Here is a 126277-nt window from a genome sequence, read left to right on the forward strand (position 1 = left end):
GAGGTATACTAAGGAGGTATCTTTTACTGTACAGCAGAGCGATACCTACCTACATAGTATATTCCCCCTTTATAATCTTGAACATTTTAACCGTCTGTTTATTGTTCATACTAAAAATACTTATTTATTAATAAATTATTACACCTTTATGACCATTAAAATGTAGTTTACTATTACAACGAATTATTTATTCATTGCAGTATTGTGAATGAATGAATGATTCAACAAGATAAGAACTTTGTAAGATCATATGTCGACATGTCAAGATTGAAAATTAAAAACGTTGCATATATTTTCCAAAATAACGTTATTGTATAATACTATATATTACAAATGAATAATTTATAGTAATTACATTGTCATGTAAATCCGTATGGCATTGATACTATGGCTACTACTATACACGTTTACGATCTACACAGGCCAAGGCCGCGATCAGTAAACGCCAGACATCACTTCATCAAAATTCAGATATAGACAGTCGTCAGCAAGGCTAAGACCAATAATTAGACCACCGAGAAAAGTATAATCATTAGAAGACGTGGCACCTGGCGCTATAAGTACTAATAACACTATGCTACTACGCGACACTATAATATAGCGCATTGTCAATTATTATTTAATATTTACTAAATAGCCTATTAGTTACTATTTTTTTATAGTAGTAACTTTAAACTTACTACTGTAGACAGTGTAGACGTAAAGGTGGAGGCGTAAATGCGTATTACATTCTGTAGTCTATACTCGGTGTACACTGTACTCTGTACTCTGTAGTGTTGAGTTTATTGTTTAACGTTTAATAATATGAATTGTGAATTGCGATTTATATGAGGCATAAGCAGCTGCTGACGTATCAACACTATCAACGACCGTTCTTCTTTTTGGAGTTTGGACGTTTTGTTATCTAGCTTTGTAGTTATCACGACATTTACAACTCCCGAGCCAATTTGATCGTTTTATCCATGGAATAACGCGCTCGTCCAACCGTCCGTTCCATGGTTAACCTCATGTTTTTCTGGTCGGCACTCGCACGATTATTATTATTATTGCGTTGGGACCGTGTGCTATTGCTGAAACTTGTAAGCGGGCGATACCACTCGCTACTACGAAAGTACGAATTCTCGTTCGTTACTCAATACTCAATAGTTTCTACTACTGGTGGTGGATTTCAACGTTAACTCATACATTCTGCAGGCCGCTTGTCTGCTGTTTTTTTTTTGTTGTCTACGAGACGTACGGTCATCAAATCGCCGGCGCCCAGTTGTGTCAGTGTGTGACATCGCGTTTGTTTGATATTTTTCTACCGCTCCAAACCGTACCGCGTGATCATGGCCGGCAGGAGTGCATTCAGTGACTTCGACAGCAGCAGGTATATGACTATCTTATTACCAAAAGTACGAACACGGCGTTCAACGCCCGCCCTTTAATCATTTACTGTCATCGTTCGTTGTACAGTTTTCCCCTCTGAACGTTGCGTATCGTTTCGAGTGGCCGCAGAATAGGTTTCGACGTCTTACTCGGTGGTTGGCAACCGTCGTCTAGTTTTTCAGTTTTTGTCCGGTTAGCTTCCAAAAAATAGTTATACATAAACTGTACTGCTGACCGTTGCGTAGGGTCCCAGTGATTCACCTAAACGTTTAAATACTCTAAAACTTTGACATACAATTTCCAACCATTTGATATGTTTATCAATAACATTCATTTGGTTATGTTAAACCACTTTGATTTTATAGGAATAAATTATTTTTTACTATGTAAAATTTTATTACAACACATGCTTTTCATAAAAAGCCACATTCAGCTTACTGTAGAACTGGATAATAAATATATTAAATTGTAAATGATATTGAGCTTATTGTTATAACTAAACAATTTAAAAATGCTGATAAAACTTTAAAATGCTTACATAGTAGTCGTTTATGAGTGTAATTTAAATCTTAAGATAACATAATAATATTTTATTATCATCTGTATTTAAAAAAAAAAATTCTTAATATAGCTTGAAATTAATAAAAAAGTCAGAGTTAAGCTGTAGGTAATACATTTATACCAATTCTATGATATTGTCTACTTATTATCAACTAAGTACCTATGTAGCTTTGTTTCCTTTGGTATTATCTAATTTAGGAATATTTGGGAAAGAATTGTAGGTATTTCTATACTACCACACCAATATCTTGCTATGCTATTAACTGTATTTAAACATTTTACTGTTGAATAGGTATTTACAATAAACTGTATTTACATTATTTAATTTCAAGCATTAATTTTATGTACATACCTATTAATAATTTATTTTTGTTTTTACTTTAGTTTCAACAAACCATTACCCAGTAGTCCACCATATGTGGCTTATCTGGGAAATCTACCGCAAAGAATAACACAAGGAGATCTTGAAGATCTATTTATTCAAAATAATGTATTGCTTTTCTTTAACAAGTATTAAAAGTTTTAACTAGTGGACAAGATGAGTATTTTGTGTCTACCACTATCCTAAAAAATACTCAACTAGTTAACTATGTTAAATTATGTTACTAAGTACTTATCTATTATTAAATAATAAATTATTGTTATTTTAGTTGCAAATTAGAAGTGTGCGATTGGTTCATGATAAAGAGACTGATATATTCAAAGGTTTTGGCTATGTTGAATTTGTCACTTTAGAACAGCTGAAAGATGCTCTTCAAATGGACGTCTTTATTGAAGGACAAAAAATCAAAATAGATGTTGCATCTGGAAAACGAAATGAAAGAGCAGGTTTTGATAGAGGCGGAAGAGGTGGTAGAGGTAATTATTTCTGCTTATATATTAAATATTTCAAAAAATCTTTTAAACATTTGTGTTGAATGTTTTCTAATATAGTTATTTATTTGGTATATGAAAAGACAGAAGTATGTTTTTAATAACTTTTTATATATATATATATATATATATAAACTATATAATATTTATACAAACTAATGCATTTTTTTGTCAAGAAAAAAATGATTAAATATATCTTATCTAATAATCTATATTTTCTTAATATACTTAAATATATATAAAAATTAAGAATTCACCTCTTTAATTTTTTTTTTTTAATGTATAACCTTAATGTAGGTATTTGAGCAAATTTTCATATTAAAAATAAAATAATTTGTCTTATACATACCTATATATATTTGTGTTTATGTGGTAAAATTGCTGTAAGTGCTACATTTGTTATGAAATAAAGATACAACTTAAATAATACTGGATTATATTAATCGGATTACTTTTTATGATTAATAAGTATATCTTGATGACAATCATAATATAATCATATATGTAGTATAGGGAACAATAAATTTCTATTTATATACAATTGCATGTATCAGAAAACTGATGACATTACTATGTTATCTTTAACATAAATTTTAGAAACGTATATCTAATAGACATGTTCGCGTCTCTATTATTAATTTAAATATTATTATAGGTGGTCCTCAAGGAAGTTTTAACCCTGGAATGCGCAGTAGGTCTGATGATTTTACTCAAAATGCAGGTACTTATTATATATATATTAGTTTTATTAATTATAATATACTTTTTTATTTGATGTATTGTGTTCATAGCTTGTATAAATAGAAATATATTTTAAATTATCTAAGTGTCCCATGAAATATTTTAATCATGTTACAACCGTTTAAATGTCATAATTATTACTTATTCCTATTCACAAACTAAATTAATTTGCTGAAGAAAATAAATGAGAAAATTGAATTATTAATACAATATTTATAATAATAATGTAAGACTTAATAATTCTATGATTAATACTCACTGCTGTTCACAAACTGAATACATTTGCTGAGGAAATTATATGAGAATATTATATAATAATTATTTACAAAATAATCTATTAGGTTTTTCTATGATTAATACTCTATGCTGTTCACAAGCTGAATTATTTTGCTGAGGAAGTTGAATGAGAAAATTTCTTGTTTTAAAATACAATTCTTTAGGTTTTTCTATGATTAATACTCTATGCTGTTCACAAGCTGAATTACTTTGCTGAGGAAGTTAAATGAGAAAATTTCATATTTAAAAATACAATTTTTTATATATTTCTATGATTAATACTCAATGCTGTTCACAAGCTGAATATATTTGCTGAGAAAACTTAATGAGAAATATATTTATAATAATCTAAACCTTAGTAATTCTATGATTAATACTTAATGCTGTTCACAATCTGAATTTATATGCTGAAATAAATTATGAGAATTAAATTGATAACAATATTATATTTTCAAAGATTGTTTTATTAGTAAAACTAATTGTTGCACATTTGTTATAAACAAAATGTTAAATATAATATATAACTGATGACTATTCATAGGTTTTTCTGGTGGTAATTTCCGTCATCAAAATGGTGGTGGAATGGGTGGACGAGGTAATTTCATGGAACAGTCTGGAGGAGGCATGCACAGGTATCCAGACAGTGGTTCACGAGACTTTAATCGACAAGGAAGTGGTTCACAATTTCCAGGAGGAAGTCGTAGTGAGCGTAGACCAGATTTTGAAAGTTTACCACCACCACCAAGTAAGTATTAATTTATTAAATGTTTCAAAACAAGTAATTTTACAGTAATATTTCACCAAATCTCTAATTATCATTGTATGTTAAAAATGTTGATTAATCATAACTTTTTCTATGTATTTGATATAAATAAAGGTCTTATATTACTTAGTTAAGTATTCAAAGTAATAAAAAAATAAAGTTTTATAATATTTAGTTTCTTTTTGTTTGGTAGGTGCTAAGTACTATTTGCTTTCATAAAATTTTTAAATTTATCAGTATGATAATATACTTCAGAATATGAAACTAAAAATACTACTTACCATTTTATTAATAACAATATGGTCATTAGGTGTATAATATAACGCTATACTTGAATTTTATTTACAAAAATTTTGCATTCAATAATGTATAGTACAAAATAATTGGTGTTATATTATTACCATAAACACAAATATATAAAAATCAAAAATGTTATTTTAGATGATCCTGGTAGGCCTAAATTACAATTGCAACCAAGGACCATAAAAGAACCATTGAATCAATTGGCAAATTCTACTCAACATTCTAGTATATTTGGAGGAGCAAAACCTCGTGAAGAGAAATCACTTCCTGACGTTGTGAAGAAAACCTCACCATCACATTAATACAAATATAATTATTTTGTGCCAGATAACATTCTAATGGACATTGCTTTACTGTTTACAAGAACTTGTGGTTTTTTTTTTTACATTTTATCATTTTTATACATACCTATAGCAAACAAAAAGGTTTTATGTGTATGTTGGCAATAAGTTTATTACCTTCACATAAATTGTTGTAATGTTCATAAGCAAAACTTTTGTGCTCTTTGAGCATAACGTTCACTAAAGTATGTATTTATAAATATATGTACACTATAATAATGAGTACAATTATGCCCTTAACTATACTAGTATAGTTAATAGTTTTATTTTATTTATATTGTATGTGATTAGATATTACGTACTAATTAATTGTAGTTATTAAGTAGTTTTCATTTATATTAATACATTAAGAAATTTGTATAAAAATATTGATAATAATTGCTTAATAATGATTTATCTTATGTCATCTAAAATATTTTTTAAAATAAATACTCAGTTTAATAATTTCCAATCATTAAAGAATTGTGTTCATAAATAATAGTTTTATAATTCAGTCAGTGTAATTTAAAAAAAAAATTTCTTCCTTAAAATTATATTTTATGTTATTACAATTTTTAGAAATTTGTGGTATACTCATGAGTTATATTTTAAGAACTAAGTCAATGATTTAATTATTTTATGTTAACACATTATTGTAATGTAACAGGACTATCATTAGCACAAAACCATTATGATCACACTATACACTGACACCTACCTACTATGTTTCCATTGACAAAATTACTGTTTTTTTGTTAATATTTGTTGGAGGTTAAGCCAGGACATCATTGATGTTAAACAATTTATCAACGTTCTATCAAATAAATAATTAATATTTTTTAACTAAAAAATGTACAAATTATTATTTAATATATAAATGTAGAATATTTTATTATAATATGCTGAGTTATCAACTACCTCAAATATACTGAAGTCTGTGTGCTCAAGAAAAATCAACAAAGAAAACATTGAAATAATCTAAATTTTTATCAAATAAAAAAAAAAAAAAACTATATGTTTATGTTGATAAATACTAGTAGGAAAAAAATATTCATTGACTTAGCAAGTATAACATCAATAACATATAATTTGATAGCAGGTACACAAGGGGTAAAATTACTCGGTCAACGTATTAAATCCAAAATGTCCCATATTTTGTTTTTTGTTGGGCATTGGACTTTAGAGGTTCATATCAGAACGGTAGTAAATAGCGTCAGTTTATGTGCGGTTGTACGTGTTTGAACGAACAATATCGACTCTCGAGTAAAAAACCGAAACTGGGTGAATAATTGCCTTACTGCCTTAGTATAACCGTAATAGACAAGGAACAACGTTTGAAAACTACCAAATGACGCCAATGTCTAATGTTCTAGTGAGTTTTAAAAAGAAAATCTGGCAACATTACTGTATCACAAATTTAAAACACAATAATGGGCGGGCCCTTCCATTTCTTTATTCTCCTTGAATATGATAATGTTTAATTTACGCTACCATTTGAATTCCTTAACGGCTTAACAGTTATAACGTGATAATATTAAAATTCAAAATTATTTTTCGTGTACGATGTACATCATATTAATATTTTCTTTAATAAAAAAATAAATAATTGACTTCCTGAATTTATATCGCCATCGTGTATAGGTGCCAAGAGGATTGCACACTTGAACAATTCATCAACCTGCTGGAAAGGCATCTTTAAACTTTGTTGTTTAACTTTCTTTTCTAACGTCAACGTTGGACAGGTAAATAGCTACCATGACAAATCATTTTATTAGTATTTAGTTATGAAAACGCCCACTTGCAAACACAAATTACCATGATTTGAGTCCATTGATGTACACTCAAATAACAAAAAGCTAGTTATGATCCAGATGATAAATTTTCATCGGGTTATTATCTAAACATCTCAAAATCAATGATTATCGAGTTTTTTTTTTTATTAATCCTTCCAATCAGTGTCATAAATTGTTACCAATTAATAATCAGACACTGTACCAGACTACAGTTTAGTTCAAAACAATTTACTCACGTCATGTACCGTCACAATGAATACATTTTTTCAACTTTCTCATATATTCAAATATGTTTATTAAATAACGTGGTTTCTTATATTTTTTTTAAATACCTAGTAAAAATAATCAGTGAAACTTATGTATTACAGTCACTATTATTGGAATGAACTATGGTAAACAGTACTCTGGATTTCATGCATTTGTAAATTTGATTCTTTATAAATTTGTTTTGTGGTACTGGATCTTAAATTTAAGAGTTGTGAGTGCATAATTTTGATTTTTTTCTATAAATGCTTATTGTCACTGCTTATTTAAAAATATGTTTAGTATTTTGCTTAAAAATCAAACTAAGATTTTATGGAATAAATAAATATTATTAACATTATACAAAAATATAATTAAAATCCAATACATAGATATTGTAAAGTTTTTAATATCATTGAGTAACCAATATCGTCTGCCGGGGGTTGAATAATGGGAGTATCTAAATCATGCTCATAATTCAATTAATAGCAATATAAAAATCACTTTGTTCAGAATATAAAAATATTACTTTATGCTGTAATGTTTATTACCTCAACTTTAAACATTTATTTTTAAAAGAACATATAGTTTGCTCTACTTTTAAATTAATGTGAATTTGCTCCATATTATTATCTCAATTTTTATTTTTCAAAGTATTTCAAACTAATGGGTATGTTAGTACCAATCAGTTACTATTGTTAAATTGTGTTTTGTAAAATTATTTGTGATTTCCTACGTGTAAAATATTTTTATACTTAAATATAGAATCTTTGTAGGTCTATTTAAATTTGAATATTTTAAAATAAATGCATATTTAAGTATAGATCTCTGCTAAAGCATTAGCTATTTGAATCATTTAGATTCATTTGTTGGAATATGGGAGAATCGATAAACATGTATGTATAGTAAAAGTTAAAAATATAATATTATATTGTTATTTTATTCTTCTTATAAACAATTATTATGTTTGTAAAAATTATCGTTATTATTTGATTTAACACTATAAAGCTGCTTAGTTATAATATTCCTATAATATTTAGTTTTTGGTTTCTAACATTTTATTTTTATTGTTTCAAGTTTGTTCATCTTCAATTATATTCTTATAATGGCCATGGTTGGAGAGAACCCTATACCGGAGTATCAAAATAAAGTCGTTCAACACATAGAAAAAACAATGAAAGAAATTTATTCCAAACGACCTTCAAATCATCAGTGGAAACTAAGTGATTTTGAAATTGGAACACCACTTGGTCGAGGGAAATTTGGTCGTGTATATCTTGCTCGGGAGAAAAATACAGAATATATGGTTGCTTTAAAAATGATGTTTAAATCAGAATTAGTAAAAGATCATATGGAACATCAGGTACGGCGAGAAATTGAAATTCAAACACATCTTAATCACCCCAACATTTTAAAAATGTTGACTTATTTTTGGGACGAGAAGAAAATATATTTAATATTAGAATTTGCCCAAGAAGGTGAATTATTTAAAGTACTGAATTCACAACCGAATAAACGTTTTGATGAACCAACAGCTGCATATTATTTACGACAAGTAGCTGAAGCTTTAAGATATTGTCATTCACAAAGTGTAATTCACAGAGATATAAAACCAGAAAATCTCTTATTATTTAGTCATCATGTTATCAAGTTGGCAGATTTTGGATGGTCTGTTCACGCACCATCCAAATGTCGAAACACTATGTGTGGTACTATTGATTATTTACCACCAGAGATGGTTGACTCTCAAACATACAACGAATATGTTGATAACTGGTGTTTAGGAGTGCTATGTTATGAATTTTTGTGTGGATCACCACCTTTTGAGAGCTCAGAACAGGCAGAAACTTTTAGAAAAATTCGTGCTGTGATGTATGGTTTCAAACCTCATATGAGTGAGAGCTCTAGACATTTAATTTCAAAGCTTTTAGTTAAAGTACCAAAGTCTAGATTACCACTAACTAACGTCATTGAACATCCCTGGATTAAGAAAAATTGTGAAATATTTAATAAAATTAAGCTAGAATTAAAATAATTTTATTAATTATCTAATAATAAATTTTACACATATTACTGTATTTTAGTTTTTCTATTAATTTGCCATTCTCACAATCATTATTGGAAAGTGATAGTGCTTAAAAACTAACTAATATTTGTACATATATAATTAACAATCATAATTTAAATGATAACATCTGTTTCTATTGTAGAATGTTTGAAATGGATATTAATTAATTGCAGTTATTTTTATTATGTGTGTTATTAAGAAGGAATTTTTAGAATTTAAAATATAGCTTTTAACATATTGTATTATTATAAGAGTTAAGTGTTTTAATGTATTTATATTTTACAAAAATTGATTAATACTCTGTAATTACAATTTACAACGATGCAATATTTCATTTTGACCAATTTTGTTTTCAAAATATCTGTAAATTGTGTATTCTTTTATGATTTAAAAAATGTCTAAGCATTCAAATCAAGAACTAATAAAGAAAATGTCAGCATGTGTATGTAATGATATTACTATTCTATACTACATTCTTGATTTTAAATATAATTTAGTAAATTTTGATTTTATATTTCTTAAATAATTGATATAATTATGATATAATTACATATTATAGATAGAATGTATTTTAATCTAATATACTCAAAAATAATTTTTTAATTTAAGATAGGTTGTTTAATATTTTAGTGCCTCATCTTGTATATTGCTTGGCGATGTTACCAATGTATACTTAAATAGCATAAAACAAAATTATGTCATATGATTGAATAATCTTATGGTATATTGTATATTTGTAATATAACATCCAAGATGTCTTTAATAACACATGAAAAATATAATTTATTAATAATATTAATTAATAATTATGCTATAAGTTCACATTAATACAAATATAATAATATTATGTACTAATCTATTATACATCAATAACTATAATTGATAATGATGTAGACAATTACTCACGCAATGATAATTACGTACTCACCTATATCTAAAGTTGGGCAGGTTTGAAATATTTAAATCACTTTTTGACCATTTCCCCACATATATTAAACGGAATACCACATAAACAATATTATATTTTAATACTTATGTATATTACGAGTTAAAATTTGAAGAATAAAAAGCAAAAAGCTTTTGGCCTTTTTTTAAACAGTTCCAAAACAAAATTTAAAAAATCAGTTTGGATAGATAAAATGATTATACTAGGTAATAGGTATAATACGTATTATTTTGATTTGTACGACCACAAGTTTAATAAGTTATTTTTAGGTACATTTTTAGTTTATTTTAGGTACCTATTTGGCTATATCATTAGGATTTAGGTGTACCATTTAAAGTCTTATCCGTCGAGGCCGTAATTTATTCATAGTATCGATAGCAAGTAAATAGTAATAATATAATGTGTAATGTGTAATAAAATTTAAATGGCTTATAAACTACAATAATAATAAGATGGTATCAATAATAAATTAATAACGAATAACGATACAACATAATTTAGGATTGCATTCGTATTTCGTTCTATATAAAAGCAATTGTGCGTGTGTAATAATTATAAATTCTAACATTATATAAAAATTCCAAATTCGCCAAAATAATAACCCATACCTATATACATCTAGCTTTATTGCAATGTGTACCGATTGTATTTACGGTATTTTATTATGGTAATTGCGGTTACAACTTAACTTATTTAACCTATATCATGGAATATACAACTAAAATAGTATTGTATATTGCTATACGCACGTCATAACTTATTATAAATTATAATATAATAATATATTTATTTGGTGAAAGGGGGTGATTGGGCAACGTAGCGTTTGTAATAACTATTTTTGCGAATAATCCGCTATTCAATCATTATTGGTACCGAATGGTACCGCACTACCGCGCGATGATAAGTACCTAATTATTATTTATTATTGTTCATACTTCATAGCTTTATGATAGGTATCTGTCATCGTCGTACATATTATATCACCATGGTGTAATAATAAACGCCGAGTCCTTGTTATTATTTCGCGTACTTGTCTCGAGAATTATAAATTTAATGTCTATGGGTTTTGACGCAGAGAGGTGTTGTATAGTATAATCACAAACGTCGTGACGTTTATAGCCCGTAAATGCATACATTTTATAGTATTTTATGCAAGTAAAAGATAATACGAAACAACGCAAAATAAAAACAGCAGTTTATTATAATTAAAAATAATATCGATATGAATTGTATATAATATCAAATATCAATACACGTAATATTGTATAGGTACCTCTACTTGGCTACGTTCGATGTCCACGCAGGTTTGTAGAATAATTTTAGTAGGGGTCTAATTGGGTATCACCCCTTTGTATCGACTTAATACGCGCACAACCGTATTGGATACTATAATGATCGTTTGGGATACCTACTTATCGGTTAACGAAACCACCAACGATTTCACGGCAACACGATTGTGCCTGTGTTACCTTTTTTTATTTTTGCACGAAAAAAACGCTACACAAAATATAGGCGTTGGTTTTTTAACAATTTTCCTTCTCAATTTTACAGGCTTAAAACTGACGACAAAAGTAAATGGTTGGATTTGTTTTATATTATTACATTATAGTACACGTGATACACTATTTAAAAATTTAATATATAAAAAACTACATACGTAATGGTTATTTTGGTACAATGGTACCTACTATTATGATGGTATTTATTTTATACATATCAGGAAAATACAAATGTCTATTATGCAATTTATGCTATGCAGGTAATATTTTTTAAGAGTTAACCATTAAAAAATTGTTAAAAGAACAATACCAATAATATTTCATAGAGCACAATCGTGTTACAGCCCAACGATGTTTACGAATTATTTGCATATTTTTACCGCAAAATAATCTAGGGTTTCGAATAAATACTCGTAGCTGAAAGTTATTTTAATATTTTGACTTTTCTATTCATAGGTACTATTATTAATTATTATTGACCATTTTATTTTATCATGGAAAGGGGTAATAGGTAGTGGGTCGCGAATTAAAATTATACCTAGGTAATACTGGTAATAGATATTTTGGATATTATGTAATTTGGTATATTTTGTAAAATCCGTAAAAATAGTAAATATTATAATATATAAATTGGTAAGTGTATTGGGTACCTATTGGTTTGTTGGCAGCCCTCTGATCTATCAAGTAAACCGCTTTTGTTTAATACGCGCGGGTGATTAGTATATTATACGACGTGTAATTTTTTGTTATTAATGTTATTATTTCTAACAATAAATTCCCGTTGGATCCAAGGTTAGGTTAAGTTAATTTATAAAGTTAATTATATTAGATATAACATAGTATTGTTTAAATTAATATTTTAATTATAGTTTCGTGTTGTTACTTCTTAAATAGAATTATTGCTAGCTATGATTAAAATGTGCGGGACTGAAAAAATGCGTTGCCTAATTGCAGCCTCCAATACGAAAGAAACGATTTCCAGGCAAACCGATAAAAAACGAATCCTGATAAATGAGGACAAGAAAAAATTCAAATCAATTGCCTGTACAAAAAAACGTATGCAAATAAAAAATGTTTACAAAAGTCTAAATTATTTACGATTTGTGGGTAGAGGGGGACTGAGAAAATACGTTTCTCCACTCCCACGGTACAGTAAATCGATATTCTGAGTGAAACGAAATCATCTATCAAATTCGATCAAGGGAAGCAAATTCAAATTAATTGTAAGTATAGGTAGGTTCTATAATTATGTAAAAATTTAAATGAACAGAGGAATGTATATTGCGAATTTTAAATGTTTTGGAATTTTTACATAAGGTACAATGGTACACATATAGCGTTACTAACTAAGGAGTTAAAATAACTATTATGGTCAACAAAAAACTGTTTCGTTATTAGGAATTTCGAAAGTTAATTTGCTTCTGAAAAACTATTCACTCTAAACTGTGTCTTTCCAAAAAGTTATTTTTATTAGTCCATGATATTGATTTTGGTAGGTATTTTTTATTGTTGAAAGTCAGATAGGTTATAATAATGCTTTATATTGGAAATGGCAATAGAGTTAACTGGTCGTTTTAACTTCAAAACATAATAAAACGGTCTCATATGTTTTAAAAACACGAATCCATATAATTGTAATTTATATTACATTAGATGCGAATTCGAATATTTATATCATATTTTTTTATAGTTAACTTGGCAAACGTCGCATAGTCCTTAACAAATTTATTTTTATCATTTTTTGGAGTCGCTACTTAACAAAAATAAAAAAACTAATATCGAATAACGAATTGAATTTGATATCATATCAGCGAACATATCTAAAAATATATCCAACAATAGTTTTCGCGGTTACCAAGATTATCGAGCACTTACAAACGCACAATCATTTTTACACAATATGTTGATCGCAATAATAGACTTACTGGCTAGTGGTGCCTAAAATTAAATAAACTCACTTCCCTCTCCCTTAATTTTGCATCGTCGTCGTCTACAGGTAAACGGTCTGGAGCAGGGGTTGTTTGCGTAGTTCGAGCGGCTTGAACGCTTGCCTGTACACGGACGTGAGCCTCCAGTGTTCCGGGTAATCCCGGGCTGTGGTGCCCGGCCACATGGAGAACGGCGGCAGTAGAGTACCGATGACGTACTTCTTCTTGTCCGAGTTGGTGGTCTTCGGTTTGGGCACCTTCAGGTGCTTGGCCGGTTTTCCGGCCGCGGCGGTCCGCAGCTTGACCGGCGTGCTGACCGGCACGCCCGCCTTGAACGCCATCTTGTAGTGCTCGCACTCATCGTCTCTCTTGCAGTTGGCAGCTGAATTCGGATTGTCGCAGGCCAGACAAGGCCGGTAGGCGTGTCTGCCGTGTCGTTTGGGTTTCGGTTCCCTTTCTGCGACGGCGGAGCTGTGGTGTTGCGTCGTCCGATGACGGCGCCGGTCATCGGACGGTGAATCGGCGACCGGACACCGCGCCGAACCGAACTCGTCCGACTTGTCCTCGACATGTGCCTCTTGGTCGTCGGACTTGCAGACGTCGTCGTTCCGATCGTTACCGTCCGAACCGTTTTTGCCGCGACAGTCCGGTAACGACGGCGACGGCGAAGACGAAGACGGTTTGTCCGAGAGAAAAGTTCGGTCTGCGGAGGCTCCGGTGACGTCCCCGTCCGCCACCGTAGCTGCAGCGGCGGCGGGTCTACTGTCGCCGTCGCGGTCTCTGTTCCGTATCAGTTCCATGACGGCCGACAGATTGCGATTTTTCATCAGACACTCGCGTGTTTGCGTCCGCCGCGCTTCCGGCACGACTTCACCGTCACCGTCACCGTCGACGTTACTGCAGTTTCTGTCCTCCCCGGCCGTCTGCACGAACCCCATGACGGCCGACGAGTTTTTCGGTTTTCCCGTCGCGGGTCCGCCGCACGGACGCTGCGATTGCTGTTGCTGCAGTTGCTGCCGAACCTTGTGGAACACGGCCGGCTCGTCGGGCAGCCGTGGCGGTCGGTTCCTGTCGAACGGCGCGTCCAGGTCCCAGCACAGCGCCAACTTGATGTCGGTCAACTGTTGGGCCGTCATGACCGGGCCGCACGTCTTGGGCCGCGACGGGTTTTTGTTATTACGCCTCCGGGTCGGATCTTTTTTCTCGTCACCGTTGCCACCGCCGCCGGCCGACGACGGAGGCGGTGGCGATGACGACGACGACGTTTTCGGCCTGTACACCCGGAGCTTGCTGCACTGCGTCGGGCCCGGGTCGTTGAACGACTTGTACGCCACTGCAGAACACTTGGGCCAGCAGCCGTTCAGTCCCAGTCCCGGGTGTTTGTGCCGTTTCGTCTGTAACGACCGGTACACCGCGTCCTCGATGGCGTCCGGCAGCCCGTGGTGTCTCTGCGCGTCCCCGTATCGGCGTCCCGTCGGTTCTTGGTGATCGGCCACCGGCGGCCGTGCGCCGTCGTCGTCCACGCCCGCGGTCTGCAGGTGGCCGCAGCTCGCACTTATGCGGCTCAGCGCGGGGCTGGACGGAGTTTTCGCACCGCTGCCGCCGCCGCCGCCGCCGATTGATTCGCGCTGTCTAGTGCCGCGAGCGCCGTTGCTGTTGCATTCGTCGTTACCGTTGACGTCTGTAGTTGAATTCAAAGGTCCGCGGCCGTCCGCCGACGCACAATTCCTGATCGCGTCGATCCTGGAAACGTTCGGCGCTCGCATATCCGATACCTGAAATCGGATCGATACATAATATTATTATTATTTTTTCGTTTACGATAAAGATTTCGAATTTATTAAGATATTTATGCACGATCGTAGTGTACGAGGTCTCCGTCATCAGGTTTTTTTTTTATTGAATCGTATACATTTTAGTGTATTTCTATATAATATACCTGTTATTTATTTTAAATAAAAAAAAAACATTAAAATATAAAAACAATATAATACAGCGTTTCTCGACCTCTTTACTGTGGCGACCCCCCTTTTTGAATTTCAATTTTTTAGCAAAAATTTAAATTAAGGATAAATTATTGCAGTATTATTTTTTGATGTTTTACGTTTACAAATTTAATAAAAAGTCTATTCTTCCAAGGCATCTATAAGTTTGTCTTTAAAATTTGTAGTCTTGGTTGAAAATATCAATATTGTTAAATTATATATATTGAATTCACATCCGCTATATGTTTTATTATTAGGTACTGATACATAAAAATAACATAACATATTTTGTTTTATGATATATACCTACGCATCATGATTATAAATTGTAATCGATGGAAAAAGTTTGGATGTTTTAACTAAATGCTGATTAATGACTCTGCGTAGTGCCATAGTCTGTACTTAATATTAACTATCTATTATTTAAATTATTAAGTACTTAAATCTAAGTTAGATCGAAATTCATTACCTATATAATGTTTTGGAAATATGATGCTGTTAGGTAATTATTTTTGTAGACTTTTTATTTAAGAAATTTGTTTTTTTTTTTTTAAATATTTATTGTATTGAAAAAATGTAAAAAGTAATTTAAGTATTCCATAGAGCATTGAAAATCTATAAAATACAATTTGATTGTCAAAGGTTATAGTAACTGTTACTTTATAGACTGTAGCTATAAAGTATAAAGAAGAAGTTAAGAAAATAATTCTTTTATAATCACGAGCTTGGGATCTTATTAGGTATGTGGTAAAAATAATTTTCATTTTTGGCTATGATTAGTAATTATTTTGCATGTTTCAATGGGGTTGAAATCCTTTAAAAAAAAATAGTTGTTTTAAATTTACGAAAAATTTGATCAGGGTCATTATTGTTGATTTGTTAATTAAGAGATAACCTTCAAAGTTATCATCTTTTAACATTTTTGTAGAACTGACAAGTTTTAAATCAAAAGTTGGTAGATTTTTTTGCTGTTATTTAGTTATTATAGTTTTTTACTTATAGTAGAATGAGTAAAAAAGATAACCTAACCTAATACTAAATTGAAAAAAAATTCAATATCTAAATTCTTAATAACGGCTTAGTAAAATATGCGCAAGCAATTTCCCATTGCTTAAGTTATAATATCTAATTCACATTACGTGTACCTAATACCAATACATGAAGTTTTCGTGGTATAAATGGTACAATATACCTAAATTTGTATAGAATAAACTTCGACATGTTGTAACCCTAAAGATAATGTATATTATTGGTAATAACTAATAAGTATTACTAATAAGTAATTAGTATATAATAAATGGTGACTTACCTGTTGTTTCAGTAAATAACAAATTTTTATTTTATTTAGAGTTCGCAAATTAAGCACGGTTATTAAGAAAACAACGTTAACATTTTATTTATCAAAGTTTCTTATTATTTTATTTAGGTATTGTTAAATTATTATCATAAATTATTGTCTGTATTGATCAATGGTTTTTCATTTATCGCAGAAGAATCCACACAACGCGACGACATATGCGTCTGATCGCAATGACTCACCGCAGATTTTATGGATTTTATCGAATCCCTGTCGGTATCTTCGTTCGCTATAGGTTGTTGTCGTTGTTCTTTATTGGCATTAATTTGTTCTAGTTTATTATTGTTCTCGCCGTTTCCGGTCTTGTTTCGCTGGCTGCGGTCGATGAACGGATGGTGATACGAACGTTTCATCCACGTCTGACATTTCGGACCGGACAGTTCTGTAGCTATGTACAAAAAGTAAGCATAATATAATATAAACAATATCGTAATTTTGGTCATTGGTAAACAATTTTACAAACATAAAAGCAGAAAACTAAAACTATTGTACTATAATATAATATTTTATAAATGCAATACTTAGTTAGTTATACTGCAATAAAAATTTCCATTTTTATTTTTTATTTATTCAAGTATTAAACAATAAAATATAAATATGTGTATAAATATTTTTAAATAAAGGTAGATAAAATATAAGTAAAAATGTTAAGTTACCACAAATAATATTTTTATATTAAAATAAAATAATTAACATCCCTATTTATTGTTTAAAAAAGTAATTTTATTTAACTCTAAACATAAAATGTCGATAAAAAATGACTGTACATATTTTTAGATTCTATGGTTCCAGTGTTGAATTATTTAAGAAAAATCTTATATTAATTATTTTAAATTTTCAAAACTTAGATATAAAATGAAAAGTTATCATGAATTTTTAACTACAAAATAATTTGCAACTGTTTGTGATTTTGACAAATTTTGACGAGTATAAAAAGAAATTGTACCTATGCGTTTAAAAAAACAATATTAGTTTTTAATTGTGATTATGTATAAAAAAAAATAAATAAGTTTACTGAGTAGAAATTACAAATGAACGAACGAGAACAATTAGTAAATACTCACTGATGAGTACTAAATTTTATAACCGTTATAGTGATATAAGTATAGTAAAAAATTGTTATGTTCAATTTATCTTATCTTATATTTATTACGAAGTTCTCTATTACGATTTTTGACAATCATTTCACAAGTGATAATGATTATATTTTTAAATGTCAATACATCCATGAATTATATAAATACATAAAACTATAAAAGTACGAAATATTTAACAAAACGTCAAACGAGTAGGTACTGATTTATAAATTAATAATGATGCATTTACTTAAAAATACGTTAAAACAAATATGTACGTTTATTGTATTATTCAGTGTTCTGTAATTTTTAATAGGAATTATTAAATCGGCATTCAACAAAAGTATATATTTGTTTATTTACGCGAAAATCCGTCGCCTAATGAATAATGTATTTTATTCTTACCAATTTCTTTTGAAATGCGTTTTGGCAATTGATACGTCCCCAAGTAGAGACCAGCCCAGTGCTTCTGATCGGTTTTTTGCACCCCAGGAAGCAAATGTCCCCTGTCGTTAGCAATGACTTTCGTAACGGTTGAACGGCCTTTCGGACGATTCAGATGCCATTTAGGAACTTCCCAATTTCCCAATCTCGTTGGTTGATATGCTTTATCAAACTGAAAATAATATATAGGTGCGATGCGTATTATACTATTATTATTCGCTAAACACCGTGGATATAAAACGGTATAATATACTGTATTTATAAAATATCATATTATGGTGCCATTATATTTTTTTAGTATCGATGATCGCGTTCTTGCACGGTTTATATACCTAATATCCAAAACTCCACTACGTATTATAGACGAACCGTCTCCCAATTGATTATTTTTTTGTATTGTCTTAATAATAATAACATAAAAAATATTTTATTTCATTCATGACTAGGTTTTTACGTCTCGTAATAATTGATACACGTACACACGTTTTTACGGAAATCTATTAATATAAAGGAAATCTATTAATATAAAAAAGGTAAAAATGACATCGTTCTACATAAACTTATACTCAAATAAGTGCCTATCACATCATATTATAATCAAGCAGATTATACGTTCTTGTCCATTTATTGAGAACCCAATTCTAATAATATAAAAATAATTTAACTATATCCGATGAGTGTATAATATGAACAACGGAATCCCGGATTTTGTATGGCCGACATTAGGATTTCTATAAAAATCCGATGGGTTATTGACTATTGTAGTCTTCTATTGTAATGGACAACACGTGTTACGATTTATTAGGCTATGCCTCATTTGTGGTAATCGTAAATGATATTTTGGTTTGGTTTTTTTTCAGTAATTCTCGTATGTAAATGAAATAACCACGTTAGCACTTAACATCACATATTTTTGATCTATGGAACACGAGTTTTACGGCCCGTGGTTGCACGTTATTTTAAGGTTGGACTTTTGAAGTTATTCCTTAACGTTGATTAGGTGCAGTAGCATAGCAAGCATATTCAAACTTCATACAAAGTATTTAACGATCCACCCACTATACCCCCTACAATATAATATACAATTTAAAACTTATGCTAATTTAGAATTTTTGTCATTGGATCTAATAGATCATCAAAAATTAAGTATAAAAAAACACTATAATAATTAATTATAAATTCGTCAACTCAAATTTTAATTTTTAAATTTAAAATCAACTTCTTGGGTTAAGCAGTTGAATTAGGTAAATGTCATGTATCAAGCCACTGATTAGATTAGGTGATATTTATTTTTTACCAATTACTATTCCATTACAGCCATCAGTGCTTGTGGATCTTAAGCGGTGCTCTCTCCGCAGTGCTAAGCTGGTCCGGTATCGAATTGGAATTCCCTTAATGCTAGGCACTAACTTAAGTTAAATGTTGGCTATATTTTGAATGGATAAACTTGAAACTATCTAACGAGAGCCTAAAAAATTATTTTTGGTATAGAAAAGTCCGCTGGTGGAAGCCTATATGTAAGAGAATTTTTGTTACATTGTTTTATAAGTTTTCTCAGTATACTAGGGTGTGCTTATCACGCTACATAGTTTTTACAGATACTAATAGTACCTATAATACCTATAAGTCTATCAGGTGGTGGGGTATTAATATTTAAATTTTTTTATTGAGACGTATAAAAAAATAATTTAAAACATTTTACAAAACTTATACATTTTAAATTCTTTTAAATTATATGAAATAAATATAAATTCAATCATGTATAAAAGTAAGAACACATTACATAAAATTAAAAAAAAAACTTGGTTTAATATTTAAAAATTAAATATATAAGTACATTTTGTTACATAATATATGTGTACATATATTTATTATTGTATTATTAGGTACACAAAAATTATGATAAAAGATTATAATTTAATTTCCTATTTTCAATAGTTTTTTATTTGTCAATATCAACACCAGATATTAATTCTGGTTCAGTAAACATTAATAATAGATCATTTAGTCAATTTTAGACCTTGGTGCGTTGTATTTCTCAATTTATTATTTACCATAGTTAATTTCGAAAATACTCGTTCGCAGGTGTAATTTGTAACTAGTATTAATTTTAGTATACCGTATAAAATCCACTATTATTAAGTATATTACATAGTTATGGAACATCTATTTTTTGTTAATTGAGTGAGCACCTACAAATATTTTTAATTTTACCATATTATTGTGACAAATACAATTTTTATGATCTCTACGAATATAATATTATTACCTATTCAATATGCATTATAAATTGTACAATGTACTTATAAAAATGTTCGGTTGAGCTTAGGTAATTAGTCCTATATAATTAGTTGCGCGTTATATTCATCCTACCCAAATCGTGGTTATAATTATAATATAATAATAATAATTAATAATAGGTATATAAACATATATACAGAGTGTTAAACGCATTTCCGCATACGTCGTACATGAACAATACATGTATAATGTGACATATAATACGTATATGTAGGTATTTAAAGCATATATAATCCTTCAGTATACCAGATATCATTTCTACATTTATTATAATTTATAGTATAATAATATTTATATTTTCATAGATTATAATATATATATATATATATATACACAAACACATACTCACACAGTCACACACGGAGTGATTAGTAGTTCACTACCTAATTATTTCAGAATATATATTTTCTTTTACATATCTTATGTTATCAAAAAACAGAATTTTTGAAAATATTTATTGTGTTGGCTAATTTTTAAGTTTTTACTCTCATGAATGATAATATAGGAACACTCTTAATTTCATATTTCTGAACATAATTTTATTTAGAGTATTTTGATCTATAAAAATCAAATTTCAGCCAAGTAATTTATGGGCATTGTGTTGGACTAGTAAAATAATCAAAAATGTATTTTATTATAAATAAAAAAATAAAATAAAAATGATAACAATAAAATATATTAAAAAATATTGTTTTAAATTACTTAAGATTATGTAAAAAAAATATTTCAAAAACTATTAATAGTTTTTAAAATAACGGGTCTCTTACTCTTACGTTGATTAGATTATCCAGTATACACTACACGCCGCGTCCCTTAAATTTTGTATTATTATTTATTATGCACGCGTACTGCATTGCTGGTTGGTCCTTATTATTATTATAATCATAATAATAATAGTAATAATAATATTTTACTATACTACTACGGGTCTCCGGCCCATGTGCATTGGGATTATTATAATTATTATTGCGAGTATGTTGTATAGCAATAGTAACCACGCGCGCGTGGTGTGTGCCGCGTCGTTTGTGACAATGACGGACGGCCGTTCTAATTGTTTGTAAACAAGAGATTAGTGTATTGTAAATTGTAATATATTCATATCGTCCTCTATAACAAACACAATACGTAACAATACATCACCATATTATAATAATATGTGTATATGTTTTTTCCGTTGTATTTTAAAATTAAAATACAAATATTTGCTTTATATACAAAATATAATAATATTATTAATTATATCCATAATTCGTATATTATTCTAATACATATATATTACAGAGTAATTATTTTTCTTTCAAATATAAACGCTGATTTACACAAAAAGTTTCAATGCATGCCTTTGTATCAAATACTATGTATTATATATAATCACGTATAAAATGTATTTTATTAAATAAATTTATTATTTTTAAGAATTATTTAACATTATGTTAGAAATTGCCATGACGAAGATATGACTATATACCTATAGTGACTTCAGACTTGATCTATCAAATCACTATAGCTCTATATCCACCATCTCCAAACTTTTCATTTATTTATTGCAGATTAAAATGTGTCCGGGTCTGTTGTTTTCTATTAGTATAATTTTATTATGAATCCTGACGGTCAACTATCGATATTATTGGATCGAGTTTATTTTTTTCTATTCATTTCATTAACATGTATTGTAATAAAGTAAATATTTCAATAGTAAAAAAATAAACGTTTTAAATTTGTATTTTTAGTATCTTTATTCTTTTAACAAAAAAAATGTACAAGTGCAACATACTTCTCTCATTATTTCAAACCAAGTATAGATTTAAATATTTATACTAAATACTATAACCAGTTAAGAAGTAGTGGGTTGGATAATTCCCACATTTCTACTAAACGAACCAATTGGACTGATTTAAAGGTTGTCGGAGCAGAATATTTGGAATATTGGAAATTTAGTAGTATAGATGTATCGTTTATGGAATGTCTACCTATGTAGAGATATGTACGAAAGAGCTAAAAAATATTTTAAATTCTCTTTAAAATTTTCCCCTAAACCTATTTATTTACTGATGAACGTTGTTAAGAAAGAAACAAAATTTCAAGAAGTACTACCAAGGTCCAATTTACATTCAGTCAAATGATTTGTATTCATTATCTTTTTTTACTATGTTATGTAGGAAAAATATTTAACGTTAAATACTTGGACGTATCATAAATTATTGTAAACATTTTATTTTTTTTATTTTAAAGCTTGTTAAATTAAAAATTAAAGTTTTTTTTTTGCTAAGACAATAATTAGACATTGAGAAGTACATAAACTATAACTATTTGTTCCATCCTCTTAATTGTTTAAAAGTTAAAATCATTAAAAGTATAGAGTGCTCCAACAGCCTTCATAATACTCAAGGATACCGCAACCGTTCTTAGATATGTAATATGTAACTGTGTAACATTAAAGGTTCTCACTGTATGTCGCGTATACCAAAATATTAACTCGTGCAAAACAAATGTGGTGGACAGAAGTAGAAAACCGTAACGATTTTGGACGTGGTATAATAGTTAATAAACGTCGATTAAAATTTAATTATCACACGCGTCTGTTCCTATATATATATATATATATATATATATTGTATATTTTAATATACGAGTAGCTACGTATCCGAATAACAAAAGAAAAAAATGTGACACGAACGACGAGAAAAAAAGAATGTGTATAAGAGAGAACGGAGAAATTGATTGATGGTTTTGGAGTTGCCCATTGATATAATCCCGCAATCCCGTGTTTGTTGACGTTATATATGAGCAGTACGCCAGTGCACGTGTGCCGTAGCATACAAAAAAAAACCTCCCTCCTCATTGGGCGTTTCGTGCGCATCAGTCACATCGTACGCACCTACACTGCGAGTGGCGACACGATGTACGCTATAAACTAAAAATGTTTTCTGGTTTAGTTTGTGTGCTCAGACTGTATAAATGTATACGGTATACCTAATAAATGTTTGAACATTTTAATAAATTTATCTATATCATAAGGGTACCTCTATCGATAAAATGTATAAAATTTGTATTTCAGTTATAATTCATTGTATTTGTATTAATAGGTATAGATATAAGATACTTGGTAAATGTGTAACGAATCTCAGTCGAAAAGAGTTGAAAATAAAATCGTAAGACGTTGTCGATAAATTATTTTTAGTCGGTTTACATATCGCATAATTTAAGTTTAATTAATATAATATAGGTAATTTTTTTAAGAAACTATAATATTATAAAATATTATATTATTACAATTGGTTTTAGACTATTTGTGTATACATTATCATCATTGCATAATATAATAGTAAATTATAATAATTCACATTAAAAAGCAGTACGTATACATAGTATGATTTATTTTTATTTTGCTTTCGTTTTATTTTTTTATTTTATGTCCATCAACTAGCTGGTCCCTAAAATTATGAAATACACCTGCAACAGCGCAAAACTGTATTGACGATGGGTCATTTCGGCTTATACTTGTTTATTATAATTATTTATATATATATATAGTTTGTCATTATAGATGGGTTGTTTGAGGGGGTTGATTAATGATCATAAAGGATTATGTTGTCCCTTTGAATCAGTAGTGTGTGTGTGTGTATATATATATATAACACATGAATTGCTGCAGCAGTTAGCCATAAAGATAGTTATTATATAGCTAGTGCACTTTACATTGTATAACTGACTACAGGAGGTCGAATTGAATATAAATTGTTTTTTTATATTTTTTAGTTGTTTTGAAAACAAATCCAACACAGATTATAACGCTTTTCAATGGCAATATTTATTTTTTTTTTTTTTTGATAGGGCGTCGGGTAAGTGTTTAAACACAATATATGGCATAATAGCATCTGCAGATTAAACCACCAGGCACCAATATTATATTATGTATAACTTATGCTAATAGAATATATTATTATATGTGATAAACTGAATAAGGATAAAAGTAATGGTAGGCGGTAGAGAAGGTATAGTAAACAATTGAATTAACTTATGGTTATCTAATATTTTTCTCATTCTACGCGTACAGATTATAGGCAGTTACGCTGCAGGTAATGCCTGTGATGTAAGTTTAGGCACTGATAAGAAAGTGAAGCGTAGATATTTTAGTTTACTTCAATACATAATAAATGGGAATAATTAAATTAGTTTTAAAATTAAATAAGACTAAATACATGGTATATAATATACTATAACTATAAAATATAATTTGTAAACATTACATTGTATGTATTTACAGTTATGGACTGGTAAAAAAAGGCACGGGATGTTAAATAAATTTAAAGGTAAATAACATTTTTCTTGGCAAATTTAAAATATGCGTAGTTGCGTAGATTATTTATAAGATATTAAAATATTTTATTTTGTTATCAAAATATTGAAAACACGTTAAAAACGTAAATAGGTATCAAGTTACAACAAACATTCAATCAAAATTGTACAATATTAAAAAAAAATAAAAAAAAAATTTCCTAAAGCTTTATAGTTATATAGTAAATACATTTAAGCATAGGCGTCCCCAGAAATTTCTAGGGGAGGGAGGCAAAATTAATCTAAAAAATAAATAGATTTTTTTTATACATTTTATTTATAGTACATAACCATGTTTTGTCATTATTACAATTAGGTACTATTTTTATACATTTTATTTATAGAGCATTATTATGTTTCGTTAGTATAACATTGAATTATTACAATTAGGAAATAAATTTAAAATTCTAGGGGGGCAAGTGCCCTTCTTGCCCACCCCTAGGGACGCTCATGCATTTAGGTACATATTTTAAAGCAGATGCTGTAGCATCTCAGAATCCCAATCAGTCCGCGCCTGTGTATTTAATTATTTTTATAGTAAATATTGTTACAATACCCACATAATTTTGTTGAGAACTACGATAAAATATAATGCATACAAAAACCTAAAAAAATAATATTTAATGATTCAATATTATTAATTTGTTCAAAATCGTACTTTTAATTTTAATTTTTAGGTATTCCAATCATGAAAATATGATTTAAGAGTCGCATTTAATTTTGTGTGTGGAGCAGTTACAATATGAACTGCTAGGCATTCTATATTATTAATAAAATTAAGAGCAGTTTGGAATATCCAATAGATGCCATTTAATACTCATTAAATTAACTACAATTATATTATTTTATTTATTTATTATTGTAAATAAAATGTTAAACAAAAAAAATGGGTAGTTTTGAATAATTTTTATTATTTTTTTCCCTTTAATCACTATTAATGGTTATTGTTACTCAATACATGTCATAATGTAATTCATATAGCCTATAAGTGCTATTAAAATGCCTAATAATTAACGTTTTTAATTTTTGTATCTGTTTTAGTATATTTTAATTTTAAAAATTTATAATTTATATAATTTTGAAAAAAATAATATGATTATGATGAAAAATCATATTTTCAAATAATATTTATGATTTGTAAATTATTTTCTATTTAAAGTGTCATTACAAAAATACCAAAACTATACTAATAATTATAATAAAACAATATGGATAATAGTATACTACTGCAGGTACCTAAGTTTAATATTATTTTTTGTTCCATAAATCACTTACTTGATTACATGTGTAGTTCATGGACATACTTTTACGTGTAATATAATAAATTTACTATTATTCGATCGAACAACAAGATAAAAAAATTTGTCGTCACTTTTAAAATATTCAAAACACAAATAAAGTCTTTATAGACTGTGCTATCCAGGTAGCTTTTTTTCTGTCGTGACAAGCACTCGTAATAACTGTTTTCGTCCCTATGGATACAGATGTGACGTATACAAAGGTTTTATCAATTAAAAAAACAAATATGAGTTTTGCAAACTAACTAAATATTAGCACTAATTTCCATATCATTTTTTATTTAATTATACAGAATATTATCAAAGAATTCGTATTTAAAAAAATAATGTTATGACGTATCCTATAAATTAATATATTATATATATATATATATATTCCTATACGATTATAATATATAAGTACATATTATATAAACTTTAGATTTATTAATATTAAATCTTAAAAATTAGTTACTTTATCCATAAACGTAATAAATAAATAAATATTATTATTTTAGATATGCTCGTGGGTTGTAATGTTGAATATATATAATATTATAGATAAAGTAACGATCTATTAACGTTTAACATTCAACATCTTAATTTTTCTTTGTTTAAATGATGAGTAATTATTTTACTTTTTCTGTGTATTTTAAATATATAAGGCTACAATATAGAGTAACAATTTTATATTCTTAAGTATTGACGTCAACGAAATCTTATGATAATTATTGTATTCAACGTAAATAGACATACATTCATTGTTAAATTATGACCAAAATTATTTATTGCAGTAAGCAAAAAAAAAAAAAAATAATAATAAATAATAATAGTTTATATACATGGTAATTTGATGATATATGAATTAAATGTGTAAAAATTATGTGCATCTTAACTTTTCTATTATTATTTTGGTCTTAAGTATTTTATTTTAAAATTTGATAACAATTTTGAAAATGCTCAGTTGACAGAAAACAATTGATATCATATTATATTTAGTTTTGAAAATATAATTTATTTATATTATGCTTGTTTTAAAATGATTCAATTGTTTTTTATCAACATGACTAAAACTTAACTAAATTCAACTTCAACTACTATAAATTATATTATATTCAGATTATCCATTAAGTATTTATGTTTATGTTATTAAAAAATTAATAAGTTGACTAAGAAAACGACAGCACATTACATAATTTTCTTTTCTTTTACTGTATTACATGCTACAGAGTAAATTCATGTTAAATAGAGTTAATTATGTAATGTTAGCATTAACAGCATTTATATATTAGCGCGAGTTGATCTAGTATCAAAGTTATAACATTAAGAATATTATCTATGTTTGTAATTTGACACTTATAAGATATTTTTACCCGCGTTATATGAATATGTAAAGTATTATAATTTTAAAATGGTCATTAATCATCATATTATAAAAAATTAAAATATTGTAAAAACTTTAATGTACGAACACTGTAAAATATATTTTTTACTTTATCATGTACTCATGTGTGATTGTACAAATCAGAGAGTATAATATGCGTGCTAATACCTTCTTCATGTGTAATATTGTCTTTGTAGTATCATTCATTAGTTGTTATTTTCTTTTTGATTAAAGTTTTTTTCCAACCGTTTCTTATTTAAGATATTGTAATTTATATAGATGGGTATGCGGGTGTATATAAAGCATAAGTCATATTGAATGCTAGAGTGAGGCGTAATCCTGCAGAGCAGGCCTAAGCAATAATTCGATAAAATGTGGCGTAAAATGCACGCATTAGATGTGCACAATTTGTTCAAAGTTAGCTTTCATCCCTCTTCCCCCCGGGTCTGTTGTGGCATACATTTGTAAAACCACTCCCTCCTTACTAAAAAATTGAAATCGCGTGTAAGCAGCGTTTTTTAAATTTAAATTGAATTTGTAAACATTATTGAAATTTTATGTTAGGTATGCGTTTTATTGTTCATCTCTAAATACGGAATAATTGTTTATATTCATCTAATTGTTTGTTTTTATTTTTACTTAAAATATCCATGCACATGTTATTGTAAATTAAAATAAAATCAATTTTTGAATGTTTAATAGTAATGATTAGAATATGTTAAACTTATTATATGAGAAAAACCTGTCCACGAAAACATTTGCGCAAGAAAAGGGATAATCCTAACTCCGCCCATACGAAGGGGACTATAATGATTTTCAAAGGGCGTATCTTTTTTGATTGGCCAGTCGCAGATCCGCATCTCTGGATGCTGGGCAAAGTGAAATTTTCATGTGCATTCTCATATTCGCCTTTGCTAGTTCGGGTTAACACAGCTGTTGGTGGTTCCGAATTTATACTAGTCTCACTGGATATTAAACGTAAGTTTGAAATATAATTATCTACTATATAAGTTATTTCAAATTTCATAGTATAATAAAATATACTATATTACAACTCATTGAGCATATGTAGACAAATAAATTATATCCCATCATGAATTGTATACTACTATACAGCACACACTAATAGTATTAGTTTTATTGGTTATCTATTTGTACGAGTATATAGGTGTAAATAATTGATAATTATAAAATATAATTAATAATGTATAGATATTTAATATTTATTTAGAGTATAATTTATGAATGATTTTCGTATGGTTCTTAAAATATTCTGTTCAATATTTATCTATTAAATGAGTACCTATTAGTCTGGTCTATTCGTAGTAATAGTATTTTAATTTACAGCTTAAATCATTAGCTATATAATTAGTAACTACTAATATTAATAATATTGAAATATGGGATAAAATAAATTTGATTTATTATCAATTTAAATTTTTTTTGTAACTTTTTATAACATCTACATAAACACAATGTATTTTGTCAATACACTATTCTGATATATTTTATCTTGTTCTTTATGATACTTTATTAAAGTTTTAACATTTAAGAGTCAAATAGTCAAAGTATAATGATTTCATTATAAAAAAAACAACGTATAAATAACAAGAAAATATTTTTTAAATTATATATTAACTATTATAATGTAACTTAAATATTATGACAAACAAATTTAAGACTTATCAAATAGTAACTTTCTTGGTAATAATTAATTTGTATTAATTAAAATAATGTATAGGTATTGGGTAATATACTAATATTGTCTTTTATAACCCTTTAATAATATTAATAATAATTAAATTGATTATTGCTTTACATATAAAAATATATAAAACTAAATAAACTTTAAGATTCTGAGTGGAACTATAAATGTATTTATTTTAAAACGATGTGTGTTTTTATTTTTATTTTTGTGTCTGAAGCAGGGCTTATAATTTTCTATTTTTCGTACTACACACATATTTTAATTACCTAAACGTTTATTATAACTTACAAGTGATGTAAAATGAATAATAATAATATAGAAAAAAACATTATTATTTGTTACACATTTTTGAATTTGGTAGTATACATAATTTTGGGGCCTGGTCTGAAGATACTTTTTTAGTAGATAAAATAATGCATTGATGTAGAAGTTTTTGATAGAAATTTGGATGTTATTAATAATTTAAAAAGATCAATGAATAAACTCAGTATTTTTTATAATTATTTGGAAAAAATATACGAATATTTGTTGAAATTATAATACTGTTATTAAAATCATTATTAAAGAAAGTTACACTGCCCTCGCTAACACCACCTTTTTATTTTTTATTTTTAACTGTGGATTTATGTTTAGTTTTTTTTTCTATTCTAGAAATAACAACAAATAATAAATCTTGAATTAAATTATATCCTTTTCGACTGAGCAAAAAATTGTTTATCAACCAAAACAGAAAAGCAATTTTAAATTTTAGATGTTTATAAATAGCTAAAAAAGAGTAAATATTTTTAAAATAATACAATGTATAGAAGTTGTTAATGTTTATTTTATTAAAAATTGTTAAAATTCAAGTATTTATGGTTATTCATTTCTGAACTACAACAAAATAAAAAATGTATATTGTCAAAAACAAATTTTGATGAAAAATTTCCATTTCCCAGATTTTTTTGTTTCCCTGGATCAAGAAAAGTACTGGGGAAATCAATAACATTATAAATAATAAATATTTACTATTAAAGTAATTAATTATTTACAAAATATTAAATGCAACGTTTTAGCAAAAATTAAATTGATCTACTCCTACAGTCAATTGTCATGCTAATAGTAAAATAAATTACTTTAATAGAAATTATATCAAAAACCACAATATGACATATATTTATTAAATTGTATTGTAGGCTAACAGATCGTCTTTTTCTAGAATGATTTTGTGTATGCAATGATATCCTATTGAATTCAAATTTAACATAAATTGACTTAGACTCTATGGCAAGGTATACCTACTCAATATCTAAGTTATAAGTACTGTACATCAGATAGTTAATGGTTTCCCCATTTTTATTTTTATTTATTTGATTTCAATGGAAATAAATATAATACAATTTATGTCTGAACAATAATTAATGAAAGTTATTATTAATTATAAGTTTATGTTGAAATGTATTTTTAATTTATTTTTTTAACATTTTCACGAGATGATCAGAATTCTTATGCTTTAAAATAGAGATTAAAAAAAAAAAATCATTAGGTATCTATTATATTTCTAATTCAATTTATATAGATAGTTTTAAAATTATTACTTATAATAATAATATTATTGATGCTACTTCCTATTGCCTTCCAAAACTAGGTAGTACTGTAGTAGATAGGTAAATTTCTTATTTGAATTTTCTTATTTGGTGATTATATAATGCAATTCAAATATTGTATTGAACTATACAATGATCAATTATTATTGGTTGATCGGTTTTCGTTATTGGTAGGAAAAAGTTTTTAATTGTTTTAAAAATTGTATTTTATGATTTATATTTTTAAGTATTTTTAATAGGTTCCTATCAATATGAAATTTAAAATAAGATTACATTTTTTTTTTGTACAATTTTTCGATTTTTTCTTATCTAAATAATATTGGATGATAAAATATTAGTGTATCTATAGTTATTTATAATACACCTTACTTATAACACTCTAAAGGAGACTAAGAGAAAGCCCTGTTTAGCATCCTTAGATCCGCATTTGATGTTTGATCAATATTGCAAACATATTTAACCTCTGCAAATAAAAAAAATTAATATTAGCGTTTATTTTTATCTTAATTCATTGTAACTATATGGTGTAATAATATAAATAATAAAAATTTTTACGATTTTAAAGCTAATTTTACTGAAAATTGTCAACAACAATAATACAAATTTATAGAATCGCACTTAAAGTTATTTTTTCTTTCGTCTCCAAGTATCCCGTTATTGAATAATAATATTCTCGTTATTAGGAATCTTGAATATTATAATATATTAATGGCGTTTTTTATTACAACATAATATGTAAATTATTGTTTCACACATGATATTATATTATATTATATTTATTTAATGTGACTATCGCGGTTATTTGTATTGGTTTCGGTTAACGACATTAAATCGGAATCAAGTTATCCCAAAAACACGTTATGGTGTAGTTATACATATTTTATCATCCAATAAAAACAGTAGTCGTTGTTGTTTGGCACGTGTCCGGCCGGTGGTTGTCTTCCCGAGGGAGTTGACGAAACGCCGGAAACGTGTCGATGTGTCGTCGCCAATATTCGAAGTAAAAAATATATATACATACAGCGAAATCTACTTATACTTACACACGCACACACGTCATCAATATAACATTAGTATTTGCAGTGTTATAATCGGAATCATCATCACGTTCTAGAGAAGTGTTAAATTATTCACAGAAGTTAATATGAAAAAAACTCGGAAATCGATGGCATGCATAATACACATACGAGTATATATGATATGCAATATTTGTATCTCTTATACATATTCAATTACAATTTACAATAAATATTATTTCGCGTTATGCATTTAAATCACCCAGCTTTATAATACATTTTAGATTCTGGTGGGAGCAAAGGGATGATAATTCAGATTACACAATACGCAATATTATGTGTTTGTTTTTTGAAAATAAGATAAAAATTTATGAAAAAAATGAATGAAGTTTTTTGAAATTGTCAATAATATTTATAAATTTAAAATATATTTTATAATAAGTATACCTAGAATTAAACTAAATAACAAAGTTAATCATCAACTTTAATTAATTTTACAAACGAGTTTTATCTATAAAGTAAAATTGTTTTTATTTTTTAACATCCACAATAAACCAATGATCATATTAATTTTTTAATATTTTCATATTCAATTAAAGTACAATTTTGTTAAATCAATCAATTTTAATGTAATTTTTACAAAACTTTAATCATCGGTTAATGTTTAAGTTATATTTTCAAAATATGTGTTTTATCAAATTAATTTTGAGGTGAATTGTTTTATACTAAAATTTTTTATTTCTAACGATGATTATTCTCATAGTAATTATTTATTACTTTCAAATATCTATATGAAAACATCCATGCACCAGTGAATCATTTAACTCTTTTATCATTAAATAATAATTGTATACTATATAATATGTATAATTTATGTAAATTATAATCATAGATAAGTCTTTGACCTTAAAAAGTATCATATGCAGAATACAGTGCAGTATATAGTTTATACATTAAATCAGTACTTTTGATAAAAAATCACATTTTAAGATTTTTTAAACAAAACTTACATATATAAGAGATAGATATGTGTATTTTAAATATCTTAATATTATTTATGCATTGTACGATACTACATGAATTATAATTGCACATAGGTATATAAAAGACATCAGTTATCTATTATTTTATAATACCTTTGAAAAACTATTCAATAATTACATTTATTAACAAATATATAACAATTATTATATTATATTTAGATAATTCTTGTAGTTACAATAATTATAATCGAACTACACGCGATTAAGTATTAACCTATACTGACGTATAATATATATATATATTTTCAGATTAACCGTTTATTGTTCTTCTAGCTATAATTTAAATCATGTAGTAAATATCAGTGCAAATATAACATGCTTATTTGTGAAACGCGTATTTATTTATGCATGGAATGTTTTCATCTATTTGAATAATAGTAGAGACAACATTTGTCTGCAATATTCTATACAACTTATTTTTTTTATTTTTTTATCACACAAACTGTCAACTTAAATTATATAGCAATTCAATTTCGGATTCTAATTAATGTTTTATTGTTATTTTTGTGTTTAGATGGATTTTTTATCTTGTGGTATGTACTCAATGGCGGATTCGACGCTTCCAGATTCTGTGGACGGACACAGTACACTTGCGAAGAAAAGGTAAGTACTTGGCTAATAACCAAAACAAAACGAATTTGTGTTGAGAAAAAAAAAATATGAAAAATCCGTCTTGAAAAAAAAAAAAAAAAATGAAAAAACCGTTGATTTTTTAGTCGCGAAAAAAGTACGGTGACGGGAATGGCCACGTTGACTAGGGAAGAACGGCGGAGAAGACGGCGGGCCACCCAAAAGTACAGAATGGCTCATGCAACGCGCGAGCGAGTTAGAGTCGAGGCGTTCAACGTGGCGTTCGGAGAATTGCGAAAACTCTTGCCCACCATACCGCCCGACAAGAAATTGTCAAAAATCGAAATATTAAGGCTCGCGATATGTTACATTATGTATTTAAATCAATTTTTGGAAACGTAAATTGTTGATGTACGTGCCGTTCACGACCTCGAACGCCCGTTAATTATTTTGGATTATATAGGCTTACACGATATTATGATTATTTAATAAGCACTAAGTGGTTTCAATCTCCCGAGAATTGAAAACAAAGTATTTTTAATTTTTAGTCAACAATAGTTCGATGGTTATCAGTTTATCATTTTACAACAGTTACAACTTACAACACGAGTAGGTTTTATACATAGGTGTATATATATGTATATATATATATATATATATATCATTATATTATTTGCTGTTTGATTTGACAAAACTTTATTCTTAAGAAATTTTAATTTTACTTATTTAATAGAGGTTTTTTATATTATTATTGTACTTAACATATACTAATGTGATTGTGCTTACCTAAACACAATTTTTCATGGTAATATTATATGATTTGTTTATTTTTTATGTATATATCGTAATACATTTGTTTCATTTTTCAAATCTATTATAATCAATTTTTATTTTAATATAAATATTATATATATATTTCTTTATAAACGAGTAATTTATAATAATTAATTCTTATGTAAAAGAAAGTTAGGTATCCAGTACGCTACCTGCAATATTCTAAACATTATCACTACAGTTTGTAAATAAATTGCAATCATAGACGAGTATCGATTTTCTTGGCAATGGTCGGACCTATGAATTTAATTTGCAGATTAAAAACAAATTTTTAGAATATTTATGTATTTTTAAAATTTAACGGGGTAACTAATTTCATAACTACAAAAACTTTAAAAAAAAAAAATCATTCTTGGACAGATTTGCGAAATTGTTGGACACGTCTATGGTTGTAATAGATTGAAGATGATATGCTTACGCTACCCACCTAAGTGTAGTACCTATATATTATGTATACAACGTACTTACGTTTGATACTATCTATGTGTAGGATAGTAGGACATTACTTTAAATTATTATTAAATCTAAACTTAGCTCAAATAACATAATATTATGTTTTTATCATACGTAGGTATAGGCTGAATAAGTGCAATACAAATATGTATTAATGTTAATAATAAATAATTATTAATAGATACGGACTTAGAAGGTCATGACTTATTAGTTATTGATAAACATGATTGTATACAAATATTTATCTACATTATACAATGTTATATAGAGAATAAGAATTTTTACTATAATTTTCATTTCGTGTAAATACAAATAAAACTTATAAATCATTATTATACGCATATTATGCATAATATGTGTAATTAAATAATATATTATATATTTAAAAGCTTCATGTATCATATAAATATTTTATTAATTATCAATATTATTTAAAAACAATACTAGGTATTGAGATATATTGCAATAATTAACATATGATATCGAAATACCGTAATAAATATCAACAAATGAAATTATAATATTAAACACCTAAAAAATATTTTTGTTAATTACCTGAAAAAAATGATAAAAACTATATGAGTAATAATAAAATCATTTTACATTTTTTACGTGTATTCGGTAAATTTGAAGTGTGCTCCGGTGTTTTGTGTAGTCGGCATTCGGTATATGTATGTATTTGATGGTGACTTTGACTCCATGAGCTGTGCATATTGAAGGTTCTTCCTTAGCCTTCAAGGAACTGCGAGAGGTTTAGTGTACCTATCCAACTCTGAGTCTTATAATAATTTCAAATTTCTTGATATTTCGGTAGAAAAATTCATTATTAACATTTGTATGTCCTTGAAAAGAGATTTACAAAATTATCTTATTATTTGATATTAATGTCTTTGTATTTTACGTAAACATTTTATACCTTTATTCGACTGTAAATGGAATTGTCAAGTTGTATTACGTTTTTGCCATAGGATAAACAATGTAATAATGATGAAAATAAAAAAAAGAGTACAGATATACAATCCAACGAGCCCCAACCCGTACAAGACCATCTTATTTGTTTCGATAAAACGTACGGCGGTATAGTCGCATAATATAATTATATATACTCGTATATTGGATAAATAAAGTTAAATCGCGAGGGGCAGTCAGCTGTGATCGTCGGACCGTCAAATGCAATCGGTCTCGGTTGATCAGTTACCTATACATACGAGTAAAACGATCGTATAAACGACGATGTAAAAACGTATACATAATGTATAAAACACGATTCGATACTCTTCTTTATTTATTACATTATATATATATAAATGTATAGCGAGTGATCCATTTAATGGAACACGTTCGCTATTTCAAATGCTGTTGACGTTTTTCAAAATATTCATACATAATTTTAAGCCGTAAAAAAACATCATTTTTCTAATTTATATATATACTCGTATATATATATTTAGTTATTTTTATTGTTATTGTTAACTAAATTTTTGTTTAATGTCAACGTGTATTTTTGATTTTATATTCTAAAGCAGAATATTTCTTGGAGTAGTTTGATGTATAAAATCGTTTAAAAATTTCTAAAAAATATGTTTTATTAAGCGAATTGTAAGAAAAATATTTTCAAAAACTTTAAACATTTTTTTTTTTTTTAAATAATGAGTGTTTTTACATTATAAGCGAATCACTCCGTACTGCAGATCGTCGATGGGTCACATTTCTCGCGTCATATAATATATAACATGTATAGTTATATATATTAAATACCTATAAGTATTACAATTAGCGAACACTCTTATGAGTTATACATATATTACGTACTTTTGGACTTTGTCGAATCAAAATTTGTTTTCGTTACCGGTGTAATCGCAATGTACTCGTACGCCCGCAATATTTACCCGCATTATTATTATTGATATTATAAATGGTAGAACCGGCGCCAGTGGTCCCGTCTGTGGGTACGAGCTCAGGCTCCAAGCGTAATGGAATTCGGTCGTCGCGCACCTGCGACCGACTGTGCCGGGTCCACAGCTGCACCCGCACCCCGCCGATCCTGTATTTTAAAGTTCTCATCGGATCGATGGTTTACGAATGTATGTAGACGCATCCGCGAAAAGTTTATCTATTATTTAATATGATGTCAGTGCGCCGTCTCCCCCCCTCTCATTCTCTCTCTATCTTCAGCTTCCTGCAGTTCTTTGCAAATCCACACGAAACACGGAAATATTTGTTCAACATAACTTGTAATCTATTGCGTCGTAATAACTTTAATAATATTAAATTGAATGACCCGATAATCAAACTTAAAGAAAAGAACATTTGTGTTTGTACTTTGGATTTTTTACAACATTTTAATAATTTCTGTACAAGTTATGAATAGAGGTACCTACCTATATAATTTAAAAACGCTCATATATACGCTACGTGCTGCAAATTAGTTTTTGGTTGCTTATAAATTACTTAATTTTTATTTTTCCATACGACCTTATGTATGCATGACTATAGACATTTCCTGAATATTTTAGGTTTAACTGAAGTATTATTTATTGATTTGTAATATCAGTGGCATAGCCTGGATTTTACATTTTTAAATTTTTTTGGTGGGAGGAGTCAATTGTCAACGATCAATTTATTAGGTGAGGAACAGCCATTCCGCCCAAAGTTTTTTACGTTGATGCCATGAATACTTAAAATGTTAAGCTATTTTTGTTGAACCATATATGAATTATAATCCTTATACGTTTGGCAAAATTAATAATAAAAATAGGTAAATATATAATAATAATAATAAATAACTAAACAACTCCCAATCAAATTTCACCAATGGTTGACTATTCTTGTTTAAATAATACATGCATTATGTAAAGTTAATTCTATCGCATTAAACTTATTGTACTAAGAGTATAGATTGTACTTTATACCTCAATGCAAAATAAAAATTACATATCAGGTATGGTTACGTCTTACGTAATACGTTTCCAGAACACTGTCTGCATTTTAATTTCCTGGTTAAATATTCGTGGAGATCTACATTTTCCTCAGCACCTCCTTGGCTATGTCACTGTAAGTTTATTTGATTTTACATACAATTTAATGAATATTATATGTATACCTTTTAGGCGTTACCTGCTGCATATTATTATTATTAAATAAAATAATAACTGCAGTAAATTGCGGCCGAAAGGCCAAGCACTATTAGAATACGAACCGGCAACGATGCAGTAAAATAAAATGTTCCCGTTTCCGAGCGTTCTTCGAAAACTAAATTAACAATATAAAATATATTAGCTGCAGTGTATGTGATGGGGTGAGTGCACAGAAAACGAATAGCCCCGCGTGCGAAACACAAGTGTGAACAACCGCGAGGGGGCCGGTGCGAAAACGATCGAATCCCCGAGGAGGACACTGCACGTACAAAGTATATAGCGTCTACAATACGCGTATATAGGTAGGTGTACGTATTATTACATTATACAATATTATATCTACGTATATATACGGCCGCCCGGCAGCTCTACAAGCGTGTAGTTATTACACGGATCGGTGGGCCTTTTACCGAATTGGATTAGAAAAACGGATCCGGCTTGTATTTCAGTTATTCGATTACAGTACAAGTCTACTTCTGTAGATAGTATTTTACTGAGTGGCGTGTACATGCAAGAGTCGCTCACGGTCACGGAAATCGCCTCGCAAGTGCGCAGTCGTTCGTATGACGGGTAATGTTATACATTGGACATTAGTATGCATTAATACATTATACTATTTATACTATTATAGTATAGGTATTAGGTATATTATTGAACGTGAACAGGGTAGATACTGCAATCCCAGTCAACCGACCGGATCTTATTATATTATAATTTATAACAATATATAGGGCGCTGATTGCTGGGTGTATCTTATCTTAGGAGTAATAGGTGTTTTAATGATAATAATATTAAATACTTGCACACATCTAAAGTATAAATGTAATTTCAAATTTCAAAATAATTTTTTTTTAAACACGTGTTTTTTATTTTTTAGACGTAATTTTTTTTTTTTATAATAATTTACAATTTTTACTCAACACACAGTTATACTGATAGAAAATTTAACTTTTTTAAAATTTAATGTGTTGGTTTTAGTAATTTTGTCATGTTTTTCCTGAAAACGTTACGAAACATCGATTTTTATTTAATATTTTATTAATCACGATTAAATTATTATAGTTAAATAAATAAATAAATAATTAATATAAAAAAAATAATAAGATTATATCTATTAACTATTTTAATTGAACTAAATAGGTAATTGTTTTAACTCATGTTTGTTATCGTAACAACTCGAACAAAATTATTGAGTACAGGTATTCGTGACAAGAGTTTTATACGCTACATAGTGACACTATAACCGACTGCATTATTTCAGCATTCAATCTTGTATATCCGGTCGTATATCAATTGTATGTCATTGAGGATCAAAACTAGTTATACGGAGAGAAGAATTATTAATAAATTTCACAAAAGTGAATAAAGAAGGACATATAATTATCATCAGTTAACTATAAGCCATGTATAAGAATCAACTTACTATATATATGTGCCTACTAGCTGGTAACCGATGCACTTTTAAAAGCGCCTTTTTTACGGCTTCAATAAAATCAACTATTCATAGTAGAATATTTCAAATAAAAAAAAAAAAAATTCACATTTAAACTATTCAATTTAAAATGATCATAAACAAAAATGTTTTATCTAATACCTATTAATTAGATTCATACCTACGTATAATATTTTAAAACTAATTTTTATTTCAAATTAAACTTAACTAAGTAGTTTAAAGAATAGGATATATTTTAAAATAAGCTATATATAGTTTAAGTCAATTCAATTTTATTTAAAACTATTATTCAAATTCTTCGACTTAAGTTAAGTTTTTTTTTTAAGAAAAGTTAATTGAATTACCTAAATATATTAAAAATTAATTAAAAAATTAATCGAAAAATGTATTTGTTTGAAATCACAATGATCAACGTCTACGTTTAAATGTTACTGGGTTCTTACCGTTCCTAGTTTCCTGTTTTTCAGGTCCAAAAAATCCATCATCATATCGACTTTGATCATACTATTTAGGCTAATCAAAATTATCAATGCAAATGGCTCCTTAATCTTGATTTCAGACGTCATTACAGCAATATTTAACTTGAAATAATAAAGTTTTGTTAATGTACCTACTAATGAAACAATATAGTTTGTTAGTTTTAGCATCCTGAAATCCGACCAGGTAAGACTATTTGGCTCAGTTGTAACCATCGAGACGAATGACACCTTGATTTCAACTCCAGATGTAATATATATTAGGCATCGAGACAATGCATATTATATTACATTATACGTACTAAAAAATGCTATGTATATTGATATACAAGGCGTTTCGCCAAATATGCTTACTCACATTATTGTATTTAATAATGAATATATTCATTTAATAACCTAATCTTTAGGTAAGAAATTTTAAATCGTACCATTTTATAAATAGTATATGTAGTGTGTATAAGTAATATGTGCACATATTAATTAGTTATTATATAGTTAATAATACGCGAATTACATTATTTTTTGTTCTTTTGTTAACTCAGATTTAAAACTAATTATTATTAGGTTATCATTTGGCCTATTAAAAATTTTCATCATTTAAATAAATAATTTTAATATTTTTTATAATAAATTTTACGAGTAAATGTTTTATAACTAACTGAAAAGTTAATTTGTTTTTTTTATGCATACAAATAACTTAACACTTAAAATTACACTTTTATAGTAAAGTAGTTTTAAATTTTTCTACACAACTATAAGAAGAAAACAGATTCATAAGCGTTAAAGGATTATATACTATTATCGAATTATATTTTTTAAAAAGTAGGCAAGTGAGTATCGTTTTGCTGTACAGTAGGTGTCGAGTGAATTACTGTAAATTTTAGTTATTGATGTGTTCAATTTGAATTCTGTTATATATGATTGTACCTATATGAAAAACTATTTTGTGTAAAGAAAGTACATTACTATCAAAATTAATTAAAATTTTTAATCATAAAAACTGTACAATTTATAAATTTTTAATTGTAAATAGGTAATTGGAGTTTATTGTAACTTTGAAGAATGTTATCAACATTTGAACTTCAAACATTCATAAATAAATTGTGTCTATGTATTTTAAATATGTTTACAGATCTGTAAGAATAATTTATGTGAAATATTTAAATCTATAATTTTTACTCAGCGAATAGTATATTTTTATCGACATTTAAAAAAAAAAAAAAATTATTAAAAAATGGAAAATTTTAAATAGGTAGCTACAAATAACTCAGTAGGTAATAATCGAAATATTTTAAACATGTTACCATATTATGTAGAAAATGAATAAGGACATTTGGTAAAATTATCGAAATAATTTCCATTAATATTATATTATAATTATTAGTAATGATAAATTTATAAAAAATATTGCACAAACAATTATTTGTTTGCGTTCGCGGCTTACTTTGTCCAGACAGTGTCACATTATTCGGTCGTATTCCACATTACTCGTAGCATATAGACACACAAAAAAAATATAATGTAAAATCAATAAATTTTTCGCTTTGCTCAGTTTGTAAATTTCCTGGTTTTAATTGAATCTTAATCCTGGACATAATATTGAAATGATAAGTTTGGTAATGATTAAATTTGATTAGCTATGAATTTTTAGTTAGAATCAACTATCAAGAGTCAAAGGACTATTTTAAATGCAATTTTTACACACCGGGAGTTAAAACGTGTACAATGCATATTTTTAAGATGCCTGAATTATTTATATTAAATATTTCTCATTCTCTCCGGAATTGTGCTTCTATAGCTGAGAGGATTATATGTTTGATTTATTTGTAAAATTTAATGTTTTAAGTTTTAATTTTCCAAATAACTTGTGTAGTAAATCGATTTACCTATTCTACATAGACATAGTACTAAATTTCTAGAGTTTCCAGTATAATGGCTGTTATTAAGTCTTCTCTTATACACCTATACTTTTATTATACGGTTATATGCACCAATGCACCTCAAATAATTTGAAACATTTTGCAGTTAGTAAATATAAGTGATAACTATTGGACTATTGCAATAGTATACGGTCTATTCGTTTGCTATTAATTTATTAAATATGATGTCATGAAATATTGTACATCGTTTATTGTTTGTTAATTTGAAGTAATTCACGTATTTATATTTTCAAAGAACTGAGCTTGCTTATATTATTAAAATAAAATATAAAATAAGTAAAACATGTAGCCGCATATTATATAGATATATAAGATTAATAGGTACTAACCTATATGGGATAAACTTAAAAACTACTTTTTAATTTGAACACCTTTAGTTTTACTTAGAGACATTAAGCAATATAAAACAAATAATTTTACTTGGGTTACCTACTATTGTATATTGTCATGATTATTACCTATTATGATATGGGTACACCATCGACCGGATCGCCACACCATTACAGGTCTACAGCACTGGGTACGTGGTGGCACGACCACTCATAAAATAATTTATAGCCTTTATAGTATTATTTACGCGTACCTACGTCATACAATTATTATTAATGATTATTAACGTACGATCAACCGTAGAACGAAACTATGATAGAATTAATCTTTTGTTTGGTGGAAAAATGACTGTGCGGAACGGATGAAGAGCTAGTAATAACGAATTTTCCGCGAATGCAGTGTGGCGTCTCTCCCACTGGCTCGGAAAATTTCTCGAGTAGTCCGTCGGCCAGAGTAATTACATTTTAGTGCAACGTCGGGTGCGTCGATTGTACATAACTAAGTTATAATATTACATGATATGCGCACGTTCGACAATTTATACATACGTTTTAATGTTTTTCCGCTGCATCAAACGCGCTTGTTTCGACGGGATTTTTTATGAAAAATCTTCACGATTATTGCAGTCAGTTTGCCACCGGGTTCGAAGTATAAGCGCCGAAATAGTTAAATCCTGTAATTTTTTGATCAACTAATTATCATTAAACTCTCCATCTTACACGTACTACAAGTTCGGCCAAGTTAAACGAGGCTGACGACTGCAATATAGAATGATGTGCACACACGATTCGTGAAAGCTGACAATGTAATTATTATTCAGTTGTGTCTTGATGTTTTCAAGTCATTTACATGGTATTGTAATAGAACTATCTTTTAGTTTTCAACAATTTACGACAACACAGTTACCAACATGGGTGTATGGCGTACGCAATGGACTGTTTATGTTTAAGTAAGAATAGTAAGATCAAGATGTTTAAACCAACCGTGTTCTAGAGTTCTTCGATCTTCGGTGCAAAGAAAACGAAGATTTCAGCAGTGTGACCATTTGTTCGGCACTCAAACTCGTTTCGGTCCGTCGGTAACGTTGACCGTGGCCTGCAGGCTGCAGCGTACGTCCGTCAACGATAATATTATTATTGTATACAGTTTTCGTGGTGTGCGCGCGCGCGCTCGAGTGAATATAATATTATGTTTACCATACATCGTCATTATCAACGCGTATCGTCCGATTATCATTTCATTACCAATAATAATAACAATATAAAAAGTAGTATTAAGTAATGATGGTGTTTTTGATTTTGCGTACGCCGACGTTGGCTTAATGTAATTTTGCAAATCTCTCCGTTCGGGTTTTCGATCGAAAAATTAGCACGCGCGGAACTGGTTTCGCGACAACACCGCTGACTACTACGACGAAAACATAATCGTATCGCGCACTCGCGAAAACAAATTCCGCGGTATACGCGAGTTGTGAAATTTTCGTTCGTCACTGTTATGACGGATCGTCGTCTGACGAGATCCCGATCCTCCTAAGTCCGTTCCGGTCATCCACATTAACCCATGAATAGCAGTGGTAAGCATCTGTGAAATGTATGCGTGTTTCGACTTCCTAGTATCCGTGTCATCATCCTTCACTGCCTTACAACCGCCGACTCCGGTCTCCCGAGCTCGATCTCTTAAAGATTAGTTGTTCGATCATTTCATATAATACATATCTTCGAGTACTTACATTACTTCATAAGCAGATCATATTTGTAATTATTATTTTCTTAGCACACCCACCAGATGATTTTATGATAGGTCATATTGTAACAGTGTGGGTGTGTGTGTGTGTTATTCAAATGTGGGTGTGTGATGATTCATACTTGCTGTAATATGAACCAATCCTAATGTTGCAATAACAAAATATAACAGTTTTTACTTATTGTTGCATTTATTAATTACTGTTCCATAATTATGTGTGTACAGATCAAACAGTCATTAATTGCAATAAATCAATGTCTTGTCAAGGATAGATTGGATCAAATGGTCGTTAGCCAATTGTTAAACAAATACTGGAGAAATGGATCACGGGTATCAAAATACTGGCAGAACTCATGTATGTCATTATGACTTGAATCTTTTAGTCATTACTCTCATCATTGAAACATATAATGTCATATAACTAATTTTATTGACAAATTGGCATTGGTAATTTTTAGTTTGGAACAACTCCTCAACAATTGGTTACACACTCGTTTTGCGACAGAGCTTCACCAGTGTCACCCGTCACAAACATTGGGAGTTACACTTCATTTGTGCAACACATAAAAGATGACACTAAAATGAATTCTTTACAACGAAAAGCACAAGTGAAACTAAATGCCATGCCGTGAGTACAAACTATTATAAAAGTATTTAATTTAGTTCTACTCTCTTTAATTAATATTATAGTCTGTTGTACAAATAAAGTATAAAAATAAAAAAAAAAATTCTAATATATTTTTAACAAATTAAATCATACAAAATATAAAATTTTAGAATAAAGTACCTACATTTACTTTTGATAAGTTTGTATACTTGAAATAATTTGTTCTTATACTTTATTTCTGTCATTTATGAAATGTTAGATGGTTTCATGGAAAAATATCAAGAGAGATGGCTGAAGATTTGCTTACACCAAAAGAAAATGGTCTATTTCTGGTTAGAGAGTCAACTAATTATCCAGGAGATTATACACTTTGTGTTTGTTATGTTGGCAAAGTAGAACATTACAGAGTAAAATATAAAGATAATCAACTTACAATTGATGATGAAGAATTTTTTGAAAATCTATCACAATTAGTTGAAGTAAGTAGTTTTTAGCCTATTTTTTGAATTATATTTAGTATTTAAAAATATTTTTTAACCCATCTTCACTCACATTGGGTAAATAATTCATCCTTGACAAACTTGAAATGCACATATTAAACTAACCTTAGTACTATTATGTATAACTTTCAATACCTTCTAATCACATATGAGTATGTAGTTGCAGTTATTTTTTTTTATTTATATATTTTGAAATAATAAAAATGGAGTAAATTTTTACTCCACATGAGTAAGTGTGGTATCGTTGATTATATAATTTATAACAGGTTAAGTTTAATTAAACTTTTAAATTTTCAAAACATAATTGTAAATGATAATTTATATTTTAGCATTATCAAAAAGATGCTGATGGTCTATGTACACAATTGACCAAGAGTTTACCTAAAAAAGGCAAACAAGAATTTTGTATTGATACCAAATCATTTATTGATGCTGGATGGGTTATACAAGAACAGGAATTACAGGTTTGATATAGTAAAATTTATTTATTTGATAACTTATTAAATTTAACTTGTTTTTATTCTTTAGTTAAATGAAACAATTGGTAAAGGAGAATTTGGTGATGTATTATTGGGAGTGTATAGAGGAGAAAAAGTAGCTGTCAAAATGTTGAAAGATTCTAGTGTAGAAGCTCAAAAATTCCTAACAGAAGCTTTACTTATGACGTAAATAAAGTTTTTCTTATTTATTACATATATTCTTTTTATTTATTATTTACATAAAAAAATACATTGAAATTGATCTATTTGTTAATCAGGTCTTTGAGGCATGAAAATTTGGTTGAACTTCTTGGACTTGTATTAAATGAAAAACATTTATTACTAGTTACTGAATACATGGGTAAAGGAAGTCTTGTTGAATATTTACGCTCAAGAGGAAGACTCCATGTCACTAAAAAAGATCAAATTAATTTTGCAGTGTAAGTTATTTTATATTTTTAAATTATGTACTGATTTTTCATTTAGATAATAATTATAACATAAAAATAAACATTTTAGTGACACATGCAGCGGTATGGAGTACTTAGAGTTTAGAAAAGTAGTGCATAGAGATTTAGCAGCTCGAAATGTTTTGATATCAGAAGCTGGAGTAGCTAAAGTAGCAGATTTTGGATTGGCGCGTGAAGAAAATTATATTGTGGATGCTGGGAAATTGCCCATCAAGTGGACTGCCCCTGAAGCACTTAGACAAGGGGTAATTTGAAATAGGAATTATTTATATTAATTTAAAATTTTGGATAATTTTATAAATTACTTCAGGTGTTCTCAAATAAATCAGATATGTGGAGTTTTGGTGTTCTGTTATGGGAAATTTATTCTTTTGGTCGAGTTCCTTACTCTAGAATTGTAAGTTTTACAATATTTTATCTTACTAGTTTATCAAATAATAATAATTAAAATTTTTATGTATTCCAGCCATTAGTTGATGTAGTAAAGCATGTAGAAAAAGGTTATCGCATGGAAGCTCCTGAGTGTTGTCCTCCAGAAATTTATGAAATCATGAGACAAGTAAACATAGTTTTTTGATGTTATTTATAATAATTAATAAGATGTTATTTATTGTTTATTCTTTTATAGGCATGGGATTTATTACCTGAACGAAGACCAACATTCAAAGATGTTAAGACCAAACTAGCGCAGTTAAAAGTTGTAACTATTAACTAATAGGAGTTACATTGACTAATGTAAAATAATTTATCTGTGCACTAATTTTGTTAATATCTGTATAGTATCAAATTTAATTTATACTTTACGAGCTAGTCTTTATTTTATCAACTTTCAGTATTTTTATTTATTTTTTTTTTTGTTATTATTACTATTATTATTGAATACTATTTAATATTTATAAACAATAAATGCATTTAGTATTGGTTGAGGTAGATTTTAAAACTTTTAACAGAGTTACATAACTACTTCTAATATGTTATTAAATAATGTTGGGTATTCCATATTAAACATGTATGTTTTATAACATTATGATTTTATTATATATGTAATCAAAATCATTAAATTTATACAATCTAGAATTTTTCTATTATAAAATATGTAAATTAAATTAATTTAATATGGTATATTTATACCATAAAAATACTTTTGTAGGTATCAACATTTTAAAATGCATGTGCATACACACATATATATATATATATGTATGTATATGTATGTGCGTACTGATATTCTATCAAATACATTAATTATTGTTTCAATCGTGATTTTTATAACACTATATTTATATATATCTGGTATATACATGTGATATTTAGTTATACCAAGAATTAATTAATACTGAATGTATACATTATTTTTAATAATTTTGTTCATTAAGTTAATGTATTGTATTCTAACTAATATTAAATATATTAAAACTATTAATCAACACTTGACCAATACTAAGCATTTTAGTATTTAATTAATTTTGATTGTATTTCAAATTTGCTAATGTTTTTCTATATTTGTTTTTTTTTTTTCAATTTTTTTGTTGTACAATATTTTATAAAAAAAAAAAATATCAAATTCTTATTACAATAAAATGATTTACTTTAATAGTCAACGAAAAAACATAACTTAATAATAGATTTCTTATATATAATATTTCTATAAATTATTTTTGTTCTTAGTAGACAATTATTAAATTATTATTTATTTGTCATTAAGCAATCTGACTGTTATAAAATGTATTTATAGCAACTATAATTTATATACTAGAAATTGGTTTCAATTCTTATCAATTAATGCTTTTTATAATATTTAATAGATAAATTTGCTTGGTTTTTAGTAAACTTCTCATTTTTGAATCTCTGACTGAAAGTATAATAAAACATATTATTGGTACTCTTCTCAAAATACCAAATTTAAAAATTATCATTCCAATTGCTTACTAATTTTTAATAATACTGACTGATTAAAATATTATGTTACTATAAAACACTAATATTGTTGGAAGCCTACACCAAGTTCTTAAATTTACACTCATTATTGTTGTAAAAATATATTTCTAATTAATGTTAAACGACTATTTTATTTTATCAAGTCCGTTTTTAATATTCAATTACAAACACGAAATTATGATATCACTAATTAATTTATTGTATTAGAATAAGAAATAATAATCAATTATTATGCGTGTTAGCTAATTTTTCTTTTTATATAATTTATGCCAAATCTCTCACATAATATATCTATTAAGATAAATTGCCTTATTTTTCAATATATTTGGAAATGGACGTATGGAAACTTTTAATAATTGATTTGTTTTAAGTGAATGTTTTATATTCAAAACTATGTAAATATGACTGTATTTTAATGGTGTATTTGTTTGTTTGTTTGTTTTTTTTCTTGGGTTACCAAAAACATTTGGTTTATATACTCATATGTTAATAAGTTTTTAATGATAATTTTTATTTGAACACAATTTTTTTTGCTATACTATAATATATATTTTTTAATCTATAATAAATTGATATTCTCTCAATCAATAAATGTTGAAAATTTTTAATTTGAAAAATGTGTTTGTGTACAGTTGAGTATTAACTTACTTAGTTTGCTTGTATTATACTTACCTACTTAACAATTTTAGAAGTTAACTCACTTTTTTTATGTTAAGCATGAGAATCATTCACATTTTACGGTTTTATTGTAACTGTTAAAAAATGTCATTTGATTATAAAGTTTTCAGCTGACTTTTGAATTTGAATTGGACGAAACCTAAAACAGTCGTTATTTGTGTTTGTTGCAGCCTTATGGTACGAAATTGTTTGTATTAAGAAATGAAATTGACAGTCCACTTATCCATCCCCCCACCCAAAATCATGATAATGACCATTTTGGTTTTTATACAATAATTTTAAACACGGTACTTACTCTATCGTTTATCTCATTATCTACATATTCCATTCTCCATATCAAGTTATTTTCTTAATTTAACCATTACCCATCTCGTACACGAATTTAGGTATGTCATTTTGTATGCAGGTATATAATATTATGTATATTTTCCTACGCCAATTTCATCCTCGGATTTTCTCTAAGTTCCTTACTTTATTATTTAAGTTATAAAGGGGTTATGTCTTGTTAAAACTAGGTAGGTGTCCTATCAGTTTTCGAGACATCAATGCGCTACTCTCACTATACTTATAGAGTTACACCTATTTGACACTTACGATACAAATCTAATTTTCTAAAGACAAATTTGCCATTTTGTAAAGCGTTCGTGTAAGACAAACAACAGATGCTCGGTTAATGTCATCTTAACCATCAATATGTAATACACCTACATGATTCATAAGTCATAACTCATAACAATATATAATATGATTTTGACTGTGTGTTTACCTACTTCACGCAGAATTTGTTATCGTATCATTTATTAATAATTATTATATAATTTATTGTACAAGTTATTAAAGATAATACATAGAAACGATGCGTCATATTTAACTACGGTAACCAGTTGGCACATAAACAATCTTTGGTTTAGTTTGGATTTTCCGTTTCTTCTGATGCGCATCGCATTTTTTTTTTCATTCGTGTTTACCTGTATAATTTCTCGTCTTGTTTTCTCGGGTTCTCCGAACGCGTCTCCTGAAATTCAAAAATAGGTCAACGATGAGTACGAAAATTTCAGTACCTATAATTTATAATATATATGGGTTGTAGCATACAGGACGTTTATTTGATGGCAGAATAATTAATATTCCTTAAGACATTTTGTAATATTATCATCAGTTTGAAATGTGTAAATATCTTTTTAAGGGGCTTGCTCGTATACATTATTAAATAAAATAAAATAACCTTATCATATTGCCAGCTATAGTCATTAATGGCACGAATTGAATGAAATTGGTAAGTAGGTACCTGCCATATTTTTTTCATTAAATTAGTTTTTTTGAAAACCGATAATAAATTATAAAAATAATTACCAACAAAGGTAAATATCACAAATTTAAACATCAAAAACTCGACCAGCTCTAACTTGGTCAATTTTTCCCTGGCTATTAATTTTTTTTTCTTTTAAATAGTATCAGATTAAAAAAACTACTATTTCAAAAAATTAATTTCACAAATTTTTTTTTTTTTTAATTTACATCATTAAATCAGAATTTTTTGATAAATTATACTACGGAGGAACCTTAACTCGCATTTAAAATTCAAACACGTGAGTATATCGATTAGGTGCAGTAATGTAATATACCTATTATGGTATACAATTATTTTGTTTTCATCCGTATTAAAACGTATTCTAATTTTTAGTTAGGTAAAATATTGTCGTTAATAAGTATGAATAAATAATATAAATAGCATGAAAGACCAAACTGTAATCGTTTAATTCATATAGTACCTAAATGTAGAAAGTTGGAAAAACGCGAATCAGATTTTAATTATTATTATCTATATTGTTTGTTGACCGTATTACGTTTTTTTCTGTTTCATTTATGCTCTAAATTCATAAATCATGGTCATCGGAAATTCAAATTTTAAAATGATTTTCTTACGGTTTTATTGATAACATTTTATTGTACCTTTATGTCGTAATTCATAATGTATAAATGTTAATAATATTAGTATTACCTTATTTACCCGTTGGAGGTTCCGGTCTAATCGAATGGACACGCTTTACTGTTCCGCATTTGAATGCAGTACGTCCCTCGAGCACTAAAACACAACGAAAAACAATGATTAAAATATATAATATAGTAAAAATAAAAAAAGTGACGATTTATTCTCAAAAATATTTTATTCATTTTTCTGAGCGAAAAAAAAATAAAAATAAAATGTATATTTATACTAATACAATGAAATACAATGAAATTGATTTTTACACAATTAAATACCTATACAATATATAGTCATTGTAATAAACGTGTCGAGTTTATCAACGTATAATATGGATTCTAAAATCGTTGTTTATAAAAATTGTTTTTTTTTTAATATTATTTTATTATGATATAAAATTATGAAAAAAAAATATAAATTTCTAAAAACTTAATACTTTTGATTTTTTGAAAAAAATTAGTATTTAATTTAAATGGAATTATTTTAAAAATTTAAAATAATATAATGTTTTACTGTGTTTACAATTATAATATTTTATTCAAAATTCTTAATAATTATTTTCAATTATAGGTACACAATAATATTATTATAGTTCATACTTCATAGTATTGTTTTGGTTTATTTAATAAAAGAATTTGTTTCCGTGTTATGACTTATGGTTAATATATGCAATATAAACATTGGAAGTATTTATTACTAAAATATTAAATCGAACGCATTATTTTGTTTAAAAAAATCAAATTGTATAATGAATTATAATAATATAGCTCTTCGTAATTATTTAGATATAACATATCAATATTTACGAACCCGAATGCATATCATGTTATTATATTATTTTGTCCAAATATGTAAGTGATATACGGATTTCATCCATGAGCTGTCGATGGCGTATTTTTATTTTTTATTTTGAAATTTATTGATAAATTACTCGAAGAGACTCTACTTCCTCACCCCACAAAGTGCTTGAAAATTATTAAAACTTCATAATCCGTTTAATATACTCTTATCCGTGCCAGATCGTTCAGAAAGTCAGGTTACAGGTAAATGTAGCTATTATAAACGTAAATTCATAATAATAGGTATTTTTAATAATTTTATTTAATATATTATAGTAAACGTTTAGAATATCTCATGAGATTATTTCTTAGAATCAACATTGACCTGTTGAACATTTGTGGCCGTCACACTCGCCGTCGAATGTTGACTATCACACGGTCGCGTGTATTTTCTGCACTACAAAAGAAAACATCGGTCTATGGATAAAAATTAATTTCTAGAAATACGAAAAAATCTTTTAAAAATAAACGGAAAAGGGAGATTCACCGCATCTTCGCCTTTAGTAAATACACCACTGTTACTAGTCACAAATGGATCATTCTGAAGCTCTACACTCTACAGTAAGTTTAGTAAGTTTATTTAAGCTTCGTCATAAAAGAGTCATACGCATAATTTATAAGATATTTATCATATGCGAGTTTTCATACTTGTCCGGAGTGTGGAATCCCATGGACACGGGTACGTCCTTGACGAACTTCCTGGATAGTGGTTCGCAGGTGGACGTACAGGGTATGCCTTGGTGGCGCTTGCCCCGTTCCGAGACCGAAGCCGCGAAGAAACAAGCGCTCAGGAAGTGACTGCACCGGGCTCGGCCTGTACAATACACGGACAACCGACGTACATTAAAGGTGCTGGTCAATAACGACATATTATAATATAGTATGACGTAATATAGCTTTATACATTATAATATGTATTTATTTAGTTATATCGTCACACTCGTCACACGTCATAATAAATTTATAGTAATTTATAGAGTGAAGTGTACTGTTGCAGCACTACAGCTGTATTGTATACATAGGTGGATATATACTATATACTATAATAGTTATTTGTATAATATTGTTGTTCAAGCGTATGATTCAACGACATTTATGTATGCTTCAAGAGGACGCTACGACCACATACGAGTATATGGTTATGTGTTATCACTGTCTTACGTATTATTGCAGTACGATGGAAATTTTGCGTTCAGTAGTACCGATTTTGTATAGTGATATTAATTGTTTGAACGAATTGTCCTATTATCGTGCCTAAAGTGAAGAATATTATCTATATTTGCTCGTAGATTTTTTACGATTTTTAAGCGATTTATGAGTGCATGTACCAATTAATATAATAAGTTACACTTTAAAAATTCTCATAAGTTATTTAAAAATTAAATAATCTTGTGAAAAATCTACGCGAAAACGCAGATAATATCCTTACTTTTAGTTGGCTCTCTAATAATATTGTTAAGCCAACTACACAAAATTGTAACTGAAGCTGATTATAAATTTAATTTCAAATTTGCACTATTATAATATACGTACTATTACTACTGTAAGACGACGGAGAAAACACATGTGGGTGTAGCGTCCGCTTAATACAGATTGATACTTTTATCGCTGTACAGTCATTTTATCGGTAATTAATGTATGGAATGAAAATCAGAAAATGTTTGTTTTTTTTTTTTTTTATCATTCATAAAATAAAATAGAATAATTACTCTAAAACGTTCAGATTTAATGATTTTAGATTACCCCCAAAAAATATGAGTATCTTCACCGAGAAAATGACTGTATTTAGAGAAAAGAATCAGACTGTATACATCAAGCTCAACTAAAATACAGTAAAAGCCACCATTTAACCATATACTCATAATTTAATTTACATTTTACAAAATATAATATGATTAATAATACACTAGTGATAATTCTACGTGATTTGTATACAGTCGTACTGATGTAGTAAATGATCATTTTAGCATATCAATTAAATATAACAATTAATATAAATGATTAACTTACTCACCGCAATTCAGCCACCGCAAACTTTTACAAACAATATTAAAATACGATTTATTTATTTTAGTATTCAAAATATTATTGCCTACCTATCAGAAAAAAAATGTTTAAGTGTGTGAATATTATGTTATGAGTACAGTGTGTACATGAGTCTGAAGAGTTTTACAATTAGTTATTATTATTATTATTTATTTTTTTGTAATAAAGCGGTGCATTATAATTCAGCACACTCTACCCAAATTGTTTTTGTATAATGTTGATGATTATTAATAGTTATAAATAATTATTTTGAGTATGAATCAAAATTTAAACTAGCAGTTTCTAAGTTACACTTTAAGTCCTAAAATAGTAGACTATTAAAATATAGACTTCGAAAATATAGTAATTAATATTTTATGATTTGTAAAAATCATCATAATACAATAAATAATAGACTAAATATTACCTACATATATTTCATAATTTATTGTTTGATGTAAGACTATTATTAAAGACTTTTAATTACTATCCATTTTAGTAAATATATTTTAATAATCCATTAACTATTGGTTCAAATTTCGATTTAAAATTTTTTTCTTAACTTACTTTAAAAAAAAAGATAGTTATTTTTAGAAAATAGAATTTAATATCCTAGGGTACTTTTTAAATGGTATGAAAAATATCTACGTAACTATAAGTTATTACGATATAAATTTATTTTTTGGAAAAATATTTGAGTAAAAATGAAAGCGATTTTCGATCAACTCAAAATCATGTAACGATTGACCTAGCAGCCACTCTTGATACGTAGAATAATCGTGTATATAATAATAACACATAACTAACAATATGTTATATTCGTACAGTACCTTGATTTGAGGTGACCGAATATAGCTCTTATATTTACTGCAAATTATAATGCTTGTCTTTTGACAGCATTTTTTAATTTTTAAATAACACACTGCAAATATTTCTTATATTGTGTGCCTTATAAAATAATACCTAAGTAATAACAATAAAAGAGAATGTTTCGCTATATAGTATTATAAAATGTACAATGCACGCGCCAATAACTACAAAAAGCGTTTACGCGACCAAAATCTTTGAAGCAAAATTGCCCAAAAAAAACAAAAAATAAAAAAACCTTTCAAAAATATTTGCTTATACACACCGTCAGTCACTACTATACTTCGCCGTCCAACAGGTATCCGCAGTCTACCTACCTCGAAAACATAAAATATTCATGAGCTACCAAGTCCACAATTGCAGTTACGTATGTATAGTATATTATGATATTGTTTAATCATTGACCGTGTACGTTATTAATTTCGTTATTTTATGGCTATTGCGTTGTGTAAATTTATTTGTTTTTTTTTAAATTTTTATGTCTGTCGAAATTTCTACAACGAACACTGTGCAGTATATATAATATATATATTATAATTTTTACTTTAAATAGTAACAAATTATATTATTGTTTAAAGTAGGTAGTTTGTTTTTAGATTCAAAGCGTAAACTGTTTGTTGACAACGAAACGTGTTCTTATTTTTGGGCTTTTTAGTAGTTAAAAATCTCGGAAAGTCTATAGTGCGATATTATAGAATATTAATATCTCGTACTGTATTACTGCAGATAAAGGTATAACCTCTTATTGACCAAAAATTCGAAACAATATTATTCGCACGCTATCATACCGCATTTGTCCACGTCGATATCTCTTCTATTTTTGTAAATTATTATTATCATATTATAATTATTAACGCAAAAGCTAATTATTGTAAGTACTTTCAAACATATGTTTTGATATGTATTAAAAAAATAAATATCAAAACCAGAAATAAAAAAATACGAGAGGACAAATACGGCGAGACATACTGTAAAGTGTACATAGTTTGTGGGTATGTATAAAATGTGATTTCAGCTCTGCAAAATAGCTTTAAGCTTTTTATTACTCGATGAGTTTTTGTAGTAAAATAACGCGTAGGCTTCCCGACACGCTTTGATTATCTTTACGCACACGTATATTATTATAATATTTTGTAATTACTGATAATTGATTAATCAATCGTATTCATTGGTAAATGATAAAAATCGTTTTCAAGACTGTTTGTAGTAAGTCTTGGTATCAAGTCGGCTGTATATAGTCGTCGTTTATTACGTATTGTGTATAGTATAGAAAAATGGTGACCCTACATTTTAGTTGTGCTAATGGATTGTTCCGCCAAACAGGCGATGAGCAATAGTTATTACGGATAGTCCTGGGCTCCTTGGCACAACTTGGCTGCAGGCGGCCACCGTTCACGCAAAAGTCAACGTGTCCTACTTGAGGCGTCTCGCCGAGGAATCCCGCGTTCGTGTGTATTACCTGTACCACGGTTGCATCGTCCCTGGTTAACCGGAATTCGGCCGAACCGTATCTATCGACCAGTGGCCTGGCTGGATCTAGACCTGCAACAGCGTAACAACATAAAAATAAAGTATACATCTTTGATTTGATATTCTTTATCAGAATATTATTCTGAGAATTATCAGGACTCAGAGATAATTTATGAACTTTTGAAAAAATTGTATTATTGTATATGTGTATCACTTGAATATTAAATAATCTTTCTTTTTGTACGGACTTATCAATTTTTTCAATAAAGAAAAAAACCAAATTTTTTGTATAAAAACATTATAGTATTTTTTTTGTAGAAAAATTTAAGCGGAAGCACTTTAAATTCCTTATAATTTAAATGGGTAGACCCAGTGAAATTGTCTCTCTTTAAACATTTATGAATTATGCTATTTTATTGTGCCCTTAATGGATTAAGAACATTTTTAGAAGCAGCACCTTAAATTATCATATCATGTTGCATTATAGATTGATATGAAGAAAGATAAACTATTCTCAGAGTATGAAGTGAAATAATATATTTTATATTATGAAATTTAAATATTATTGAATGTAATTTAATTACCAAACTATTAATATAAGGTTCCACTAAAGGCTACATTCAAATATTAATCCTTTAAATATTTAAAGTTTCATCCAACCAGCGGAGTAACTAGATAAAAACTTAAAGAGGAAGGGAATAATTTATTCTTCAAAATTGAAACCATAACATAATTTTATTGTATATTTTATACAAGTTTTAAAACTTGTTGTATGGTTTAGAAACAAATCGTTATTCATATCGTCAAATAATATTAAGTGCATTAAAATTCGTAAAAAATGTCTATAACTTGATTGAAAAAATAATACGATGATAATTCTATAATCATAAATTACGAAATAATATTATTGATATGGTTTAAATGAAATTTAAAGCTCAAAGTACAAATCGTAAACGTTGATTAAAAAAACAAAGTAGTATTGCTGATTATTAAATATTTATTCATTCTGTATAATTAGTAATTACACATAAATCATTAAAATTAGATCACTTTATTATACTTGTCAATGTAAGAGTCCATATTATTTCAATATAGTAGACAGTATAGGGAACTGAAAGTATTGATATTGTCTATAGTCAACTTATACGCTAGTTTAGGTTTTTGTGAATTCAATTTTCCATGATATGATTTCGTAAACGAACGAAAACAACGATTTTGCAGTGTATCTTACACATATATAATTCGTAAATAGTAGTTAATTTAACGTTAAAATGGTTTGTAAATAATATACAGTAAAAACATATTTCAATATTTTTGTGAAATACAACTTGTAATAACATATCAAGCATATTAGTGTAACGGAGAAAGGTATTAGGTTAGACAAACTATTAACTGTGTAAAAATTTAATATGTTTAACATTATTATATATCAATTTAAGAAAGTGACGAAAGTAAAAAACGGAACTCAGCTGTTTTGTTTCGTTGTAATTATTTTTAAAATCATCAATAACTGTCATTATAGGTACCTATAGGTACAACAGATTTCTAAAATTGTATTTGTTAATTGTCAATCACAATAAATATGGTCAAAAATTGAAATTAAATTTTATGTTAACGTTAAACTTAAATGTACTGTACAGGGTTGTGAATTTAATGATTTTGCATATCCACGTATTTCAATCTAAATTCAAAAATAAGTGTTATACTAATTTGACTCAATACATTACAGTATTATACTATTTTAAAATTATGTGATTTTATTTTTATATATTTTAGACAAAAATAGGTACATATTAATGCAGTTGAATTTAAAAAGTTTTCAGTTAATAAATATAGTTAATATTATAATATTTTACCGACGTTCAATAACCGCGAGGTATCGATAATTTTTTTTTTTATGAATCTTTTGTACTTCTTATCTATTTGTTTTTAGTAAAAATTGGTCCTGGCATGAGAGTTAATAATATTATAATTCGAAGTCGTTGTTGCCGCTTGAATTTGGCTATGATAATCAGGGAAAGTCAAGGACCGCGTCTGCGAATGAATAAGAAGAGAAAATACGTACAAAAGGAATCTGTAAATAATTATTGATACTTAAATAAAGCCAAACGTATTTCTAGTATGGCGGAGTACGATTTTGTGCGGGTCATCGGTAAAGGTGAGCTAACCTAACTTGACGTATATTAAAAAAATATAAGCACACACCTACATGGCCACATTTAAATGAAGAATATTTTTACCGGTAAAAAACGTTTATGCGATATTACAATTATTACTATTTGGAAATATTTCCGTATAATTTTTGTCCGGCGTAGTCTTATTGTTAATTATTACGACACGAAAAGAATACTCAATGACGGTTATAAGTATGTAATAATTCATAATATATATATTGGCACAATAAAGCACAGAATAAATTTGTGTTTAACGTGTCGAGCAATCAAAAAAACAAAAAAAAAGATATTTATAGGCATAGGTACGTCATAAATTTGTTTCGGGAGTGAAATGTATGGAATATTTTCACATAAGGTTCACGGGAATTACAATAGTTTACGACACTATATAAAGTTATTACTGGTTAATAGTGCTGACGCAAACATAATATCTATACCATAGAAGAACACCGGTGCTGTCATTTTCAAAATTTTGTGTAGAATACTCTTAGATTTGAAATGATTACTGAACATTACGAAATATTGAATAAATAATAGTTTTTTCTTTAATAACATGATGGTGAATAGGTTAATACCTACCAAATGTGAAAAGAGAATAATTAATATTTTTTTCAATCAAGAATAATCAAGTAAACTATTTTAAATTAAAATTTAAGATACTTAATGTTAAAATCCTAAAAATGTTGAATAATTTTCACACGTCTTCTAACCACAAAACAGGAAAAAAAAGTCACCAACAGGTCAAAAAAGTATTTTCACACGCAACATTATTTTATATTAAATATCGCATCGACGCTCGAGATAAGAACAATAATACACATACATGTAATTAAGGTCGATTACAGTTTTTTTTTTTTTTTTAAACAAGTTAAATTTTATATAACGTTCGTACTTTAAAATCGTTTAATTTTGTTTTCGCACATCGTATAATTTGGTATCATTATTTATTAATCAACGTGTCTCTGAAACGTGAACAGCTAAATATTATATTTGATAATCTGTGAACTTAATACATTAAAATAATATTACATTTTGACAAATTATTAGGTTTTATTTTAACGGTGTCCTAGAAAGGTCGACCAATACAGTAGTGAAAATACGTTAATTTTTATACTTTATGGACGACTTGTATTATATATTCTACCGGAAAATTAAATTAATTTATATTTTTCAAATAATTATAATTCAACATATTAATTAGAATATTATATTTTTATTTTAAGTGAATATATGATATTATATCACATAGATAAAACATTGAAAGCAATTTAAAAAAGGGGAAAATAATACATATACCTAACTAATATACTTAGTCACCCTAACTAAACTGTTTTTTTAATTTAAATTCGAAACCAGATAATTTAAAATCATCGAAATAACATGAAAATATGTAAATCGCCAATTATTGATAAAACTCTTCTAAATTTCAGTTAATATCAGAATTTTTTAGCGGAAAAAAAATTATATCACTCTTACTCGGTACTGTATAATATAGTTATCAAAATGGCTAATTATATAGTGTTTGTATACTTGTTAAAAATGTATGTTACACGAACTGGAACCATGTAGGTACAAAATGATGTGAGAATGTGAAAGATAGCTAACTTTTCTAATTTGTTTTTTTATTTTTACTTAATGATATTTAAAACAGTAAAAAACGTATTGTGCTGACCCGAAATAAATGATGATGTATTTATGTATTGGTGTCACGGGTTTTTAAAATAAAAATTATAATTATAATATAAAATATATTATAAATGCAAAAATATTTTTATTTGTTTCAGCTTCCTGTGAATTGCGGATTAATGTATATTTTTTATTGATAAGGTTTGACTCTCGGATTAATCCTGATTTTATTATTTCCTTTATGATGCTCATAATCTCTGTCTATTATACACTAATTTCTCAACCCTTATTTGATTAGTATAATGTATTTTTTTCAGTGATAGTAGTCCAAAGCAAATTTAAAATAGAAACCGGGGCTAAATACACTTTGAACCAGACTACATATTGGGCTACATTTATTGGACCAGACATCCTGAAACCATTATACTATATTACTATTTGATGCACGCTTTCTCTCTGTCTCTCTAACTCTATAGCATGTTTCTTATAAAAGATAACTTTTTTGCGTTCACCAAGTAATATAGTATTATCCAAACATTACAATATATGCGGTTTAGTGATAAGATGAAATCAATAGAAATGCTACTAATAAAGATCATACTATTAAACAAGCGGTACTCAGTAGATAGTTGAGTCGACAGAATTCAAGGAATACTCTAGTTGGTGGCAAAACATACATGCTCACATAGCAAATTACATATTTATATAATTATGTTCATACTCGAGCACGTATCTATATATGATATTGAGTATGAAAAAAAGAAAATTAATAACACATATCTTGTTTCCGCCGTGCGGTGAAACAAAAAAATGTTTTTTTAACTTTATATGTGTATTATAAATATTGTATACTACGTGTATAATAACGAATATGACCCAGAGGAAACTGGAAAGTTTTGAAGAATGCCGCGTTCGATACGTACCTACAAAAATCCCACTGCCAAATTCACGGTCATGGCCGGTCTATAAAAACGAAAATTACAAAAAATTCGTACAGATATTTTTAGGAATAATTATAGGATAATTGGCGATACACATCTCGCGATGTTTATTATACGTAATATCATATTAGATAGTAGGTCATGTCTTCTACACACGTGACCCATTTATACGGAAGAAAAAAAAACAGGTTTTACCAGAAATCTTCTTCATCCGGACGTCATCTGCGCGTTTAGTATTTATTTTTTTTATTCGATTATCAATTTATTCTAATTTTGATTTTTTTAAATTTTAAATAAAAACTATAAATTCAAATTATTGAGAATTTTGTATTACTTAAAGAGTATCCTGATGTGATACAAAAACTTCTGTTTTTTTTTTTCCAAACGACAATCTCTTTTTTTTTTCTAAATTATTCATTAAATAATTATTTTGAAATTTTCGAAATATTTAATTTATTATAATATTAATACTAAGGATAATGTATTATTTAAAATAAATTTTCCAAAAATATAAAATTTTATATAATGTTAGATCCAGTGTTAATAATACTTGAATCAATTTTAAAAACAATAAATATTATTAGATTACTTTAAATTACTTAAATTATCAAATATCTATAGCTCCCATATCTCCCAAATCAATTATTATGGACTTATGTATATTAGTATTACCCCCAGTAAACAAAATTAAATAACTCAAAAACTTCGAAAATTACAAAAATTTTGATTTTGACGTTAAAATGTTCAGTAAAATTATTCTTTAAATAATTTACACAAGAAAAAGAGGTTCTTATTTAATAAATACAAATTCGTATCTTCTCAGGACACTCCTTAAGTAGTAAAAAGTTCTATGATTTTAAAATAAGACCTTTAAGTATGTTTAAGAATTTGAATAAATTAATTATTAAATGAAAAAATAGGGTTGAGGATACTTTAGAATTGTTTTGTTTATTGTCGTGTGAATTACCCCTGACCTTGTTGGGTGCGATTATCATATTTTTATTTTTAGACATCGCTCTGAGGTCGAACTTTAACCTAGGTTTTATGGTATATTGTTTTGTTTAGGCAAGAATGCATAACGACACGAATGGTTGGGAAAAATGGATTATATACAAATTAAAAAAGAACCGTTCGGTAGATACCATTCACTTATTCGTCAAGATACAGTTAAATGGAGGTCGTAATAAATTTGAAACATTAACATAATATAGGTACTGTTTTGAAGCTTTGTTTTTGTTATTTTTGTTTCCGTGAAACCGATGATGACCTGAATAACGATAACGTTCTCAAATAAAGAGCATACTCGTTGCGAATTTACGTACTTTATTTGAAAATCGGCAAGAAAATAATTGAATACCGCGATAATAAAACGTCTCGGTTATGGATATATAAAATGGTTTAATATAATAATAGATAAAAGATTGATGTATATTGCAGCTGGTATCCATATTAGACCATGATATATATATAAACTCCATAACAGTCGGTCAATTTACATAACTGTGAAACAACTTTATGTCATTGATATTGCAAAACGCGAAGTGATTTTCGGTGAAACTAGTTATATTATTATAACATTATGTTGACAGGTGGAAATCGTGTTTTTTTTTTTATTAAAAATGCCTTATTTTTCATTGGATGTATTGATTTAACTTAAAATAATTATAAAGGCTGTGTATAAAAAAAACAGTAATCAATGTTTTTACAATTACTATAGTATGATGCGTAAGCATCGTAGTCGCGAGCTATAAAAAAAATAATATTCTAATTTCTGTACACCACAATATAATAGCATCTAATTTAAACCAGTTGTAGACTTGAAGCCAGCCGCCGCGTTGTGGCTTGGCCGTCTAAGAACATGCGTATACCATGACACGTTGTTACAAGTTCAAGTGCACTGTCGCCGCAGCCTATTTCAAAACGGAAAAACTTACACACTCATATTTAATGTTTAAAAATATATGTACGTATGTAAATTTACGTTAATGCTTCGCTAAATTACACCCGAGGCCGAAATTATTAGAACACGTATTTATTAATCGATTGCATTTATATTATATATAAACATACGTAAATACATGTCTGTTTTTTAGGAGCATGATTTACTTAATTGTATATATCATAGATCGTGGAGACTTAAACGTTGACTATATCTACGCGATATAGTTACTGAGAACGCTCGTTTGAACGCGCAGTATCGTGTGATAAACAAAAATACAGTATATAATATATGTATATATACTTATCGTGACAATAGAGAATATTAACATGGTATGTGTATTCGATTTGGTCAGCAGAGGTACACGATTCGCGTTCGTGAGAGAATTTCATGACTTTATTGTACGTACACGCATGTATAATATTGTGTAGGTACCTACACAAATTAAGTTACGCATATATGTTACTAATAGTAATTTTTCACTTGTTAGTTTCGTTAGAACTTGGAAGACTTTTCGACAAAATCGCAATACATGTATACTATATTACTAAACGTACTATGCATTTATTAACTTGATGTATAATATTGTGTATTTTAGTATTTACATACATAGCAAATAAAAGAAAGTAGTGGCTTAGCTAAGGTTGAAACGACCATACATAATCCCCAAAACACCCTCCCCCGACTACGCGTCTACCAATATAGCGTCGTATTTTATGTCCGTTTATTTATTTATTTTTTTTTTTTTTTGCGAAGTTAAGTTATGCAGCTAATGTAGAAAAAAAATGACCATGAAATAAATTTAATTTATAGTAATATGACATGTAATGCATATACGAACCTATGATCTTGTGCTGTCTGTGTGTCAAATGATTGCTTATCATTCCACATATGTGGGCCCCGAGACTGTGACCGACGCAATGTATGTCGTATGCCGATGCCCCAGAATAGGTAAGGTGGGCGTAAAACTGAGCCGTGCATTGGGCCACCAGCCTGGTGTTGCTCAGCGATGACAGGTAACACGGGAAAAACGTCAGCGGTTCCCAGTCCACGGTAAACACGTTGTAGTCTTTTCGATTCAGGTATGCTGTAACAAATGCAAAATGTAAACTTATACAGTAATTCGTAATAAATAAATATATAAACCGCTATGACTTTAGGACTTGGATGGAGGGTATCGGACACACTGAAATATACGTACGTTAAAATGAAATAAAAATACACATTTCATAATATTCGATCCCGCCCATCTTATTATTGCAAAGAAGCTGGTTACGAACAACTATAAATCGTACAAAGTTTGAAAACTGAATATTGAATGGCATAAATCTGCGGGTAAGTGATGAGTTTTAAAAAAAAGGGTCGAGAAGGGTAGATATTATGATTTTCTAGGTGAAATTGTTAAAAAACGATTTAATTTTTGTATAATTTAAAATGTCTTCATAGCACGATAATATAACATTCAAGAATAGTACGTACGTGTAATACGATCGTGAAAAACAACGCTACCGATCAGCATATTATATACCTACTCATATTTATGATGGCTCTAAACAATGAATTACAAATGACGTTCGAAAGTAAATTTTTATATTCTAAAATGCATGCGAGCTCGGATTTTGTCACGTTAAACGTGGTGGCTGAGTATCTTGTGTTTGTTATATCGCGATTGGACCTCGCCACCTCGGTGATGTGGATGAAACCGTGTTATGTCGGTCACGATTGCTACCTAGTACCTATGTATAGTCAAAGAAAAGTGTGCGTTTACACGAGCTGATCATAGACATTTTCGTGTTAGGATAACAGTGAACATTTCTTAAAAAACCTAAACTCGTATCCACAATGGTTTATTTTAAAACTAGAATAGATAATGCATTACTCAAGTGAATATTAGTGGACTGTTCTATCTCTGGTTATCGCACAATATAGACAAAAAGCATTTATGTAAAATCATATTTTTATGTTTTTAAATAAACTCAATTTTAGAATTACCCATTACAAAAATTATAGGGAATATTTTTTTTGAGAATATGACACATCAATTTGTCTAAGTAGGTCCTACTCTAAATATTGTTTCAAAACAATTAACAAATATTTTTATTTAACGCTAATAAAATATAACACTGATATTATGTCAAACCCTCTATAATTTTTGTAATAGTTTATTTTACTCTAAGATTTCTCAAAAATCATACAAAAAGTTTAAAAAAAAACTGTTTTACATGAATATGTTTTATCTTTATGGCGTACGTGGGTCTGAAAGAACACAAATATTGAGATAAAATCTTTTTAATACGTTATGAACCTTTGAAATTGCATAATGAATGTTAGGTATATTGCATTCAATATTCATCATAACTCATTTGCTTTTAATCATCGTTTAACGGTACGCACAAATTTAGGAAGAATAAATTGCTTTGGAATTTGACTTTAAAAAATAGATACGCGTAGCATTAAAATTTTTTTAAATTTGCCTAGAACATGACTGAAGTTTGCACTGCTATAGTTTCACTTTTAACTTTTAAAACATTTTATTAGATTTGATTTTAATATTTATTTAGATTATAGTTTCTGTCAGTTCGCTTAAATAAATCTCTATATTTTGAATTTGTCCACAAACTTATCCTATGTGGAAGAATAAAAATCATAAAAAATTATACGATTTTATAAAAAAAACTCACTAAGTCCTGACAAATTTTGTCTTTTAGGTCAATAACTATTCTCCGAAGTAGTTGAAACCTTGAAACACACAGTTGAAGTCGTTTTTTCGAATGCCTACGATAGTATTTTAAATAATATAATTTCACGATCAAATTTTGAACATTATACTATTCCACTGCACACACTTGAAGGCGAGTGAAGCGAGACGAGTTTACTTTTTAATTAAAAAAACATTCACCAACTATAAATACAACGGGTCGGTTTAGCTATATACTAATTACGTATATAATACTATTATTATAGTTTGTCGGTTTTACAAACGATTTCGTTTACAATGCTTGCATTTTGTGGTGAAATTCTGAAATAATTATCCATCTACGTACTGATAAAACAAGCTTCTTTAATAATAATAATGACTACGATAAAAGCAATAATAATCTTAATATAATAAGATATTTTATACTATTCGGTATGGATCACTAACCGTTTCTGATGATTGTCATCGGGGTCTTGCTTTCTGTTCCGTTAAAACCATGAATAATGATGACGTTTTTTTTGCTAGGATCCCAACCGCTGTACCGAAGTGAGTTTTTGTTTCGAACATCAATCAATTTTTTTCGTTTAGCACCACTGTAAAAATATCCAACGTTAAGTTTTAAATAAATTATTATATATATTGCACCTATTATATTAATATATTACAGAGTTATATTTTTAATAATTATTAGAATATACTAAATCATGTATTCGAATGTTTTCTAATAATTTTCTATGTTTTTCAAATATAGAAAACTGCCTTTTCTTTGTTGTTTTGTATGACATTATTAACCACATATATTCATATGATATATGGCATTTCATTTATCGATTTTAATATTGTGCAAGCGTAATAGTTAACATAAATTGTAACTTTTTTTGTTAATTCATTATAGAGATCTACACAAAAAAACCATCAAAGAATCACGTTGAAGTTCGAACAATTCTAATAATGCTATCATTTTTGCTCTAGCCACGGAGGTACACTTCTCATAACATTCTTTAAAATTAACAATATTTTTGTACATAACTCTCTTCAACTGTGAAATCGCAGTGCACGATGTATAATTATAATTATACGAGAATGGAATCTCTTTTATCCACTCGTCTGATAAAACAATCGTAATTTATAGTTATAAAAAATAAATAAATAATATCTAATAGGTATTAATGATAATTATAGACTAAAAAATATACGTTATTTTTTTCTTTTGTTTTCTCGATATGATACTTTCTAATAATACTATCTTTGTGTTTTTATAACTTTTTAAACAGTATCGATCACACCATTATATTATTTTTCAGAAATACTCGAAAGTTTTTATTTGATTTATTCCTAAAGTATATTATATACCACATAGATTTAAGAAGTTATATAGTATGAATTATTGTTTAAGTTACGTAATTGCCAAACAATATTATGATGAAAATGAAAAATTGATATCTATAAATGATCTTTAACAGCTACCTATACTTATTTTCCGCAAAAGTATTGAAATAATTTATAATGTAATTAATCGTGCATAATATACATAAAAGTACTAGTAAATTGGGTGATTATTTTGATGAACGACATTAATTATTTCAAGATCTTTAAACATTTTTGAAAAAAAACTTTTTACATAATTTCTAATTAAAAAAACAACATTTTTTAAATATTTTTATCGTTATAAATATTGAAGTCTTTTACTTTTTTAAATGACAACATATAGATTTTTAATTTCGTATTCTGAAGCAGAATATTTTTCAGAGTATTTTGATTCACAAAAATTGAAATTCGGACGAGTGGTTTATGAATTATAAGTATTTTAAGTTTAGGTAAACAGACTAATACAGATCAAAATTTTATGGGGCGTCTTTGTATACCTTTCTACTTCACTCAGTTTTTTTTTTTTTTATCATTTATTTAAATATACACAACCTGTAAGTGTTGTTTTACAATAAGTGTATGTGATGTAGGTGACATGACTTGAGTGGCTGAAGATAAGAAGCCTCCCATTTGAGGCACTTGAGGTTATGATTTTAGGCTACGATTTTAATGTACTGACAAGAGAGAATGAAATTACAGAATTAAGGGGAGGTGGAGGTATATACAATTTTAGATTAGTAGATCACGACACCAAGTACGTTTAAGTCTCTCAACTAGACTTTAAATACTAATTAATTATAACTCATAAACTATTTGTCTAAATTTTAATTTTTATGTATCAAAATATTCCGAAAAATTTAAACTATATGTTATCATTTAAAAAAAAAAGTAAAAAACTCTTAAAATTATCACGATAAAAATTTTGATCTATTCGACTGGAAATTATGTAAACAAATTATTGCCAAAAACATTAATTTTGAAATAATGAATGTTTTTTGATTAAAGAATCTCCCTATATTATATAATATTTTAAAAGTAATTTACTTTTGTTTGTATGTACACGATAATTTAAAAAATGAAACGGAAATGTAGGTATAAAGTTAAATTTAAATTTTATTGTTTTTGTTGTCACTTACAGAGTTCAAAGTAAGTACTGAGAGTTTGTACCGAATTGGAAACGGTTTGTTTAGTGTCCGTTATTTTCACGAAACAGTATATTATGGTACGTGGAATTTTTACCGATGAAAGTATAATAAGTAAATAGTGTCTTTCTCGTTTATATGGATCGGAGTGATTGATTTGTTACACTTCTTCGATCACAATGCACTCTAATCGAGAGGTGTTTATTGATTGCACACTAATATATTACTTCAATAGCGATAAATGACAGGATCGGGTTTTCCGTAGTTGACGTCGGGTCGGTACAATATAATATCATACGTATATACCTATATTATACATACGTGTAATATTATAATTGGCTGTGTAAATGTATAATGTTACTATTACAGTACCTAACATAAGAATTTTTTTATAAAAAAATAAGCATATTATGGACACGTATGTTATAACGTAAAGTTAACAAACACTGAAACACGTATATATGTTTACACGGTGTAATCGTTATTTGTATTAGTTTTTTTTTTTCATCATATCTATTTAAATGTAAAACGAAGTATTATAAACACGTACGATAGGTAACATTGAGTAATAAATAATACGCAGTTAGGTTTTCGAGAAAATGTTAAAGATTGGTGTACAACGGTGGTCGATGGTTCCTCTATACTCTATAGTAAATATTTTGCTTAAACAATATTTGAAAAGGTATACGGAATACCTTACGTACGATTTTAGACTCCGGGTACTATTGTCTATTAAAATAATTTACGATTGGATTTTCTAAAAGGGATTTAAATTAAAATGGAATTATTCATATAAAAGATTTTATATTTTTTTTTTAATTTAACAATTAATTGAAAAAAAATCATAAAATTATTTAAATGCTTTGCCAAAAAACTATAACAGTTAAATACAATACTTCCCCTCATTTCTTCACTATGAACAAAAAATGGAAAAATGATCATCGTGAAGTCAATCAGGGAAGTATTTGGAATAACTATGTAAAGAAAAATCGTAAAAAAGTTTAATAGTGTCGTAAGAACATAGAAGCTTATTACATGGAAAAGAAACCTATTCTTTTATAGATAAATATAAGGATAAGGGGGGTTGTATAGGAAATTAATGAGTGACGTTTTCTGTTATACTGCCTACGACAAAATCCCGATATAATTTTACTACCAATAATCTAATTATTAGTATTTAATTAACAAAATACATATTACTTTTATTTCTTAATATTTTATTTAGTTATTTAATTATTTTTAGGACGTCGTTCAGTATAGCACAAATACGCAAAATAAACATGAAACAAAATCATACATAGATTTTAAAATATTGGATATCCCATTATTGTACACAAATTCAGCCTTATATTTTTCACATTTATCAATTAATAAAAATATCTTAATCAAGATTACATACCATTATTTAAGCTTTCACTATAAAATATTATATCCGCAATGATAATGTAAAATTTTTAGCCAGTTTCATTAGTTTTTCGACTTTCGAACAATCGCGTTTGACATTTAAAATAAAATTAATTCAATGCTTAAATTTTTTACGAATATTTATGGTAATAGTTCCATTTATTTTGACAACTATAACTTATGTTATTTTAGTACTAATAAAAGTTCAGGTGATATTGTTTCACGATGTGTGTAAAAAAAAAAATGTGGTAAAACAATTATTGCCAACTATAAAAAAAAACAGTTTTGATTCGCAACAATATAAAAATTCTTCAACACAATGAAAACAATAATGAACAAAATATAAGAACTGCAAAAAATAAGTATATCTATTAAACGTAAAGCTATTAAAAATGTATATGAAACCAATAAAAAAATTCGAAAAGAATTGTCAAGCATTTAAGACTCCCAAGTATGTTCATCAAGTATAAATGCACTTCGAAAATCCATGAATCAAAAACAACGCAAAAAAAACTTTACTTATCGCGCTCCGTCATCCATAATTGATGATATATAAAAAATGAATTGCTAGTATTGAAAATAAATCTAAAGAAAAATGAATTTACGTTTTTGAAGTGGACGAAGGGTTATAATTTGTGAAACAAATTTAGTGTTTCTCAACTACAATACAAAAACTCTTTTAATCAAAAGTTCATTCACATAATATTACCTAAAATATTTTTTTTCAGCAAAATACAATAGAGGTACATGGTTTAACATAATTTTGATATATTTATTATTCTATATATATTTGATTCTAATTAGAATTTCTTATAAATCTACAGTATTGTACTATTTTTGCGTGCGACATTGGGTAATGGAAAGCTTCGTATTTTTTACATATTCTGTAAATATTTATTTTTAAGTTAAAAGATGTTTGTCTTAACTATATCTAATTTAACTAAAATTACAGAAGTTCATTAAACTTAGGATAAAACAAAAACGTCCGTATTGCAGGGTTGTACATATAGTATTATTTCACACATATTTTAGATATTATAGACTTATGAAGCGTTAATTTCCTTTACAGCGAGTTACACAAATCATAATTGTTTTTTAAGTATATTAAAATAAAATTAAATAAAGCGCGTTACTTAGTTCAAAAAATTCGAAATCTCAGGATCTATCATAGGAATATATAATAATACATTAACTTTTAACAATTATATACTTTGATGTATCAATGACTTTCTAAATATTTGATTAGTTGGTAATTTCACCTGCAGGTATATTTAAACCAATAGCGTGGAATATTCATTATTTTATTATTCATCTTACCTGGAATACAAAAATATTTTTATATCCATGTCTGGACATTGATCCGTTCTTTTCATTACACATTGCCAATAATTTAAATTTAATACGTTCTGCATTAGGCACAATGACACTGAAAACAAAAAACAATAACGTATAATATTAATGATATGGGTATTTAATGCCGTATATAAAATGTATAGAGTATAAAATATTTGATGACTTAGAGATTGAAAAAAAATATCATATCGTGGGAAAATAATAATTTCAAAACAAGTTAGCTCTTTCTTAGCGCGTTAAAATTTTAGTTTCCTAACTATGTATTTATTTAATTATCAACTATTATAATGTGAACGACTTTAAAAAAATTTGTTTAACTTAACATTGGTGTAAAAAAGTTTAAAAGAATTAAAATGTAGTTTAAGTTGTTTACAATTGACATTCCATTTTTTAAGTTCTATTTAAGTACTCACTCATATTTTGATATTTTATAATACTAGCTAATTTGAATTATTTGTATTATATTTTATTAAATTACAAATACGTACATTTTGTTGATTTACTTAATCCATTTCTTATAGATCTTTTCCGTTGTTTTTTGTATAATTAATAAACCATAAATATTAATTTTGATTACCACAGAATCATAAACCTTAGATTACAATATTACATTAACACTTTTAGATAGTATACCCACTATCAAATTATTCGATCGACACACTGTCAAGACTTTAATAAGATATATTCGAATCACTCTCGATCTATAATGTATATTATTATGCGGACAACAGAAGCCATCAATACTTTTCTAAAGTAAAAAATCTATATGTTGTTCTAAAAATTCTGCTGATCTGTGGTTTTATGTACCGTACGTTTTACTACGATCACACTTTCTGCCGACACAACATAACCTAACCTAACCGTCTCCTAAAAAATTTTCAATACACAGATACAGGATGATTCACCAAGCATGTTTATCCTTATTTTTCTGTTAATAATAAATATAAAAGTTCTCTTTGACTCTTATGTATATATATTTTTTACAAGAAATTATTTAATTGATTATATATTTAAAAATGTCGACAGATACCTCGTATAAAATTTGTACGATTAGTTTCTCAGTTTTTAAATATCTTATACTAAATAAAATGGATTTACAAAAATACAAAATATATGAAATATTTGATTTAGTATTTATTATTTATTATACTTCGACCATTTTTATAAATTCTAAGTTAATGGATTAATACTAATTACTAGGTAATATTTAAATAAAATAGCTCTTATAAATCTCTCAAACCAATTATTATGAATATATTATTAACTAAATACAATTAAATAACTCAAAAATTACATGTTTGAATTTTGATCTCAATTTGTCAAAATGTTCATAAAAATTCTACTAAATAATTTACAGAGGACATAGAGGTGTTTTCATTTGAAAAACATAAGTTTGTATTATCGCAAGACACTAATATAAGATCCAATGAATTTTAAAATATTGTGTTTACAAAACTATACTAAAAAACTTCAAAAATTAGATTTTGAATAACTGGATTATTAAAAAAAAAAATTGATGAGCATTTTTGGTGAAATCACTATTTATAATCCACAATAGACGTACATCACATCGTACGTGATATAACGAGTTACAAAAAAAAAGAAAAACCACGTCTCGTTAAATATATAATAATCGCCTCTGTATATTGAAGTTACCTACTTATAATCCAATACTTACTTGTACCGCAGTTACAGAGTAGATTAAGTATAGATATAATATGATTCGAGACAGAACTCATTACACCCATAGAGAACTGTAATTGTACGACGAATTAGAGCGCGAATTTTGGAAACAACACAATTACCATCACGGCTTAAGGTTCACAAGCGTGATGAATTTATGTTAAGTGGGAACTATAAATAGCCTATAGTAGATAAATAATGTTTCGGGTATACAATATATAAAATTTCTAAAAATGAGTCTTAAAATTATTATTTTTATTCCCCTCAACAGTTTTTAATATCTTAAGTTATTTTGTTGATAATCATATAGATATGTTAAAATAAAGAAACATATAATTTTATAATAACTTTTATAAATTCTAATTTATTTGATTATTGATTGAGGTAGAGTTGAAAATGTTTCATAGGTAGAGGGTTAAACTAAATGATTTGAATTGTATCAACGTTTTTGGAAATATATTTTTTCACATAATTTAAAATGATAATATACGTTAAAATTTTTGAAAAAAATATCTAGTTTTTAATATTTTTTATTATGTTTGCAACTTTTTTGAATGACGGAATACGTTTTTAATTATATATTCCGAAACGAAATATTTTTCTGAGAATTTCAATATATAATATTTAAATTATATACTATAGTAGTTAGTTTTATACGTAGTTATAATTAAGGTGTGTGAAATGAAGTGTACAGGAAGGAGGGGTATCCTGTATCAAGATGTTAAACTACTACTCTTTATCTAAATATTAAAATTTACATATTAGTTATTACTAACTACTCGGTTAAAATTTTAGCATGCTTATTAAAAATTTCAGAAAAATATCCGTTTCAAAATATAAAATTAGAAACGTATAGGTACTATCATAAAAAAAAAATAAGTAAAAGGCTTAAAATATGATAACAATAAAAATGATAAAAATTAAAATTTGTTTTCAAGAATATTATTTAACAATGGTTTTAATTGAAGAGAAAAAAGATTGTGTAATTCTAAAGGTAAACACTACATTTTCTATGCAAAAAAACAAGTTAATGAAAAAAAAAAAGTAATTAAGTGAGTACCGCTCTGTTGTACATAAAGGTGGCGAATGGGTCACTATTATAGGTGTGTTAAACTTAAATGTAATGATATATTATTATAGATATACGAAAAATGATTTTAAATGAAGACAGTCTTATTATAACGTAAGGTTAAGTTAGCAGATATCACTAAGTATATTATTTTATGATATGTTTTTTAATATAGCTGTAAAAGTCATTTATTTTACTTTTTATATATAAGTAGGTTCAAAAAATGTTTTCCAAAAATATTACATTTATTATATTATTAGTATTTAATTATTACAGTAATATATTATATATTAACTTGTATAACTCAAAGTTTAATTACAACTTTCTGAAAATATTATAAAATAGTAAAAATAGATTCATAATATCTATAAATATATTTATTATTTTTAAATAAATTAATAATGTTATTACGTAAAATAAAATTCATGATAATATAAAATACATAGAAGTTTAAGTTCCCACGAATTGTTTTAAATAATTATAAAACAATTAACATATCGTTATTAAATTGTCTATAAAAAATTATTGACTTGATACATTTTTAGATTTAATGGTTTCAGCATAAATTACGTACAAAGAACCTTGCATTACATTTTCAAATCTTAGGTAGGTATCATAATAACAATATTTCTTATGAATTTCTAATTATAAAATAATTTGCTTATTTTCGCAATTTTTATAAATTTTTTCAAAATTATAACTTTAAACGCATTTAAAAATATGTTGCAACTATAGATTTTTAATATGAAGAGCTTTGGATTAAATTTTTAATAATTTTTACCCAGCAAATAATTATTAATCGAAATTTCTAAAAAAAAAAAAAAACTAAAATAAAATAAATTGAAAATCTCTTATGCTAAATAGGAAATAAATATCGATGATTTTATTGTCAATAAAAAGCAATAAAATGTTGAAGTCATTTGGTGAAAATTTAAAGTATCTGCGGTTATTCGTTTTGAGTTAGATTTGAAAAACAAAATCAATTTTATTGACAATTAGATTTGCATAAAAATCCCGATTTTTCTTCAATGTATTTTTTTTTCGTTTATAATTTTCTTTCAAGAATTTTACTTTTGATCTCCTTAACTAGATCCAATTTGCTTCCAGAAATTATCCTTATTTTTGAAAATTGAAGTATTTTCATTATCCCTAAAAGTATTAACAGACACTAAAAAAATACACATTGTAAAATCAATACATTTCATTGCTCTACTCAGGACTTAAAAAATATATACATATTTGTTTAAATACGTGTTCATATTTTCAAGAAAAAATGTATTTAATTTTTAAATAATTCACCCTAGTTATTACTAAAGTCCATTTACGTAATTCTATTTTGCATATAACATATAGAGACTAAGCTGTATATTTTCTTCAGATATTCCGGACTTAAACATATTTTTCATATATTTTAAATAGTGCGTTTTCTAACAGTGAGACTACACCGAAATGATCTTATTTATTATAAAAAAATTATAATTTTTGTTAAAATTATTTGTTAATTTCTTTTAATTTTATTTTAAATTATTGTTTTTTTTTAAATATTAAATTGTATTTTTGTCAATTTTTAGTGCATACATTGCTTATATTAGTTATATTCAGCAGTTTTAATTGCATTCATTTTGTAATACTGATGATTGTCTTATGTGTCATATAATAATGATGCGTCATATATTTTGCATTGAATATTATTATGTTTATAATATTATATTATATTACAGAATAAATGATAATATTTTTGTTTGTTTTTTTTTTTTTAATTGATCGGAAAAATGTGATGATTATACTATTGTACATGAACTCAATCTCTTTTAGTTGAGGGCCTTTCTTAAGTTCGTAAGACAATTTTTTGTTACTTTTTGTCATCAATTACTTTTATACATAAATAAACGATGACATCATTCGTTTTATGACGTAAATATTTTTACATGTCACTAAACAAAAATAATTTTTACTATTCCACGCAATTCTGTAAAAAGCATAATTACTTATATGTTCATGATCTAATATTTATTATTATGTTTTTACCCGACGACAAATAGCAAGGTAAACTGAAGAATTTTCACCGAAATATTTTAAATGTTTCTTAGTATCTCGTCGTCTATAATCGTCAGACACGTAATTTATTAAATAATATTGCCGGGACCATAACTGGTGTCTGCTATTGAGAAGCGAAAACTTAATGCATCCGTTCGGGATACGACGTTTATTCGAAATTAGCGGATCATAAATGATCAGCACGTTTTGTCAATGCAATATTTTATTATTGCAGACGAGACGGCTGCGTAATGTATAGCAAGTCCAGATCTAGACCGCAGTTCAATCGACCGGTTACACCGTACACACATGGCCGGTGGCTATACTTTTTTTATGCACCGTTATGGAATACATCTAAACTTACATATAATAATATGATATAGTTGCCGGTGGTATAAGAGTGATTAAGTCGCATATATAGTTAAACAGAAAACAACACGCGTTTACGTATAGTTGTCTATCGCCTGTATAAACATACAAGCAATGGCAACGGTTCACAAAAAAAACAAAAATCACGCAGTCAGTGAGATGATATTAAGGTTATGTTATTATTACTTTTTTATTTTTGTTACGATAATGATGACTGTAGAACAACACGTACCTGTGCGGTGGTATATAATATTATAGTATTATATAGAAAAGTGCGCTCGTCGTCTTTGCAAAAAAATAAAGGATTCCGTATTTCCGTGAGAGGATATACAACCGCTATGTAGGCATTTGATATATAGGTATAATGTTATAGGTACTTGCATAATAAGGTTAAAGCTAAATTAAAATTATTATTTAAAATTATTATTTTAAATTATTTAAAACTTAATTATTAAGATGGAAAAGTAGGTATAGTTAATTTTCTAAGTTAAGAATATTTAAAATAATATTTAGGAATACAAGTCTACGATTATTTAGTTATTACGGCTAATTTTCAATAAATCTAAATATTGTAGAATACATTTTTAACAAAATATTTAGTTATTCTTAAAAAAATTGAAAGTTACATAATTACTTAATTAAACATGCCGATTGAATATGTGACCTTCGTCGTAATTTAAATAAAAATGTATTAACTTTTTTTTAACTGAGTTAAATTATATTTTGCTTCATATTAATTTTTAAATTCTAGAGCAATATATTAATTCATAGCTTAAAATTCTTAAAATTGATTTAATCTCGCTAATCCATATTATATTTTTATGTAACTTTATAATTGAGTATTTCGTCCCCGTTCCTTTTGCATGTTGAAATTTAATATTATTAATTTAAAAAAATTAAAAATAATTACGTAGAAGATAAAATACATAAAGTTTTTTTAAATAATAAAGAGTGTAAAACTCTGTAATGAAGACGTATGTATTTAATAAATAATGTATGAAAGATAAACTATATAAAACTTTTTTTTTTTATAATAGTGAAATATTTATGTATATTTCGGTGGATAAAGTATTTATAAATGATATATCAGACGCGTGCGGTAGTTAGCAAATCGGATGATTGCTACCTAATATTATTATGTGTGTCCGCGTTTCTTATTCGGATGACCCGATTTTGTGTAGACGCTGCAACCGGCATCCGACTATCCTAGTCAGGAGAGCATACGCGCCAATATCGATTGTCGGAGGACTGCCCATACATTATTATTATACACACGAAAAGTGAACGTTTCCAGAATCCGTGCCTATAATCGAATAGCATGCGTGGTGAAAACAACACTTGTGCCCTTTGGGCTTATCGCATATTTATAGGCGTGTATACGTATCATTATTATATTTTTCTTCTTTTGCACGACTATAGAGTGAAATCAAACCGGTCTTTAAAATGTATCCGTTTGACCGAGAACCAGTCGCTTCTTTAATACATTGATTACACTGCGCGCATAAACGATGACAAAATACAGCTGTGGCCATATCTTGGTTTTCAAAAATGCCCAACCTCGGCGCGATTGAGGCTGGTCCTGCGGAGGAAAAGATCGGATTTCGGATTTGGATACATATTTTATGCCTTTACCTATCCCCCCGACCGCCCATAAATAATTCTGAGTAGACGTTTACCTGCTACACCGATACCTCTACACACAATGCATTTTATTGAAATAAGATATCCGGCAGTTATTTATTGGGATTAATTAAGCGTTGACCGTTCGTTAAGTATATCATGTTATATTATTATTATATTAAAATACGGGATCAAGTGTTAGTGGTGTTTGTGTTCACACCGCCGTCGACAACACGGCGCCACGAAACCCGAATTCTATACAATAATAAAATCGTTGTAGAGGAGTAGTATTATAATATATTATCATGTTCTATACGAAGGTTTGACACAGAAAGTCCGTGCATATTATAATAGATATTATTTCCGCCGAGTAGAAAAAAAATTTCCGTTCGTATAGTTCGATGGATCTATACAAATATAAGATTACAATAACCTCACACCGTGTCGACGTTTCTTTTATTTCATAACAATATAAAGATCCCTCGTTAAACGCACCCCTTAAATCAACCCTCTTCAAAGGGCCAACACCTAATACCTCAAAATATTTCTTTTCGGCGAAGCAGATGAATAGATGAGTATCAAATATCACTTTAAATAGGTAACTCGAGCTGCAGTGCTGGAATCGAAAACGAAAATAATTTTTAATGGAACGAGAAAACGCACTTAAAATCGGCGTAGATACCTAACTCAATTTGATCATTCATCTAGATTATACATGCACTTTAATATGTGTTTGTATGTGAATCGGTGTAATTTTATTGATTTTATAAATACATAACTATGTCCAATGCATCCGAATCGCATGACAAAAACATTGTCCAAATTACATGGGTTGCATTAAACTTAATATTTTTACTTAAAATACTCGAAATTAAATTAAAATCATGTTTTGAGTTGTTTAGCTTATAAATGTATAAAGGGGAATTAAAAATGAGGGTACGTCATATTATTTCATGTTATATTCAACTACAGCATTTATTTACGGTAATTAAATAATTGAAAAATCATTAAACTCAGGACTTCATAAAAAATATTAATTTTAATTTTAAATATTGTTAATAGAATTTTAAAGTACATCAAATATTTACAATTGTGGCATGCAATCGAATATTTCGGATCATTTTAAGAGCAGTTGTCGAGGAATTCGGATGCAACCTATAACTACGTCATACTAAGGCTATGTATAACACGTTTCGAATGTACAACTGTAAAAATTCATAGTAAAAAAATGTGAAATCGCTACAGATACTTCGGCGGTTTTACTTTCGTTGTATATATATATGTGTGTGTGTGTGTGTGTGTATTTTATTTATTATGCATACTATATGGTTGAATTCGCTTCTAAATTCGCCCATAACGCGTTACATTCGTGGTAATTTAAAATTGTTATAATAATTCGTCAAACACCTATAATCTTAATTTTCACGCACAAATTATATACTGTCGTATACGGTCGACCGCTGCCGCATGATTGTGGCTCAATCCCCTATATACCAACTAATGTGTATGTTTGCTTCAGTGTCACCATTAATTTATAATATATACGATTATCCAATGAATTGCTTCTATTCTGTTCTTTTTTTTTTATTATTATTTCGGCAGATATAGTGCGCTGTCTACTCGTATACACTTCGTTAGATATGGCGAAACCACAGCCGCTGCAGCTAGGTCCGTGACCAGGTATTTACAGTGGATACCTTTAATCAGTTAGTAATGACTCCCACCAAAAAACATCCGATTTCAATTTCGATCCAGCGTCCAATATTAAACATAATCAACTAAATTAACGATGGCATAGTTCAAATTGTTTTAAGGATGGACTTAAAGTCTCCAATAATCTAGAAAAAAAAAAGAGTAGAAGCGCCATTCTCTACCACACTGCAATAATATTCATCGGTTTAAAAAAATTCAATGAAATATGGGTTTTAGTGCTAAATTCCAAAAAAAAATTATAAATACTCATTCTACTTATTTATACTTGATAAAGACTCTAACCTAATCTGAAGCAGTGAGATTTCCCACGCCATGAATACCTTACATTTGGACCTGTGAGTTAACTGCAGTTTCTTTTATTTTATTAATATATATGCCCAAAAATTATGTATAATATAATAAAATTATTGTACAATAGGTTTAAAACCTTTGGAAATACATATATCTAAATACATTCGTATACTATTACTTGTATTATTTTATATAATATTATAAAATTGATTTCAATAAATAAAATTAACATAAAAGTTATTTTTCGAATTACTTTTAGTAAGTATTCTATTGATTGAAGTGAAAAAAATTATAGTTTTGTCAAAATATATTATGTAGAAGTGTAAAACATCTGTGACGACCTAGTAATAATATAAAAAAACGTTATAGGTATAATGTTTACCGCTTTGTAATTTAGGATATTCGATTTGATAATTAAGTAGTTTATAACGTCAATAAACATCATCAAGCCTTGTTTTTACTTTTTTGTACAAGCGATTCAGTACCACAATTAATCACTATAATAGTTGATCAACATACATGATGCATATGCTAGACTTAAAAATGAATTAACTTAAATGCTAGTATCCGTAAAAATCGCCGCTAAATGTGTTCCAATTTATTTACTAAGCTCAAGTTAATAAGAATTTAAAATCATTGAGCAATACTTGGGAGTAGAACAAACAAGTGAAGCAATTGAAATTAAAGCATATTTTGAATTTTTAAAATATTTACAACTTCATTTCATAAAACTAAATATGCTAAGAGCTTTGTTATATGATATAATTTTGCTTGAAATTTTTTTTTTGTATTATCTGTTGTTGGTTAGGTTAGATTTGGCACAGCATATTGTAAACGATATCACCGCGTCTACCGCATCATTATAAATCACGAGGTTGGGTAAACTGCATTATGCATATCCGATGACATGCTATTATAAATTACTCTGGTACAAAATATCAGTATAATATTATAATATATTGATATCCTTATAGTGATGTAACTACTATAAATACGGCATCGTGAATGTGTTTATTATGTTATTCACATTTATTTTAAGGTATTACTATAACAATCAAATTCGGAAATCGCACAAAAAAAATTTACCATTTTAGATAATAAATAATATAATTATTGAAATAGATCGATATTATATTGTAATATATGATTTTATACGCTTCATATACTCAAATAGCACTATTATTTAACGTTATTACTTACCATAAATCATCACCAACGAAATGGAAAATAATAAAAACAATTAAAGCGTCAACTAGAATAGTTAGTGGGTATAATACTTACCATGTACCTAATAAATGATTACGACTCCGGTGATAATACCTATTATAATGATAGAATATAGTCGACGGGGAACTAATTTTGATTCAAACAATAGAAAATTTTTTATAGACCGTAAATACGAAATGACTATTATAAGGAATAATAATTTCAATAATCAAATAAAGTCTCAGTGCACATAATATTATAGGTAAACGATTAGCTATAGTGTCCTGCTCACTTTAGCATGTGTTTTAGGTCAAGGTCGGCTTTAAACACCGTAAATAATTAACCTTCATACTTATATATACTAAACAAATTACATAGATTTCTGCAACAATTGTTTTCTTTTAACAATAGAACAAGTAATATCTACCCGTAATTGTATTAACCCAGTGTATCTCTAAAATGCAGACGCGGAAGGTAAAAAAAAATAAAAATATTAAACTTAATTCGAATACGACGGATGATAGATAGGTATATATTATACAATTAGTGCTCGAGTTGTGGGAGGACACAAGGGACGGAGCTCCTCTTCATTTTTTTTTATGTTTTGAGAATACCTCTTCTGACTCTTCTAATTATTTTCATCTGAACGAGAGGAACGGGACGTTTTATTTTGTTGAAAATGTTAAAATAATATTGTAATTTTGTAATTTTTATTTCATAAATTTGTACCTATTCAATAAGATATTAAAAATTAAGTTTAATAATTTTTTTTTATGATGAATAATAATTTATAACACAGTTAAAGTTTCGAACTAAAATATAGTATTATATCTTAGTCTGAGATCAAAAATCTTTTATCTATTTATCATTATTTAATTCATGGTTAATTAATTTTGGTAATCGGTTAACTCAAAATAACCAAATGATATTATCATAGATAAACAACAATCATATAGCATATCATATTTCGATTTATATTTTTTCAGAATCACTAGTTTAAAATCCAATACAGTTATTTACTAAAAGATTTATATATATATATATTAGATCAAAACAATTGGCCTGACGATTGTAATATTCAATACAATGATAGTTTTGTTAAGTGATTAGTAAAAACATTTCAAGTTGACGAATATTCAACAATACGCAAATTCTGAGAATTTAAAGACACTAAAAATAAATTTTATATACATGATTTGGACCCTCTGCTAACTGCAATTAAGACAATTGCAATATCATTAAGTGAGTGTGAACGAGCTTTTAATTCTATCAACAATTTACCGACTACCATAATAAATACATTAAGTTCTACTCGTATTTATCCTCTCTTGTTTATAAATTGTATCGGATCTCCAGGTACAAAATTTTAAACCAAAAATCGTAAATATTGTCTCGGGCACGTGTAAGGTGTAGGGAAGAGATCTACTGAAGAAGAATGTTGTTCTAAAAGAAAATTTTGAAATAAATCACACTTACCAACAGCTATGAAGTTTAATTAAAGATTGTTTTAATGAATCACCTAATTAGTTAGAAATATTAATAACGTTAACCATTCAATTTTATTTTAATAAATGAAAAGAAAAAGAAAATTTATTGTAATAATTGATAAGTTTTACTTGTTTGGTGTATTAGATTTCAATTAACTATTGTTGAAGATAGTTATTCGAAGGGTGAAGGGGCAAGGCCCTACGCATTAGGCTGAGATTAATCATTGAAAAACGTTAATTTTTTATAAAGTCTAGAAGCCCCAGTTCCCCTTTTTTATTTTTCCAACTTGAGCACTGCGTAACCTTACTACATATGTTGTGAATTTTATAATTTAATCTCGTTTTCGTCAATCGGATTATTATATACGTCATATTTGTTGAATACGATTTCTCACGTCAAAGAGACAAAATAATAATATTATATTATATCGATTATAGTAGAAACACATTGCGTATATTATAATACTTATACATATTTTACAACGTTACATTTGTATACAAAACCGTGATACTATATTTTACCATTTTACCATACTGTTTATTTTCCACTATTATTAAAATGAGAAGTTGTCACCATTTTATTAATTTGAATAGGTATCTTAGGTACTTATCAATTTTTCCAAGAATAGGTACTGTTTTATATCATTTTATGCAACATGACGTCTGAACTTTAAATATAAAATAATTTCAATAAAAATAAATTTAGTAAATTATTAATTTATATAATTATCTAAAATTATAAATCCCTTTAATAAAATTTAACATACGAATTATCATCAATTTTTTAATACTATTAACATTATATATTTATGTTATTCTATTATTAAATTTATGTTATTGTTATGAATACTTATATACAAGAATACAAATCAAATAATTTCATACTTCAAACAGATAAAAAATATAACTTTGATAATTGAAAATTAATATATGTAAAGAAATAAAGAAACTATCTTTTTATTTTTTTGAAGAAAAATAAATAATAAAGAAAAACGGTGACTCATTTTTTAAAGCAAATAGTTCTACCTCTTTAGTGCACTGCCTACAATAGTATAGTTAGATAATTTTCGTTCATCGCAGTTTTTTATTACACTTTTTAACTGATCGCTATACTGCCGTGCTAAGCGAAAAAGCAGTATCTCCAATTTTGGTCGAAATTGAGATATTGCTACACGGGGTTAACAATGTGGTGTTGTACCATTTTTCGTAGTGAAAAAGCAGTATATCCAATATTTAACATTGAAAATGAGCATTTGAAATTTAGAAAATAAATAGTAAGTCCATAATTTTTGTGAAACTAGAAGCAAAAATACAGTAAATCCCAATAAGTAGCAAATAAGCAGTAAGTGACGTGGAGTTACTGTTATTTCGCTTATTTTCAAAACATTTTAAACAGTAACTAAAAACACAGTATCTCCGTATTTACTATTTGATAATATATTGGTGTATAAATTATATTTTGTGGTCACAACCACAGTTTCAGATTTATATTAAAGATATATCAATCGTGGTCACACAGCTGATATGTTCATTATCAATTTGATGGAATACTAAATTATTAACAAATATTCTATTTTTAGGCTATGTTATCATAGATTAGTAAATTATTGTTGTTGTTGTTACAAAATTCAAATGCATCACTGAATAATTATAACTTTGTTAATGTAATATCGTTGACTCTTTGTAGATTTTTGAATTTAGTAAAAGTATAAATTAAATAAACTTGTTGTTTATGATGAACAACGATTTAATTAGATTAAATGAACAGCTAGAAGAGGATAGAAAAACTATATTGGTTGTGAGTATTTAAAAACAGTTTTGTTGATACTATATATAATTTTTATATATTTTAATAATTAACTAAATGTCTACTTAATTGTTAAAGGGATTAGAAGAACTTGTCGATGACATTGACAATAGATCTATGGGAACAAACAGTATTTGTAGTTTATATGAGTTTGGTAAAATAAGCAGTGAAGATGAACTTAAGAGTTATGACAGTGATCCTGATATAATTTATCCTCTACAAGAAGTTGAACAGGTAAACAATATTGCACTGTAAATAAAATAATACTTTGATCTATAATTATAAACGATAAACGTTCAATATTTTGAGCGTGTGCTCCATTCATTGGATTTACAAAGTTATATATTTGTGATTTACCTTTACATTTTTTGTTAAAATAAATTTTAAACAGTATAAATTACGATTATATTATAGATATTTTCGTCTCTATAGTCTCTTCCGAAAAGTAAGTAATATAAATATTAAATATCATATAATTGTGATTGAATTACCGATCAATCAATGGTTAAACCCGCCAAAGTGCCTGGTCATATTTAAATATGATTATATTAGAAAGTCTTAATCCTCATAAAGGCGAAAGTCGAAGCGAGGATGTTAAGCTGATTTTTAATAATTAAAAATATTCTACACATTTAATATGTGATTTATTTAACACACTAAATTTGATTTCTTTATTTTTAATTTTTTTTATACTAAAAATATTTTTATGTATAGAAACTCACAGGTTAAACACACCCTTTATTATAATCTTTTAATTTATATTTTTTATTAGTGTATTTGAAAATGAGTGTAAGTTATAACTATTTTTTATAAATATGTATGTAAACGAATCATATGATTGTTTGCAAATCAGCTGAATTTTAGATACACCATACGAGTATATGGGCGCTTAAGATAAATGTAGCAATCATCAAGCTATGATCGTTTTTTGAACAACGAGCATGGAAATAACTATATTACAAATTACGAATAATTTAATCATATAACTCATCACTGATGAAGAAAAGATCGTTAAATCTCAATTAACTCAATGCTGAGTAATCATAATAGCTAAATTCGAATTAGTTTCATACGCAAAAAAGCAAACACACTTCACACATTTTGTAATGATCACATTGCAGTTACATGTATTAAAAATTTGAACGCTTATTGCTATATTAATGATGTTATATACCTATACATTTAAACATGACAATGTGAATGAAAAAAATAATAAGTTAATTTATTATATTCTATAATTATAAACTTATAATTTTAACAATTTTAACATTTTAACACTCAAAATCATATATATATAATATTATAGTATATTATGGGTTAGAATATAATAGTGATTTTTAAAATATAAAACATTTGTGTCACTTATTGATTCGTCAATCGATTTTTGTAATTTTTAACTAATATTACACGTGTTCAGTTTCACCAAAATATTATTTTACACTCTAAATGAAAGAATTACATCAAAGCGTGTACATCGATGTGTTATATTCTTTTTATTTACAAAATCTCAAGCCACCAGTTTCCCCGAGTATTTTACTCGTGATTTAAACCCGTTCTGATTATAATAAACTGCAAATCGCAGATAATATTCCCACATAAAATACACACTGACCTTAGTAACTGTTAGTGTACGGTGTGTGCTGCACTACAGTTAACAAACTCGGGAAGTAGACGTACATATTCATGCTACATCATTTTTGTGCGTAAAAATCGAAATAAACTGTGTCATTCAAAATGTCATCATTCTTCCTTATCGTGTCATAATAAATAAACGGTATGAGAACAGATTGATTTTTTTTTATGTGAACCAATCTATATTAGTTATTTCTAGAAGGAAAAAAATAATCATGACTTGTGATTTATTTATTTATTAAAAACTATTTAATTTTCTATCACGCATATCATTAATTATTACAAAAAGTGATTCACCAAGACGTATGCTCGCTCTTCTTTTATTATTTTAAAATTAATTTATTCATAATGTGATTTTTGAAATGTTTGTGTTATAAATAGAATTAAAAAAAAATATTGATATTAGTTTTTAAATATTTTAAACACGTTAGAATTATTTTCAAATAATTTACCATGATTATACCAAACATTATAACCAAACAGAATTTATTTACTTAAACTAATTAAAACTATAATTATCTATTTAAACTAATAACTATTGTATTTTTTTTAAATATAATTTACCTGGTATAAAAGAGAGGCATATGAAATACGTTAAAATGTTTATTCCTCGGAAATCGAATTTCATTTTTAATATTGTTATGTTCTAATGGTATTATCACTGAATCCATTTATCGAACGTCAAAAATGAAAAAAAAATCCCAATAACTTTGGTTTTTCGGATGACATCCTTATTGAATATATTTATGATCACCTAAGTCACAAAATAATAAAATCAATAAAAATAATAATATTAGCATTATTAAATATTAAAATATCATATGACGACCAATAATTAATAACGTCAATATATAGTTAGTGGTACTTGACGTTAAAAGAAAAACAGCTCATTGTACATCGATTAAACGATAAATATAATATTAAAATAAATTTCAAAAAAGAAAAAGAAAAATGTACGCATATATATATATGTATATAAAACAACGTTTACCTGTCAATAAATATTGCGATATAAGCTGTCACAGTTAAACCCTGTTCGAAACGGATGGAACAACAAACACGAAACTAACAAGACGTATACTATAAAATAATAATATTACTATTTAACGCGGTATTAAACGTGTAGAACAGACACTGTTCGTACTATAAATAATATTATTATTAATTATTTTACGCATCAAACCAAACGCGGATATTCAAATTCGACCGACATAATGAGACGCGGCGAAACGTTTTGTGACTAAACCGCGCGGCGGGTGACAAAAATTATGAACGAAATTTACGGAAAAAATTCGCGAAAAAAATTCACAACTACACCGATTGTAAGATAATTAATCGGGAAAATTCGGTTCCGTCGATAGATATTTAATGGCATAAATTGATCCAATAATATACGCGTTTAGTACGTTTTATTTTCGTTCTCGTCTGAGCGCGCGCTCGTGGTCCGCCGTGGATGAATGTCAAACCGTTTGTAAGAGCGAAAAAAAATACTATACCATCGCGTGGTATCGCGTGACCGGCACATGGACGCGTGGACGTTAACCGTCTAGTGGGCTTCTGGTCGTACGCGCGCTCCAGCGACAACAGGTCTCGGTCAAAGAGTTCCGTGCACTTGAACGCTAATCTCGTGGGAATATAGGGCGATTCACCGATCATGTTCACCCCCATTTTTTCTTCAACAATGCAGTTCTTCAAAATCTGGTTTTTGGAATTATCGAATGTGCCTAAATACCATATTTTACAAACCTCTATTTTTCAAATGAGTATCCCCACCCCCACCTCGTTTTCAAGTATAAATCATTTAGCAGATAATTTTTCTGAAAGTTTTAACGTATCGATATCAAAATTTGAACGAATAGTTTTTGAGTCATTTATCTTTGTGTTCTAATAAGTTCTTACGGTAATGGATTTAATTTGACAGATATGGAGGCTATGAGATTTGAAAAGTTAAGTAATTTGTATTCATCTATCAATAGTTATTAACATTTTTAAAAACAATCCAATTATTATAAACACTGGAATATTATATCCAATTTTATATTTTTTTTTTTATTTTACAATTTTCTAAATGTTATATTAATCTTAGTATAAACATTTTAATAAATTAAAACTATCCGTTTGAATTTTGAAACAAGTACATCAGACGTTGAAAAATAAATATATTCACTGAATAATTTAGAAAAAAAAATGAGTTGTAATTTTAAAAAAAAAACATAGGTTTATATTGTATTAGAACACTCTTTAAGAAGATAATACGAACAATCTCAAGAATTTGAAAATATGGTCATAATTTTAAAATTAAAAAAAATCAGAATTAGCATAAATTGATTATCAAATGAAAAATAAAGGTATGCATGCTGGTGAATCACTCTGTATACTGTATTATTATACACAGAATGGTTCACCAAGCACGCTCATATTCAATTGTATCCTACAATAATAATATATTATTTATTCAAATATTTCAAATTCTAAAGTACTTAAAAACCATAACATTGATTTAGAAATTCGGATTTTTATAACGTTTTAAAAGTTTTCATCTATTTAACGATACAAACTTCTTTTTTTTGTTCAAACAAAGACTGTTTATTTTACCATACATTTTGAATGATTGAATTTTGATATATCGAACTTTGTTTAGTATAATAGATATAATTTTTAGTCTTGTAGCAAAAGGCATTTGTATCGATAAGTGATGATAAACATCTATACCTATTTATTAAATGGCACTAACTATTTAACTATATATTTGGTTTTTAAGTATAAACTTGATAATATTTTAAAAGTCAGATTTTTAATAATTTCATCATTAAAGGAAACACAATGGTTGAACTTTCTTGTTGAATCACTCTGTATAATCGCAGTAGTACTCGTTTCCAATTATTTTCTTTCAGCAGATTATTAATGTATAAAAATAATTAAAAAATTACTATCTAAAACAATAATTAAAAGCCAGATTCTTTTATTTGATTATTATACATTTATATTTTTTGAGATTTTTATCCAAGGAAAAATCTATACTTAAAATTTTTATGGTTTTCGTGTTCTTTTGCGTGGTGAAACCATAATAATTAATCCTTTCATTATTTTTTGTTATTATTGTTAAGGTTGTTCGTTATTGATTAAGGGGCAAAAATACAGACAATTTCTAATTATAATATATGGTGGCTATATACAATTGGTTATTTGGAAAATAAAATCGAACCATTTCAATGTCCAAAAACGTTATTGGTTTAAAAACAATCACGTCGTATAATAAAAAGATTTTTATAATTTTTTTTTTTTTTTTTTTTGAAAAAGAAATTTGGGTTGCATTGGACTACAATTTTTAATCAACACTCATTAATGTCATAAAAATAAATTTAAATTATTGAACAATTAGTGATATACGAATATTTATTACATGATCTAAAAATAGATATTTTTATATCACGGTGTATACGTACTAAGTGTTCATCTTCAAAAAAAAAAAAAAAAAATGATTAAAATTTGTATTTTACATGGTGAGAAACTTTTTCCTGTGAAACAAATTTTTATACTAAAAGCACTTTAAAACCAATTAACGCCTACATATTCCAAGTATGAGTATATTATCATTAAATGTATTCGACAAAAATAAAACTACTTTATTCAAAGTATTTGTTTTGTTTCAATCGATTTGCGAAGCACAAATTATGATCATTAAAGTTACATATTAAAAATTATTAATAATGATATTAAAATACGTATAAAATGTATTTTAAATGTAACAAAATATATTTGTTGTACAAAAAAAAATTATAAATTCGACCAAGTTCTGTTTTAATATTTATTATAGTATAATTTTAAATAAATACAATTTATTTATACTCTATGTTATTTTATAGAGTGTCTCAGACTTAACATATATTTATCATTTTAAGATAAATTTCAAAATTGAGATATAAATAATTTGTTATGACATGCGCTTTAGTTTATAAATTATAGCGCATCAGTTAACTTAAATAATATTATTTTTCGATAAATATTAAATATATCGTAGTAATACAATGATATCCTAAGAAATCAAATCTAATAATAATTGTTGCATTCTAGCTAATTTTTACAATATGAGATAATAAAAACTATAAATATAATAAAATTGATTAAAAAAAAATAATAATATCATTAGGCAAGTCTATCTGTATAATTTTTTTTGTAAATTTTTGCTTATGAATTTTTCGTTTACAAATAAGTTCGTTCTATCCATCGAATTGGCAAAAATTATCTGAATCATCGTATGCAACGTAAAATGTCCCTCTTACCCTAAAACATACAATATACATTAATATTTAAAATTTACTAATAATATTTGATCAATAATTTAATATTTATCGTTATTTGAGTCAATCGACTGATGACAATATTCAATATTGTGAATAAAAAATAAGTAAATACAATTTCTAAAAAATAATAGTTTTAATATAAGTAGGTACAAGTGTATATTGTATATGTTATTACAGCCAGACATAAGTATCAACTATTGAAATTGAACTATAATATTTAATCATCATTTTAGTTTTTAATTAATTCAAAGTTACAAGTAACTATTTAATTGTCTGGAAAAAAATATAAAAATAATCCATAATATCAATTGTTTGATTTACTTTCAGATACAAATTCGTAAAAATGAAAAATGGAAATACCAGTTGTGAAAAAGAAAACCCTAGTTTGTATATTCATTATTCATATTGTATGGTAAATTATATTCACTAGTTACAATCTAAAATATGAAAATAATAATATACATCCGTAAGTTTGTATTTACTATATATACGCATTAATAATTATCATAATACGAGTACATCGTCCAGTAAGCATATATTGTAAAGAATGATTTCCAAGCACGGTCAACCCAATTTTTACTTTAATAGTACATTTATAATAATTCGATTTCTTTGTCATTTTTGGAGTGTAGGTACACCGTGTTAATACAAACTTCATTTTTTCAAACTAGAACTGTGCTTTTATGTTGTAAATTGTGAAGCATACGATTTACTAGAAAATTTTGACGTATACAAATCAAAATTCAAACGAGTAGTTTCTGTGCTATTAACTTTATTTAGATACTAAGGATAATTGTGATATGATAATGAATTAAATATATATCGGTAGTAACATAACTAATTAATATTAGTTAATTCAAATTGCTTAAATTGTAAATGTTGTCCAAGTTTAATAATTATTAAACTAAAATATACTAAATCAATTGTATTTCAAATATAAAATCATTAATATAATGACTACCACTAACTTTATTAGTAGACAATGTTTAAAAAATCATCAATTAACCGTTTGAAGTTTGATTTATTGGATCAATTTTTTTTTTTTTTTTTTTAACGAGTGTTTAATAAAAGTGTATAATAAATAATGGTGTAATGGTATTGCTCATTTGAAAAAATGAATTTTTTAACATTTCAGGACACTTCTTGATAATTATTGACATAAATAATCTAAGAATTTAGCTTGTAGTGTATAACGAAATTTTAATAATCACCATTTAAATTAATTAATATTTAAGAATAAAAGAAAGGTGAGTGTTGTTGGGAAATTACTCTATGTAATAGTACTTAAAAGTTAAAATATATTTCTACATCCGTAAACATTTATTTGATTGTTCTTTTCCGAACACGAAAGTGTCATTTTGATTGATTTTAAATAACTTTTTAATATTTTAATTTATTGAAAAAAGTGGAATTATTTATTATTTGATTCTAATTATATATTTAGTTATTAGCATCATAATTACAGGTTTAATTGAATTGACATTACTTGACAGACAAATATTATGATTATTAATTTAAAATAAATTATTAAAGTAGGTATTCTGAGTTTAAAATAATTAAGTAGGTCAGTAATAAATTTGAATACTAATAATGATTGAAAGTTATAGATAAAGTGTGATTAATTCTATAATGTAGAGCATGTGAGATTTTTTCAAATATTTTAAGCTATTAAATAGATAATACCATATTACAACTTAAGCGTGAAAAAAATATTAGTATCCGTTTAATATATGAATAATCATGTACAATAAGCAAGACTAAACCAAATAAATTTGTTACAAACGTGCAAGACATTTGAACACTATCTACAAGAAAATAAACATTTAATTTTTTAAATTATTATTTTTTCTTTTTTCCCTATTTAGCCTATTTATCTTTTTAATCTTATGGTTCGTATGCGCATTGTCTACACGCTCTGATTGTCTAATACGACAATATTTTAATAGTTTATTTATTATTGTATAAATTATATATTTAATGTTAAATACTTATTATATTATATACTTTTTCGTTAATATTTTTTTACATTAATTTGTATAGTTAAGAAAAAATAGTTTTCTAAGAAGAAGATACATTTTTACTTTTTTTAACAACATCATGCATTTTTTAATTTTTTATTCCAAACTAAAATATTTTTTGAAATACTTAAATGTATAAAAATATAATTTTGAACGAATAGTTTATGAGTTATAACTTGTAAGTATTTAATATTTCTATTATAGTAAGTTATTTATAGTAGTAATATTTAATAAGCTACCTATATTTGTCCGAAATTTGATTTTGATATTCTGATTATTATTTTAGATTTTAATATGAAATTAATAATGTATAATATTGTCATTAAAAAACTAAAACAATTAAAAAAATTAATACGATTAAATATTTATATTTATAAAAAAAATAGACTTTATAATCTATATACTATGTACAATAAGTAAATTTAATGAGAGAGTATTGGCAATGAATGACTTTTTCAAAAAATGTTGTTTTATAACAATTTTAAATTATATAAAAAAATATTTCCAAAACATTAGGTTTTCTGAAATAATGAGTATCTTACATTAAATGAATCACTCTGTATATTTTAAGCGATTACTCTCGAGTTTCACATCATCATAATATTTTAGTATATTATATTATAATGTCGTGTTTACTAGTTTTGTTCAAACAAAAAAAAACGAATGTCTTGAATTAAATGTACAAAAATACTCTATATTTAACGCTACAATTAGCCCAAATAATATTATAATTGACAGATAACGTTTTATATTGAATGAAATACGTATATTTAATTATTTTTAAATGTGTCTATGATTTATTGATGATTAAATTTTATAAAAATTATTTTTACAACTCTTGAAGTTTATTAATTTTAGTAATAATAATATGCAGTTCATTGAATAATTTGTTAATAATAAATTTATTATGATGACATTTGATACTGCATACCGATATTGGTAAATTCAATAAATGTACCTATGATTATTGAAATTTACATGTCTTCAATATTAATGAACATAAATGTTTTATATTTATTAATAATAAAAAATTATCTCCAAGTAATTAACAATTGTAGTTTTTTATCCAACACTGCTTGAGGTACGTATATAGTATATACATTAATTTAAAATATCGTTATTGTAAAAAAATATTATATGATGTCCTACCTCAAATGCAACTTTAATAACAATTAAAAGCAAATATAAATTTAAAACACTCCTAAAATTTACCATTCTGGCGTTTGTATGCCCATAGGTATGACATCGATTCTGTTCGAAAATGTCGGGAGCACCACCGAGTCGCAGGTCTCTGTGCATTGTACGCCCAAAAACATGTTACGCCTTTTCGAAAGTGACAACGCAAAATAACATACGCTCTTGAAATGACTGCACCGCGATTGTCCTGAATACACATTCATCAAAAAATAGTGTCATTAATCATTATTGATGTACGGGCAACGATTCGAATTTGGTCACGATCGTAAAATACTATTGTCATAATACATATCGAACAAATATTATATTACTCTAAAAGTTCAATAATATTTGTTTAAAGTAATTTGGACAGTGCGCGGGTAAATAGAAATAAGTAAAAATTAATACTTTCCGGTAAACGGAAAGCGCGCTGCTGTAAGGGGTTTTTCATTATCTGTAGTTAATTTAAAATATAAAACAATCGTTTATAATCGGTCTACGTTTCTTTGTTCGTAATCTATAGACTCCTATGACTATTTGTTATATTTTTACTTATTATGAAATAAGTATTTATAATTTTTAATTTTTGAGACATCATAGGTACCTATATAATATATACTTGCACATTTTGTATGAACGCATACGAATGTTCGATGTGTATCGTAGGTACATATCAGGAACAAAAACAAAATATACTTCACGGTCAGTTACTATATGAAAATACTCTTTCATACGGTCTTATGATTTACACAAAAGCAGTTTTTTACAGTGAATTTAATACAATTCTTAATCTTATAATTATGTTTCGACGATCTGTTCAGTGTCTAATACTACCTACAAGAATACTGGTGTTATTCCACATGTGTCGTATTATGCTTATTATAAAGATCTGTATCGTCCGCGTGTAGCTCAGCAGCCATTAGAGATACCCAGCGCGTTTGTGCATGAAAAAAAAAATTAATAGCCTCCGCGTTATAATCTCTACGACTTCACAATTACAAAAATAATAACGAAAAAGATAAATGTAAGTATTTGTCTTTCTTTAATACGTTTAATTATTTGTTATTACCACAAAAGTAATGTTTGTAGCACTTAAGGCTTGTAGCTGTGTAACGTTTCCATTGTTCTTTCGCGTCGTTCATCGAATCGTACGAAACACTCATAGCTTAAAGGTAAACACTACATTTTCTATGAAAAATGGACAAATTAATGAAAAAAAAAGGTAGTTAAATGGGTATCGCTCTGTTGTTTATAAGGTGTCAAGAGGGTCACTATTATAGATGTATTAAATTTGAATTCAATGATATTATATTGATACATTATTCTATACGAAAAACGATTCTGAGCGGAAATGATCTACCAACATATATCACCAAGTAATATGTGTTAGCATTGAAGTAATTTATTTTACTTTCAGTGTTATGGTAGGTTGACATAATTTTTTCCGAAAACATTGCATTTGTTATATTGTTAATATTTGATTATTATAATAATATATATTTATACCATATTTTATCAACTTATACAACTCACAATTTAATAATATTTTTTTATAAATACTGCAAAACAGTAAAAATAGATTCATAGTACTTATATATAGATAATATTATAAAATAAATCAAAAATGTTATTGCGTTTAGTAAAATTTACAATAATTTGAAATATATTAGGAACAATCTAACGATATTTGGAACATTAGAACTTAATATTAATGACCTTTAATATTATTATTAGTCACTTGACATTGCGTTTGTTTGGAAATGCAAACAATTACAAACAAAAAGTGCACATTTTTAAATTTTTTGAAATATCTAAAAAAAAATGGACACCAAAACAATTATTGTTTTAGTAATAACTGGTTTGTTATACATTTTTATTTAAAATTTATGATTAAAAACAAAAGCATACGTAATATTTTAGTAAACCGATTGTACAAGATCTAAATCAGTTTTCGAATTTATGATTTAATATGGACCATACTAAGCATATTATTATATTATAAGCCTTCGGATAATTATTCGAAAGAATCAAGATGTGTATCCAATGGCTGTTACAATTTTCCTGTCAATTTTACATACTATTATAATTTTTACTTTTTTTTTTTTATTCCTGTAATTGATTACAATGTTTCTCATGTGCATTTTATTGTATATTAGCTTTAATAGTGTGGGGGGGAGGTACAGGGCAACAGTGTACACTCACTTCTCTGGTTTTTTTTAGCGTATACTCTCTAAATGTACGATGATACGAGAGTAACATAATGGCAGTATGGCCTCGTAGACTTAGTTTAATTTTCAATGACAAAAACAATATTTTCTATAATTATTTTTAATTTTTAATTATCTTATGGTTTTTATTAAGTAATTAGTTAATTATGAAAAAAAAATTTAAGAACCAGTGACCTTTTATACACCTTTACCATATGGGTGTATTAAATTTTATGTAATTTTTAAAAATGTTTCATAAATACGCGGCTCCAATTCTCTCTATTAGAATGCTTTCTTTTTCAAAAAAGTAAATACTACAATAAATATTCAATTTTATGTTATGTGTGAAACGATAAATGTATTCAATTCACAATTATTTGTATTTTTTCTGTCACTATTCACCTTTTGAAACAGTAAAAATGCTTAAATTTTCAATTTGGTTTTAGTAGAAAATTGAATCTAATGGGTACTTTGGATAGTTAAAAGAAAAAATTAAAGAAAAACGAAAATTTTCACACTTAATGAGTTTTTGAAAAAATTATTATTCTTTACTTTGTTGTAACTCAGAAGCAATTAATAACTATAGAAATTTTAAATTTTCACCAAATACTTTTATTATAATTTAAAAAATATTTTAACTGTTTTTAAGTACGTAATTTATAGGTATTAGGATTTTATGATTCATTTTTTTAGTTTTTTTTTTCTATAAATGTCAATAAAAAATTATTTGCTGAGTAAAAATTATTAAAAGTTTAATACAATATCCCACAAAAGTTATTCTTTTATTTTTTAAAAATAAATTGGCATAATTTTATTTATATTTTATATGCACTTAAAGTTCAAATTTTGACATAATTTGTCAAAACCACGAACATTTATAAACTACAAGTATTTATAGGTACTAAAAAATTGTAAAAAAAAAAATGTAAATTATTTTTAAGACACCATCTACCTATTATTAGTTTAACCTAATCACTCTATTTTACTGTATTTACAGTAAGGTATTATGAACTCAAAACTTCATAACAATGTTAAATGGTATAAATATATATTATTATATTAATTAAATACTATTAATATAATAAATACAATGTTTTTAGAAAAAATTTAATCAACCTACCATGATACTAATAAGTAAAAATAAAATAAAAATTACTTTAATAGCTTTATTAAAAAACAAATCATGAAATATTCTTACTGACATACAGGCTGTTGGATCATCTTCACTTGTAATCGTATTTTTTTTATACAATGATATTTCATTGAATTCAAATTTAACATACTCATTACAGTAATACACTCAATACCTAATGTACAGCAGACTGATACCTACTTGCATACCTTTTTTTTCTAATTTATATGTGTGGATTTCCTAACTGTCACGATATCAGATACCTGTGTGAAAAGGCGCATAGACGCATAGTGTATGCCCACGATTATGTTTAGCAATAGACAATGTATCACTAGTAAGCCTAATAAAGTTTTGTTAACTGATATAAAAATGTATATTTTACGTATGATATTTGATTGTCTAGAGCAAACCGGTTGCATTCGACCTCCGTTGACGCTAAAATCGACGTGCCCTATCTGAGGATATTCTCCGTAAACTCCAGAGTTTGTGTGTATAACCTCTACGAAATTAGCATCATCCTTCGTCAATCGAAATTCGTCCATCGTAAACAAATCTACAAGAGGTTTGGCTGGATCTAAACCTGTAACATAATAGTATACGTATTTAATACATTTTTTTTAAAATATAAGTTTTCCTTAAACCATTTTATACTATACAGTATACATGCAACCATGTAATATGTGTTGCGTCTCATACTCAATAATCAACTTCTTCACTTGCTTGAAAACCTAACCAAAAATCAAGTACTTAAGTAATGGATGGCCGGTAAGGTGAGATATCAAATATTATTCTTTGGTTCTTATAAATTATAATACCTATAAGAATAATCCAATTTAGATATTGGGAAGCTACATTGAATTAATGAATTATAAATACGTATGTATAACAAGCATAATTTTTTTGTGTGTCTTCCGTTACCTTTTGAAGAAGTAAAAATGTAATTTTCCAACTTTGAGGATGGTTCCTAATTAAAAATTTAATCTAGTTGCTGCTTTTAAGTATAATATGTCCAGTAGATACTTTTAAAAAATATCTGGAAAGACAAGTTTTTACATAAACCCAATTTTTGACAAAAATTTATTTTAAATTTTTTATTGTAATTAATACTACTAAATATTTATATGAATATCTTTTAGAAATTGTATAGTTTTAAGAATTTTTTGGCTATTTTTGAACTATTTATAGATCCTTAAATATTATTGAATGTAAGTAATTTATTTTTAACAAAAGTAGTTCAAACTCCCATATTATATTAGTGTAGTACTTATAAAAAAATAAAACACTAATTTGCAATACGAGTATAAATATATAATAAAATAGGAAATATAAATAGACCGTCTCCGCTCAGATTTATTTTTCGTATGCAATAATTTATCATCAAATTAAAATTCAACACATCCGTTACAGTGACCTATTCAATGACAAGGTATGCTTGACAACTAATATTCAACTTCTCCGGATTCTCAACATCTTAATTCGATACGAATAAATAATATTTTTTTTTCCAATTATAAAGTTAAACGAAATTTTAGTGATAAATAAAAATGGTGCATTTAAGTACTTGCCTTTCAGAGCCAATTGTTCGTAAATAATAACAAATTATAATATATATATATATATTGAGCGAGTAAATTGCAGGATGTCAATCACGATGGTTATGCCTATTGCTTAACATGGTTGAAACTTGGAAAATTCAATACCTACAATCTACTTCTGCTGATTGTTATTTTCCAGTTAACGCATATTAGGGTCAGTAGAAATGCAGTTTTATAATTTCCTAAGACTAATAGAGTACAATTTTAATTATGAATAATAATTTTTTAATTTTGTATAGATTATATTATTATTATAGTTTAAAGTTGTATGCAGTTCTATACAAATATTATTTAGGTACTATGAACATTAAACAAGTAATTATTGAGTTTGGGCTTATATAAAATCAATTTAATAGGTTTCGGATTAACATAAGATTTTTGAGTCAAACTCAAGTGAATAAAACAATATACGAATTTTTTCGATCATAATATAATTGTTAAATACGAGTGTCGAAGGAACGGTTTTCAAAAACAACTACGAAAGTAGGTGGTACTCACAAGTAAATAGTGACAATAATTACTTAATTTTACCGTACGTAAAATTAGCACAAATCACAAGTGTTCAAATGGTGCTAAAATAGGGGTAGTGTGTATTAACTCCCTAATTTATAGAGTAAGCATCCCAAACCACTAGACAGTCATAGACGATAATTTTTAACTATTTTAGATATTTGTTACAAACATTTTTTTTTTTTTTTTGGTACTATAGAGTCAGCGTTCTAAACGGTTTGCAAATATGAATGTTCCAACAGATGATTTATTTTTACTGTCAACAATCTTTATTCCCCAATGCAGTGGTTCCGACTAGATTTTTATATATGTACACTCCTTGGAATAAATTAAAAGCTATTTCAATCCAATCTAACCAAATATTACCATCGTCGTATACTCACCGATGATCTTGTGCTGTCTCTCTGTCAAGTGATTGCTAATCATGCCGCATATATGAGCCCCAAGACTGTGACCAACGCAATGTATGTGATAAACGGAAGCGCCAGAATAAGTGAGATGGGCGTACAGTTGAGCGGTGCACTGACTCACTAATCGCGTGTTTTTCAGTGACGACAAGTAACAAGGGTAGATGGTCAACGGACTCCAGTCCACCATGAACACGTTAAAGTCTCCACGCATCAAGTAGGCTGCGTGTCAAATTTACCGCAATAATAACGATAGTTATATTATAAAATTGATTTGATCATTACAATTATTAATAATAACTTTGTGTGTATGTATATTATTGATTTTTTCATTAACGTAACAAATAATATTATATTACTACTACCTACTTATAATAATCATAATAATATAACTCGACAGGTTAATATGAGACGTTATTATAATACATTAAAGTATAAGAGTGCGACTGTATAGACAGTTACGCTTAATGTAACCACTACCTAGCTTATAAAATCAATGGTTTATTGGAATCAAAAAATTAAAACCTGAAGCATATTAGATAACTGTTATATTATTGATTTTTCAATATTTTATTAAAAAATGTAGAAACACTTTAAATACCGGATAATTGAATCACTTTTGCTAACAATTTTATGTCTTTAAATTTAAATATTTCAATTGAATTAAGTATTTACTATGTATAGCTATGTATAGTAGATACTTAAAAATAATTGTAATTTAAATCTAAGCTGTTTAATTACCATAGACATAACTACTCATATAATTTTATATTAACATAAAAATAAATTACAGATTTATGCCACAATCAAATACAATTACTGCCTACATTGATAGTTGAATATTACTGAAGTTTTTTTTTTCAATAACATGTATAACATGTTTTATTTTTATTAAAGCACACGCATAGTAATAACGAATAGATCAATATCATTGTTTTATAGAATTAACCAGTTGATAGGATCAAAAGTGATTACTATGTATAATAGTTACTCTAACTATGTATAAAAGTTATACTGCTTATATCTGTTGTAGGATATTAATAAAATTATCTAATTTAAAACGAATATATATATATATTAACTATACTATAATCGAAACAGCTAGTATGTATAATAATATTAAATTACTTTAAACAATGGAAGAAACTGTTGAAGTCGTAAACCCAAACATAATTGGTATATTTAATAATCGTCAATCGCAGTAAATTATTTATAATATCATATAACTGCGTATTATAAAATATATATCGTAGAATATTATATATATAATTTAATTTTTATATAATAAAATATAAATTATATTAGTGTCATCTTGCACGAGGTTAAATAAAAATATTACCGTTTCTTAGTATGACCATGAGCTTATCATTTTCCGATCCATTAAATCCGTGTATGACGATAACGTTCTTTTTCTTGGGGTTCCAACCACTATTGTACAACGGCCACTTGTTTCTCATATCGATTTTAATTCTTCTTCTGAGATTACTATTTATAAACACATATAATAAGAATACATATATAATTTTATACAAACCGACAAACTATAAATGAAACGTTTGCACTCAGATGCACGATATGCCACCGATACACGTTTATTCTATCGTTCGTGTGCTGCGATACAGTACGCGAGTTTCAATTATATTAAAATTTAAAAATTTTTAAAAAACACCTTGAGTACAAATAAAACGTCACGTCGGGATCTGGACACTGAAACGTTTGTTTGAATTTGCACCTCCAATAAGTTAGATCATTAGAACCAAAAAATATGCCTGAAACTGTTTTTTCAATAAATTATTGGTGTTGTAAGTAAAGTATGTTCACAAAAGAATACTACAATTTTAAAAATCCGCAATCTCAAAACTTAACCACATAGAGCGTGCTTCTATCTACCGTTGTGAAAAATAAGCTCAACATTTTTGTTAGTTATCAAAAAAGTGCCCATCAATTTTATCAATAAGAGTTGTTATTTCGGTTCGTAACGTCACGTCGCCATGGTTTTTCCACAGTTAAAATCGTTTTGGGTTTTTAAATTCGGTAAATCCAAATCGGCAACTGCCGTACAACGCGCGTTCCGAACTAAGTATGGAATCCGATTTCCTGGCAGGAAACAGGAAATATATTATACGAGCGGTCGCATGTCTCACGAGAAAACGTCGTTATGACCCCCAGTGAATTTTTTCTTTGTGGGTGCAATTTATTTACCATCCTTGCCGGTTAGCATTGAAGAACTAAAAATGCAAATCACAACAGTTATCCAAACAGTGACACTAGACATGTTACAAAATGCGTTCGACTATCGTATAGATGTTATTCAGGCTTCTTGGGGGAGACACATTGAAAACTTGTTATGTTAACGTGTATGAAAAAAAAATGTATTATATGTTCTATTAAATTGTAGGTAAAAATTGGCTTTAACTAATTTTGTACAATAAACAAGGATTTAAAATTGTGACATTATTTTGTGAACTGTGAACATACTGTATACCTAAATAAACTGAAAAAAACCTCAGAAAATTAATTTAGCGTGAATTTCGATTGAACAATGGAGTGTATTATTATTTATTTACTTTTAAGGTTAAACATTTATTGTGATATCCATTCATAACGAATTGAAGACGGTTTCGATTCAACTGGAATAAAATGGTATTATGAATATAATATTTATGTGGTGTGTTACATGTACCTAAGTGACTAAGTAGATAGTATGATAATAACCAATAAATACACACACACACACATCTACACACATATACACACATTCACACATGTGCGCGCGCGCCTGAGCACAAATAAATATATCCCAACAAGCACGTCATATAGTTAAAAAAAAATCGATACAATTCCTTGAATGTTTGGCAAATAGTAATTATTCGGGTTAATCTAATCAATTTGATTTGTTTAAACAATAATACACCGAGCCATGGAACAATTTAATGTATGTGTTTCATAAATAAACTAGGTAAAAGCGGTAAGTAATACCTAATTACACGAAACAACGATATAGGTACTACGGCGTTTCGTAAATTATTTATTTCAATACAATTACAATATTACTGCTAACGAAATTATCGATGTCGAGGAATATCAATGTTTTATATTAAAATATAATTAATAAAAAAAAATAATAATACCATTAAATGGACTCAGAACTTACTGGGTGGACGTTGTCGTTCAAAATATTGTTGAAGATATTATTTTTAAAGAAAACGTGATAATTTACAAAAGGTACTCAATGGATTAACAAGTCCAAAAAGAAGAAATCAAGAATATTATACAAAGCTATTAGTTGCAAAAAAAAATATTGTTGTTATAAAAGTATAGTTATACTAAGATAAAAATGTATCTAATTTCAAGCGTAAATAAATCAAGTTACCGTTATTAATGACTGAACACATCAATATTGAAATCACAACTTCAATTACCATGGACTTCTTCATCATAGTTCCCACTCGGCCTTTTATTATTTTCAATAAATATACTTTTTTTGTAAACCGTATAAATGATTGGTTATAATAACTGTAGTATCACTTAAAATCATGACAAGTACTAAAAATATACATGTATTTATATCATTATATAGGTAATTATACATCGAATTGAATTACTACAAAACTTAAATTAATAATCCATTTTATATAGGTACTACTAGATAAACTTGCAACAAATATTCATGGTTCGTGAAAATTTTTTAAATATATATTTGGGTAAATATTTTTTAATCTTTATAAAAATATATTAAACATTGAAAAATCCATATTTTTTAAAATAAAATCAACTATCACGCTGTTATACACATATTATATTATTATTAACTTATATTTTTTTTTTCTAATAATTACTAAATTTTGAATTTGATACATAATAAAAATTAAAAATTAATAAGTATTAAAAAATATTCTTGTAAAAATATAATATTATTTTAAGATATAAAACTTATAAAAATAATATTAATATTATCCATTTGACGTACTTTTGGGGAAAAAATAACATTATTAAAATACATTTTGGTATTAATAGAATTAAGAAGGTAGAAATTACGACATTCATAAAAGTAAGAGCAACACAAACAGCTCTGAACGTCTAAAAAAAACCCGTTCATACGGTGAAGCGATATAATATTCGAATTATACGAATGTCATGACCATGGGCCATAGATGTACGTATTAAAATCATTATATCAGTTATTTTATTGTTTTCTACCTCATGATGCAGAAGGTGTATTATGTCATAAATAATTGACTGTTAATATTTTAATAAGAATTAATTTCCTGAATATTTTGTTATTATAAACAAATATCTAGTGATGAACAACTAATTATATTATTAGAAATATTTTGAATGCGAAATCAAAAAGAAAAATGTTATAGGCACGTAGAAACAATAAAAAAATGTCGTTAATACATATTAACATCTTATTATAATAATTTATTTCAACTTCAAGTATAAAACCATTTGGTTGTTATAATTATTCAGTCAGATAATTAAAATAATCGCGAATATTTCTTTAAAATATCATTTTTAATTTGTTACTATTCAAAAATTAATAGTTTATATAATTTTATAATTGTATAGCCAATGAAGTGGGAAAACTTAATAGAATTTTTTATCTTATACATAGTTTACACGATGATTAGAAATATATATAACCTTGTTTTATATTTAATAAAAAATATATTATGTTTTTAATTTCAAATGATACAATAATTATTAATTAACTAAAAATAAAACTAAAGAAAGCGCAACTCCAACTCTAACTATTTTTTGCTTTTATTGGACAGTATAACTTAGATTATTTTCATATTTTTATTTTTACTTTTTCATATAAATTTATAATATTTCTTATATTTATATTTTTCAATCAATTATTTAATAAAATGCAATGTTTTATTCGAACATTTTGTCTGAAATATAATTTTAATAATAGGTAATAATTCTGTTATAAATAAAATAATATTAAAATTATACCAGTACCAAGTTACTACCAATTAGTATAAGATATTTGTAAACTAACTGATTAATTGTAAATCCTAAAATATACTCAGTTTAAGTCCAATCACATGTTAAAGAATTCTGGTATTTAAATTTAAAACCGATTGAACAAATAACAAAAGTTCCTTTCAAAATCACTTTTACAAAGACCCCTCGTTTTAAAGTAGCAGCATGGTACACTACAAACGTCTGCAATTTAATCGTATTACTCACCCAAATCGTGCACTAAATAAAAATCGATAAAATTTTAAAATATACCTGGTAACTTCCCCCCTCCTCATCCACAAAGCATTGTCTGCGTTTGCTTTTTTATCTCAATAATATCACATAAGAAAATAAAATATAAATAATCAAAACAAATGTTGTATGGTATTTTCATTTACCTGTAGACTATGGGTTATTTCTCCACGTGATATTACGTTATTTAAGAAGTATATCTATAATTTTTAACTATCAATTTTACTTAATATAAACTAATTACAGATTGTAATAATTGTAAATGAAGAAGAAAAATTGTATACTCACAAAAACGGACGCGATATAAACTTTTATACATCTCTTGTTCGTTTATGTATATTATTAAATGGGTGCCTACTCGACCCATAAAACTGCGTTGAAATATCAAAAGTTAATCTTCCGCGACAAGTGCAATGCGTATACACCTCGACGATGCAGTGCGTAACTGAATATTATGGATATCACAGCTGTCGGTCCTTTGCGCGATGCAGAATTGTTATAATAGTATTATATTCGAGTAAGACGCGTTTAATAAATATTTACAAATATCACATGAAAAAATATTACAAACCATGTAGTTTATTGTATCATTTTACTGTATCTCTATTTTCTATAAATATAACTATAGACTATTTGGCGACACCTTTCGACAAACATATAATTTCACTTACACTCGCACACGCATCATAATACAGTTAAACATATTTAAATTTATAACGAACAATTTGATATAATACATTTTTTATTACTTATTCTTATTGCTATGCCGGCGTACTGTATTGCTCATGGCGTATACAACAGTAAAATGCGAATATTCGCGTTTCTCGCGCGTTTACTTCAACTACTTCCCCCCTACAAACCCCACCCACATCCGAAGTCAGGTCGACAAAAAATATCCGCGAATTTATAAATGATAGCAACATTCAAATACGATTTGAAATTGTAGTAGTCTTTTGCTGTAAACGACACATTTGAACATTCATATTGTTATAGAGCATAGTCAAAACGCGTTTGTTTAAGAAACGTACAGAGTGATTCACAAAGCATGTTCACCCCTCTAGTACCAGTAAAAAATGTGGTTATTCGAATTCTGATTTCTAGAATTTTTAGTTTTAAAATTAGAATGAATAGCTTTTACGTGATTAAGGTTTATATACCAAGTATAATAATACTTAATTTTATAATAATTCTACATCAAATATTTCATCTGGTACAGTTATTATATGTATAGATCGTTTTTATTAATTATGAAATGCAAATACATTGTTGTTAATTAATATAATTTTAAAATCATCGTTATCACGTTTAATTGTTTTCAAATATCTTGTTAACAATTTATAGTAAAAAATATGATTCCCGTTTGAAAAAAAGAATTATCGCTACTAAAATACAGGTCACAAAATATAACTATAAATAATAAATATTTGAAAATAATAAAGTTTTTATGAATATTTAAGAATCCCGAATATTAAAATCGCAATAAATACAATATCAAAGTAAAAATGAGAGTGAGCATGCTTAGTGATTAATGAATCACACTGTATATTATGTACACACTACACACATATATAGGACATGGCCACACAGGATGCGCATCCCATCCGGTAAAACTAAACAACAGCAAGAAATGTGTTTATAATTGATCTTACGCTTTCAGATGGTAAGTACATATGATGGAGTAAGAATAGACACAATTGTTTATTTAAAATATCAACTAAATAACATATTAATAATAGGTACAATATCGTTTATTAATTACTGCAGTTATAAACATATTATACTATTATAAACTGGATAATATTAAGGTAGCCCAGATCGGTTACTCTTAATCGCGATGTTATAGTTATGAAATTCTAACTGCTATAAGTATATTATATACATATCGTCATGGCAGTTATATCGACATAAAATTTAAAATCCTTCCATTACTCCGTTGACGTCTGAATGTCTGATTGTTCAAAAATATGTATTTTGCACAGAAACTACTAAATATTTTATTAAACATTTACGTATCATACACAAAAAATACTCGAATCCTTTGTAATGAAGAACATTGTAGTGGTAAATATTCATGGAATCTTCAATCGAGAAATACGACGAGGATGTTATCACGTATTCGTGTCATCGAAAACTTAGAGGCTATGGAAACTGCGTGTATGTTAAATGTTATGATTGGGCTCATCGCCAAATAAGTATATCAACCAATAGGGTTTTAGAAGTGATAACAGTTAACAATCTAAATTTTTTCAATAGACGCCTCTGGTAAATACATGACAACAGCTATGTTCAACAAGCATTTATAAAATCGATGTTTATATTGTCCATATCGATAATATGGATTTATCGATGATATTATGAAAGAGAATATGATAAATTATTATGAAAAAATAAATCTACAAACCCGTCGCAAACCAATAATTTATTACTTCAGACTTCATGTTGTATAACTATACACTAGAGGTATCTATTTCACCTGTAGTTAAATTTACGGATACGTGTGAAACTAAACTTCACGTATGCAATCACATAAATTTATTTCACGCGAACCCGTAAATTTTATTATCAAATCATGCGTTTATTATTACATATCGAATTTATTTTATTATTAATACATTTAATATTTCCCGATCATTTTTTAGTTTCTACACATCAGGAATCGGTAATTAGTTATTTATTTTAAATAAAAAATCTCCACAGAAAACTAATATTTTAGATTCGGTTTATTTCGACAGTTGTCTATTACGAAATTTATTTACATTTAGATTTAAAACAACTAAAAAAATATTCGAATTTAATGAAAACACAATTTCATGAATAAAAAAGACAAAAATACACTAGTAAACTGTAACTGATGGGCTGATCGATTCGTATTGTTCTTAGAAATTTTCATGTCGCTGTTGTGTGCATAAAATATATATATTACTCCACCCGTCCCGCTTTTTTATAATAATACTGTTTATGAAACATTTATTTTTAAAATATTAAGTACAGATATTTTTAGTTTTTTACAGAAATTATTAACACATCTTTTTTAAATATTTTATTATAATTTAATAAAATAATAATAATATTATGTTTTAAATACGCGTGAAATTAATATCCATGATTTACTAATTAATTACATGTGAATTGAATTCACGGTTTTTCATATTAAAGACACGTGAATCTTAATTGGTGTTAAAATTCGATATCTTTATCATACACTCGTATGCGTATTCACACCCATTTATACTTGGGCATAAAAACATTGACAGAACTTGAAACGTCATACTTATGAAATTTTTAATCAAATATATCGAACGACTATTCAAGTTTAATAGTCACGAGCATTATTTGTTTATATATTCGTGAGGGTCCCAAATCAAAGCGTTTTGAATAGATCTTAAGATTTATTAAAATAGATTAATCATCGTAACTCGTAACCATATCATATATTCATATGCAACAATTCTTTTTGCACGTGTTGTCTGTTTATCCATATAAAACAATCATATACTGATATACTTTATAAGAAAAGAATGAAAGATCATAAATTAACCGGGATAAAAGAAAATAATGCATTTATTCATGATTTTGACTTCTCCGCACAATTTAATATTAATTTCAAAAGTTTTATAAAAGCAATAAGGACTTTTTTTTAATTCAGCAGCTCCTTTTTTTGTTTAAAATTTCTTAAGTGTTGAAAATGCGATTTTTTTCAATAATATTATTATAAAGAATAAACTCTATGCCACACTCTGCGGATATACGCTAATTAGCCATTTAGCTTAAGTAACACTGTTTTACCAATACTAATTTTCGGAGTTACTTTGTAAATAAGTTTTTAGATATTTTGTATTAATTGATCAATTAGAAATCAAGTTAACAATAATATATTATGTTAATTTAAATGTATTTTCTTTGTAATTTAAACAAAAAAAAAACATTGAAGTTTCGTCCTTTGCTAAATAGACTGATAATATATTAATTTGGTGTGTTGAAGGTAACTACATATGGTACCTATACACCGGGGCCACAACCTTCCCGCGTAATTGTACGACCAACGGAATTTGCAACTGATATACACTCTAACAAAAATAAAAGCGAATAGGTATTCTAATTATTATTTTCTGAAACAAAAAAAAAATGTACTATTCCCGTTTAATATAATAATATGATCATCCGAATCTAAATCTGCATCGTGTAGCTGCTGTAGTGTTCTATAGTAACCGACCGTGTTATAATAATATATTATTAAACTTTTAAATTTTCTTGCGAATTGCCATAAAAAAAATCTTTCTGCAGCATGTATTTAAATAACTAGAATAACAATATTTAATTTTTAAATAGATAACTTTTTTTACATTTTTTAATGTAAATTTTCGATTTTTCAGTTTTTGAATGAAAAATATTATCTTTCATAATATATCAATGTATAAAAGTCAAATATTGAAGAATTCAATTCTTATTTCTAAGATTTTAGTATAAATATATGACAATTGATCATTTATATATTTTTTTCAAAGAATCTATGTAAATCTAATACAATAAGAAGATTAAGATTGACTAGTAAAAGATTTTTCACTATACTTTCATGCTTGTCTAAACCTTAAAATTTGAATATCTACCAGTAAAGAAAATCATTTTTTGCGTATTAGAACATTTTGAATTAAAATTATGATTTATCATTACATTAATTTAATTTTCCTTCTTTTTTTTAGTAATAATACCATAAAATATAATGTACAAATTGTAAAGTCATATTTTTGTTTTTTAAAAACATAATCTCATTTATCTAAAACATAAGTGACAACATTAAAAAAAAACAATCTCAAATAATATTATATTTTATAATTGTATAATCATACGTGTTTAAAATTTTCAATTTATAGAAAAATCGATTTCCAAACGAGATTTATCGCGATGACCGGTCAAATTATTTCTGACACAAAACATTTAATGCGAATAAGTATTGAAAACATATATGATATTATATATATTATTAAACCATATAATAATAATTACTAATGGAGTTATATGGTATACGTGAGCGTCAAGCGAAACCGATAAAGTGATGCAGACTCCAGATAAATAGTTTAGTCTAGTATTTGATTTAGATTAAAATAAAACTGTATTCGAGTAAGTTTAATTACATTTTTTATAATTTTATCTAGATATAGATTAAGATAAACAAACTAATTTAGTTTTTTTATTAGGTGTACGCCTCGTTATTACACTAATATATACGAAAAATATTAATTTAACTTTCTTTTGTATTGTCTTAAACGATCCTGTTCCTGCGAGTCTATAAGAATAGTCGGGAACGCCAATTCTACCCAAGAAAATATTTGAGGTAAATCCAAAAATTTCAAACACTGTATTAAGTAGTTACATTAGATTACACAACAGCTATATATACATTTTATATACATTTAATATTTTTTATTATTGTATTATGCGGATACACATATCGTTGCGGTGTTTCTATAAGAATAACATATAAATATGTAATACATAAAATCATAACAACTATGTGTACAAATTTCAAAAGTATTTTCCGAGTACGTACTTACGAGTGCCTACGATTTCAGCACTATCGATTTCGCACGCACCCAAATTCGAGTACATTATAACATTATTTCAATATCATAAAACACTATTATATTTATGGAAATCACAATTTCGTCGTGGTTTTTTTGTTCCGCTACCAGATCATCAACATTCGAACGAAATTCATGTCGTGCGTATATTTGCGCGCTGCAGCTCTTGCGGACTATGACTGCGATAGTTTCGATATTAATTTTGTTCCGGTATTTTTTAGACGTTATGGTATTATTACTGATTATATATCGCTTTGCAAACTTCGTTACGATGTGTCTCGGCCACTGATTTTGGGTTACTATGCATATATGTTTATATGTACATAGGAGTATTATACGCAAAGATATCTGTGACGTGGAGTATCATCTTATTCTGGTGATTATCAAGTATAAGGTTAACCTATACTCAAAAATATTGAAGATCGGAGTAAATCTTCTATTTTCTGCAGTATATGAGTCGACTGACAAGTGACAACGATATATAATAAAAAAAATTATAAATTTTTTTTTTTTTTTTTAATAATATACAGCATTGCAAAACCAATACTTATTGGCTTATTTTATATTATTATTTAAGGATATTACACTCTACTCTTTATAAAAGACATTAATGCAAGAAATTATAATGACATCTTGAGAAGAAATACAATTCCAAATCTTAAATACATTTAAATACTAATTCAAAGTATTTTAAAAGTGATCCTGTATCAGTAGATACCAAAAATGGTTGTAGCGTAATAAATAGATTTATGAGAGAAAACGATTTAGCGTGAAATAAACTTACAGAGACAATATTCACAGTACCTAAATTTTCACAATACATAAAGAAGAATTTTGTCTATGTGTAGTACTTTTGTTTATTGTTTTTTATTTTTTATTGACATTTTAGTAAAAAACAAATGAAAAATGCAAAAAAAAATGTATTTCTATAATTGACAATAGTAAATTTAAAAAAAAAAAATCGTTATGACATAGATATATAGTTATTCTCTATTCTATATTTTAAATAATTGATAAAACTATTGAAATACTGTCTTGCAAATTTGTTCCTCGAAAAAACTATTTTCAAGAATAAATTACGCTGTTGGAATAGCGTTCTTTTAAATATAGCACTATAAATATATGTGAAAGCGTGTATTGAACTAAGTTATGTTAACAGAAAGAAAATTACTCACAATATTTCAATTATTTACATGATGGGGACATTTTCACAAGATAATTGTTATGAATTGAGATACTCGTTCAAAATTCTGTTTTTACAAATTATTATTATTATATTGTACATAATTTATATTATCAAGTACCTATTTAAATTTGTAATTCAATATTTTAATATATTTATATACATATTATTTATATTTATTTATTGCAATGTGATCTGTAAGATAATCTCGTAATATTTTACTATAACTGGAGTCGATTCTATTAACCTCCATTTTAAATCAAAATAATGTAAAACATTAAAAGCATAATTACTATTTTAATTATATTTACGAATAAAACAACCGTAATTAATTTGTTTTACTAATGATGATTGTCGCAAGAGTAAATGAGGCCATTCCCCCTCTTGATCTAAACTCTTAATAGCTAATTCTATTTATACATTATCTATACACGTTATATGTGTCATATAATATTCAAATAAGTAAATACAACAAATCGACTCTATAAAAAATTAATTTTATAACAAAAATAATACGTATTATTTTATTCAGGGCCGGCGCAAGGTTAAATAATGCCTCAGGCCAAAATGCGAACCTTTTTCATACAACAACCCATAATATCATAATACTCAAAAAAACTTATTCACGGACAGAAATATGGAAAAATGATATATTTAACTCAACTTGTACATTATTTGTTATTATGTAAATAAAAAAAAATTAAAATAATTTATTATTATTTTTATAGCGAAACATCCATTATTGTTTCTAGAACTTAATTGCCTATGAGATTAATAAATTAATTTTGATTTTTGAATAGAATGACTACAAATTACAATAATGTACGGGTTTTACATGAGAAAGTGTTTTATGTAATAATTCTTTAGTTACGCGATGCCATTTACTCAAAAGCTTAACTTAAAAAATGTTCATTACTTTGTGCATAAAATTTATCTGAACTTCCTCGAAACGCAAGATTATTACCTAACCTTTTTTAAATTATAATAAAGGTTTTCTCTCCCAGATAATTTTTTTTCGGTGCCATTTTCAATAAGTACGTTTCCTGAAAATTTATAATTATTTATAGTTTAAACAATATAATTAATAAATTTTTATTAAATACATATAAAATATACATAGTATATCCGACAGAAGGATTAGCAGACGCGTACGATTGTGGTTCTCGTTCGTTACATTTGTTTTAATGAATTTATAAATAAAGTAAATAAAAATTTGTGAGCATAGGAATATCGTACCGTTCTGCCTAATGTTTTAACAGTAACTAGCAATTACATCATTACACTGTTTTTGATAAAACTATTTCACTAAATAAAAACTAGACTCTGTATGTAATTATTGGACTGTATATTTTAATTTAATATATATACTTCGCGAGTACCAAATCAATAGCTGGTCCAATAACGGTTACTAAAAACATTGAACACACGCAACACGATCACATAACATCACAAATAATATAGATATTATACAGGTTTTATAGATAAAATGTATTTAAAAGTATATGGTGCTCACGCCATAACATACACACTAAACGTAAAGTATTTTCACAATTTATGAACAAATCGCAACGAAATAATAAAAATAAAGATTGATAATTTTTTTCGAACTACATAACACTCCCCTGCAAATGAAAATTATAATATTATTATAGTATGCTTAGACGTCTTAGACGTATTTTTTTGTTTTTTGTAATTCACGTAGTATCTATCAGTATTATTATTTGTCATTTGTCAAAACTACTTTAAACTATAAAGTGAGATTTCTAATGATTCGTCTTTTCCTAAATCTACGGTTTCGACTTTCTATTTTATATACACTATTATTATACTAGCCTATAGATAATAGTTGATAACAATAATGATATAATATAATTTATATAATGCTACGTCAGTATAGAAATCATAATTATTTTTCATTTCGTTTAACGGTCTTAATATACTCAAAATCAGGCGAGAGCAAAATATTTGAAATAATTATTAAGAATAAAACTCGAGTTCTTGTAAAAAAAAAAAAATATTTTTAATACTATAATTATTATTATATTTATAATCGAAAAACTTTCTTGATATTCTAACATTTCAAATATACTCTTAGAAATAATTCTAATACTTTTTTACTTTTGTGTATTCTTGAATAACATTCTATTATTTGTATCAAAGTTAATTGTTTTATTATTTTTATTCTCTCTATTAAAGGTATTACTCTAGTTTCAAATATTCGATCATGAACTAAAATACCAAAAACATAATTATTATTAAAAACTAAAATATTTTGGGATTCAACTTTTTTTGCTAACTTAATTATTATAATTATTTAGTTACAGTAAAATACATAATGTGTAGGTATTGCATCACTATAAATTAGTTATTAAATTAAATATTTAATAGTTATTTATCATTATTAACTATATTATAGTAAAAAAAAAAAAAACTTTCTGAACAATAATATTATCTAATATCATATCAAAGGTTCTTAATTTGTTATCATGCTTAGTTGTAATTGATTAATATTTTAAATGATTATATTTTAACTTTTAAGTTATTTTCACATATTAGAATGAAATTCGATTTATACCAAGTAAATTTGTAATTGTAAATATTAGAGGAAAACAAAGTTATAATCTTTTCGAAATTATTTCACTAAATTACTATATTTTTTATAAGATAGAAAAAAGTTTTTTTAATTTTTTTATTAATTAGTTATTAGTTGTTGTCAACAATATGCATGGAACTCTTCAATGTATTTTTACAAAATATCATTTGTTCATTACTATAATAAAATTCCGAAAAAGTTAACTCATGACAGTTGTGTAGCTAAATAGCCTATCTATGACGCCGTATGATCAAAATGTTTCAAATGCAGTATGCAAGTTCAAACCAATTATTATAGTCCGCGACACGAAAAGTGGCCGATTTGTACCGCGACCCGTTGCGGCTTCCTTACCTGTTAGCCATTGGTTCTCAACCTACACCATCACCTGTCCGTCACCGGGGTTGCAGTTAAAAATGATTAATTCAAAAAAACGTGATAATTAATTTAATTACATTATGAACCATTGAGGCGAAATGGCCGCTAGGATCGCGACGGTCATCGGCCACTTTTCGTGTCGCGAACTATAATACATACAATTTGCTTCGTTTTTTTATCATTACTCATTACATATAATTCATTATCATCGATTATATTGATTCTTTATGATAGAAATATTTTATAGTAATTATAGTATCATATAGCATTATTAATTTATATTGACAATATTTTTATAAAATTAAAAATGTAAATACAAAGTGATTATTTTAATAATAAACGATAATTTTTCAAAAAGCATTAATGTTTTAAAAAAATTATATTTTCAAAAATTTTGGTTTGCAATGGCTTAAGTTTATGAGTTGATACCCTAAGTAATATTCTTATATCAAAGTTTGTTGATAGGTTATTCTAATATTACCTAAAACTAATAATTCACAATTATGCCATTGATTGCAAATAATTGTGAATAACCTGATAAAATGAATTTTAATTTATAATATACCATACATTACAAAAACAAATTGGTGAGTATAAATAACTTACTAAAATGATTTGTCAATAAAAATATTTCTCAAGTACTATTAATTAAAAATTGGGTTTTAAATTTAAAAAAATAATATTGTTCCATTACTATTATTATTGCAAATAAAAAATGTATAGTTCAATTATATTTTTTTTTCTTAATCACTAAATTATTTTTGATTTAATAGATTGAAATATGAACAAATAATACAAATACATTAAAATAATATTATAATTTTATCTTCCAACAACAAATTATTTATATAACCATTGATTAGTAAAAGTATAAAACATAGTTCTTACCATATTTATGCTAGCAAACAAGATAGTAAATGTTGAAATTATAGATAATCTAATTAAATAGGATATCAAATGAATAAGTTTTATAACAAAAAAATAATTAATGTACAAGAAAAAAAGTAAAAAAAATACATAGAAACCACACAATCAATAAAATTGCAATGACTCGGCCTTAGTTTTTTACACTAAAGTAGAAATGTATAATTGACCAATACAGCTAGGTTTTAAAAAAATTATAATAGACAAAAAGGAAAAAGACAACTACAAATACATTTTGCTTTTCCAACTACCTAAGAACTAGACATAAAATATATAGACAACAAGATGAAGATAGAAAACAGAAATTAATAGAAAAAAGTAGTAAAAAAACAAAATTAGTCTGACAGTCTGAAGACTAAAAAACCTCTAGCACAATATTTTATATTATGTTTATATCCATGAACAAAATTCTCAAAGTTAATTTGATAGGAAACGTAATCAATGTAAGACATACACAAAAAAAGTTAAATTTCATGACCTCTGAATATAATATTAATAATATTTTTGTGTTTATTATAATGTCTGGTATAAGATCAACTTCAGGTATCAATCAATTTTGGACCAGTTTGGACAGACCACACCTTTTGAAAAATTGATTTTTGTTATCTACTTTTATTTTCGAGGAAGGACATTGCTAAGTTTTCTTTACCACATGTCTCACATATAACAAGAGTATAAATTGCTGTAGTTAAATATTTTTTAGGAGAATATATATATAAATTGAATTATAATATTGTACATAGCTAATTAAAAGTATTTTTCTAATATTTTTTTTCCAAATAGTTATATTGTATTCCAAATGTTTAGAAGTGAATGGACCTTGTATTTAGTTGATTAAATTAACATTATACAATTAGTACAATAAAAAAAATCTTTGTTTTTATATTGGTTGAAATAAAAATTTATATTTTAAATTCTATACAATAAAATATGTACATACAATTATACTATATACATTATAAAAATATTAGGAAATAGTTATTGTTGTTTTGGTCCTCTTTTTGGACCTTTTTTACCTCCAGTGAGTTGTTTATCTTTGGTCTTATTACTTAACAATGGATGCACTTCTGAAATAATAAAAACAGTTATAAAACATAATAGATTAGTATTGACAGTCTTGTTATAATTTTTTAACAATTTTAAGCTCCCATATTAATTCAAATTTAAAATTTAAAAAAAAAAATAGTACTGTTACTAGAACTGTGCGAGTCATTAATATCCTTATATACGAAAAGTTATTAAAATTTAAAAACACTAAAAGTGGAACTTGGCATACCTAATTTATGGTGGCTTTAATTTATAACTGAGCTTAATTACATTTCTTGAAAATTAATAAGAAATGTCTTACTAATTCAAAAATTACCATATAAGTACTGTTTTAAACTTTAATTTAAGAGATCAAAAGTAAAATGTTTAAAACTAAAAATAAATTTAGAAAAAAAACTAACCGTCAGTAACATTATCTAAATGAATATCAATTGTACGGCATTTAGATGAAGTAGATGTTGAAACTGGAGGTGGTGGCATATCTGGTTCAGGATCTTCGATTTCTGGAGCAATCGGTAAAAACATAAGAGCTTCCTTATGGTCTTCAAGAGCTCCTTCTTCATCTGAACTACAAAATGCTGCTACAGGTTCAGCATTTTCCACATCAACCTAAAATTATTTACAATATAATATTATGACATTAAATTAAACAGCTTTTAAGTATTTTATAGTAATTTTTAATTTAATTTAATTAAAAAGAATGTATAAGCAGTTTAATAAATAATGTATTGAATTTATTGAATGTTACACACTTCAAAATCTTCATCACAGCGTTGTACATCTTTTGTAATTGATTTGTCTTCATCTTCCAAGTCAAACTCAGACTCTCTTTCCTCATACTCTACATTTTCATCAAGTTCTTTAAAGTCTGGTGCAAATGCTGACCAATTTTCTACTTGATTTTGTGCCCACACAGATACCAAACCACTGGATATGCTGGTTATTATTGCTCGAACTGGATGCCACTACAACATTACATTTTAAATGAAATTGAACTTGCATGATTTTTATAATAATAATTTTAGATCTAACAACAACGTCCAATAGAAGTTCTCCTTTGGTTCCATGTAATATTTTCACCAAATTTCCTATACTTTTTTCCCAAATATACAATGCATGTTGCCTAGCTGAACCTGCGCAAACATATTCACCATCACCAGAAAAACAACATTTCTTCCACATTGTTCTGAAAATCAATATTTTAATTCAGTGAATAATAGTAATTTTTATTAGTATTTAGTACATTCAATTGCTAACATCATAAATAATAATCAAAAACAAAACTAAATATAAATTTATACTATTAACAACTAAACATACTTGTTAACTAAATCTTGAAGTTTTTGAATGGGTTCTGGTTCTCCCTCTTTCCCTTTATCCAAAACATGTTTAGCATCATATACTCTAATGACCCGATCTGAGCAATTAAGTAAAAAGCAATCTCCTCTCCGTGCAAATTCAATACTTTTTATACCAGTCATTCCAGTAGATACTTTGAATGAAACTTTAAGTTCAAGATCAGGGCAAGTCAAAACTAATATTTTACCACGAGCATTTCCTGTATAAATATACTCCCCACGGCGATCAAATGAAGCAACTATCATTAGATCAGACTGTAATTTATTAAAATTTCATTTTTTTTTTTTTTTATAATTTAATGTATTATAAATTATAAATATATTAAAATAGTCTCAACTCACATCTTCACCCATTGGAACTAATTTATGATTACCATCCGTGTCTACGAGCACAGCTGCGTGTTTCATTGGACAAACAAGGAATAAATTCTTCTTTCTAGGGTGATATTGCACTTTTAATACAGGTGATGGAAATTTATACATTTCTTCTCTCTCGCCACTTAATATATTCCAAGTGCAAACATTATTATCAGTAGATGCACTTAATAACTTTTGTCCATTTCTCGACCAACTAAAGAATATAATTTTAAACATAATTAGATATGTAAATTATTCTAGTTTAAAATAATAATAATTTTAATTCTAAAATTTAAAAAAAATAATTAATAGAACAATTACCTTAAGGAACAAACAGGATGCATATGGGCAGTAATAATTTTTGCAATTCCTCTGGTAAGAAAATCCCAAATTACTATGCGGCCATCATTGCATCCAACTGCCAAGAGTGTACCATATTTGTTAAATACACATGTCACAGCTAATGATATACTATCAAGAACTCCATCAAATTCCTTTGAAGATTAAATGTAAATACAATAATAAGAAATATACGTTAATTTAAATCATCAATCACCTCAAAAGTAAAATTTTAAAGTAATTTCAATTTATAAATTTAAAATTATTAATTACTAAAATACCATTTATAATAATATATAATTATCAATTTGTATTTAAATAAATATAAATATATTACAAGTTATTCTTTGCAAATTAAAATATTTAATATTAATTTTGTTAATAAACATTGTTTAAAATATAATTACCTCAGGATAATTTTGTCCAAAAGATTCTATAAAAAAAATTATTATTTTATTATATTTAATGATAAAATTGAAATAATTCATAAATTGTTTTTCTTTTTACTAACCAAGCAATTCTAGATTCATAATGAAAATTGACGATGAATCTAATTCTAAATTAAATGAATTAGTTTTGATATAATAACTACTGCCTTTTGTATCTAAAAAGGAAGAATAAGTGTTATATGTTTATTTATAAATATTAAATTAATAAACAAATTAATTCCAACATAAATGACAATAAAAATTTAAATAATTTATGCATAATTTGCTAAACCAAATAATAAACAAAAGATAGTTATAAATTTTCTAAAAAATAACCAAAAATGTTTATTCAATACAATAATACCCTTAAAAATAATCAACATTTTGTACAAGCAAGAAATTATGTAAGCAATAGAAATATAATAGTTTAAATTTTAGCATTATTAAATTGTTTTTATTTTAACTAAGCTAATAAAAACACAAAATCCAAATACCAAAAACTTAATAAGAATGCACAATAAATAATCTACTGAAAATAAATTTGATCGCGACATATCTCCTAATAACCAATCAGCTGTAATTTGTCTTAGTAAGACACTATTGATTTAATAATCACTATATGTAGACAATAACATTATCACATTTTTATATAGACTAAATGACATTAGGTACAAATGAAAAATAAATAAAAATCATCAAAGGAAATATTATGAGAACAATATATTTGAATACATTTTTTATTTTCTAATGTATACTGCTCACAAAATGTTTTAAAATCGCATCAAAAATTTTTAAATTACATGAAAATTGTAAAAAAAAAACATCAAAAATAGAAAATATTACTTTATAAGTATCTGTTACATAAAACGAATTATGTACTTATTCGAAGTCAAAGTCCTAGATATAAAAAACATTTTTATTTATATGCTTTGAGTTAAAACTTGAAAACTATTTTGAACTTAATTTACTCCGATTCACATTTAATTTAATGTAAAACAATTGACTAACTTCTAGCTTATCAAAACTTTTCGACAATCCAGAAGCATAAACGAAAAATTTTAAAATAGTTAAGTAATCAGGGTATAATTTTATTACTCATTAGTCATTATACTTACTAATTACTGAACACTACTGAGATTTAAAATAACCTCAACTGCTATTAAAATCCTAGAGAAAGCAGTAGCATTTAAATAATAAATACAACTAGTAGTGTCCACAGCACTATACGAAACGGAATAACTGCCGAGTGGCTTATATTTTGTATTTTATTTTAAACGTTACACATTACACAAGTTACACGTTCGAAACAAACGTATAAATTTTAATTTTGAATAATACAATTAATGTCGAAATATCGTGTTGATAAAACCAAACCAAAACGTTACAATCAGTAAAAAGCGGCAAAATATTGTTGGTAAGCAAAGCACAACCATAGATATCTCTTGCTATAAAAACATATTGGAATCTGCAGGCTGGTTGTCGAAAATTGATAAGAGACTAAAGTACGATAATTCAGAATTCTGAAATATTGGTTTGCCAACATAATATTTTTTTTTATAAAATACAAAATAACTTTACTTTTAAAAATGAGTTGCACTTGATAATTCTGAATAATCCTCGAACACTATTTTTTAGTATTTTACTTCAACTTATTTTTATTATTTTTAATATAACCATAGATTGTGCGAAAGAAAAATTACGAGTATGATGGAATAGCGTGTAGCAATAACCATGTGTTAGATGGCGCCAGCATACCCCTGGTCTGCTCACGTCAAGGTACTATGCTTCAACTGAATAATATTATAAAATATAAATTTATGTTTGTCAAATAGTTGTAGAATGATTGTAATTCATAATTTTTGTTTTATTTTTTAGTATTTTATAATGCTTTTATACACATCACATGACACGAAATTTAAATAATAATTTAGACTCATTATTCGAGGCCCGTTAGACTTCATCCCACAGATAGTCATTTCCCATTTCACAATTATTATTTATTACATAATATAAGGACTACAACGTTCATCATCCATTCATTCTATATATATTTTGATACCAAAACGTACGCTTTTCGTCTTTACGTCAAACCAATCTAAATATTTTTTTAATTCCATTCAATATAATAAATGATAATTTAAATAACAGTGGAATGTTTTAAGTTTCTACATTTAATATTTTTTGAATTACAAAAAATGAAAAACTAAAATTATTTGATGAATAATGAGAAATCGTTATTTTATGCGTTAATATTAACTTTTGTCAACATTTTAATTGGTATTTTAAGGTGCTCATCATAATCGATATTTGTGAAATAATTTTGCTAATTTTTCTCATAATTCTTGTAAGAAAAACTTATATGGAACCTCATTTCAAGGTATACATTTTAAGCTATATTTACGTGTACTAAATAAATTTCAAATTTTCGCGATTTTGATGGATTTTATAAAAATTCAAACTTCAAACATTCATAAAAATGAATTGTAAATTTTTATTTTTTATTTTTTCTTTTATTTAGTGTAAGCAACATATTTAAAATCCATACTTAAATAATAGTACGATAAGTACATTTTTTGAATAATTTATTTAGATAATATTTATTACATTCATACATATCACATGAAACTACTCATTAATAGTACCTCTGAATTTATATATAAATATATTATATAAAATTTATTACTATTTGGTTTTAATTTTTTTTTTTTAATTTTAGTGGTTTAGGGTCTAGACACTCTAGACCAATTTATTTTTGGTCTTCTGAAAATATTTCCAGGGATAGTTAAGGAGAATATTTGGGAAATAAGGTTTTTATTATTTAATACTTTACTGTGGGATCTGTTATAATACTGATGAACCAACTTTTTGGGTGCTGTAATATATGGTGTAAATTGGTTTAAGTTAGAGACGTGCCATGAACATCCAGATATCCAGTGAATACTCGTAAGCAGTGGCAAAACGAACATGGTGTATGAGAAGCGATTGCTTCCTAATTTTTTTTAAGATTTAGGGGTATGTGGGTGCCAGTATGAAAGTGACAAACAATAACTAAATATCAGTATTACTAATACTAGTATTTATTACAATTTACAATTCATGTATTATGCCATAGATAAGTTTGCCATGACTTCAGATGTTTTTAATAAACAGTTTATGTATAAATAATTAATTTCATATTTTTAACTTTGTTTTTAATTGATATAATATTACTGTGTTACTATCTAGGTTACTGTTAAAATATGTTAATAAATATACGATTATACGAATAAATAAACTACCTACCTAGTCTTATAGAATGTGATTATTTATTATAATAAGTACAGTACATAAATTTACCTACATAATTTTATTGGTAAAAACGTTAATTGAAAAAAAATATTTTAAGTATTAGATATGTGAATAGATATATATACCTAGTTGATAAGTGGGTGGGTGAGTGTGTAAATTTTAGTTGAATATTATTATTATTACCTATTATTATTATTTTCGTTCATCCAATAAACGAATGTTTAATAGTTTGACTTGTCTCTAGATTTAGATGCCGTACAACTAAATGAGAGTCAAAATAGTTTTATAAATGAGTATTTTGTCATCAAGAGATTAAGACTAATTTTGAATTTCAAAATTGGGCGGAGAAGATGAAGGCGTGTGTTACACAATTTTATTTTAGTTATGTTCATTCCATGTAAGTTTTTTATCAATAGTTATACCAAAGTATTTAATTGAGTTGTCATGTCTTACAATCTTTCTTTTAGGTATGATTTGAGTATAAGGTAGAGAAGTTATGAGAAGCTGGTAATAAGGATTTTGATTTAATTAGAAAACCATCGTTCCATACTCTATCAAAAGCTTGTGCTTTATTGAGGAAAGCACTTGGATAACATTGCTTCATTTCTGAAGATAATATTAAATCAGTTATTCTATGGATCTTATAGATTGTGAAATAATAGGATCGAAAACCAAATTAAGTGTCAGCCGTCAGGTAATATTTTTTTTCATAAACAATCGAAGATAGTCTTTTTAAGAGAGTTAATCGAATAACTTATTATATGTTGGTAAAAAACTAATGAGTTGAGTGTTGACTATATACTAGTATACTACAAGTATATAGTATATTATGTAGTGAATGTTTATAAAAGAAACAAAAATAAACATAATTTGTTCGCAAACATAGAATTGATTTTTATCTTTATTCCAGAAATGTATATATTACATAGTCGGGACGAAATCGCATCGAAAACTAGCATCTTGCTAGTTGCTTCACGATCGTTACAATATTATGTTAAATTTTATCTGACGTCTCGTATATAAGTACGTGTCACGTCTACCAACAAGCAACGATTATCGACGAAGTCGTGATGCAAGACTACTTTGTAACGATTTAAAAATAACTTACAATTATATTAGAAAATTTCCATATTGGAGAAAAGTATGACCGTTTTAACATCGCATTATATATTAATGTGAGAAAAAAATATGAATTTTCGTGAGAGTTGTTTTAAAATGTTATCGTTTATTAAATCATAACCAGGAAGTCTATTTTTTGGTAGTTAGTTTATTTGATTTTTTAATTTCTTCAGGGGAGATCAGTTTATTGTCAATTTATTGTTTATAAAATGGCAAATTAATTCTAGATGTTTCATTACAGCTAAGGTATCAGGGACGGCCTGGGAAAAAAATTCAAGCCAGGAAATGTTAAGCCCAGGCCGTACTTCTTTAACTACGCCATTGACCTTGCTAGGGGGACTGAACTTATGTTATACCCTCCCACTCCCCTCAAACGCTACCAATTTATTTTATAAATATTTATTATTAATATAACCTCTTAGTTTATATTATAAATAAAATAACAATACAAAAAAAATAAAACTTTCATACAGTATCAATATTTTAGAGAAACTATTCATCTCAATTCAATTTTGAAGCATTTTGAAGCAGTTCAATAAACCAGTTTCATAAAATATTTTTTTTTTTTTTTAGAACCATTAGCTTATAACTATTACAGTTCAACAATTACAGATAGTGATTACATAAACCAATTAAAATAAAAATTTACTAAGAAGCAATAGAAGTTGGTAGTAATTAGAATATAAATATAACAAAATATTATGATTATGAATTTGGATTCGGTGGATAAGTAAGGAGAGACGGTATTCTTGGATAGTAATGAGTTTAAGAGTGTGTATAAAAGTGAAGTTAGTGGGGTAATGAGGGAGTTTAGTTGCGTAACAAACTGAGATAAAATATTAGATATAGGTTCAAAGTTAAAATTATTTGAGTTGCTTGAAGTTGCTTCTGCATAAGTTTTGGCCTTGGATTTTTCTTTATTACGGGTGTGCACTGACGGGGGGCTCCGCTGTGACTGGCAAGATCACCTTTGAGGGCACTAATCGTGGAACAAGTGGCGTGGTCTTGAGATGACCATTCTTATGATGACTGTTCAAAAATTTAATTAATGAAGGACAACCTTTGTAGTTCGCGGTATGTGCGCCAGAACATAACGCACATTTCGCAGGCAGTTCCGAAGATTTGACACAGTCCGCGGTAAAATGGTTGTTGCCGCATTTGACACAACGTGGTGATTCACTACAGTAAGAGCGAGTGTGACCGTATCGCTGACATTGTTTGCATTGTGGAGGGTAACGGGATTGATGCGGCTTTTCGACAACTATTTTGGAATTTAGGAGGGAGGATAATTGGAAAATGCTCCGGTTAAAATCGGTTGCTTCTAGGACAACGGTAAATAGTGGTAGAGCCTGTTTACTGACTCGATTGCGGACGTTTAGTACACTTATGATAGAGAAGCCCAGCTAACCTAACCCGGAGGGCCTTATCTATATCCTCAACAGGAATAGTATGATGTAGATATCGGATGAACACTTTGAATGGGCGTTTATGACGGGGTGCCCACGTATGACATTCTAAGTCCGAGTCGTTGCAATAATCGACCAATTTATCGTAACCATTGCAATTACGAGGTTTAATAATCACGGAGGAACCCTTGGCGGTAGTCATAAAGCCATCGGTACCCACCAGAGATATTAAATCTGCTTTCAACGAGGAGAAGTTAGTAACATTACTTATGACAATTGGCGGTGCTGGCCAGTACCTCGTCTCCTCGACTGTTACATCGCCGAGGTGGTTTGATGATGATTTATTAGGTTCATTTGTTGACGGTGAGACTGTGATAGAAGGGGGACTGAAAACCTTGGAGAGGTTGTCATTCGCAGAGAGGGGAGCGAACCGATTTGGCGTCACATAAGACTTGCTTTTCTTTAAACTTGTATCGAGATTGGACGAAGAGGAGGACGACAAATTCCATTTGGTCGGTATCTGAGTAGTAGTGCGAATCATTACAGACGGGTCTGCGTATTATCGTGGTAACACGTGAACATAATTAATAGTATCGGTACTGATGATAAGCGCGCGACGTAGGTATAGCTAACGTGCGTGCTCGACGGCGGATAACACAGAACTGGACATAAAATATTATTATAATAACTTTTTCTTATCGGTAATCGTAAATAGTTAGATCAGACTAAAAATAAAATATGAAACAATTATTATTATTTAGATAGCGACCCGCATTCGTATGCGAAAAGTATTTGTTTTTTTTTTTTTGTATTGTCTCTCCAAAGAAGCATACACATTACACAATAATAATAATGCATTTATGCATCCCAAAATACTCATGTTAAATGAGCAATTTTTTTTCTACCTATTATTACTTATTAGTTATTAGTTATTAATAATAAACTAATAACTAATTATATAACAGCCTACAGGTGTTCGAATCGGAATTTTTCCATTGTGGTATTGTTTATAAATATAAATATATATATATTTTTTTTTAGTGTAAAAAAATTAAAATCAACCTAATTATTTTGAAAAATAATGCTTTTAGGCAAATAACAAATCCCAATAAACCAGGCCGTCTCTACAAGGTAAGTATGCATTCCTAACTATACGTATAATAATTAATAAGTAGTTACAAACTAATTTTCAAATGTTTGCGGTTTTAACGAATTTTGTCAAAAGTCAAACTTCAAACAGCCATAAAAATGTATTGTAGGTATATTTATTTAACTTTTCCAATAATAACAACATATCATTGTATAAAATTTTCAAACTAATTTTTTTTCTTTTTTGACTGATCATAATTATTATTTTGTTATCATAGATTTTACCATATAAAAATAATGCTATTATAAAGTATAAACATTTGGAAAAAATATTAAGTACTGTATATACCGATATCGTTGGTTAAATTCGTTTTCAAATTAAAACAAAATAAATTAATGTTATCTTATTATAATATATGCGTGTAAAGATTATTAGTACGTACTTATTTATTTTATACATAAAAAAATTTTCATAAATTATTTAATGTAATGAATAATGATAAAAATAAAATATTTTTATAAGTTTATATGCGAATTGTCTCTCATCGAGATGTCTTTTTGATGAAATTGAGTAATAATTAAAAAATTTTAACTCAGTTATTTCACATCAAACTATTTATCTACAAATTTTAGTAACCCAAAATTTATGTAAATTTTGTCAATAGTCATGAAAATGCATGCTAATTGCTTAACAAGAAAATAAGTTTAATTATTAAATGGGTGATACGTACATCATCCAGCCCATTGCATCTCTATTAGTAGGTAATAGGTATTTATTAGATATTATCTAGTATATCTGATATATATTTTTATTTTTACTACTACCACCATCGTTACAACCAATATAGTACCTCCTTTTAAAAATGTAATAAAATATTTTTAGGAATAATTTTTAAAGATGTGTCCAAGTATTTAAATCAATACGAATTACGAGCAATATATAAATATATAATCAAGACAAACGTAATATATTTATGTTTATAAATTTATTTGTATTATATTACATTGTAATATTGTATAACTATGCACGGGACTATGCATCATTTAAAAATTAATGCTTTTTTT

At 27.0% G+C, this 126277-nt stretch overlaps 7 protein-coding genes and 1 pseudogene across 11 annotated transcripts; 4 read left to right on the plus strand and 4 right to left on the minus strand.

The window, feature by feature from the left end:
• The first annotated feature begins 1039 nt into the window (after positions 1 to 1039).
• LOC112594814 (eukaryotic translation initiation factor 4H-like) lies at positions 1040 to 5419 on the plus strand. The gene is made up of 6 exons (XM_025339821.1): positions 1040 to 1369; positions 2314 to 2419; positions 2580 to 2787; positions 3458 to 3523; positions 4361 to 4564; positions 5024 to 5419. The coding sequence occupies exons 1-6, from the start codon at positions 1329 to 1331 to the stop codon at positions 5185 to 5187; spliced, it is 789 nt and encodes a 262-aa protein (XP_025195606.1). The 5' UTR covers positions 1040 to 1328; the 3' UTR covers positions 5188 to 5419.
• A 1320-nt stretch (positions 5420 to 6739) lies between these two features.
• On the plus strand, positions 6740 to 9487 carry LOC112594645 (annotated as a pseudogene).
• Positions 9488 to 13670: 4183 nt separating this feature from the next.
• Positions 13671 to 26545, minus strand: LOC112594753. Its single transcript, XM_025339719.1, has 4 exons — positions 26459 to 26545; positions 18506 to 18716; positions 17207 to 17412; positions 13671 to 15457 (listed from the first exon to the last, which is right to left on the minus strand). Exons 1-4 carry the CDS (start codon positions 26483 to 26485, stop codon positions 13745 to 13747), a joined length of 2157 nt encoding a protein of 718 aa, XP_025195504.1. The 5' UTR covers positions 26486 to 26545; the 3' UTR covers positions 13671 to 13744.
• Positions 26546 to 28723: 2178 nt separating this feature from the next.
• On the plus strand, positions 28724 to 34169 carry LOC112594696 (helix-loop-helix protein 1). Of its 2 annotated transcripts, none has more exons than XM_025339643.1 (3): positions 28724 to 28822; positions 33712 to 33800; positions 33914 to 34169. In XM_025339643.1, the coding sequence occupies exons 2-3, from the start codon at positions 33712 to 33714 to the stop codon at positions 34167 to 34169; spliced, it is 345 nt and encodes a 114-aa protein (XP_025195428.1). In that variant the 5' UTR covers positions 28724 to 28822. The 2 variants fall into 2 exon arrangements, with proteins under 2 accessions (XP_025195428.1, XP_025195429.1); XM_025339644.1 differs by lacking the exon at positions 28724 to 28822 and adding an exon at positions 33500 to 33574.
• A 9429-nt stretch (positions 34170 to 43598) lies between these two features.
• LOC112594624 (tyrosine-protein kinase CSK) lies at positions 43599 to 46967 on the plus strand. Its single transcript, XM_025339514.1, has 11 exons — positions 43599 to 43963; positions 44359 to 44488; positions 44592 to 44761; positions 45000 to 45219; positions 45570 to 45704; positions 45769 to 45905; positions 45998 to 46159; positions 46239 to 46434; positions 46500 to 46586; positions 46656 to 46748; positions 46818 to 46967. Exons 2-11 carry the CDS (start codon positions 44453 to 44455, stop codon positions 46902 to 46904), a joined length of 1323 nt encoding a protein of 440 aa, XP_025195299.1. The 5' UTR covers positions 43599 to 43963; positions 44359 to 44452; the 3' UTR covers positions 46905 to 46967.
• A 2619-nt stretch (positions 46968 to 49586) lies between these two features.
• Positions 49587 to 87126, minus strand: LOC112594669 (phospholipase A1-like). Of its 2 annotated transcripts, XM_025339586.1 has the most exons (9): positions 86544 to 87124; positions 86117 to 86306; positions 70603 to 70711; positions 65819 to 65964; positions 63515 to 63760; positions 55868 to 56065; positions 52280 to 52445; positions 50808 to 50891; positions 49587 to 49820 (listed from the first exon to the last, which is right to left on the minus strand). In XM_025339586.1, the coding sequence occupies exons 2-8, from the start codon at positions 86178 to 86180 to the stop codon at positions 50834 to 50836; spliced, it is 987 nt and encodes a 328-aa protein (XP_025195371.1). In that variant the 5' UTR covers positions 86181 to 86306; positions 86544 to 87124; the 3' UTR covers positions 49587 to 49820; positions 50808 to 50833. The 2 variants fall into 2 exon arrangements, with proteins under 2 accessions (XP_025195371.1, XP_025195372.1); XM_025339587.1 differs by lacking the exons at positions 49587 to 49820; positions 50808 to 50891; positions 52280 to 52445 and adding an exon at positions 54588 to 54836 and having other exon boundaries at positions 55811 to 56065; positions 86544 to 87126.
• A 2581-nt stretch (positions 87127 to 89707) lies between these two features.
• LOC112594664 (phospholipase A1 1-like) lies at positions 89708 to 104658 on the minus strand. 3 transcript variants are annotated; one of them, XM_025339577.1, is made up of 8 exons: positions 104416 to 104658; positions 102275 to 102447; positions 100571 to 100676; positions 100241 to 100386; positions 98878 to 99123; positions 96772 to 96969; positions 93087 to 93258; positions 89708 to 89836 (listed from the first exon to the last, which is right to left on the minus strand). In XM_025339577.1, the coding sequence occupies exons 2-8, from the start codon at positions 102339 to 102341 to the stop codon at positions 89773 to 89775; spliced, it is 999 nt and encodes a 332-aa protein (XP_025195362.1). In that variant the 5' UTR covers positions 102342 to 102447; positions 104416 to 104658; the 3' UTR covers positions 89708 to 89772. The 3 variants fall into 3 exon arrangements, with proteins under 3 accessions (XP_025195362.1, XP_025195363.1, XP_025195364.1); XM_025339578.1 differs by lacking the exon at positions 104416 to 104658 and adding an exon at positions 102872 to 102899; XM_025339579.1 differs by lacking the exons at positions 100571 to 100676; positions 102275 to 102447; positions 104416 to 104658 and adding an exon at positions 102056 to 102126.
• Positions 104659 to 115683: 11025 nt separating this feature from the next.
• On the minus strand, positions 115684 to 119727 carry LOC112594604 (retinoblastoma-binding protein 5 homolog). Its single transcript, XM_025339485.1, has 10 exons — positions 119426 to 119727; positions 118394 to 118486; positions 118290 to 118315; positions 117865 to 118037; positions 117529 to 117757; positions 117149 to 117441; positions 116861 to 117014; positions 116581 to 116793; positions 116230 to 116437; positions 115684 to 115848 (listed from the first exon to the last, which is right to left on the minus strand). The coding sequence occupies exons 2-10, from the start codon at positions 118410 to 118412 to the stop codon at positions 115760 to 115762; spliced, it is 1404 nt and encodes a 467-aa protein (XP_025195270.1). The 5' UTR covers positions 118413 to 118486; positions 119426 to 119727; the 3' UTR covers positions 115684 to 115759.
• Positions 119728 to 126277: the final 6550 nt, after the last annotated feature.

The sequence above is a fragment of the Melanaphis sacchari genome, unplaced genomic scaffold, assembly GCF_002803265.2.
Source record: "Melanaphis sacchari strain LSU unplaced genomic scaffold, SCAv2.0 Contig23_pilon_pilon, whole genome shotgun sequence".
Lineage (NCBI taxonomy): Eukaryota > Metazoa > Arthropoda > Insecta > Hemiptera > Aphididae > Melanaphis > Melanaphis sacchari.

What these genes read in the sequence shown, in the direction of transcription:
- LOC112594814 (XM_025339821.1), top strand. Translation starts at nt 1,329, where the DNA reads ATGGCCGGCAGGAGTGCATTCAGTGACTTCGACAGCAGCAG. An exon ending in TGATTTTACTCAAAATGCAG is followed by an intron (nt 3,524 to 4,360) that starts GTACTTATTATA and finishes GACTATTCATAG; the next exon opens with GTTTTTCTGGTGGTAATTTC. An exon ending in AAGTTTACCACCACCACCAA is followed by an intron (nt 4,565 to 5,023) that starts GTAAGTATTAAT and finishes ATGTTATTTTAG; the next exon opens with ATGATCCTGGTAGGCCTAAA.
- LOC112594753 (XM_025339719.1), bottom strand. Translation starts at nt 26,485, where the DNA reads ATGTCCATGAACTACACATGTAATCAA. An exon ending in TGAACTACACATGTAATCAA is followed by an intron (nt 18,717 to 26,458) that starts GTAAGTGATTTA and finishes TATTATTTTCAG; the next exon opens with TTTGATAAAGCATATCAACC. An exon ending in TAAAATCCATAAAATCTGCG is followed by an intron (nt 15,458 to 17,206) that starts GTGAGTCATTGC and finishes ATCCGATTTCAG; the next exon opens with GTATCGGATATGCGAGCGCC.
- LOC112594696 (XM_025339643.1), top strand. Translation starts at nt 33,712, where the DNA reads ATGGATTTTTTATCTTGTGGTATGTACTCAATGGCGGATTCGACGCTT. An exon ending in AGTACACTTGCGAAGAAAAG is followed by an intron (nt 33,801 to 33,913) that starts GTAAGTACTTGG and finishes TTGATTTTTTAG; the next exon opens with TCGCGAAAAAAGTACGGTGA.
- LOC112594624 (XM_025339514.1), top strand. Translation starts at nt 44,453, where the DNA reads ATGGATCACGGGTATCAAAATACTGGCAGAACTCAT. An exon ending in ATCTATCACAATTAGTTGAA is followed by an intron (nt 45,220 to 45,569) that starts GTAAGTAGTTTT and finishes TTTATATTTTAG; the next exon opens with CATTATCAAAAAGATGCTGA. An exon ending in TTTATGAAATCATGAGACAA is followed by an intron (nt 46,749 to 46,817) that starts GTAAACATAGTT and finishes ATTCTTTTATAG; the next exon opens with GCATGGGATTTATTACCTGA.
- LOC112594669 (XM_025339586.1), bottom strand. Translation starts at nt 86,180, where the DNA reads ATGAAATTCGATTTCCGAGGAATAAACATTTTAACGTATTTCATATGC. An exon ending in CAGACAGCACAAGATCATAG is followed by an intron (nt 56,066 to 63,514) that starts GTTCGTATATGC and finishes ACGCTGTTGCAG; the next exon opens with GTCTAGATCCAGCCAGGCCA. An exon ending in GGATTCCACACTCCGGACAA is followed by an intron (nt 50,892 to 52,279) that starts GTATGAAAACTC and finishes GTTGTGTTTTAG; the next exon opens with TGCTCGAGGGACGTACTGCA.
- LOC112594664 (XM_025339577.1), bottom strand. Translation starts at nt 102,341, where the DNA reads ATGATGAAGAAGTCCATGGTAATTGAAGTTGTGATTTCAATATTGATG. An exon ending in ACGTTTTATTTGTACTCAAG is followed by an intron (nt 100,387 to 100,570) that starts GTGTTTTTTAAA and finishes GTTTATAAATAG; the next exon opens with TAATCTCAGAAGAAGAATTA. An exon ending in GGCATACAAACGCCAGAATG is followed by an intron (nt 89,837 to 93,086) that starts GTAAATTTTAGG and finishes TGTATGTTTTAG; the next exon opens with GGTAAGAGGGACATTTTACG.
- LOC112594604 (XM_025339485.1), bottom strand. An exon ending in CTTCAAGATTTAGTTAACAA is followed by an intron (nt 117,015 to 117,148) that starts GTATGTTTAGTT and finishes ATTGATTTTCAG; the next exon opens with AACAATGTGGAAGAAATGTT. An exon ending in TTTAGATAATGTTACTGACG is followed by an intron (nt 115,849 to 116,229) that starts GTTAGTTTTTTT and finishes TTATTATTTCAG; the next exon opens with AAGTGCATCCATTGTTAAGT.